Raw genomic sequence first — 105982 nt, forward strand, 5'->3', positions numbered from 1 at the left:
TAAGTGGGCATGAAGCAACTAAAAACTTCGAAAGTATTTTTTATGTCTGGTTAATTATGATGTTACAAATTTAAGAAATAGTATGTAGACAGTTTTACAGTCAATAATCTACTTGCCACGTATGAATACACCATGTGAGCTACTATAAGAAAGCAACGCTAGACCAAATCAAGTATTTGACCAAAAACAAACAAATTAAGTATATGCAAAGTTATTTTCTTAGATTTATTTAAGTGGAAGAATATTTCCATACCTCAACAAAGGACCGTGGTCCCGATCAGTACATACAATCAGACTCTGTGCTAAAACATATATCAACACATAATATATTCAAATTTCATAATATCAACTAACAAAATTTGGCTTTTACATACATTGACCAATTACCCGTTAGTAAAAACTATCAATAAAAGAGGTGAAGAAGACTCGAACTTGGGTCGCAACAATATTTCAACAGGACTATTAACCACTATGCCAAACACGATTTGTTGATTCTTTTCTTTATTATTTCCTATTTATACTTAATGAAGATTTCATTCAAATAGGACAATTCTTGCAAATAATTATTTAAAAAAATAATAAAAAATAATATATTTTATTTTCGAAATATATGATTTTAAATTCAAACTTTTTCAATTTTTTTAAGTATCAAAATTTTGAAACTATTTTTAAGTTTTTTTTATAGCCGGAGCTCTAATTCTTCAACTATGGAAGTTTTATTAAAGGTAAATTTACATTTATATCCTTAGAATTAACTAATATAGACTTAGAGTTTAAAGTTGAGAAGTTGTTTTGAATTCTAAAAATTAATAAATAAATATTAAAAAAATTCAAACTAAAAGTTTTTAAAATAGTTTCAAAAAGCATTTTCGAATTTCAAAACAAAATTTTTCAAAAGATTGAAAAAAAATTTGGATTTGAAAAACATATATTTCTAAAACAAGTATTTGAGAGAACAAAATTTTTATTTTTCATTATTATTCAAATAATTATTTGAGAGAATTGCCATATATGAATGAAATATTTATTAGGTATAAATTGAAAACTATAGAAAATACAATCAACAAATTGTGTCTGTCACAGTGGTTAATGTACCAGTTGAAATATTGTTCAGATCTTTGTTCGAGTCCCCCTCTCCTCCCTTAGATTACGCACAATGGTTGTCTTTATTCAATAACTCTTTTTTACCTTTTTAAAATCCACACCATATTTTCTTTTCCACATAATCATTTAATATTTAATTTTAAAAATTTAATCCAAATTAAATTATCAAATATTTATTTATAGAGCATAAAAATGATGAATTATGATGTAAACAATTTTTTGAAAAAAAATATTAACTACAAAATATTTCATTTGAAACAAATAGGGTCAACAGAATAAAACTAAACTAAACAACGAATTAGAATTTAGGGATAATATTTACGTTTAAAAGAAATAGACTTTCCAACACTTCACTCTTTTTTTGAAAGCGTGAAAGACACACCTTGAATTTGATTGGTCCGTATCTTTCATGTGGATCTCACTTTTATGTTTTCACATCACCTTTTCTTTTTCACATAATCATTTAATATTTTATTTTTAAATATTGATGTGTCCAAACTAAATGAATCAAATCTCTATTTATAGAGCATAAAAATGATGAATTATGATGTAAACAAATTTTTGAAAAAAAAATTATTAACTACAAAATATTTCATTTGAAACAAATAGGTAAAAAAATATAACTAAACTCAACAACCAATTATAATTTAGGGATAATATTTATGTTTAAAAGAAATAGATTTTCCAACATTTCACTCTCTTTTTGAAAGCTTGAAAGACACAACTTGAATTTGATTGGTCTATATCTCTCAAGTGGATCACACTTTTATGTTTTCAACTAGGTGAATAGATTCAACAAGAATTAATCCATGTATTCTTTTTTTCTTTTTTCAAAACTACCATTGTAATCATTCAACAATTGAAAAAATATTTCAACCGGCCAATTGCACCTTGTCTTATAAATAAATGATTTTTTATTAATTATTAATTATTTAAAATATAAAAGCCACGTAATCAAATATTTAACGATAGCTCAGACTCCATTGTTTTTATTAACGAATAATGGTCAGTGTATGTAAAAGCCAAATTTTGTTAGTTGATATATGAAATTTGAATATATTATGTGTTGATGTATGTTTTAGTACATAGTTTGAGTATATGTGCTGACCGGGACCGCGACTCTCTGTTGAAGTATGAATGGCCGATGAAGTGTTCCTTTAAATGGTGAATCACACAACACAAATTTCGTAAACTTTGTTTCACAAGACTTTTTAAAACAAACATGCATTAGATCCTATAGTATCTTACAAGAATAAGCATTCACCTTGTTCTCTCATCTCACCGAGTATAACAGTAAAGGTAAAAGAAGTAAAATCCAAAAGGAGATACACCACGATTCATTAATTTATTTCGCGTGGCCAGGAAAGACTCCTAATTAAATTTTTTTTTTTTTTGAAAAAAACTCCTAATTAATTATTGCATCGCACTTCTGATAATTAATTAACCAACCGAGAATTAATTGCTAGTTAAGCATCTTACTGTAGTTCATAATCTCTGAATAGTAACAAATTGTCTGGATTACTTATTTAGGATCTAATGCAAACAAGACTTTTAAAACAAACATGCATTAGATCCTATAGTATCTTACGAAATAATTATTTCAAAAGAGACGCATATCATCCCAAAAGAAAATAGCGAGTCAAATCATTTAGCAAACACAATAACATGAAATGAGAGTGACTGTAATTACTACTGACATGTCAACATATGCTTAAGCCTATTCAGACATGTAAAATAATTTGTTTGTTGTTTTATTGATAAGTTTCCTTCAAATAATTTGTTTGTTGCTTTTTAATAAGCATATATAGTAGGTATAGTATAGACATTAGTTACGTAAGAAATGTATACCGTATAGTGTATATTTAAATCATTTTAAGTTTCAGTCAAATTTCTGTGTTCTTCTCTATTATTTGTTAAGACCATTTTCATTTGGAAGAAGTATAGAGAAAGAACGTGTGATCAATTGAAAAGGAGACGTTGGCTAAGTGAGATAAATAGAAGAAAACGACAAGATGTTATAAGAGAGTGTCTATTTTTGAGGGTACAAGATCTAAGAGCATATATTATCTTTAACTATAACATTGTTTTATGTCATATACTCTCAAGATTGGGATGTTACTTTCATATAAATTTCAATCCAATCCAAGCTTTTCATGTCTTGGATTTTTAGAACTTCAAATCTTTGGAATAGAAAAACGTTAGTTTCCTCTCTTGTCATTCAAGTACTGGTTTCATATCAGTTATGATATGTTTCAGAAGGCAAAAAAATATCATGTCCTAGGTTACAGACTTTATACTGAACCAAACAACCATACCTTATTTTGGGGAATAAACTTAGTTTTTTAGCTAATTCATACTTGGTTTTGTGCGGCGAATAGGAGACTGCCACCTCTAGTGTACACATTCTTTGCACTGATATATAGGCAGGTTTAGACTTCGTTAAGTATAGAAGATAAAAGATCATGCCATTGAGCACAGTTTTCCCGAACTTGCAACAGACGTGCTTATAATCCCCTCAATTAAATTATACTTACATAATAAAATCTCCCATTGCAAAAGAAAACATTGACATGTTTTGTAATATCGGTCTTCCCATCAAAACGTTATAAATGCTATAAAATGAAATAACACTTTTGCGGTATAAAACGTCATATTTTCACTCTTACAAATAATTCCCAAACTCAACTAATACATACGGAACTGATACTTGAAAAATGGAAGCAGTATTACAACCTCAAACTTATACTCAATTAAATGGAAGCAGTATTACAACCTCAAACATATACAGTATATCTGAAGGGAATTGGATATATGAGTTTCAAATTTTAGCTTTTGTTTATTTATATTTAATCGAATAACGTAGACTTACGGTTGTTAGTTTTTATTAATCAAATCAAAGTGCATAACATATCGAATGGAGTATTAAAGATCTTTTGCTTGTATACTTGTCCTACCAGTCAGAATAATCCAACCACTAGTTACTCAACACGAGTAAACTATGACAACTTGACAACCGAAACACAATTGACATCAGCAAATGTATCTGAATCTGATTATACTCTTGATGTTTATGATTCCGTTGATTGTTTGGACCCATTGTAATTGCATGATTCCATAATTAGACAAGAAAAATTGAGTTCATTAGTTCGCAATCTTTCCAAAGTGAGAATCTAGTTTAACTAATTTTTCAGCACCTACTTTAGTGTTGAGTTCTAACTTATACACGTATATGTGCTCTTAAAGTGTATATATATTTGTACTTAATTTCATTTATGGACTATGGTCATATTTTAAGATTAACGCATGGAATTGAAAAAAACACTTTGAAACCTTGGCATGCATCGTCAATAGATCCACAAGTTTTAACACACTACAATGAAATTCTCAGTAGTTATCAATAACAAATATCTTTAAAGAAATGATTACCAGTGAATATTATCAGAATTCACGGATGGGATATCCTTATTATCCAAAACAACTGTTGACTCTAGATTAGACTATTGCTCTTTAACAATAGTTCTCCCAATGTTACTCATATGTGTCACTAACAATCCTAAAAGAAAAAAATTGTGAACAACATATTTATTTCTGTGGTCTAACTGCATATCCACGCTCACCACTTATCCAACACAAACATTTAGTTGGACTCAAAAATCTATCATGAATAGTATTTTATCTACATACCAGTGCTAATATGATTTCTTATTTTCCCCATCATACTCGAAATCATTTTTAAAAAGTTCTAGAAAAATTGAAAAATATTATTTAAATGTTTTGTATTCAAAGATTCCTTTGGCTGATTACTTAGTGCTCCATTTGTTATTGGAAGACAAGTTAAATCGAAGTACTCTTTCCGTGCAAAAACCAAAGCCGTCATTTTAGGGGTGTGTTCTTAGTCGCTGCGTTAATGTTCCCAAATGCCCTTACCTTTTGCGTATGGAGATATGGTATTATACCGTGTACTGTTCATGTAAATATATAAAAAAAAGTTTGAACGTTTCAGTTTTTCTTTTCTTTTTGTCACAAGAACGTTTCAGTTTAATCATTGCTTTTCCTGCCAACAGAAATAAAAAGATAACATAGAGGCAAAAAAAGAATCGTTGCATAAAAATCCAATATCAGTAGGAAATTTCCATAGCATGCAGATAATGCAATCCACAACAAGGTAAGATTTAGTGTAACATTTTTTTTTGGTTAACAGTGTAAGAGCAGCATTAGCGGTATGTTTCTTTACTAGCGTGACATGTATATATTAATATTTTAATGCAGACTAATTATTTGAATTAAATTTAATTTTCAAAATTTGTTGCATCCAGCACGTATAGAACAACTCTAGAAAAAGGTAAGAAAGTCCCTTCACAAGCATACGTGTATTTCATTTTTTTATTAATTTTTGGAGTGAAGTACTCTTGCAAAATGAATAAAGTAGAGTCCAAGCTTGTATGTGTGATGCACATGTATGTGGATAGATATAAGAAAAGTAGGTACATTAAGACAAAAATCCCCATTACTAGGTATTCAACTGTTCAAGGTTCCATACCGACTTGTGCACATGTGTGTAAACAAACACTATTATATACACCTTTAATAAATGGTAAGTCTGATCATATTTCTAAATCTAATTTGTAATCATTGACTTCAAAATTGCAAGAAAAACCAAAGGGGTAAAAAGGCATAAAAGAGGGAGCAAACTCAAGTCATAAAGAAATAAAAGAGTCTTTCCTTATCTCATGATATTTTGACCATTTAATCCATTCGAGAGAGAGAGAGAGAGAGAGAGAGAGAGAGAGAGAGAGAGAGAGAGAGAGAGAGAGAGAGAGAGAGAGAGAGAGAGAGAGAGAGAGAGAGAGAGAGAGAGAGAGAGAGAGAGAGAGAGAGAGAGAGAGAGAGAGAGAGAGAGAGAGAGAGAGAGAGAGATTTGAAATGAAATGTTAATCAATTATGATTAAGAATTGTTAACATTTCTTAATCACATATATGTATATATAGCAGTGTGATTTGATTTTGTTGTTATCTTCATACGGTGCGTATATTGCGTTTTCAAAGTTAACGTACATCAACTTTTATCTTTACCCACCATATATGGGTAGATAGTACAACACGTATATTTAACTAAGAATGAAGTGATTAGTAATAATCTTGGTTTACAACCACAACCATGTATCATTATCTAATTGTCTTAGTTTACCCTTTTATTTTGACAGTCACTAAATTTAATTATATTTTTTTGTATAGAAACATGTGCATGTTAATTTGTAAATAGATACCATATTCTAAAATTATATAACTATCCAAGAATATAAAAACAAATCATATATTTCATATGAACCATGATAAAACGATTAAAAAGAACATCATCCCCTGTCAACATTAATAAATAGATTGATTCCGCTTCATCTTCTAATGTAAACAAAAAGTTTTCGAGTGTTTTCTGAAAATTTTATTTAAAAATGTTCAACAATTCATACTGGATGAAGCATGAATCTCTCAGGAAAGATTCAGGTTTCCGTTCGTTTTTATTTGTTTGTTTCTTTTCCGATTTTTAGAAAATAATCATGACCTAAGATATGTATTCAAGTTGCTCTTAACCCTCTTGCTTGGTTAATCCTTTGCTTTGTCAAAAAAAAAACATGATCTAAGAGCAGGTCCAACATGGATATCTATAGAAATATCTAACTATTTTAAAATAACATGAAGAAATTAGAAAATGAAGAGAGGTAACAAGATCCGTTTCTTACACTACAAGAAATATGTACATTGTTAGCGCGAGAAATATGCTATATTAGATGTTTGATAGCGAATTCATAAATGCTATGTATGCGGCAGCCATCATAGGTACCCCTCCTATGATAGCGTTTTCTGAACGATACGAAATATACCGATACGATAGCAATACTTATATGATATTATTAACTTAACTATAGCTTTTGATTCGTGTTATGATGTACATATAATGACAATGATATAATGCTATAACTAGAAATATAACAATTAAAAATTATTTTGAATATTTAATTAGGATTAATTAGTTAAAAGTTAAATAATTATAAAATAAATCGAAAATTATTTTGTAACTGAAAATAAAATAAATTTTATTAATAAATTAAATTTGGTTTACAGATTAATTCTGGTTTACAAAACTAAACCAGAAATTAAAAAATAAAATCAGACCACTACAATTTAGGACACTTAACCAGACCTAAAAAACCTAAACCTAAAGAAAAAACTCCTGCCGCCTCCTCCATATCCTTGTCCCTCTTCCAGCAGCCCTGAACTTTGATTCCTCCAGCCGCCACGAGACTTGTATACTCAAGCCGCCATGAACCTTGCTTCCTCCGGCCGCCATGAACCTTGGCTCCTCCACCTATCTTTACCAAAAACAAAACAAAACAGAATCAGATTCGTAATAGAGCAACAGAGAGAAGGAGATACACAGATACGAAGAGAGAGAGAGAGAGAGAGAGAGAGAGAGAGAGAGAGAGAGAGACGTCGACCGTGGTGGTGGTGAGACAAGGGGAAAACAGTGGTGGTGAGACGAGGAGGAGACGCGGTGGTGGTGAGACGAGAAGGAGACGCGGTGGTGGTGAGACGAGGAGGAGACGCGGTGGTGGTGAGACGAGAAGGAGACGCGGTGGTGGTGAGACGAGAGAGGCGTTGAGAGAGATGGGAGAGAGGCGTTGAGAGAGATGAGAGAGAAGAGATATATGAGATATGAGAATGAGAGGTTAGAGTGGAGAAGAGAGAATGGGGAAAAAAAAAGCAGAGAAGGAGATGATATGAGATCTGTCGTGAGAGAGGGAGGGAGAGAGAGAAGAAAAAAAAAGAAAAATTGAATAAATCTCTACTTTTAGATCTAAGTTAATCCAATGGTTAAGAGTGTGATCTATGTATTTGAATCTGATTGGCCAGAAATTTTGTCTTTCTTTTTCTATTTCTATTTTTGTTTTGTTCTTAAATATTTGATAATTTGTTTTCTAAGTAAATTTTCTTAGTTATATCTTATATAAAATTTTGTATTTTCGAGTTTATAATTTAAGTTTAGAGTTTTCTTTTTTGAACATAATAAGTTTATATTTATTTTAAGAATTGATGTTTAAGTTTGAAAATATTTGATTAATATCAAGACTATGATTTAAGATTTTGGATCAGAGTATGAAAATATTAGATTTGAATATTAGGTCTAAGATTTGTAGTTAAATTTTTCAAATTTTAGTTTTGAAGTTTATATTTAGAGTATTGTATGTATAGTAAAGTTTAGTGTATATGGAATATAAAGTTTTGAGTAAGGGGATTTGGGTTGAAGATAAGATCTAAAAGTAAAGTTTAATATTTTAAATTTTTAAATATAAGATTTTATGTTTAGATTTATGATTTGGGGTATAGTGTTTATGTTTATAGTTTAGGAGTTGGAATATAGTATTTGGGGTTTAACTTGTGATTTGAAATTAAATTATGAATTTAATTTTAAAATTTAAGTTAAATTATGAAAAATAATAGAGTTTTAAGGTTTATATTTAGGGTTTAAAAGAATTTTAGGGTTTAGGGTTTTAAGCATGTACAAAAAAAATCGTGGCATTTCGTGGCTATTTTATAAAGACCTACAAAAAATTTCGTAGCTAAATCGTAGCAAGAAAATACTCTTTATAAATTGTCTTTTTCTTTCCTTCAATCTTTGATGATTTGTTTTGTAAATAATTTTTCTTACTTATATCTTATTTCAAAATGTATATTTTGTACTTTGGAATTTAAGTTTAAAGTTATTTTTTAACATAATAAATTGATATTTATTTTAAGAATTAATATTTAAGTTTGGAAATATTAGATTAATATCAAGATTATCATTTTGGTCATCATTTAAAAAGTTGTATGTTTACACAGAATGTATAATTTATGTTTGAAGTTATGATTTAGGATATAGAGATTGATTAAAGATTAAGGATATGTGGTTAGGAAATTATAGTTAGATCAAGAAGATTAAATTTTAAGTTTAATTTTAAGATTTGAAGTTATAATATAAAAAGATTATAGTTTTAAGGGTTGTGTTTAGGGTTTAAAACCACGTTTAAGGTTTAGGGGTTCAAATAGCTTTTCTTAGCATTATAAAAATGCTATTATAAGTCTTTCGTAGTTTTATTAAGCCGCTTAAATAATATTTTTGGCGCTTAAATCTAAATTTCTGCTAAGTATTGGTGAAATGATGATTTTATTTTTCCCGCTCACGTAATTCTTAAAATAGCATTAATTAAGTGCTACTAGATCCTCTGTCCGCGCTACGCGCGGATTATAAATTTTAAATATATTATTCATAATTATTATTAATATGTGAATATTTTTACTTTGTATTAAATTTAATTTTAATGTTTAATAGTATCTTTAGCAGTTTTCTATTATTTTTTTTACGTTTTTGTTTTCTATAAATTTAGAAATTTTAAAAAATTTGGTATATGCACCACTTAGCTTTGGTCTTATGATATGTCTATATTTTATGAACACACTGAGGATGGTGTTGAAATCAGCTTATCTTTTATGTCATAGAGGAGCGAATACAAAAAGAAATTTGATATGTAACATATAGCCATTTTCATGTAACTAATGTTTGATTTAAGTGTATTTATATATAAATTTAGCGCTAACTAATGGAAACAAAAAGAAGTCACACCCTCTTTTGCAGGTGAATACTAATTTTTATTCACTATTTTCGATGGGTTTTAAAATATGTAGTAGGTGGTAAATTAAATTAGATTTTGTGTGTGTCTTTGTTGTAATATTGGTTTGCAATGTATTATTATTTGTAATCATTTTCTCTCATGTGTCAGATATTCGTTTATCCTTTTCGTTTTAAATTTTTATCTTTTGGTGAATAAAGAACATACACTTATTTATAAAGAGGAGATATATATATTTTAACAAAGAGTATTATTTTTATTTGAATAATATATGTTTCTGGTTGCAAGAATACTATAACATATTTATGTATATGAGAAAATACATTTTTGAAATCAATAAATGTAACATTTTATTTTCTTCTAAAGTTAATGTCCATGTACAGTTATGTATTGTATTTAAATATGATATTTATATTTTTGAAGTTCATATTCTTCTAAACCACCGGATACAACTTATTGTTTGTAGAATTTTGCTCCTACTATAAAAGTATAGTAGTTTTTTGATTTCTCATTTTTAAATGTGTTGTAATTGATAGTTTTTTTAATGTAATGTAATTGATAGTAGGATTTCATTTTTTTTTATATTGTTGGATTAACGCTTCTAACCAGCCGGTTAATTGTTTCTTAGCATATTGATTTCTCATGTATCACATAAGAATTTGTCAAGCTCTCTTTTTCGACTGATTGTTTTATGTGTTTTATAATTCAGCTTTTTGTGGATACATGTCGTTGTTTAATGTTTCACTTGTATATTAACGTTACTTTGTTGTTATAGTATGTAATTATTTTTTGGGAATGATTGATACAACAATGATTAATATGTGATTATATGATTTTTGTGTTAATTGTTGGTGTTAACTTTTGGAGTATATTTATTGTAGTTTTATTATTTTGTTCTGTCATTAATTGTCGCCTAAATTCTTTATTTGAACCAATTTTAAATGTTTCTGTTTTTAACTTTTGGTTCATCTTAGTTTCAAAAAAAAAAAATTTGGTTCATCTTTTCTTTTTTTTGTGTTTTGGCCATAATATTTATTTTGTATGTATGGTTCCACTTTTTATTTTTTCAATTCATTTGTTATCTTTTTCTTTTTTTAATTTACGTAAAACTATAACCTATTAAATAATTTTCTACGATTCTTTGTAAAGACAACGTGGTCCAGTGGCAAAAGACAGTTTTATGACGGAGGATGTCATGGGTTCAAAACGCAGGTCCTTCTTTTTTGTTTTAGAATTTTTTTTTTCATTAATGGCAAATTTGTAATTAAATCGTCTTCTTCCTTTTAGGGTTTTCACTTCTACTGCGAAATTTTCATGGCCGCCTCGAACTTTTTTAACATAAAACATCATTTTCTTGCAGTTTTCTTATCAATTTTTGCATAAAAACTGTAGATTTGCGACGTAACATCAAATTCCAAGCGTTTAAAATTCAAAAGCCTGGACTTTTTTGATGAATCCGATTTTTTGTCCGATTTTGATGAAATCGCGGCGGTTCTGTACTGCCGAGCGTTGCAAGGCCGTGTACTCGGCCGAGTTGCCGCGTTTTCGAACATGGCCTGCGGTTGATGAACTATACTATTCGTCGGTTGTGTGAATTTTAAACTGGAAAATTGTATTTAGAACTGAAGGAGAGATGATGAAATCGACTCAAACAGACAAATCAATCTATTATTAGTGACTTTATAAGTTGAATCAATATATAATTATGAGTGATAGAGGAAGGTTTGAGAGATAAGAAGACAGTCCTTTCAAGAAACGTTTTTGCAAGAGAAAAAAAGATGAGAAGATCAATGGAAATAGGCTCGAAGCTTTTTGAGAAGCTTGATGGTGACGTGACCAAACAATACTCTCTGATTGGTTGAATTTAATAAATGACGTGGACAGCTTTAGAGTGGAGTATATAGAGCTTTTAGTATAGTATAGATTTTAGGTTTTTCTCTATCATAGCGTTTATCTAATGCTATTATATAATACGGAAATTTCTAAATCATCTACGATAGCAGTTCAGTAAAACGTGCTATAATAATGTGCTATCAATGTAGACTTTTTTTGTAGTGTTAGCTAAGCAACTTTAAAAACTCTTCTTGATGCTTCTTTGCCACCTGGTATTTGTTTATTGGATCATTGCTATTATCTTTATTATGTAACTAATTTGCTTAAACTATAAATAATTTATTTATTTATTAGATACCTAAAACAGGATACTAACCGATAAGGATGCCCAAAGACCTAAAACATGGATACGGTACTAAAGGTTTTAATGACAAGTTGAATAGTATTTGATTAAATTTTCTCAATGCCTAGAAAAGATAGATTCCTAATTCCTTTATTGACGCAAAACACAGTTGGGTTTGAACGATGAATAACTTCTAAGAAAGACGAATGACTCCCCCATAACAGCAGTTCAGCACCACTCAGATGCTCTGATATCCCGTTATCTTATTTATATATATATAAGCATCATTAGTGAGAATCTCTAGTCTAATAAACAATTAGTAACAAGGATTAAGTAAAACAACTTGTGAAACCAGCACTCTTGACCACAACCAAACTTTTCTCCCAGGCACGTAAGTCAAGAAGAGTCTTTATCCAGTAAACTTTTCTTACCACCTGCAATTACCCTCCAGACTTTACCGTTCTAGGCAACTCTTGCAGAAAAATTTCGAGGTTGTTTCAAATTCTTTCCTGTTTAACGCTTTACCCACCAGCCACTAACCGAAACAGCTCTTTAACCACCGGGTTCTTCCCCCGACCCGGGTCGGAGGGACCGCCGGCGATAGCTCCGACTTCCTCTGGTTTCCCTTCAATGGCAAGCAGTCTTGATATGACGAAGCACTTAAACGCGCTGGCCCAAGATGGAAGGGGTTGAGACCAGGAGCTTATAATCTTTAAGGGAGGTTTCCCTAGACAAGCTTTTCTAAACGGATCCAACCTTTCTACAATCTCTCAGTGTGTACTGAGCAAGGAGACACCCAAAATCTAGAACAAACCTCTGAATCTCCAAAAGGACCGAAGCAGAACAATGGCAAGACGTCTCTCAACAGCCGAAAAAGGAAAGGCTGTAGCTTTGGATAGCCATGAACCACCACGAAAGGCCAGAGTCAGGATTCAAGCCCCGGACACCACGAACCTGATAGCTAAGCACTCCCTCACTTTGATTGGGAAAGTCACGAACCCTTCAGTGCAAAAGGTCTGGTCTCTAATCCCATTTTTCACTGAACACTGGAACACTGAAGTTAGACCTATAGGAGCAGACCTCGGACAAGGCATGTTTCAGTTCCAGTTTGAACTGGAATCAGACCTACTTGCTGTTCTTGAGAAAAGACCATACCACTATGCTAGATGGATGGTCATACTCCAACGATGGGAGCCTACTATCTCACCTTCCTTTCCGTCGCTGATACCTTTTTGGATTAAAGTTCAAGGTATACCTTTACATCTCTGGGAAGAAGGTACAATCAAAAGCATTGGTAAGGATATCGGAATCTTTGAAACCTCCGAGATTACTCCCACCTCGGTACGTATGAGAGTTCAGATAAACGGCCGACTACCCCTCATAACATCCTCTGTCATCGAGTATTCAACTGGAGAAGAAGTAACCGCCACGCTGATATATGAGAAGTTAGAGAAACACTGCTCAAAATGTTTCCGACTGGACCATGAGATTAAAGACTGTCTGGATGCAAGGGCAGAGAAGAAAGCTAAAGAAAAAGAACAGAACAGCCTATTTGAGGAAACAACTAACAGGAGAGTTCCTGAAACAACAACAAAAAGGCAAGCTGAACCTTTCCGGTTCACAGCTTCAAGAAGCAAGGAAGAGTTTACCTCTCACTACCGATCACGAACATCGGACTCTTCTCGACACTATGACCGGCCTTCTGCTTTCAACCGACTGTCTCAGGACCGAAACAGAGAGCACAGAGTCTGGAAGGAAAAGAATGTCTCCCATAGAGCTACAAAACACGACCCAAGAAGACATGGGTATGATCGCAGACCTGGATCTTATTATGCTAGGGGAGAGAACAGAGTCCCAGATGCTAATGAGCAACACTTCTCAGAAACATCACAGCATAGACCCACCTACAGAGAAATCCAGAGAGAGGGCCTTTCTATCAGACAAGAAGAAGTTGGCTCACCTAGAACACACCAGAGCCCTTCTGCTAGGGGGGTTCCCCTACAGAACTTACAAACACCTATCCCTCAGGAAGCACTGGATGTAGCTCTGGGCGAAATCCGAGATGTGATGAAGCAATATACAAGTTGTGCAGATCCGACTGAGAGTGCTGCTAGAAAAGAAAGACTTAAGCAAGCAGAGGAACAGGGACAACTACAAGAGTCCGCAGCTCAACTGGCACTTGCCACGATAGCCACCCAAGCTATTGATGCTCCATCAGTAAGGGAATCACTCAGCGCTGAACGAATTCCGGCAACACTCCGACTAGGCCCACCACAACCAGTACCTGACCAAGAACGGAGTCCTAGTACAACCAAACGAAAGCCAGGCCGACCTCCAGGTAGGAAGCAAACAGCTGGGAGCCCCTTGGTGGGTTTTGGAGCCAGCTCGCGCAAGCGAAAGACCCAACAAACCAAGCCTCCCTTGGCCAGAAGAAAACTCAACCCTGAGACTGGAACCTCTGCTCGAGTTGCTACCTCCAATCGACGCAAGCCAGCAAGCTCAAAGGACACAAAAGCAGCAAGTGGCGGACACTCATCGGACTCACAACCAATCTGTAATCTGATACCAGCGATCAAGAGAAAGAAGAAGATGGATTTTCACAATCCATCCGATCGGGTTCCTTAGCCATTGCAAGCTGGAACTGTCAAGGGCTGGGGAATCCCGAGACAGTTCGACGGTTACGGGAAATCAAAAAACAGATCTTCCCGGATATACTGTTCTTATCAGAAACTAAAAACCCAAACGAGTTCGTTTTGAAGAAGCTGGAACAACTGGACTATGAAGAACATGTCTTAGTACCTCCCATAGGACATGGAGCAGGAGGCCTGGCATTACTGTGGAAGAAGGAAATAAATCTTTCTGTACTTTCTGCTTCAGCAAACTGTATTGACACCAGTATTACCTTTGAAGGAAAAATTTTCTATTCTTCCTTTATCTATGGAGATACAGACAGAATCCAACGTAGAGAGATGTGGAATAACCTGGTCGATATTTCTAACTCGAGAGACGCGCCCTGGTTTATTACCGGGGATTTCAACGATATTTTGAGCGCTGACGAGAAAACTGGGGGTCCAGACAGGCCTGAAGGTTCTTTTAGCGACCTTCGTACTTTCTATTCCGAAGGAGACCTCTTTGACCTTAGACACTCCGGTGATCCCCTTTCATGGAGAGGACAACGAGGCACTCATCTTGTGCGATGTCGCCTGGATAGAGCCGCAGCTAACACAGCTTGGGCGGAAAATTATCCATCAGCAAGGAGTCAATATTTAAGCTTTGATCTTTCATCGGACCACAAGCCGCTCATCTCATATTTTGAACCAAATAGGAAGAAACGGAAAGGGCTCTTCCGCTACGATAGACGTCTAAAGGACAATGCTGAAGTGAAGGAACTAGTCCGAGAAGCCTGGCAAGGTGACCGCAATGCACCTGTCTCCGACAGAATAGCACACGTGAGAAGAGCAATATCAGAATGGAACAAAGAACAAGCTCGCAACAGCAAACTTATCATTGAAGGAAAAAGAATCGAACTTGATGAAGCGTTGTCAAGTGATCAAAACGACACGGGCTTGATACGGAGAATCTCTGCTGAACTTAACAAGGCGTATGAGGACGAAGAGGCATACTGGAAGCAAAGAAGCCGTTTGCTATGGCTGAGATTAGGTGATCGGAACACGGGTTTCTTCCATGCCACATCCAAAAAGAGGAGACGCGCCAACACCTTTACTGTCCTTGAAAATGAAGAAGGAACCGTGGTTCACAAAGAGGAAGACATTGCGATGGTTATCGTTAGATATTTCAACAAAATGTTCACCAGCCAGGATGGAGACAGGGAGGAGACTGTCCGCCTCGCACTCAGACCAATCATAACCGAGGAGCAGAACAACGATCTCATCAGACTACCCTCCCCACACGAAATCCGCAACGCTGCATTCTCCATTCATGCGGACAAGGCTCCGGGTCCGGACGGTTTTTCAGCGAGTTTTTTCCACAGCAACTGGGAGAATATTGGCGAGGATATAGTTAAGGAAGTACAGGGATTCTTCTCCACTGGAGTTCTTCCTGAGCACATCAATGACACCCACGTCCTACTGATCCCGAAGAACAAGAACCCGCAAACGGTTGCTGACTACCGTCCTATTGCCTTATGTAATGTGTATTACAAGATAATCTCCAAGATTATAACAAAGAGACTCCAGCCCCTGCTCTCATCACTGATCTCAGAAAACCAGTCGGCTTTTGTACCGGGAAGGGCGATCTCGGACAATGTTCTAATCACTCATGAAGTTCTCCACTACCTCAAAACATCTAAGGCGGAAAAGCATTGTTCAATGGCAGTTAAAACTGACATGAGCAAGGCATACGACCGGTTGGAGTGGGAGTTTATTGAACTGGTCTTACAGCGACTAGGATTCCATCAAGTGTGGATAAACTTGATCATGCAATGTATATCCACTGTTACATATTCTTTTCTCATCAACGGCTCGCCTAGAGGAAAGGTATCACCGAGTAGAGGTATCCGTCAAGGAGACCCACTCTCACCATACATATTCATCTTATGTAGTGAAGTGCTCTCGGGACTTTGTAACAGAGCACAAGAAGAAGAAAGACTACAAGGCGTTCGAATTGCAAGGGGGTGTCCCCGAATAAATCATCTCCTCTTTGCGGATGATACAATGTTCTTTTTGAGCACTAATTCGACCTGCCGAGCTGCCTTACGAGACATATTACAACGATACGAGGAGGCCTCAGGACAGACTATCAACCCCGAGAAGGCAGCCATCACCTTCTCGAAGCATACTCCTTCGGATTTGAAGCAAGCAGTCAAGGATGACCTCCAAATTCAAAAAGAGGGCGGTACTGGAAAATATTTGGGACTACCGGAGCAATTCGGTAGGAAGAAGAAGGACCTCTTTGCATCAATAGTGGATCGAATCAAGCAAATAGCAAGTGGCTGGTCAACAAAATTTCTCTCTACTGCGGGAAAGATGGTCATGCTGCAAAGTGTTCTCAGCGCTGTACCGTCCCACTCTATGACTTGCTTTAAACTCCCCATTTCGCTATGCAAGAGGATACAGTCTACGGTTACTCGTTTTTGGTGGGACAAGAGAGAAGGCGAGAGGAAAATGGCGTGGATTGCATGGGATAAGCTTGCTCAGCCAAAGGTTAGAGGTGGACTTGGATTCCGAGACTTTGAAAGTTTCAACGATGCTCTTTTGGCTAAATTGAGTTGGCGCCTAACTCAACACCCTGAAGGACTTTTGGGACGCACTTTATTTGGAAAATACTGTGCAGCGGAGGACTTCTTACTCTGCCCTGAAACGGATGCGATCTCCCATGGATGGAGAGGAATATTGATAGGACGAAACCTGCTTCTACAGAATCTAGGTTGGGTGATCGGAGATGGCCAAGACATCAAGATATGGAGTGACCCATGGCTCAGTTTCGTAAAACCGGAAAGACCCATTGGCCCCCCACCAGAGAGGTACACACAAAGTACAGTTGCTGACCTGCTGGTTACCGGAACTACGGAATGGAATTTGCAGGAAATTAGACGTATCTGTCCTGCCTATGAGCAGCAAATTCTGAGTTTAAAACCAAGCAAAAAGGGAGCGAAAGACAAAATGGTTTGGCTAGGTACTAAGTCAGGAGAGTACTCGACAAAAACTGGATATGCAGTTGCAAGCCTGTCCCAGGTTGATGAAGATGACCAAAACAACCAAAACATAGTTGACTTCAACTGGAACAAATGCGTTTGGGGTCTGAACACTGCACCCAAAATCAAAATGTTTGTATGGAAAGCTCTGCGTAGAGCCCTCCCTGTGGGAACTAGACTGATCGAGCGACATATTAACGTCGACCCAAGATGCAAGAGATGTGGAGAACCTGAATCTATAACTCATCTTCTGTTCCACTGTCAGTTTGCGAAGGATGTGTGGCTCGCTGCTCCCTTCAACCTTGGCTTTGACAGTAGCGGAATTATAGATTTAATGGAATGCTGGGAACACCTAAAGAACCTAACGTGCTTACCCCCGACAGGTCTAGCTACGGGAAACCTCCCCCCCTGGATACTCTGGTCGCTTTGGATAGCCCGCAACAACCTCTGTTTCAACAACAGAACCTCGAAGCCGGAGGACATCCTCACAAAAGCGATTGCAGGGGCGAGAGAATGGCAGAATGGACAAGAGAAGACACAACTACCAAAAAGGAACCTAGTTCCAGCAAGAACAAGAGAAGAGAGAATAAAATGCAGGACTGATGCGGCTTGGAAAGCTTCTGGAAGTATTGCGGGTCTTGGGTGGAACATCATCGATGGAAATGTGCCCCTTAGTTTTTCTGCCTTTGAGCTGAATGTCCACTCGCCTCTGGTTGCGGAGAGCATTGCAATGAGAGAAGCTATGGCGAAATGCCTTGAATTGGGTTTGGACTCTGTCTGCTTTGAATCTGACTCATCTCAGCTGATAAATGCCATAAATGAAGAGAAGATACCATTGGAAGTTTATGGAATTGTCTCAGACATCATCCTCCTATCCTCTAGTTTTAACTCTGTTTCTTTTTATTGGATAAGCCGTGATGTTAATGCGGTGGCTGACAACTTAGCAAAACAATGTTTGGTGGTTGCAGAGGCTTTTATGGCCGAGACTTAACTTGAATGAATGAATTAGTTGTGTTCAAAAAAAAAAAAAAAAAAAAAAAAAAAAAAAAAAAACAAGGATTAAGTAAAAGAGATGACAGATTTAGAAGAAAGATGTGAGATACGTAACTTTATAGAGAGACGATGCTGAGTTTTGAAGAAAAAAAAAAGAAAATTAAAAAAATTAAGAAAACAAACTTTAATTGGTTGAAAGTCTTTAGACAGTCCCTGAACACTGTGGATGCTTTGAGACGTAATGTTAAATGATAAAGATAATGCAAACATCTTCTTCTCTCTGATGTATAAGAAAAATCATTCCCTTTTAATTATTTTGATTATCCACTTCTCCATGCACCTGTTTATATCTGTCTATAAAATTTATGGAGATGATCGATGATACTAAATCATACACATAAATATATCCATGATAGACCAAAGATTGCGGCTGAGATGCCTCGGATACCTTTGCTTTATGTAATGTGGTCGAATAACTACAGTCTTGGCACACTAAAATTAAGTTCTTTGTATCCAATCTTGTTCTTATAGAAACCAACTACTCTGCTTTGGCTCACTAAAAGTTAACTATTACACACACACACGATTTTCTCTAAAATAACTAGCGTCATTATCGTTAGCATGCTATCTGTTGTCAAAGGTATTATCGTTAGCTTTATGTTCTTTTTTTAACACCCATGGCCGTCTTCCCGTGCGACGACGGTGTGGAGATTTTTCTCGACTGGATAAAGAGAAAAAAATATTTGGTCAATAACATTCATAATCTTTCTAGACATCATATTATTACAATATTATTTAATATCTTAGAAACCAGATTCATTGAACTAATTTTACAACCCTGTCCGAGTTTGTAAATTTTTTTATCAATTGACTGAAAATTTAACCTTGTTTGATATGTTTTACCTTAAATCAAGTCAGTTATGGTTTAAGATGTAAATACATATATATATAGATAAATTAATGTGACATGAGCTAGGTGCATATTTACTAAATTCTTATGTTGGAAACTTTGTTATTGCTTCACCCAATTGCTGAAAATGGGCTCCACGCCCACGCCTCTGCTCTCATTTACTCTATAAAACCATCTGCTCTCTTCATAACCCGAATAACTCGATCAAAATTCCCAAAGCTTTTTTTTATTTCACCTACCTTTCTCCTCGAAAAAAAAACCCTGACTTGTTTCCCAAGTTAACTCCAAAATGCAGCCGCAAGCAGACGTTTTCAGCCTCCATAACTACATAAACTCCTCGAACCCATCTCCATATCCTTCCCATTTCCCCATATCCCCGCCATATCCGATCAACGGTCTAAACCTGAATCCCTTCTACGGAATTCAAAGTGCTACTAACAATCCACAATCCATGAGCCTAAGCAGCAACTCGACATCAGATGAAGCAGAAGAGCAGCAGACGGACAAAAACATAATCAACGAGCGGAAGCAGAGAAGGATGATATCAAACAGAGAATCAGCAAGGAGATCGCGTATGAGGAAGCAGCGACACCTTGACGAGCTTTGGTCTCAGGTGATGTGGTTCAGGGTCGAGAACTATCAGTTGCTTGATAAGCTTAACAATCTCTCTGAGTCTCACGAAAAGGTTCTTCAAGAGAATGTTCAGCTCAAAGGGGAAACATCTGAGTTAAAGCAGGTGATTAGTGATATGAAAAGTCAAAGCCCTTTCTCTTGCTTCAGAGACGATATAATCCCCATTGAATAGAGCATTTTTACCCCCATGCACCGACGTTCATATATGAATTATGTGTTTTGTACTCGGAGCATTTTTTTAGTTTACCAAGACTCCAAGAGGATGCAGTAATTTTAAAAACTAAAAACATTAGTATTATTGAAGAATATATATAAGTGGTGTTGGTCGGTCGGCCGGTCGGCCGGCGCGTGAGCGTCCGTGCCGCCGCCGGAACCTTTTTTCTTTTAGAAAAATGATAAGGTTCTTGCTTTCCTTTTAGTAGATCGAGTAATAATTCCGGGAGATGGAGGCTATCTCAGATCCGTCGCCGCCGGCCTTTTGTCTCCGTGGCGGGGAAGCTCCTTCAGTTCCGCCGTCATCGGCTCTGGTTTCCGGGGGGTGAAGGCTTCCAAAGCTTTGCGTCGCCGGCTTTAGGTCCCTAGTCTCTTAGGGTTTTGTTTTATTTCGGGTTTGTTCATGGTTCGGGTGTTTTGTGGGTTCGTCGGAGGAGGGAGAAGTTCTCAGGCGGAAAGGGTGTCGATGCATGTGTTATTTTATTGGAGGTCGGCGGTTATCGGTGGTGGATGAGATCTCGCCTCGGCGATTGACTCTCTCCAGTTTTAGAGACCCAAGATGGTTTGAGTAGAAGATGGGCGGAGCTTTTGAGGTCCGGCGTGGTCGGACGATCGGTTGTTTGGATCGCCGGCGGTAAAGAGAAACGGTGGTGACTCGGAGTCTTCGCAACACGTGTACCCCTCGACGGCGAGGATGGCAACACGTGGCCAAGTATCAGTAAGGCTGATATGTGAGGCGGCCGTTGTCTTTCGCGTTTAGTGTCTAGGGTTTTCCTCAAGTTGGGCCCGGAAGTTTTGGCCCAATTGAGAAATGTGTGTTACCCGTTTGATGTATCTGGGCTTTTGTATCTTATTTTCTTGTACTGGGCTTGGCCCGTTTTTAATTTTAAAAAACATTTCGATGGAAAAAAAAAATAAGTGGTGTTGGTCAAATCATGAGTCATGTTTGTGATGGGGACAGAGTAAGGTGGTGTATGTTCTGCTTCATATTACAAAAATTTCCAAATTTCCAACTACAAACCAACACACACACTTATAGGTTAACATATATTTTATGTATGCTGACATCAGTTACATGTGATTATCTTTTGGACAAAGCAAAAAGATGATGTCTTTGTGGATTGATGATGATTTCTTTTGTGAAACTTTCTAAATTTGATTATAACTGGCAAAGACCAAGGAGAAGCTTATCTGTAACAGTTAAGTATGTAGACCCATGGAGAACAGTATTAAAATTCAATATTTAAAATTTTATTAAACGATTCTTTTTCACTTGGATTTTTATTTATGGTCTCTTGAGCATAATGAGAAATTGATGAGAATAAGTAATGCTGTAGGATATGACAAAAAAAAGTAATGCTATAGGAATTTGTGGTAACATTGTCTATTGGTAATCCATATTTATACTGAGATATGATATCCAAATACATCTTGTTGAGGTTAATTTTAAATATGGAATGCTGACAAATTATACAAATTTTAATTTAGATTCTACTAGAGAGGTTGCTGATGAAGATAAATTAGGATATGAAAGTCATGAAATTTTTTCCTGTTCAAAAAGGCAAAACACATATATAGCTTTAATTTGCAATAGTTTTATTAGTCTGTTAATTAGACAGACAGATATAAAATATAAGATCGCAAAAATTAAAATCAAATGAGACCTTTTTGTTAATTTTTTTTTTGAAATACTTGTGAGATTAAAACATTGAAATGGATGTTACAACATAGCTTAAGACGATGAAGGCATGTAATCTACTGGTTTGTGCTACTATATGTTGTGTACCATACATACGTACACTTAAACAATATTGTAATGCTACACTAGAATTTGAACTCATACGTCCGTGCGGATATACTTTTTTATTTATAAATGTATAAATTTATTATTATTTTAAACGTTTTAAATATATCACTTAAATTTTTATATATTGTATAACTCTATAATTTTATTGTTTAGATTTCTTAAATATATACTGATCTATTTTTTATATTTTAATTTTTATTAATTTTTTTGTATACAATATATTTTAAAAATTAATCTACTTATACTATAAAAGTATATTTTTATAATATAATTAACCATTTTTGAAATGGTGATATAATATGTTAGCCGACATCTGAGTAAAATATGTATAAATAAAATCATATAATATAGGAACTATATATTTATATAGCACTATAGCTATGAAAATATTAAAGGTTAATTATATTATAAAATCATATTGTTGTATAACTATAATTTATCAATCATAAATTCATATTAATAGTCAAAATCGAAGCAATGTTGTTGTATATGTCTAACGCACCACAACAAAATACAACAACTCTATTAGGCTTTGAATTTTTTTTAAATGCTAGAATAAATAAGAAACAATTAAATACAAAGATAATGTCTATAGTCAAATTAAAAGAAATGGTGAAACTTTTAAGAATGTATAGTTAGGATGAAATTAATGTTGTTAACCATAAAAACAGGAGTGTCACATTTATAATATTGAAAGTAAATTAAAAGAAATCCAAAAAGATCTTATTTTAAATGTATAGATATGTATTTCTAGTGAAATATGAATAAGTCCAAAATTTAAATAATAATATTTATAAGTAGATAAAAAATAGGATTCTAAATTAATAGAATAGATGTTTGTACCGTCGGATCTGCATTAACTTTGTTCACGTACATTTTCACTTCAAATGCACACTTTTGATATAAACATGTATAACATTAGCGTCGTTATCGTTAGTTGTGATATCTACTAAAAATGCATTTTAAAATTTTGAAGAAAACTCGATGGTTTAGTGGTTTCCTCGGAATGAAGAATCGCGTTATTAGTCTAAGATAGGGATCTATTCCCCTCCATTAAAAACTGCCAAATCCATGTTTGGCTAGTTTGCTTGATCTCTAATTTCAACGTAAAAAACCGTGTTCGCATATCATCTGTAGACTGATCCACATGAGCATGATTAGTAGGGTTTCGGCTTCGACACCTATCTCGTTTAATCAAAAATTAAACTTGTATAACGTAATAGAGCACATCAAAATCTACAAATATATAATGGCTTTTAGACCAACGGCAACAGCGGATTTTATGCCAAAATCCTTAGCAAAATAATATTAAGATATTTAACGGATCTCCCATTTTATTAAGGATTGTGCCATAATTGATTCTTCCAGTCCTCATTTACGGACCTCATTTCTGATAATCTCTTCACTGTGCGCGGGCTCTACTACCGCGTAGAAGCCTGCGATTGGCTAATCTTTTTTAAAAAAAAATTTGGTAAAAAAAAGAAAAAATAATAAAATATTCTAAAAAGTGTTGTTAAAGATTTTCTGTTAAAGATTTATGGTTGTGGGTGCTCTTAATGATTGGTCAACAACAAATTTCTAAAAAAAAGATTGGTCAACAACTACAACTGGAAACTATTTTATGTATTACAACGTAAGCCCAAACCTATCATGCCCTCTCCGATAGATAGACCAAGAAACAATCTTACGTACGATAAAATCTTACGAAATGAGTGGTCAACATACAATACAAACAAACTTTTTTTTAAATGATGTTGTGAGTTTCCTTGCCATAAGCTTACTAGCCAAGAAACCTACGATCGCACATAACATTTCCTTTAATATATAGCTTTAGAAAAAAAAATCAATCAATCTTTCAGCTTTCTTTCCTCTCTCTTTGTGGAATCGAGCACGCAGATCGTAATGTAGTGGAAGACTAAAAGACACATTAAAGAAAGATAGAGTCACCTTTAACTTCTTTTTTCTTTGTTGTCATTCATGAAGACGTATATATCTGATGTTCTCTAGATCAAAGACTAATCTTTGGTAATACCAAAATATTTACACCTAGTAAGACTTCCACCGTTCCACGTTGCAGTCTACTCGAACCCGAGGCTAAGAACACAAATAAAACAACTACGGAGCAGCTAATGTTATACTTAGAGCATCTCTAAAAAAACTCTATATTTTAGTGTTTGCAAAGCTCTAAATTTAAAGTTTCAAAATATATTTTTTCTAAAAATAAAACTTCAAATTTAACTTCAAAATTATTTGTATTTTACACTATAGCCTTTATATTTGTTATAATTAATATAAATCCACTATATTTTTACAAATAACTAGCACATATATAAAAATATTAAAGTAATACTAATTAATAAAATCTTACACTAAATATATATAATTATAAATAGAATAAATAATTAAATATAAAACTACAAGCAAAATACCACACTATTCAATAAAATTATTTTTGTAATGCTCCATCTTCGGCTACAAAAATTTGTTTTGACAATATTTTAAAGATTTTGGAGGTTTCGGAAAAAATTTACCAGAATATTAGTGTTGTTGTAATATTTAAACTTGTGTAACAATTATTTCTTCATGTATCTTAAAAAAGTAATTAATTAAGTTTCTTCTATAATATTCTTGGTCTAATTATAGTTTTAAATTATGATTAATCTTATTTTTTAAAAATTATTTAAATTCATGTAAAAATTAATTTATAAAAATAAATTTGAAATATTTATGCTATATGAAAATTTTAAGGATTAAAACGATAAATGAAAAAAAAACTTAAGAATCATAAATGTGATGTGCAATTAATTATAGGATCAAAATGTAAATAAAAATATGAAACTTCAAATTTGAAGTTTTGAAACTTCTTTTTGGAAAGTAAAAAACTCTGTATTTGAAGTTATAGAGTTTCTTTTGAAGATACTCTTAGGGAAAGACAACGTTTCAAAATGTAAATTACCCAATAAAGTTGGAAGAAAAGATAAAACAAAAGACACGTTAAGCTTTTCATTTCATAGTTGCTGACGATTGACATCAAATGTTTGAGCGTTTAACATTTTTTGTCGTCAAACAAGTGATTAATATACAAAATAAACGATCGATTTTGCTGGTCGATCGCTTGCTCCTGGAAAACGAACAAACCATATAGCTATATCCTTCCGCTAGTGGCTGTCGCTGATTATTTTGTCAGCAAGTGTGAAACAAATCAAAGCCTTTAGTCTCAGTATTGACTACATGCAATTGATTACTGAAACATACAAGACATATGATTAGCTTTATTCATGACAGCACTTTGGTCCTAAAATATCTTTGAATCTTTGGTTCCTTTTCATCTTCCAGCAACAGTGGAGTTTCTTTGCTCACTTTTATTTTAATTTTTTCATTTACTTTACGTATTGTTTCAAGAATCATCTCAATCTTTGTCTCTGTCTTTCTATAAAAGCGTGTATACAAAGTACAGGTGTATCTGAGACCTGAGAAGATAGGTTATTTCCTTTTCGTTTCGTACGAAAATTTTGTTTTCTTTCTTTGGAACTTTTTAAACAATAGAGTTTTCATCGTAATAATATGTGAATGTTAGTGAGTACTTTATGACCCATTTGGATAATAGGTAGAACAACAAGCCATCTTTTTCTCTTCTAATCCCAATTTTACCGAAGAATCGTTACTCAACTGAGAGTAATAATAATGTTGGAAAACATCAATACTATTAAAAAGGAAGAAGTTTTAATAAATCTACCTATGAAAATTGTTTGGACCTATTATTTTTAAATTTTTTTGGACTTACCATGTATATTATAACAATAATTACAACCTTTTTTACCCTATAGACTTCTGATTATTACTCTAACCATGCGAATTGTATACATTATTATTTATACATAACCATTAAAACCGATTGTTAAACCACTCTACCCAAACAAAATACATTACATGAACCAAAACCAAAGCACAACCTATTATAACTGTTACATTAACGAAATATTCATTTCCCTCACATACTACCATCGACTACAAAACACGTTACATGTAAGACACTTATAGAAGCTTTATACAAGATTTGAATGTAAGATTATATGATTCAAACATTAAATTTCATAATTATGAAAAGCAAAACAAAATCAAACTCGCGCTTTCAAGCGCGGGTCAAAATCTAGTTATTCGTTTTAGAACCTAAGACAAATGAGTTATCACGGTTTTCAAAGTTGTGGAAACATTATCGACCATATTACATGAACAAAACGTAAATTCACCTATCTTTCAAGACCAATCAAATTTCCACATAGATAATTAATTCAAAAAATATTAAATTTATTTAATAATAACTAAAAAAAGAATAATGGCAATTTTAATGACGATGACACCGCTAGCTAAACTATAACTTTAAATCTAAAATTCTAAACCTTAAATTCTAAACTCAAATCCTAAACCCTAAACCCAAATCTTAAACCCTAAATTCAAATTGTATACCCTAATCCCAAACTGTATACCCTAAACCTAAACTATAAACCCTAAACCCAAACCATATACCATAAACCTAAATCCTAGACCCTAAATCCAAACCTTATAGCGTATAGGTTTAGAGTTTGGGTTTATGGTTTCTAGTTTGGGTTTTAACTTTTAAGTTTAAGATTTGGGTTAAGAGTGTACGGATTAGGTTTAGGGTCTAGATTTAGGGTATAGGGTTTGGATTTAAGGTTTACGGTTTGGGTTTATGGTCTAAGATTTGGATTTAGTGTATACGGTTTGGATTTAGGGTTCAGGATTTGGGTTTAGGGTATAGGGTATAGGGTTTGGGTTTAAGATTTACGGTTTAGGGTTGAGAATTTAAAATTTTGGGTTTACGATTTAGTTGGCGTCGTTATCGTTGTTAAAATTAGTATTATTCTTTTTTTAGTTATTTTAAATAAATATAATATATTTTTAAATTAATTATCTACGTGGCACTTTGATTGATACTAGAATAATAGGTGAACCTAAGTTTTGTTCATATTACATGGCATATCATTTTGTCTATTTAAAGTAGAATTTGGTTCATGAAAAAAGTAATCATAATATAATATATTTACATTTTATCCAATATTATTTGCCAAAGCAGAGTTCGATGCTTACACTTGCATTTACAAATCTCATTTGTACCTTTTTGAAAAATAGTTATATGTTCAATTTATATCCGATTTATATGACCGTGCAAAAACATATACATGTATTTTCAAAAAAAAACATACATTTTGTTTATTTTGTTGGGAAAAACATACACCAATCGCCACATCATCTAATTTTGCTTATATGGATGCTACATTAGTTAATTTTGCTGATAAGGATGTCACACGTACAATAAACTTTTTTTAAAAAAATTGTCGTTTTATAAAAATATTGTTTACAAATTTAAATGTTTATATTTTTTTATTATTTAGTATAATTAACAAAAATTAATTAGATAATAAATTTTAATCTTGTATACGAGATATATTTGTTATAATGTTTCGATCAATCAATTACTCTTATGTTAATCTTGTTTATGTGCTTATATAGAAATTTTTTAGATCGGTTGTGTAATCATGACAATAATTTTTTTCAAGAGATTAAGAATTTAGATATGTTAATCTAAATTTTTTTAAAGGAAAACAACATAACCAAGATTAATCAAGAGTAATACGACTGCAACACTATTTTTGAATTTGAATCATTACAACACTTATACAACTCTTATAAAGATGGTATTATGATTTGATCAAAACATTATAACGAATATATCTTTTATATAAGATGAAAATTTTATTTTTAAATTATTTTTTGTTAATTTTACTATATAATAAAAATTTATAAACTTTTACATTTTTAAAAAAAATATTTTTATAAACTGACTATTTTGTTTTATTAAAAAATTATTGTACATGTGATATTTTCTTCAACAAAATTAGCTGACGTAGTATCACGTCAGTAAAATTAGATGAAGTGAAAGTTGATGTGGCGGCTAGTATATAATTTCGCTAAAAAAGTAAATAAAATTTATGTTATTTGACTTTTTCGAAAATGCATGTATCTTTTTGCAAGGTGTATAAATTAAACATTATGATATGTTGAGTACGAAATGACTGTTTTCGTGTACTTTCTCAGATGCCAAATATATATGCTGTTTTGTTGATGGTTTGTTTCTTTTTCAGGGGATGAGAGAAGAAGGCCCATGGGCTAATTCTTTCCAAACGTTTGGTTTGTGTTCCGGTTTTAATTTCTTTCTCAAGTCAACAAAATAGGCCCACAAGAGCTTCCTCTGAAAATTGTTTACCATTAGTTCTTTTGCAATTCCATACAAATTTTTTTCGTTCAAATACTACGCTTTTGGATTGATAATTATTTTGGATTTTGAGGGTTGTCACATAATTATCTATTGTAAATGGCCTAATGTGCTCTCTTTGTGTCTTAACATATTTCACTTCCTCGAAATAAACTGAGAAAATAAACAAGAGTGGTTACATCCCACATATGCTTCTCTCGGTACACAAATAAATTACTCATTCTTTTTGACCAGAACATATAAATTACTTAATACATGTGCTACATGTTAATGGAATTTTTTTTACAAGGTTTGAGGGTGAGTTAGATGTTTACATTATATCTAATTCATAAGTAACACCCAAAAAATGTGAACATTCAGACAAAAACTAATAATTTTTCTGTGGAAGAGTTCCCATGCATGTTGCTGTCATGTGTCTGCGGTGGATCCATTTCCCTCTTTACAGCCAAAACAAACAAAGGAACAAAACATTTGCATCATAAATATTTAAGACAGTTTGATCGAACACACATAGAAAGCCACAATATGATCAATAATGGAGAAGTTGCCTCGAAGGATACGTTTCCACCACACATGCCTTTTTATACCTATTTTCATTTACACCACTTTGATTCTATATTTAAATATAACATTTCTTTTCCACCCGATAATTTCCAAGCCTATTTTCTCTAAATAAGTAAAAGAAAAAAAAAACAGAATATTTGTGTTTCTTCTTGAACTTTATAATACTAAACAAAATAATTTTTAAATTCGTAAGGAGTTCGTGTACGGAATATGTTTGAATTGTATACGTTTATAGATATATTCATCTAATCCTACTTTTTGCTTAAATATATCTTCCCATGAAAAGAACATGTAGCGTAAGAAACAGCCGTTCAACGTAATTTTAAGCTACTTCTAATATAAATATAGTTTTAGTATGCAACCACCTAAACATGCATGTAGCTAACATTATCATGAGAAGAAGAATAATTAATCTTCATGCTGGATTATTAGTAAAGGTAAGAAATAAGAATGATAATACAAGAACGACAAAAGAGAATACAAATATCAAATTTCATGTTGAAAAGGAAAGAAACAGATAAAAATCATCACACACCCTTTGCCTGAGGCATCAAAAAAACCCAACATAAAAATGGAAATTAACAATCCAATCTACATACAAACAACTTCAAGATATAACTTACTTCTTTTTAAAAGACTTACTTTTACTTTCAATCTTTTTCTTCTCTTTTATCCTACATTTATAATTGTCACTATTCTTAGCATTATGTTTGTGGTCATAATCCTCATTACTCTTACTCTTACTCTTACTTTCACTTTTCCCATTCCTTAAAACAATACATTCTCTGCTTCTCCCTCTATTGCTCGTTTGGGGATAACTTGGCCCGGAAGAAGCATCGGAAGCCATTGAATCGTCGCTGTCTTTGTTGTTTTCGTACTCGTTAACATGCTTTCTTTGATCGTTTCCGGTGATATGCCCTTCATAGTACACCTCATCAGTTACCTCTTGCTCGTCATCCTCCATAGGTGAAGAAATATACGTAGTCCAGCCGGATTCGCTACTGCTGCATTCTTCTCTCTCCATGGACAACTCAAGAACCCTAGTTTCGAATGAGAGAGAGAGAGAGTGTTTGTGAGAATTTTTGTTTTGTCGAGTCGTAGCATTTGCTTGTGTAGTGGACCATATATATAAATATATAATTGCATGTGCGTGGAAGAAGATCCTTTTGTTTTCATTAATTTAATGTGCTAAGGACAGCTTATATCTAAAGTATAAAGTTACATCCGACATGATTCGAACAAGAATAGCTGTTTTTATGAAAAAAGGTTTTGTCTTTTTGTAAGTTATGATTTATGTGTAGTCTTAGTCTTCTCTTGATAGTGTGAGCATGTTGAATAATACATTTTGATTAATATAAATAATGGATTTCTGTTAGAGAGAGCGAAGTGGTTTAAGTTCACATTGTGGTATGAGGGGAATGTTTCTATACACTAAGGATTCTCTGTAACGATACCAAACACGCATGCATCTTTGTAGATATTGGATGTTTGATTCACATCAAGCCATGTTAGAGAACATGTCAGGATCATGCCTCCATTTCATTATCCTCATCATTTTTCAACATATAAATTATTTGGTACACTTATCATATAGGCTCTCAGACGTCGTATTAGTGGAACAATGTGTTGTTAACACTTTTTCAAAACAAAAAGTGGCGAATTTATAAAAACAATACTATATACCGCTTATTCCAAAAAATATACTAAGTAATTTAAAACTAGATCTTTGGGACACCATGGCGATCTTATCTAAAGTCATATTCTATGTGCTTTCTAATTATCAAAATAAGGTTTGCTCCTCACGGAGAAGATTGGGTTATTTAAATTCATAGTAGAAGTCGTAGATACTAGATAGACATAATAAATCTCAGGTTAACTGGCACCATTTAGGCCCATGTAATATAAGCTGGCCCAATAGTAAGTACTTCGGGATTTTTGTGGATATCTTCAACTAGTAAAATATTGAAAGGAAAGAAAGTAGGTGCGATTAAGCAAGCAGGAAGAAACCAAGTAAACTAGTGTGTAAGCAATAAAGAAATCACAAAACGATAAAGCAATTAAAAGAAACAATTGGAGCAAAGTGATTTATCTAAGAGAATGAACTGAAAGTTAATGCAAGTTGTTAAACTAAGCACTATAATTCCGTAGTATTTATTAAATTCGTTAATCACCTGAATTTGATACGCTACAAAATAAATGATCAATGTAAATTATGTCCATTGGAACTTCAACTCTCGCAAAACTACATAAAAAGATACTCTATGTTTGGCATGTAAAATTTTTTAATTGGTGGATAATTATGCTATTACAAAATATTATGAGAAATATTTTAGACGATTCTACATCCGATAATTATATCTTCTTTATGGGATTCACACTTGACTGCATTATTGGAGTTGTTCTATGAGATCCACGTTTGACCGTACATTTTATGACATGCTGCAGATCTCTTGTAAGTCTTTTTTCATTAATTCGTATAACTCTGTCTTCTGTGGGAACCAAAATTCAAACTTTATGGTGTAAAAGTATTAATAAATCTTTAGTCAAACTACTGGACCAAAGGGAGCTTCCCTTATTTCGTATGTAAATTTATGAAACAAAATCTTGTATTGAATTGATAAATAAATATTTTTTTGATTGGTTAAACATATAGAAAAAAATTAGAAAAGAATATTGTACCAATTACATATCCGCTAAATCCATTATCGTTCTCTATGTCGAATTAGAATGGTGAACATATCAAGATCAAAGTGTTTTGATCTCGAGTGGAGCTAGCTGTTATGTTTCGACGGTGTTTGGTGGTCTGAGCTAGGAGGAGATCTCGATTTATTCGATTGATGCTCTCCGAAACTCAGGTTTGTGTTCGTTGCTACTGAATTGTTTGTTCTTCCAATACAGTCGTTGGAAGTTTATTCAGTAGTTGTGGTCTGAGTTCCCGGAAGTTTCCGGTGTTTAAGTGTTCTGGTTGATCGGTGATGATTTCTGTCGGAGAAGATGATAGAGATGTGTGTCATCGATGTGTCTCCGGTGTGGAACGGTGGATTCCGGTGTTTTGTCGGTTAGGTCTCCGGCGGTGAAGCTCGAGACGATGAAAGCGGTGGTGGTTTTGGGACGCGTGTCATCCTCGGTAGATGAGGTCATACACGTGGTTCTTTCACGCGGTTGTCTTGACGCGTGTGTTTCTTTTGTTGTTTTTCGTTGGCCTTGTATGGGTCTTTGTACTTTCTATTTTATTTGGGCTTTTTCCTGTTGGGTTTAAGCTTTAATAATATCAATCAGGGCAAAAAAAAAAAAGAATGGTGAACATATATAATCAGCACATAGTTTTTATATTTTTGTGATTTCTTTACACGCGATCATGCGAAGATGGATTTTGTGTGTGTTTGCTGAAACTCTCCCACTAATTTATCTTTTACTTGCAATCAGATTCAAGTGGTGGAGCTATTTTAATTTTCCTAAATAGTAGAAAAGTAACATGCACTTCTATGTCACCTTTGATTGGTGGTAGTGGTAGACAATGTGAAGTTGTAGTTGTCACTACTTTATAGTTATTCTTATTTTAAGTGGGTGCATGTTTCATCTGATATGATCTGTGGGGTTGAAATTCTATACAGTTTAGATTGGTTTACTCATACTCGAGTACTCGAAGTTGACAATAATTGACCAATTTTGATAATTTCAACTTTTGTCAAATTTATAATGATTGGAGATCAAAATTTTACTTTTAGTGTTATATATTGTCGGCTTGGCCTTCCAAACCGAACTCAAATTTGTCCACGTCCTTCCTAAGTAATAATATAAATAATGATTATTGATTTGTGTTTTGTTCAACCATTATTAGCTAGTAGTTTTCAACATTTTAAACATGTAGTTCTACAACGTCACTATTTAGAGTTAGAGTATCTGTCGGTCCTTCTATTGTTTTGAATTTGTTGAACTAAAGAGCTTGATTTATCAAACAATAAGATTTTTTGAACATTTTTTTTGGTAATTTTTTTAACATATTTCCAACTGATTCACTTTTTTCTTAAACATCAATCGTATTTTAACAAGAGGTAGTTTGCCATACGCCGGGAGCTTCTAGGACAGGTGGTCTGCGTACCACGTCAATCTCCCAGGCATCAAGGCATCTCCGGTTTGACCCGCGCCTTCTGCCGTGAGGCTGATGGGCCAATTGGGCCGACCCGTTGTGGTCTAGTAATAAGTTGACAAAAAAAAATGTGCCATACATGAATAGAAACACCAACATAATATAACACAGTAGAGCGGCTCTAAGTTCTAACAAAGCAAGTCAAGTAGTTGGCTTTTGAGTTGAAACTTCTAAAACAAATTAACCATATATATATAAGAACTAAAAAAGTACTATTATGGTCGATCGATCATCATTGTAACACCCCAAAATCGGTCCCTTTAAATTTTTAAAGAAAAGTGATTTTTCTAAGACCATTAAAAAATCCTAGGACTTTCATTATCTTCTCTTTATAAAAGCAAACTTCCACCCTCTTATCTCTCATTAGAAACTTAGAATCAAAGCTCTGTAGAGAAACCTCGAAGCCAGGAAACCCTAGCCATTGACTCTCTATCTCTCTCTCTTCACCGCCGACTCTCTCTTTCTCTCTCTCTCTCTCTCTCTCTCTCTCTCTCTCTCTCTCTCTCTCTCTCTCTCTCTCTCTCTCTCTCTCTCTCTCTCTCTCTCTCTCTCTCTCTCTCTCTCTCTCTCTCTCCTCGCCGTGAGCAACCGCGAGTGGTGGTGATGGCTGTGTGGTGATGTTGTTCCCGGATCACATCTCTTATCTATTGTTTCCAGATCCATATCTAAAGCTAAGGTGAGGTGTTCTACCAAGATCTCTTATCATGCTCCTTTTATATTGTTGAATGGGAAGCTACGGTTGATTAGATCTTGATTGATGTTAGGTTGATTAGATCATGATGAAATTCTAGGATTATAGTTGAACAATACATATTGCATAAGAACGCTCACACTGTTAAACGACTTCAATGGACTGTCTTGCGATGATGTGGTTGTGTAATGTGATTCTCTGATCTGATTGTTTGACTTGTGTGTTTGTGAAAGCTAGGATGTATAGAAAGAATTACACCTAGAATCATAGAATATTGTTAACCAGTCCGGTTATATGAATGATAAGACCTATGTGAATTGTTGTTTAATTAATTGAGTGTGACATCGAGAACGGATGCCTCTAAAAAGGAAAGAATGAATGATTCTAAGGAAAAAGGAAAAACGAAATGAAGGGAAAAGGGAAACAAAGAAAGAAGGAAATTGAAAGAAATGAATGAAATGTAAACCATCCGAAAAGGGTAGGTAGACAGGAAACGCATGACCGTACCGTTCAAAAATGGTGGATTAAGTTAGAGGTGTCGGTAAGATTAAGTCACGCCGAGTCTTGGCGGGAAAGGGTCGTAATACACTGCAGGGGCGGACCACATCCAAGAAACCTAATGTTGAGCATACCAGGGCAGGCGACTCCATAGGAATGCAACAAGAAATGGGTGGTATGGACTGCTCGACCTGTGTAGGTCCTAGAGTTCTAAGATGATTGAAGTCTTAAATCGAATTATGTGAACTGAGTGATGACAAAGACCATTGCAATGCTTCATTACATGAAATGAAACTGTTGCAGCTAGATATATAAGTTGCATTAAATTGAGTGAATCGGTTCTCGTTTCGTATTGAGCAGTATAGAGCCTCATGTGGTAGACTGGTCCAGAATCGCTTCATTGAGTATTCTTTATTCGTCTCTCTTTTCCCTTTCGCAGAACCGTAAGTAGAAATGTTGATTGTACCGAAGAAAACGCATCTTGAGTTCTTGAGACCAATAATGGGATACAAGAAAATGTTGAGTATGAAGATATGTGTGTCCTTAACTCCGTGCTCGGGAACCCAACTTAGAAATGGGGGAGCCGGGTATTACAATCATCATCACTATTTTTTAGCAATCTGTCATGAAAGCCGTATTAAAAACATGCTGATGGGTAATACATCTAAATATTAATTTAGGATCATATTTTATCTACCATTAATAAGTTATAGTAGGAACACTTAAAAGATTAGTTAATATGACATATTTGATTATTTACATTAATAAAAAATCAAGTATAAATTTGAATTTTTTTTATTATAACAAAATATGTTGAGAAATAATCTAACAAAATCTTAATTAAAAATTTAAATATTATTATAAAATAACATATTAATTAATTTCGTAATTAGTAATATAATATTGTTATAAATCAATGTTAGCTAAAATTTTATTATAAAACAAGAAAATAAAACTTATATACTATTTTTTTTATAAATTCTATAATTATATTTTGTTATAAAAAATAGTAATGCTATATGAATTAAATATGAAAAATATATTAAATAGGTAAATTAACAAAAAAAATTTGTAAATTGTTTCATTTAAATAAATTATCACTAATCATTAAAATAGGTTAAAATTTGTAAGCTATATAATATTTTTATACTAAAATAAATTTATTAACATAGGTTAAAGTTTTATATCTACAACTATATACTATATTTTTATTAATTATGAAACTCTCAACAATATATTTAAAATGTTTTTATACAAAAATAAATTTATTAACATAGGTTAAAGTTTTATATCTACAACTATATAATATATTTTTATTAATTATGAAAATCTCAACAATATATTTAAAATATATATATACAAAAATATAATATATATAAGAACCATTAGTTCATATACTATTTAAAAAATATGTTATTAGAAAACTATGAAACTTAAATAATTCATTTAAAATATTAATGACAAACCAAATTTTAATTATTATTTTTAATTATAGCAAAATCTGTTGAGAAAAATTTATAAAATATTACCAAAAATTCAAATATTTTTATAAAATAACTTATTAATGTAGTAACAAAAAAAAATCAAAATTCATTTAATTTTCCAAACTAAAAAATAGTAGTGTATTTTTTCAAAGTTTTCTTGACAAAATATAAAATTTTAAAATTAAATATTCAAACTCAAAATGATAAATTTCAAATTTTACAAAAGATCAAATCATAGATAATAAAGAATAACTTTTTTAAATACACCATAAAAAACGATTCAATAAAGAAAATGCTCGAAAGAGAAATAAATAGATTTTGAACCAAAGTTCTAGAGTTTTGTTCATCCTTCACTGTAATAATATCTCGGGGTTTGCATCGATAACTTGGTATAAATGTTGTAAAAATTAAAGCACTAATATTTTGAAATATTAAATAAAAATAAAAATAAAACTTAATATCCTAACATCACAAAAATATCATATATATCAATAAAATTTACTAAAATAATATGATAGATGCTACTATATATAAAATTTAATAAAATAATAAGGCTATATTAATTAAACAAAACTGTTTTTTTTCTTATAAATCCCTTAAAATGCTAAAATAATATATGTTAAAGTATATTTTTTAAACATAACATGTTATAAATAATCTTAAACATTATTTTCTATAATATAAATAAATAAATTTTAAAAATGTATTATAGAAAAATGTATAAACTGAAGAAAAAACATATTTGAAAGAGGTTATCTATTTGATTATTTCATATTGTTATTTTATTGTACTTAACTCGAGAGTATATTAGTAAAAAATAAAAATTAATAACAAAGTAAAATATATTAAACAAATCACTATATATTAATAATGGCGAATAAAAAATATAAACAATAATATTATAGACTTACACAATATATAATACTAAAATAAAAATTAAATATTTATAATATTTGTAATAATATTAAATACATTTATGAAAAAAATATCTGCACGGATGTTCGGGTTAAAATCTAGTTTAATTACTTATAAGAACGAGTTTAGATACTCTAAAACTCCTCATATTTATAGCCTTTTGTTCTTTGATTATTACGAGATAATAACGTGAGTTCCCTGACGAGCCCGATGATCCTCGTCCCTGGTTCATGAGAACGAGTTTAGATACTCTAAAACTCCTCATATTCTAGCTTCAACTACACTTGGCAGGACAGACTTGCGGCAGAGTTTGAGCATATATGTATACCAATTGGCATCTCATACGAGTCATATGACCACGTCCAGTCATCAAGATGAGAACAAAAAAATCGTTTATAAATTAAACTACTTCTTACATATATATATATATATATATATAGAGAGAGAGATCCGCTATATGCATATTTAGATGATGATTGTTTCAATAGTTTTTAGTTTTAGTTTTTGGTTTTCAAATTTTAGTTTTTGGTTTTTAGATTTTGGTTTTTGGTTTTCAGCTTTTGGTTTTTGGATTTTGGTTTTTAGATTTAGATTTGGGTTTTTGGTTTTGCAGCATTTTTTTAATTTTTGCAAAAATGAATTAATGAGTTACTTTGAAATAATACAACAAAATAGAAATAAATATTTATATTTACAATTAAAATTATCAAAATATTGTGATAATTATTTTAAATTAAAATATAATAACATATTTTAATTATTATAGTTTTATTAAAAATTTTATTATAATAAAATATTTATCATAAAATTTATATAAATTGCAAAAAAATAAAAATATTTAAAAGTTTGAAACTACTTAGAAATTTTTCTTATATAAATTATTTTAAATTTTATAAACTTATATAGCAATATTTTTTTTAAATATTATAAATTATATAAAAATAAAAATACTTAAAATTTTGAAACTAATTATAAAATTTCTCATATAAATTATTTATATTTTCTTAAAATTGAATGGTTATTTTTATTTTTCATGACTAATACAATATATTGTATTACTAAAACATATTATGTTTTTATAATTTTAGTTATTTTTAATGTGACTAGTAATTATTAAAATTATTCTATTATTTTATATAGAGAAATTAATAACTAAGTTTTAAAATTAATTAATATTATTTATAAACTATGTAAATTTATTTTACAGATATTAAACACAAATAAGTTATATCACATTATTTTTTAAATTATAGCTAATGTACCAAAAATTGTATGATTATTTATCTTTATGAAAATGTTATTTATTAATTATTAATTAATTAAATGTTGTAGTTTCTATCCAAAAAAAATCAAAATTCATTTTTCCTTCTAAAAGCTCACAAAAGTTGGTTTTTGGTTTTTCTTCACAAATTGGTTAAACTTTTCAAAAACTAGTTTTCCTAAATTTTAGGGAATCTATTTATTAGAAATCTTGATTGGCAAATCAAATGGTTTCTACAAAAACAAAAACTAAAAACTAAAACTTGATTGGATGAAAAATGGTTTTTACAAAAACAAAAACCACAAACAATCAACCTCAAGTCAAGGCAAACTGGAAGATTATTGATCAAATTCAAGCTTTTTTCTTCAAAAAAGGTTTTTTCTTTCTTAGGCAAACGATTATACTAAGGATAAGAAACAAAACCAAATTATATACCGGTTGTAAAAACTATACTCTGATTTCCATTTAATAAATATAAAATACATTTACGTTCCAATAAAAAATATAATGTACACTATGGAAACAAAACTCATCAGCAAAAATATATCAAAGTGTACTATAAATTATGGAAACACATTGATCAATTTTACTCTTGATTCGGTTCCACAAATTTGTTTTATTTATTTTTCTTACGTTTGAGGTTTGATGCTATAACTATATATTTGATGTACCGAAGACGACGTCGCCACGGTGGATAAGCCTATCAATTTTCTACCAGTTTTCTGATTATTACTAAATACTAAACATTTTTGTTGACCACGAAAAAAGGTAACAACATTTGCATGTTTTATCTCTTTTTTTTTTGCATATAGCCCTTAAAAAAACATTTTGCATGTAACCGTTTTAAGAAAAGAAGAAACATATTGCATGTACTGTGTTTCAGTTTACAAAATCTGTAAACAGGGGCGGATCTACAGCCATGGTAGGTGGGGCACGTGCCCCATACTATGTTATAAAACTTTTAATTGATTGATGTTTTATGGATTTACTTGTTAAGCTTCCTATAGATCGTGCTCCATGTAATTTATTTGTTTTTACGGTAATGCATGGTTTTGATGTTCTCTGCAATTACCTTTTTCATTTTAACTTTTTTGTTTTCTTTTTATTTTCCATGTCTATTTATTACTCAAAATATCTAATTTCTTTTTCTACTCCTTTGTAAAGTAGTTGTGTGTTTAATTTTCTTTATGACCGATTGTAAGCTGTATGTTATTCGTCTGTATTTTTTTGTATCCAATTACTGTTTAGATTTTTATATAAAGGCCACAAGAAATAGAAATCCTTGAATGAGGATAAAAATCAAAATAATAATTAAAAACATTGGAATCCTAGAATGACAATCATACTTTAACAATATTACCAGTAGATTAACAATAATTTTTGAAAATAAAAATCAATAATATTTGAAAGCTGATTTTTTTTGTGTCCTAAGAAAACGATATTGTTCCATAATCACATTCTAAAATATATTACATCTGCTTCATAATAGATAATCTTTAACTAAGAAAGTTTTTGGTGATTCAAAATACACGATGATTTCATATTTTAATATAATTTTTAATTTTGTAAAAGATTTTGTCACCAATAATATTTTTTAGTTTATTTTCTAATTGATTAAATAATTTTTAATTTGTATTTTAAAATACTTTTTAGTTAAAATCAAAATTATAATAATTATGCATCAACCTAAACTTCATATATATTGAAACAAAGGAAGTATTAGTAAATTATTAGTTTAGATATTTTGTTATGATAAAAAAATTATCTGTGCCACATACCAATATTTTTTCTGGATCCGCCCCTGTCTGTAAAACATGTAAGAAGCATTAAAGTTACTGGGATGGCGACATCGACATGACATATTAACAGTAAAATCGACATTTGTAGTTAGCAACAGAGAAAAGGAATATCTGAACGCACAAGGAATCTTCCTTCATTTTGAACTTTTAAAAACAATCTCGTAGTGCGATCAAAGGCATCCCGGTAAGCAAATATTTAAATAAAAAAGGAATTTCCTACAAATTTTCCTCTATAAATTCTTCAATACCCAAAACTAAAGTTTTCATAGTTGAACTTACAACAATACAAGTGAGAAAAACAGTAATAAGAACAAAGAAAAATGAGGGCGATACCAAAAGTAGAAATATGGAAGTCACCAATACCATACCTCTTTGGTGGTTTGTTTTTGCTTATTTTGCTTATAGCTTTAGCATTACTCTCATTGGTCTGCACAAACAAAAAGACTCCTTCGTCTTCATCTTCTTCTAATGACACCAATCCTGTGGGCGAAGAGGACGACACCGGAGACAACAAATCTAAGATTGTTATGGTGGAGTACTTACCTAAGATCGTAGTGATTTTGGCCGGAGAGGATAAACCTAGTTGCTTGGCCGTTCCGGTGATTCCTCCACCGTCTTCCATTTATCCTTGTAACTGTGGCAATGTTACTGTCGTCTCAACCTAACTCATTTACGTCTCTTTTTTCTTTTGCCAGAACAAAGAATAAGAGATTTCAACTTTTGTAATAATCATCGGCAATTTTGTAGTAGTCGACTGTTTTTGATGGGTGGTAGACTGGTAGTCTGGTAGTATAGATAAATTTTTGTTTAATGCTTTCTTATGAACTGCAAAAGTTTTGTTTAATCTTGAGATTACTATCGAATATATTTGGAATAGCCTATGAATTATATATCTCTTTAATACGATGTTAAAACTTTAGAATATGTAATTTGTCTTTTTATGGTTTTAAGATCTTTACTACAACGTATGACCATATGTTATGTTCGGTTCGAAAATTGCAAATAACTTATACGGTGCCCAATTTTCAGTGATGATCGTTTTAGTCTGCGACTGCTCCGACAATGTTGTTCATCAGCAATAATGGCAAGCAACAACACTATCGGATAGTAGAAAGCTACTAATTACATCTTCTTCTTTTTAGCAAGTAATTACAGACCATGGTTTAATGGTAGTGGGCCTATTGGCTATATAACAGTAAAATAATATTATAAATGATAAAAAGGCAAGCTTTTTGCTTTGATGTGGCATTTTGTTACACAGGAGCATAAGAAAATATAATAATGCATTTGATAAGTTTCACATTGATTGGCGTCTATTGGTGGACGCCGCGGCCTGAAAACGCAAAGATTTGGACGGTCCAAAGTGGATATTACTTTTGCTTTTGTGTGGCTATTAAGTGGTCGCCGCTCTTTTCTCAAGTGCACTTTAATTATGCTGCTTAGGCAGATAGGTTTTTATTAAATTATGTAATTGTTGGTATTGGTAACTATAAAACTGTATAGTTAAAATATACTCGCTCTTTCTATATTTTTTTTTTTTTTTTTTTTTTTTTTTTTTTTTAACAGGAGGTTCAAAGGTGACCCGTAATCCGCACGTGGTTTCCGTTTGCCCAAAGGCCCGTAATCCGCACATGGTTTCCGATTGCCAACCATCTAATCCCCCTGGCCCGGAACCAGCCGGCACTAATACCCATTACCCAAGGACCCAGCACCAACGCCGCGATAACTTTAAACTTGGGGAGGGCGTAAAGCATTCCGTGGCCACAGGGGGTATTCGAACCCGGGTCCGTATTGGTTTGTTAACTACCTCAAGACCACTAGCCCACCACCCTGTGGTTTGTTAACTATACTCGCTCTTTCTATAATATAAAATGTTTGGGTAAAACACAAGAACTATATATATTAAATTTTTTTTAAATAATATTACTAATAATATCAATTTTAGACTCCTATCGTTTCATTTTAATTGTCATTCTAGGTTTATGCATACAAATTAAGAAAATATATAATTTTGTATATTTTCAAAACAAAAATACAATTATCTATACACTTAACCATTTTTCACCCAATAAAAAAGTTAAATTAAAGAATCTTATTAATAAATTTTGCATTGAAACTCTTAAACGACACTTATTTTGAAACAATTTTTTTTCCTACAACGAAAACTAAATCAAAACGGAGAGAGTATGAGTTAACCAATCAAAAATAATGGAGTAAATTATTATTAATCAACCTATTTTCAGTAAGATTAAAGTTCTCTTAAAAATATATACACACCTTATATTTTGAAAAATCAATTTCTTGTAAGACATTTTATAGAGGACGGAAGGAGTAATATATAAGTTGCTACTTTCAAAACATTAAAGAGTTGATTCGGTTAGACTTAGTCCAAAAGACAAGTGGGTTACCGCGACTTAACCTTTTAAAAGTTTTTCAAAGCCATCAAAATGTTGATGGTTAATTATATTTTGATAACAGGAGCTGGTCGTGAAAATATATAATATACAAAAGAAACTGTAGGCCTGGCCCTGAACTAAAAATAAAAAGAAAGGGATGAAGCATAAAGCCATATATAAAGGTTAAAGAAATGAAAGAAGCTTAAAGGTTTAGAACTCTGCACAAACTATACTTCACACCAGCTGGCTTTTGTAAGCAAATCATGAGCTTTTTCTCAAAACAGCCCTTCAAAATATGTATGGTCTTTGAATGGTTTATCTATATACAGCTACTGTCGATAATGGTATCTTTGTAGGTTTTCCCTACCACATGTTTTTTATTATCATTTTTGAATTAATATTTAAATAACCGTGATATACACGAAGCCGACAAAGATACAAAACCTTTTTGGAGCCATAAGCTGGCACGGTAAACCTTACCACCCAGAGCCAAAACTAAACATAACAAAGATTACACCATTTAAACTAAAACAAGAAAGGGAGAGATCACTAAAGCTTCTGAAACATACAACCCGTGAACAGAAGTGTGAAGGACAGAGGTACAGAAGCTGGAATTAACGAGAAAGCATTAACAGTCGATTTATTGAGATGCCAGAAGAGCTCCAAGATAAGTTCCACAAAAGAATACGAGCAACCAATCCATCACCCAAGAACAAGCTTCATTTGAGGAAAGCCACAAGATAACAGCTCTCCATCCGAGCAGCTAACGAAGAACACGGTTGACAATCAACTACTCAAGACCGAATGCAATTGAGCTAAGGTTCCACAATCTCTTACCAAGAAATCCCTACCACTTGTTCATTCAGTTCTTTTTATCGTTGTTTTTATTTATGCTACTATCTTGCTTTTATCTATTTACAAGAGCAAAAGCATAAACTACGTACCAAAAACATTCCTAATTATTCCAAGTGCGGTAAAAAAATCAATTCCTCGATAAAAATAGCTACGTATGATATGGAGGCGGAGGCATAACAAGATTTTATTTGGGTCATAATTAATTAATTATAGGTAAAAAAGACATGCATAAGATTTGAAACTTACAGGGGCCAAAAAAAAAATTTAACCATCTCATACAACAATGAAACTAAGTCTGAATTTTATAAGGAAAAACTATACCACAAACTTGATAGATTTATCTTTAAAGGATGATTATTTTTTATAAATACCTTAACTTTGTGATGTAAACTGATCCTCCCAAATTCTTTATAAAGTTTAAAAATTATTGATAGAAATTTATAAACTCAATCACACTCTTTAAATACTAAACCCTGAAAAATAGTCACTAAACTATAAACTCAAATGTTAATATATTTTTGAATCAAAGATCAAAAGGTAAAAGATGAACTGGAGACATAGAATTGTTTCTTCATCTCTTTGTTCCTCCGTCGTCGCCGCATTTTTTTGGCGGTTGCTGGAGCCCTTTCATGTGTCATTTTTTCTGACTCTTCTCATTTTCTCTCTGTGCTCTCTCTCTCTGTTTTCAGCTCTTTTACTTTATTTTGTGGAGTAAGTGTGTTCTTCCAAAACTCGCTGGTTCAGATCTGACGGTCTCAGTTTAGATCTGGACTGTGTTTGATGTTATCAGTGTTGCTAATTTCGGTTCGCTGCTTGTTGTGTCCGGTGGTTTTTTCCTTGCTTCGGTGGAGTTATCTTAGAGTTTGTGGTGTGTGAGGCATCAAGTTGTCTCTCATCGGGTTCTCTCTCCCAGTGTGCTGAGAATTTTGAGAGTTGATGACTGCTAAGACTCCTATTGGAGTGATGGTTATGTCTTTAATTTTTGGCTCCTTGTGGAGCGACGGTTTTGTCAATTTTGTCGATTATTTTAATCTTCCACAATTGTTTCGACGGCATATTATTTTTCCTTTCCATTTAATAAGTCAATGGTTACTGTTACGCACAAACTGATTTTTTGAGTAAGATCTCCAAAAACTGAGTTCTTTTCAAGCCGTTATTGTGGTTAAAAAAAAGATATATGCAGTTTCAAAAGATCGTATCATCTTTGAAGTCTCTTTAGTTCATGCTCGAGATGCTATCTTGTACCTAACGCATTACCCTCACTTGCAAAATAAAGTGGAAGCGATAAGGTAGCACTCAATCAATCCAATATTGGTTGTTCAAACATACATTGCTGAGGAAAATCAAGTGGCCATGAAAATTGCAACTACTAGAGACCACAGATCATTGTCATACTTAGATGGTCCCTTAGCTGTAACAACTACTTGGTGAAAACGCTGATCAATACTTTGAGATCTAGTACAAAAGGTTGTATGTTGGTTGATACTATATTAGTCCTTGGCGGTTTTGAGTTCTTTATGTCATAAACCGGTAATTTTATTTTAGTTTATTTATTCTTTTAGAAGCTTTTTTTTAAGAACTTTGCATTTTTGTGGTTTGAAACTAAACAGTGTTGAATTTTTTAATTAAATGTATTTTTGAAAAATAATATCCAATATGTGGTATTTCAAACAATTTTTTATTTTTTAATTTTCTTATTTCATAGAGATCAACCGACCCCTTCACACCTAGGTGGCTCAAGTTTCATCCAATCCGACGGTCTCCATTGAGTAAAAAAACTGCTTCTTCTTTAAAGAATCCTCGCAATCTAAACCGAGTTTATTAACAAATTAAAAATCTGAAGTGAGCTTTTGATAAGTTTTTTGGGATTCCAACTTAAAATCGCTCTGATACCATGATAAGTTTTTTGGGCTTCCAACTTAAAACTTATTGGTGATAAGTGAAGTGGCCCAAATTTTTTATATATTACTCTAGTCTTTTACATATTTTTAATATGGGTCTTATCTCTAACAGTTTTCATGGTTGGGCTCGAGTTGGATCATATAATCAGGAGAGGCTATCCACCATGTTACGAGCGACCTAATTAAGTATAGGATAACATCTTCAAATGACCGAATCAAGAGTAAATAAAAAGGTAATTCCATTATTATTGATAAGGAAGGGTGAATATACATTGATGAATGATTTAATTAAATATGTATCCCCCTTACAACAAAACCAGATGAAATGTTCTTACCTACTTACATAATATATTTTTTCTTATAATCTACATAGAACAAATTTGTGAATCTACATTTCCCAGTTCAATTTAATGGCTCCATACATAAGGACAATTAAACTCATCTCCTCACGCATTTCCGGCGAGTAATCTCCTCTTTAGTTCCATCCTGCAATAACCAATATAAACATTGTTCAGCTAAATCCAAAATCGATGTTAACCGAACTAATGATATGTATAAGTTAACTATGTTTTAAAGTTAATTAATTAATTACCTCATGAGATGACGGTCAGTGGCTCCCGTGGCCATCATTCCCCGGTTCTCATAAGCACGTCGGACAAGATACGGTATAGCGGTTTCGACCGGTCCGAATGGCATGTACTTGCTAACATTGAACCCGGCTCTCTTTAAACCGAAGGACAATGCATCTGACATACCGTATAGCTGCGCAAACTCTATCTTCCCGTTCTCTTTATCGATATTGAGCTCACTTGCTTTCTTTGATGCAAGTCTCCCTATAATTTAAAAACATTTCTCTAATCAGCAATCTATTTAACCTAAAAAGGAACGATAATTATGTGTTTAAAAATTGTGGTTCAGTGGCTTACCAGAATCAGCGTTATGTGTTGCAAGAACCACACCGAAGCCCGAACCGTTTGAGGCTTTCTCCATTAGGAAAGTCATGCAGTTATTGTAGCAATCGTGCGTGTTCTGAATTGTGTCGTGGACTGGTGACTTGTGCCCCAAGGAATCTGCCAGCCTAGCTTCACTAGACATATAAGCACCTCTCACCAACTTAAACCCCATAGGAACATTTTCCTTCTCGGCTTCTTGTACGGCCAAATGCAACCTCTCACCAGCGTCTCTCAAGTAGGCCTGAATCGTGTTGTAAACAATTGGTCTGTCTTTGTCCGCATTGAACAAGATCGCTGATGAGTACGCCATGTAGTCGATCGCGGGTTGGAGGATTGTGTCTTCAGCATCGACCAGCAAAGGTACGTTGGATTCTTGGCATTTCCGGCAGATGTCTTGGATCCTTACGTGGGCTGCTTCGAGCTCCCGTTCTTCTTCGGCGGTTAAGGGTTCCGGTTCTGAGTTTGTGTGGTAAAGAGGGCTTGAATCGGAGAAAACCGGAAACGATTTGAGCTTCCATGAGAGTTTGAAGTTCTTAGTCTTGTATTCCCACCGAAGCAAATCACTCACTCGTTTTAGAAGACTAATGGGACAAATCGCGGTTATCTTCACGACCACTGAGCTAAACTGTTAGGGCAAAGAGCAAAAATAACGTGTCAATATAAAACCAAATAATAGTTAAACCGGAATAAACCGGGTTAAGGTAAAGGGAGAATATTCCTAAAGTGTAATCTACTAGCTTTCTGACGAAAGTTCTAGTCCATCTACAAGGTCAGGGACCTCGTGCGTGTAAATGTTGTCAGATAGTGATGCTTTGAGTTTATCACCGTATCTAAAAATGTATTTTTTGAAAGAAAATAAATTAAACGCAAAGTGATTTTCACAACAAAAAAACATTAAAAGAAATAAAGAGCAAGTTGGCTGTGTATACTTGGTACTTATCAAAGGTTTTGAAAACGCGTGAGGGTAATTTAATCAATTTATTAATTTTATATGAAAATAAAGATATAAATATGCACGTCTATGTATGTATGCAAGTGTACTTTGACAGGGTACGGAGATTCGGCTGTGGAGCCAACTTGCCCTAATTTGATAATTAGGGCCCCATTAAAAATTAATTGTTTTAAGTTATGGAATAACTAAACTCGAGATACGGTATGATATATTTTTCTTTGTTAAAAATGTAAATTTATTCGGGAATATAAAAGAAAAAAAAACAGAGGATTTCTAAAATGAAACAAAAAAAATATCAATAAAGACACATGAGGATTGCTTACGTGAGATGTTGGTAACGATTTGGCAGCTTCAATGGTTCGAAGGAAATGGTGCATGTTATCATCACAAGAGGCAGCATCATCGGCGTGTTCAACGCCGTACACAAGCATACCTTTAAGACCCGTTGCCTCGTAAACACTTCTTACACGCTGCGCGGCTGCGTCAGCGTCTTCACCGGCGCAGAAATGGTCATAAAACGTACTTTTCACAAGTCCAAGGACCATGTCACGTGTTAACGCGGTTTCCATGAGTTTAGAACTCATGACCCACGATCCAAGATCCACCATAGGACCTATCGCCGCCGCATGCAGCACGGCCGTGGAGCGGAGAAGGTCGGAGGTAGGGACAGAGGCAAAGAGACGGGCTTGGTCGGACAGATCGATGTCATGGTGAGCTTCGTTTGGTTTTGGGTGGTGGACAGGCGGCTCTGGCGCTTGTTGTCCGAAGGAGAGTATCTCCGGGACGACGGCGGTTGAAGCGGTCACGGTGGGCTGACCCACCGGGTTCAAAGCGGAGAAACGGTAAGGACGACGGATAAAGTTTGTTCGGAGGAGGCGGGCTGCCATAAAATTCAAAGATGTTCTTGATAAAACGAAAAATAAAATTGTTTTTCTTGTCTTTTGATGTTTCTTAGGCTTCTCGCTTTTATCGCTTTTCTTTTCTTCTCTCAACGCTTTGTTGTGTGATTGATGTCTCCTCCTTTGTTACTGCCACACATATTTATAGAAGAGTATAAAACTATATGCATATACATACACGTTTTACGTGTTCGATATAATAGGATTGTGATAAAATTAAATCATCTAAAATTACAACGGAATCTTTATAAAGAAAGTCAAATTCTTAAATTTAACTCAACAATATATGTTACCATAATAATTACGGACGACAGAGACAGCCAGGCACTGACTATAAGATGAGTCATTGGATAAGTATTTAATTGATATTATATGATGACTTTATTGTTTTAAAAATTGAAATAGGAAATTTCTGGAGAGACGGTGGAGGAAGATATGAAGGATGAGTGGATGGTGACTCGGATACAACGCGAGGACCTGGACTTGTTCTTTGAATCTTTGACTTTTCTATATTGGAATCTCCGGAATCTTAGTGTTAACTAATTTGAATTAATCAGTAAATATTCTATCCTAATAAAAGTAAGTAGTTAAAAATAGATTTGAAGTTAAAAAGTTTACTTAGCACAACTTCAATTTTGATTCACCCATTATTTTCCTTTTATGCATTAACTAAATTGTAAAATACTAGTACTAGTTTATTAAAAAAAGTAGAATATACTATTTTATTTGTTAACAGGTAATTCGTTTATGCATGTGTTTTTTTTAATATCAGATTTATCTAGCCTACAAATTTCAGCAAATACATTTTTTTCCTTTTGTTACATGATATTCTGTATAATATCATGTTATCTGTCTGAATCTTGGAAAACATACATCTTTCTTTACAGTTTTTCTAGTCTTGCCCATAATTTTCGGTCTCTTACCAAGAAGCTTTTATAATAGCGCTTGTGAGAATTTTATATTATAGTTGATCTTCCACTGTTAATTAAATTAACTCGTTATTACTTTATTCTTCTAACCCAAACCACTTGACGCAAAAGTGAAGACGAAGAACCAACCAAAGCTTATACAGAGAATCTTTGACATAAGCAGATCTTTACAAAAACATAAGCAATGAAAACCAAGTGAGCGGGACCCATCCGTCCCCCAAAAATGGCAGTGCTACCAAGTTTTGGCAAAATGATAAAACAAAAAAAAGTAGTTTATTGAGGAATTTGAGCCGTTAGATTTTGAGAGGCGAGAAGGTGAGAGGGTCACGTGAGGAAGTAAATAGGTTAGGTAAGCATTGGACACGAAAGTCGCCAGCTGTAGCCGCCATTTTCATTGGTCCAGCCCAACCTTTCATGCAATATTCACTTTATATTTCAAAAACAGTAACTTTTTGATAAAGAAATTATTTCAAAACAATAACGCAAAATGAAATAAAGCTCATTTGTATTTTCTTTTGTATGCTGAAATGTGTCTTTTGTTGATCCTGTAAATAAAGCGTTGCGGATCTAATAGATCTAGCAGATCAAGCAGAACAAAAGAAGATCAAGCGGATCGAGTAGATCAAGCGGATCGAACGGTTCAAAACATAGGTTTAAATGGTGAAAGTGGATAAAAGGTGGTTCAAAGTATTGTATAATTTATTATAGTTTATATTAGAGTTAAACTAATATTTATTTTGTATTATTAACCTTTTATAAAATTAATTAATTTAAAAATAATATGTACAAACAACATATTTCAAGTTACTTTTAGAAAAAAAATATTTATAATTTTAATAAATATATATGATTATATAAATATTGTAAATAAATAATAATTTAAATTTTTAAGAAGTTTTTTATTTTGTAATATATTTTACAAAGTTATATATACATTTTAATGCTATATGATATTTTCTTTTAAACTTTAGATTTATTTTATTATTGGTGATCCTTATATATATATATATATTTAATTTTTATTATTTATTTTCATACAAAGCTGCATTGAAAAATATAATTAATTGTTTCTAAGTACCTTAAATAAAAATATTATTTATTGTATTTGTTAACAGCAAGAACTGTCTTTTTTCTATTAGTTATCTCTGAGTGGAGGGCAGGAAAAAGATGAAAGAGACACCTAGGTGTATGAACTGCCCTTAGTTTTCCATTCAACATGTTATTTTTAATTGTAGGATAATACACTTTTTAAATAGTGAACTGCCTAGTGGTTCAATTTTGTGAGTAAAAATTATGAAACGCCATCTACAGTAGCTACTCAGATATTTCTGAGTGTTTCTAGCGGTTCACCTTTTTTTTTAAATACACTTTTTCTGTTTTAATAATATGTAATACATGGTAATTTTATATTTAAATGTTTTTGTCACATAAACTTCTACAAAAATTCAGTCGTAAACAAAATAAGATTTCTATAATCTATAAAGTTATTCAAACTTAAGTTTCAATTCTAATTTTATGTTTTTTAATTATGCAATTTACATAAACCGAACAAACCAAAATTTTGATTTAACAATGATCCGAGTACAAAAAAGATATCAAAACATCCAACCTAATAATGTCGATTATGTATAAGATTTTATTTGAAAATCATCCAAAGTAATTTATTTAGATATTTAATTTAAATCTCAATAAAATTATATATATATATATATGTTTAGACTAATATTTATTATATTTTGAATTAAAATTAATATATATGCCATTATAAATGAGATTTTAAATAAATAATTTAATTATGAAAATAGTAACGATAATTAAATAACTTTAAATTGATTTTATACCACCTTTACAAAAATATAAGTATTTCATGTACAAAGTCCTTTTAAATAACTCTTTTTTAATTATAAAAATAAATAGTACAGTATTTTGAACCACTTTTTTATGCACTTTCACCATTCAAACATATGTTTTGAACCGCTAGAACCGCTTGATCCATTCTTGCTCTGCTCGATCCACTCTTGTTTCGCTCGATCCGCTTGGTCCGTTAGATCCGCAACGCTCGATCCGCTTTCTCCATTCGAAGTCTAAAGGAGTGTTTTTTTTTTTTGCTCTGCTTTTTCATTCAAAATAATGACCAAACAAAAAAAAGTTTTGCTTTGCTTTTCTAAAAACGGTACGTTGGCGGATGGACTGCTAATTGAAAGAACAATTAACTTTTTTTGTGAATGGGAGATAAAGTGGATGATCTGCTACACATGTAGGAACTGCTTTTAGTTACACTCTCTATTCAAACACTTTAAAATGAATGGGGAGCATATAATAAGTGGTCGATACACACCAAGTGGAAGGACTGCTTCTCTATTTCCATTCAACAATTTATTTAACCTAATGTTGGATTGCTTTTTTAAAATGATAAAATAATAATGAACCATAGCAGTTCTATTGTATGAACAAAAGTTACAGAACCACTTTCTACAGTAATATATAGCAAATCCAGAGTGTTTCTTGTGTGTAGAACCACTGCTCGTACTTCTTTTTTTTTTTAACTATAAGAAATAATATTTATTTGTGATTGTAGTATGTTTTTTATATCCTTACTGTTTCGCACTTGTGTTCACAATATATCATTTGAAAATTACACTACTTTACCAAAAAACAATATTGTTTTTTAATCATCCAAATTATATATATATATATATATATTAAAATTAATTTTCTATTATATTCTGAATTAAAAATTTATATTCATTGCATTTTTTAAATAACCATAAAATTAATTAAAAATTTAAATAAAAATTTAATTCTTAACGAAATTATTTTAAATTAATTTTATACCGCTTTTATCAATTTCAATGCATCCAAAACCAGACACATATTTAATTTTAAAACTCAAAATAATAATATATATACTTAAATCATTTTTCATATATTTGAATAAAATTATATAATTTTCATTTGTAAAGTGTTTTTAAAAATAAATAGTATTATAATTTCTATAGATTAATTTAGATTTGTACAGTACTTTGAACCACTTTTTATTCACTTTCACCATTCAAACATATGTTTTGTACCATCAGATCCGCTTGATCCACTTTTGTTCCGCTCGATCCGCTAGATCCGCAACGCTTGATCCGCTTTCTCCATTCGGAGCCAAATCAGAGTGCATTATTGGTTTCTTGGATTACTTTTACCGGTAATAAGACCATCTCTAAGGGGATTCTATTTTTTCCTCTATAACTTACACAAAAATAGAATCTTTATTGTAGTATAACTTTTACTCCAATGGTGTTACTCTATAATATAATTATTCTATTATAGAGTGAAATATAGAGGAATGTCACTTTTTCACTCCAAATATAGAGGAATGTCACTTTTTCACTCCAAATATAGAGTAAAATATGGCATTCTTCTATATTTATAATAGAGTAACTCTATTATAGAGTAACACCATTAGAGCAAAACTTACACTATAATAGAGTTACTCTACTTTGTGTAAATTATAGAGGAAAAAATATAGTTGTATTAGAGATGCCCTAAGTACTCAAATAAACTGTTCAATCCCATCTTCATCAAATCAATAATTGATACAGAAACCGACCCAATTTGTCAATATGACCAAAATTGAGTTTATATATCTAAATAAACAAATCTCATCTAGAGCTTGATTCGCGAATATTTGATTTGAATTTTATAGACAAATATATTTTGTATAAATGGTAATATAAAATTTAAAGTTTATCTGCTTAAAAAAATTGTTTAACACAACATTTATAAATACAATAATATATATTTTATATTGAAAAAAATATTTTGTTTTTTTTTAAATCGTCAATTATATCATCTACATTCTTAGATTCTTATCAATGCATCCACACAAATATATTTCTATTTTTTACAAATCAAAATTTAATGTATGACAAAATTGGTATATATAACTATTAAAATTTGGTGATATATATTTTATAATCTTCTACATTTATCATATTAAATTTATATTGGATTGTTTTTTACATGAAATATATGTAAATGATATATTTACATGTTAATTTATATTTTATTTATATATTATATAAATAACTTCTTACATGGCTTTAAATTTTTGGTTATTATTAATAAATAGTAAGAAATATAACTAATCTTTAAAATAAATTTTGTTTAAAATTTAGTAAATGAATAGTTAAATCGATTTAGGTGGCTTTATGGCTATTTTTATCATTTTTATTAATAATATAGCATTAACATATCTAAAACGATATTTCTCATGGATTTATTTTTTAGCTAAATCAATATAGCTTTAGTTGTTTTTATCATAATTATTAAATAGTTATTTTAAATTTTTGGTTTAACATTATACATTTTGAAGATCAATTTAAGAATGTTTTATGGTTGTTTTAACTGATAATAAGATAATAAATGCTAAAATTTAAGTTTATGGAGTTTCTTAATTGCATTAGAATATAATTAAGTAATTACTTTAATAATATAGATATGAACTAAACTGTTCCAAAATTATGATTCATATAAAAATAAAATTTTATTCTTGTTTGATATTTAAAATAGAAAATAAAACCTTTTAGTATCAAAAGAAAATTAAATTTTCAAAATGAGGTAAAAGGCAAACAACCGCCATGCTACATTATAATTTGCATGGGTAAATTTGATAATTTATTTGTTCGGGCCAGTAGAATAACTCATGTGTGTAAAATAAGTCTGAAATATTGAACCGAACCAGATCAACTAAACCAAATATAACTAAAATTTCAGTTAATTCGGTGAAAATTTCGGTTTGATTCGACGGATTTCTAAAAAATAAAATTTGGTTTTCGATCCGTAAACAGGTTAGTTTGATGTTCTTTAAAAAATTTGACCAAATTTCAAACCGAACTAATCGAATCAACCAAAATTTTGAATTGAACAAATTAACCAAAATTATCTAAAGTTATCTGAATTCAACAGAATTTTAACCAAAATTTTGGTTGTTTCCAGTAAAATTGTTTAAAGTTAAGTTACCCAAATATCGATCCAAAATTTTTCTGGTTCAATTTAGCGAGATTTTGGTCAAACCAAACTATCCGAATTTCAACTATCCAACTTAAACTACCCGAACTCGCATGCCTAGTCTGAACATTATTACTTGATTTCAATCTTGAACATGGCTATTAGTCTGAACATTATTACTTGATTTCAATCTTGAACATGGCTATTATCTTCAGTTATTCTAATTTTGACAGTTGGCCTGATATCTTTGATGTGTTATTAATAATACTTTTGTTTCTTTTTGGATAGTGTCTTGTTTTTCCTTTGAAAAACCTACTACTAAAATTAGTTGTTGCCACAGAAGTCTTTTCATTATACTATCTCGTTTATTAAATTAATGATTAAAATAGCCCAAATTTTAAAATTCAGCCATTGGCGTCTTAAATTATAGGCACGGCACTGTCTGTGTTCATAATCAAACGCTAATAAGATAAAACCGAGCATATGTCAGTGTCATGGACCTATATGGTACTACAAAAGTTCACGATTTCTTTGCGTCTTATTCAAAGAATCGTTACTTTTCCTCCTAGCTTCCTCTCGTCCGTCAATAGAGAGTTAAAAGCAGAATTAGAAACAAAATATATACTATATAACAACCATGGGAACATATACATAAATAGATAAACACAAACTCAGAATTTACCTCCCAAAATACGTTCTACCAGCTAGATATTCATACATTTTTCCTGGACAACCATTTTTAATTAGTTTGTAATTATATTTTAATACATTTTCCTGTTGTGTAGTATTTTTCGTGGGGACTACATACCTAGTGTAAATCTATCTAGTACTTTATACTTTAATAGGATAGTGAATGCAACAAGTTGAGTCCTTCCGAAAACCCCACATGCCAAAGGTTTTTAGAATAATGAAAATGCCAGCCCATGAACTGCCAAATTAATTTAATTGTGATGAGTCAACAATGAGTAGATGCCAACAATGTTGGAGACTTCTCAAATTATTAAATAATAAATGTATATATATATATATATGCATTCCACATATTATTTCATTATGTAGAAGTAGAAATGTATACCTGTGGACCTAGTTAGTTAGACCCCTCAAAAATGCATGATTAGTAGTTAAAAGTCAAACAGATTACTACATGACTGAAATATGATAAAATAGATCAACATGTTAACAGAGAGGCAAGGAACAGAGTGGCTCGGATTTGAAACACCGGCTCGGATTTGAAACACCAAGGACAAATAATGGTCTTTGGTCGGCAAAACAGCTATTTCATACCTAACATATCGCGATATGTTCAACTCATATCCAATTTATATGATCGTGCTAAAACATATCTGAATTTTCAAAAATTTTAAATAACATACCTAAGTCGCCACATTAGCTAACACATCATCTAGTTTTGTTGATCTAGATGCTACGTCATCTAATTTTGCTCACGAAGATGTCACGTGTTCATTTTTTTGAAAAAAAAAAATCATTTTATATAAATTTTTTTTATAAATTTTTATCATTAAGTAAAAGTAACATATCATAAATATTTTAAATAAACACAACCATAATTAATTATGAATATGTTATTTACATTTAAAGAATTTAGATTAACATATCACAATTTTTTTTCAAATAAACACAACCATTATTAATCAAGAGTAACACGACTCCAATACTAACATTGAATTTGAAGAATTACAACACATATATAACTCTTATAAGGGCGGTATTGTGATATGATCGAAACATTTACAAATCTATCTCTTATATAAGATTAAAATTTAACTATTTAATATTTTCGTTAATTTCCCTAAATAATAAAATTTTACATTTTCTAAAAAAATATTTTTATAAAATGTCTTTTTTGTTCTTTTTAAATGTACATGTGGCATTTTCGACAGCTCCAAATCAGTAAAATTATATGATATAACAGCTGATGTGGCGATTGAGATATGATTTAACTAAGAAAATAAACATTATGTTATTTGAATTTTTTGAAAATTCATGTATGTTTTAGCACGATCATATAAGTCAGATATGAATTGAACATAATACAATATGTTGGGTATGAAATGACCATTTTTAGTCTTTGGTCCTTCGCATAGAAAATTTGGTATAAAGCTATTTTACGATTCAGCTAGCTTTGTGTCAGCATCAGAATTCAAACAAACTCGTATAGTGTTATGTAAAACAAAATTCTCGACTAAAAGAAGTGTTAATTGGATAATTAATTTACTCTCGCTTTGCACGTTCATATACCACAACCGACTGTATTAGGCCTAGACTGAATAAAAACGAAGCCATATCACAACCGACTGAGTGAAAACGAAGTCATATCACAACCGACTGAATAAATACGAAGACATATCACAACATCAATGATTCAATATATGATGATAAGCAAACTATGATATAAATATCTTTGTAAGAACATTTTCAAAAGACACTCTATAATTTCAAATATGAAGTTTTTTACTCTAAAAAAAAACCATAAAACTTCAAATTTGAAGTTTTGAGGAGTGAAACTCTATATTTGAAGTTTCACTACTCAAAACTTCAAATTTGAAGTTTCATATTTTTATTTGCATTTTGGTTCCTACAATCATACATCACCTTTATGATTCATAAATATTTTCTCGTTTATTGTTTTAATTCTTAAAAAAATTATGTCTCATAAACATTTAAATTTTGTTTACAGATTTTAAATTTTACAAATAAAATTAAATAAAACTTTAAAATAAGATTTAAAATATTTTAAGCTAGATTTAGACGACAATAATATACAAAAAAACTTAACAAAAAGATTTTTAAAAATTACATGAAGACATAAATATTACACATATTTAAATATTACAACAACACTAATAGTTAGGTAAGCTTGATCCGGAACTTTCAAATTTTTAAATATTGTCCAAATTGTTTTGTGTAATTGAAGATGGTTGTTGTTGTTTTTGATGTCTTTTTCGTACAATTCTTTCTTGTTCATATCGATTATATTCACGAGTATTAATATCGTCAAAAATAAATTAATCTTTTAGCAATATTTTATGCTTCTCTTTTACTTTCTTGTTCTGGTCTAATGTATTTACAAGTATCAATATTACTCGATTTCAAGAATTTTTAGCTCGTAATCTAAAAAGTAAAAATGAGGAGAACTATTTTTACTTCGAAATGCTTTAATAGATCATATATGCATTACAAAAATTATTTTATGAAATAATATGGTATTTTGTTTGAAGTTTAATATTAATTAAGTTATTTTTACTTAATTTTTTTTATATTTAATAGAATATTTTATTAATTAATATTGTTGTAATATGTTTATATATGTGTTAGTTATTTACAATTTTTTATGAATTAAAATTAGTTATGAGAAATATAAGGATCATATTATAAAATATAAATAGTTTTAAAGTTGAGTTTGAAGTTTTGTTTTGGAAAATAATATCTTTAAACTTCAAATATAGAGTTTTGGAAATTTCAAAATAGAATTCTTTTTGGAAATACTCTAAAGAAATATAAATAAGCGCCGACCAGTTGTTTTGAAAGAAATAAAAATGTTTGTTTAGGTCATTAATTAGGTCAACTAATGTTTAGTGGCGAATGAGTGGTGCAACTTGCGCACTTCATACCAAACTCCAAGTTTTCTCTCACAACGAGGATATTGTAAATCACAAGCAAAGTGAGATTTTCATGAACGTAATGTAGTCATCTCTATTTGTCGGTTTGACTCGATTTTCATTTCTTTCCTTTACACTTTATACTAATTTTAAGGTAGAATCAAAGATGAATACTAGATAAATACCAAAAATCGTACACCTTAATAATATAATTAACCAACACGACTACACGAGTATCCGTTATTTTTCAATCACGAAGCCTAATCAAAAGTGGACGTGCTTTGGATTCTTACCAGAATTTAGAACGATGAATCTCGCAGGTAAATTGATTAAAATTTCACAATACTTTAAATAGTTAGTAATCAAGTACGTCAACATTTTATAAAGATATGTGAATTTAATCCAAAATATTATCTCATGCATAGATTTTACAATTTGAATGTATTTTCCTTTAAGTTTATAAGTTCTAATGTTTTTGTTTGTTTGTTTGTTTGTTTTAAGTTGGGAATATTCAGGCCGGAACTTAACTAGTCATCCAAAAGAAATAGTACCGATGATTAATTAAACTTTAAATTTTCTAATAAAGTTAAAGATACGGCTCTTCTTTATTTAGTTATGTGGTACCAACTTCGTTTTTACTTTTTAGCAAGATTTGAATCCAATATTGACGGATTTACGCTTTGCTTCAAATTTTTCCTAATGAATTTTGAAGTATTTTTGAAGTCATTCTTTATTCTTCTTTTTGGTATATTTGAAATTAGTTAGCTAGTTGGTCTTACGCCAGAGTTAGTTCTATACAATTCTGAACTCTGTCTATTAAAACTCTTCTTAAATAGAGCCGACCCGGTCTGTCCGACTGAAAAGCTATGAGCAGTTTAGTGAAACATGCCATTACCGCCGACCAACACGTTAGTGAAGAAAGTCAACGTAAACTCTTTGGAAGTTGATCCATTCCCATCGACCAACACGTCGAAGACGATGCTGAGTGCTATTGCTGACACAAAGTTTGGTTACTAACCTCCCTTAGACTTGATTTGGTTACATAATGGGCCTAACCGCCAAAGCTAAAATAGATGATTAATAATTTATGTAGTGGCCCATCAAATGTCCATATAACAAAAAACCCACAAGGCCTGTTCAATCTAAACCGGTCTATTAATATTCTGATCCGGTTTGGGTTAATTTAAAACCCTTTCTTTTGTACAGACAGATTCTTAAAGACAAAACAATCTGAAACACAAGTCATGATGCTAGAGAGTCACATTCTTTGAAGATCACTTCTCTTTGTCAGGTAACGAAGTTTCCGATCATGCAAATACTAAAAATCGAGTCTTTTTTTTATTCCGAATATCAATTCTATTCCTTTGTTTCGTTTCTAGATTACCCATTAGAACAGAATCACTTGTAGAAAAACGACAGCGAGATGGAACAAGGTGATGGAGAAGTCAAAAAGAGAGTTGCTTTTGTCCTGATCGATGGTTTGGGAGATGTCTCGATACCGAGATTAGGCTACAAAACTCCTCTACAGGCAGCAAACATACCTAACCTCGACGCAATCGCGTCAGCTGGTATCAACGGTCTAATGGATCCAGTGGAAGTTGGGTTGGGATGCGGTAGTGACACAGCTCACCTCTCTCTGATGGGTTACGACCCTAGAGTTTATTACAGAGGACGTGGCGCGTTTGAGTCAATGGGTGCAGGGTTAGCTATGTCACCTGGTGATATAGCTTTTAAGGTGTACATTCTTTTGTTGAATCTTATAGGTTTGAGACCAATGCCAGGTGGCGGTTAGAATCTTTATAGAAGATTATTATCTAGGCCTATTTTTTGAATGTCTAGAGATTTAGAAAAATCAAATTTTTAGACCTGATTTGCCGCCTAGGCGCCGTCTAGACCGATTTTTAGAACACTGTTTGAGACTGTGAATGTTTTTGTTATGCAGTCTAATTTTGCGACGTTGGATGAGAGTTCTGGAGTTGTTGTTAGTAGGAGAGCTGATAGGCATTTTGAAGAAGAAGGGCCTATACTTTGTGCAGCTCTTGATGGCATGAAGCTTCCTTCTTTCCCTGAGTATGAAGTGAGAGTCAGGTGCAATATGTTTTGTTACTAAGTCTCTTTATGATAATTTGGTATAGGGTTTTGGCTAAAGTAAGATGTTCTTGTACAGATATGCAACGGAACATAGATGTGGTGTGGTTGTAAAAGGGCCAAAGCTTAGTGGGAACATATCAGGAACAGACCCATTGAAGGATAATCGTTTGCTTCTTGAAGCTAAACCTTTGGATGAATCGGAAGAAGCCAAGCACACAGCCAAAGTAGTTAACGAGTTGTCTAGAGAGATCTCACGCATTCTTGTTTCACACCCGGTTAATGCAAAGAGACTTTCACAAGGCAAGAACATTGCCAATCTTGTCCTTCTACGAGGCTGTGGCATTCGAATCGAGGTACGTGTGTTTTCAGTACTTCAAATAGGTCTCTATATACATATCTGTAATGGTTCTTTTTGTTGTGTGTATAAAGGTTCCTCCTTTTGAAGAGAAGCATGGTTTGTGGCCTTGTATGGTAGCACCAACAAAGATTATAGCTGGACTTGGCATGTCACTTGGTATTGACATTCTTGAAGCTCCAGGAGCCACTGGTGATTATAGGACACTTCTTACATCTAAAGCAGTTGCTATAGCTAATGCACTCTCAGCTCCTTTGAATCCTTGTCCTAATGTCTTTGTACCTGGAGAGGATGGGCATAAACCGGGAAGGTCAGATGGTTATGATTTTGGGTTTCTTCATATAAAGGTGAACACTTTGTTTCCATCTTTTGACACAAAATTTTAAAGTTAATCGTTTCATAAAGATACATTTTTTAAAAATATTTACAGTGCGTTTTTATGAACTAATAATGATTAATTGTAAATTTCAAAAAAAAATTGCATTTATTGAGTTTTTATTGATTTAGAATTACCGGGAATAGATAATCACAAAACATTATGCATTTATAGCTGAAATTTAATATGTTTTATTAATCTGTGAAAACTCTAAAAAATCTATTATTTTGAAACGGAGAGAGTATAATGCTTGCAGGCTATAGATGATGCTGGTCATGACAAAGCGACATTGTTCAAAGTTAGAGGCTTAGAAGCTGTGGATAAGGCAATACGTCAGCTTGCTAAGCTGCTATGGCAAGCTGAAAGGTCTACAAATTATCAGTACTTCTTGTGTGTGACTGGTGATCATTCAACACCAGTTGAGTATGGAGACCACAGTTTTGAGCCTGTCCCATTCACAATGTGTCGGTTAAGAGAGTTTGTGGCCGCGGTTGGAGGAGAAGCAGCCTTGTTAGAGACGTCTTTGGAGCCTTTTCCACTTCCAACGGTTGTGGAGTCTGGTGAATATGTCGCTGGAAAGGAGGAAGACGGTGAGAGGAGGGAAACTCCTGAAGCGGTTGGTGGAGATTCAGTTGTGGAGTTGAATGAGATTGCTGCTGCAAGAGGATGTCTTGGACGTTTCCATGGTGGTGAAATGATGGGAGTCATCACCAAGTTCCTTAAGGTAGATGTATGAATTTCGCAAATTTAACATTTTTATTTTCTGACAGTTTGGATTTTTTAAGTGTAATCAAAGTGTCAAACTCTGATTGCTTCAGTTTAGTTTGTCCTTTAAGCTCTCTGACTATTTGAAGCATGTGAGTGCAAGACGGTTTGGCCTGTTCCCTTGCTCTCTGGCTTCTTCATGTGTTTGTTATAATAAGGAGTTTGCGAGAGTATACATTAAGTTGTTGTAGAGAGTGACAGATAACTTGTGGAGAAAGAAAGGTCAGGTATAGGGATAGTAAAATTCTTGGTTTACGTAAAGGGCAAGCTTCTAGTGAAGTACCATTTGCTCCGACAAATACAAATAACATGAGTTATAAATCTTATCAGTCATATGAAAATGGAGAAACTTAATAAATTTTCATAAATTATTAGTTATGTATCTAACATTTTGTTTTCTTGATTTGACATTTCTTCTTCTTTAACAACACTCAACCTCACCTTTCTTCAAAATGTTGATTAACACTATGGTTTGTTAGTAACAGTGCCGCACCTCAATTCGACACGTCCATTTCTACCAAACCAAGTACAATAGAATACATAACCCAACGTTCCAAAAGAAAAAGACTAATTATGTGAGAATATAAGTTTTTACATTCAGAATTTCGATAGGACATAAACATATTTGAGGAATCTGAGTCATCTATTTATCGTTAAATGGTTTTTAGAAGTCTATGTAAAATATAAATTTAAAATGATATTTGGGTCCGAACACACATTTGTCAATCTGAATAAAAATCGATTTGGTCTATCTAAAGAGTCATGATCGATTTTAAACCGATTTGAACCGAATTTGTCTAGCCAATCTGACCTGAACCGAATCTTACACGATATTATCAAAATAAATGGTTATATGAACCATAACTTCAAGAAAGGTTGTAAGAATATAAGCTTCTATTTCATAAGTTTTGATAAAATATAAATAATATATAAAAGATTTGAACCGTTCTATTTATCACCGATTAATTTTAAGTTGAAATTTTATGATAATTCTAAACTTAAATAACAGATGTCAGATATACATTTATTTATTTTTATTTTTTATTTTTTTTGTTTAATAGATATACATTTTATTGAAGGGAAAATAACAAAGGAGTGGAAATGTGACTCGTGAGGAACGGCTCTTGGGGCAGTGACTTGCCCATAAAGTCTATATCTATGGGACCACTTCGCTACAGCCATGTGACCACGATTCCTCAGCCAGCTCGCATTGTCTCTAATCGTGGACCCTTCCCTAAAAGTCGTCCTTTGCTTCTTCTTAATATTATCATGCGCGTTAAACTGTCAAAGAAAAATATAACCCTTTTTGACAACGATTGTGTCAACTTTTTTTTTAATGTTACGGTTGCATATATTTAATTTCTCTTGTAGTTATCACCAATATCGCCATCGGGTAGTGCTAATCTGGTTTTCTCTTCCCCTCTCAATATTTAGATTATCATGGCCGTCTTTGCTTCAAGGTTACGTCAACGTCACCAACCCATTTCTATTTTGCGGTGTGTGTCTTCTTATTTCATAACATCTAATACCAAACTGAATATAAAAAGCTTAACTTGGATGTAAAAATTTAACCAAAACGTTAGTCTTTAGCTTGTCAAACATATACATCTATACATTAAGGTTGGTTGTTGACTCAAAGCTGGCAAATTTTAAGGAAGACAAGATCAATACTTACAGCAAGATGAGTGTAGTTGGAGTTTAGGCAAGCATATAATTGCCCCTTTTTACGCCGGAAAATCTAAGTCCAAACCAAACCATAAAGCTCATGTAATAAATAACTACAGTAGTTTGGTATGTACAATTGTACGTGTAGATAGTTAGATGCAAACAACCCACTCTTAAAGAGTATGCATGTGCACTTTGGATCAGACCATATCCGTACTTATCTAAATTACTTAAATTTGTTTTGGATAGATGTAATAATGATGATCCGATAGGATATTAAAAAGTTAAAAGCAATTTATGGATGGGGTAATAAATTTAAGATATTCGGATTATCTATTTCAGTAATCAAAAATGTAAAAACGTAATCTAAGGAGTAAGGATATTGTTACTAGTTGTATGAGTTGAAGTTAAATCTACTAGATTTATGATAATCAGAATAAGTTTTTATTTATTTTATTTTATAATTTAAGAAAGCATATTAAATTTTAGTTATAAATGTATTTTGTGATCAAATATTAAGCAGATATATTTAGTTTTGATTATAAATTCATTATGTTTATGATAATTAGAATTCTCATTTGAGATGCAACTTCAATTTTATTATTTAAAATAAAACTAAAAATCGAAGTACACAAACCATGTGAGGACATAACGAAAAATTGATTTACTTAGTTGGATACAAAATAAAGCTGAAATTGGTTTAAGAAAAATATATTTTTTTTGAAAAAAAAAATTGGATATCTTGAAAAAGAATGATGATGATAATTGAATGATAATTGAATGATAATTTATTTTATTAACAACTTAAAATTTAAAGGTAAGAATTTTAAATTTTGGTGGATATATTCACAGATGAAGTTAAATTCAGATTCATCCAAACTCATTCAATTAAAGCGATTGTAAGAATCTACCAAATATAAACAACAAAAAGTAAATTTTATATTCAAAACTTTAATTAAATAACAATAAATTTTGAACTTCCCAGTAACAAGATTGAAACCACTAATAATAAGTTTTACAATTTTAAGAAAATATTTTAAATACATAACTAATAATACCAAATTTTAAAATTAATAATTAGATAACGATAAATTATAAAACCAAAAAGCTATTTAAGAGTATTTAGAATTGTTAAATTCAATTAAAAAGCAATTCTATTTTTCTAATATCATCCAAAACTATCCATAATAATCTAATATGCTCAAACATAACCCCGACCTTTATCAGTTTGGATGGTGATCTTAGATTTTAGTTACATAAACTACATATATTCTACTCACTACCTATATTATCCAACTTATTAATTACATTTCGGATAGTTATGTTGATATTCTATAGTAGGTATTTAAATGATATCTATCCGATTGTTTACCCAAAATGAAGAGTCAAAACCTTAAATGCCTTATGATATAAATAATACTTTTTCTTGGGTTCACCCCTAGGGTGAACCTTTAGGTTCACCAACCAATAGAAAGTTGTCATTTTAGATTTAGTATCTTTTAATTAAGGAAACAAAATAACTTGTCAAATTATATTATGCTTTTAAAATAAAAAATAAAAGATTAAATAAATAAAAATAACAATAGTTCTAAAAAAAGATTATTAAAAAAAATATTTGTTTTTAAAATTTAGAGTTTAGTGTTTAAGATTTATAATTTAGAATTTATCCAAATGTTTAGTCTTTTTCCAAGGGTTTAGGGTTTACCTAAGGGTTTAGGGTTTACCCAAGGGTTTAGAGTTTTCCCAAGGGTTTAGGGTTTAGGATTAGAGTTTAGGGTTTAGTGTTTTGTTGACAATATATTTAGTGTTTTTCCAAGGGTTTAGGGTTTATCCAAGGATTTAGGGTTTATCCAAGGATTTAGGGTTTAAGACTAGAGTTTAGGGTTTAGTATTAGAGTTTAGAGTTTAGTGTTTTGTTGACAATATTAATTTTTTTTTAAATTCGTTTTTTATATATTATTTATATTTATTTTTAAATTTTATTTTGAAAAGATAATATAATTTGCCAAGTTATTTAGTTTCCTTAATTAAAAGATACTAGATCTAAAATGTCAATTTTCTATTGGTTGGTGAACCTAAAGATTCACCCTAGGGCATGAACCCAAGAATAACTCTATAAATAACTAGAATCATTTTGCTAAGTACATGATGATACATAGACAACCCACTCATAAAGAGCAAATGGCACATGCAATAAAGTAACCCATCTTGATCTCATTTCTCCACCATTAGAGAGGGGTTAAAACGTGAAAGAGTGGAAGTAAAGTCACGTCGGTCCGTTTTGGTCTGAAAGAGACAGTAAGCCAAAGAGTGAAGCCTAAGGGAAGGAAGATAAAGAGAAGGCCTCTTGTCGTTGGAGTTAAGCTCTCTCTCGCCATATCTTTCTTGTCTTTCTACCCCTTCATCTTCTTCCCGTTTCACTCTCTGTTTCTCATTTCACAATCACTCCTTCTCTCCTCTTTCATCAATGGAATCCACGACGTCGCCTGATGATTGTTCCGTTAAAGTTGCTGTCCATATCAGACCGCTCATCGGCGACGAACGGCTTCAAGGCTGTAAAGATTGCGTCACTGTCGTTCCCGGTAAACCACAGGTACTGTTTCTTTTCCAGCTTCAGACAATGCCAAAGCTCTCTCTGTCTTGACTTCAGAATAAATGTTCCTTTCATAAAGTTATGTCTAAACTGATTAGCTTTGTTGTCTGAATTGTCTCCTTCCCTGAGATCTAGATCTTGAGACGGCTTAGAATCAGTAATGATGTTCTCTTTGCTTTTGACTTAGTCAAATTCTAAGACCATGTTATAATTATTGCATATTAACTTCTCTCCTTAATTAATTTGGTCACAAAATCAATTTATTTTGTTGCCAGTTCTCAAAACTTGGTCTCTTCCGGACAAAAACAAAAATAAACTCTTAAATTTTGGATATGTGAATTGGGAAAGGTAGTAATCTGAATTATATATAAAAAGAAAAGCAATCTCTAATGTTTTAATGATGTCATTAGCTCAACCGTAAAGAATGTTATAAAAAATGTTATATTGCTGGGTTTTGAAGTATTGTCAAAAAGTTACATGGCTTGAATATAATAATAAACAAATATTATCGTTTTTGGATTGTGTGTCTGTGAATATAATTGGTGCAGGTACAAATTGGATCACATTCTTTTACATTTGATCATGTATATGGAAGCTCTGGTTCTCCATCTACTGACATGTACGAACAATGCGCTGCTCCACTAGTTGATGGTTTATTCCAAGGCTACAACGCTACGGTTCTTGCTTATGGACAAACTGGCTCTGGTAAAACATACACAATGGGTACTGGCTCCGGAGACAGCAGCCAAACAGGAGGGATCGTACCTCAAGTCATGAACTCTCTTTTCACCAAGATTGAGACTCTCAAGGATCACATCGAGTTCCAAATACACGTGTCTTTCATCGAGGTGACAAGCTGAAACTCTTTGTTTTGAGTGTTTTGTAACCTGACCATGTAATGATTTTTTTTTTTTTATTTGCTAGATTCATAAAGAAGAGGTGCAAGATTTGCTGGATCCTACTAGTAATGGGAAGGTAGCAAATGTCCCTGGGAAGCCACCAATACAGATACGAGAAACATCCAATGGTGTAATCACATTAGCAGGATCCACTGAAGTAAGCGTTAGTACTCTCAAAGAGATGGCTGCTTGTCTCGACCAAGGGTCTATCAGCAGGGCTACTGGTAGTACCAACATGAACAATCAGTCCAGGTGACATTATGATTCTTGTGTTATTATTATCTCCAAATTGGACATTGCAGTCATAAAATTTCTGTTTTTTTTTTTTTTTTTTGTATTGGCATGCAGTCGTTCACATGCCATTTTCACTATCACTGTGGAGCAAATGCGCAAGATTAACACAGATTCTACTGATAATGGGAGCTTGAAAGAAGAATATCTTTGTGCTAAGCTGCACCTAGTAGACCTTGCCGGTTCAGAACGAGCCAAAAGAACTGGCTCTGACGGTATGAGATTTAAAGAAGGTAAATGTTCTTTCTGTTTCAATTTTTTGGACTAATAATAAAAGTATTTTTTCATCACTGTGCTGTTTTCACCAGGAGTACACATTAATAAAGGCCTCCTTGCGCTTGGTAATGTCATCAGTGCTCTTGGAGATGAGAAAAAGCGTAAAGACGGTGCTCATGTTCCTTACAGAGACAGTAAACTTACACGTCTTTTGCAGGTATTATTTGTTGAATATATCACATTGCTCAGTGTTTTGCTTCTTTCTCAAAAACTTTTTCATGTTAAAACTCTTTTTAGGATTCTCTTGGAGGCAACAGCAGAACTGTGATGATAGGTAACCCTGCAGTTAAAACTACTTTTGAATGTTAATATGCTCGTTTAGTTTCTCTAATGCTTTTGCTATTCTGGTTCCAGCTTGTATCAGTCCTGCAGATATTAATGCTGAAGAAACTCTCAACACTCTTAAATATGCAAACCGTGCTCGAAACATCCGGAACAAACCTGTTGTAAGCTATTCACTTATTGTCATGTCAATCAAAGAGACTAGTTATTGACTTAATTTAGATTACTCTAGTTTTTTTTTTTCTTTTTATTAATTTGTATTGTTAAAAACAGGTTAATAGAGATCCTGTGTCCAGTGAGATGCTAAAAATGCGCCAACAGCTCGAGTACTTGCAGGCTGAGCTCTCCTTACGGAATGGAGGATCCTCATGTGCAGAACTTCAGGTATGTTGACCTTTACTGTCTGAATCTACTTGGCTAATTAAGACAACAATGTGTTGTATAAAGGGCCTAAGAGTGAGTGTGATGATGATGTAGGTTCTTAAGGAAAGGATTGCTTGCCTTGAAACTGCTAATGAAGACCTTAACCGCCAACTTCATGAGTACAGAAGCAGATGTGGTGGTGGTGTAGAGCCTTCTGAAAAAGACTTTAAAGACATACAAGCTGTACTCTTCTAAACAGATACATTTTTTTATTACATCTGGATAACTTTGTTATAGATGTGAAATGTTGGATTATTTTGGTGGTAGGATGAAATCGTCGGTTGTGGCAGACCTGATGGGCTGAAAAGGAGCTTGCAGAGTATAGAGTCATCTAATCATCCCATGGTTGAAGCCACAATAGGTAAAAGAAAGTTTCAAAAGAATAGACAGCAATAGTTATTGAAGACAAGAGTGTTGTACTATATGCAGGTGATTCAAGGGAAGTAGACGAAGAGGCAAAGGAGTGGGAGCACAAGCTGTTGCAGAATATCATGGACAAAGAGTTGCATGAACTGAACCGCCGTCTAGAGGAAAAAGAGTCTGAAATGAAGCTTTTTGACGGCTATGATACGGCTGCGCTTAAGCAATATTTTGGAAAGAAAATTGCAGAGGTGGAAGATGAAAAGAGATCTGTTCAGGTGGAGTAGATTATTTTGCATTGGTCCTTCAGGTGGAAGTTTCAATACATAATGAGTTGTTGAACTGTTTTGTTCTTCAGGAAGAGAGAAACCGTTTGTTGGCTGAAATTGAGAACCTTGCTTCTTCTGATGGCCAAGCTCACAAGCTGCAAGATGTGCATGCTCAGAATCTGAAAGCGCTTGAAGCACAGATTCAAGACCTTAAGAAAAAGCAGGAGAACCAGGTTCAGCTACTGAAGCAGAAACAAAAGAGTGATGACGCTGCCAAGAGGTTACAGGATGAGATCCAGTCCATCAAGGCCCAAAAGGTACATATATAATGTCATATCTTCTCTTTTGAAGATGCATTTGTTTGATTCTCTTTCTTGGATGCATATAGGTTCAGCTGCAGCACAGAATGAAACAAGAAGCAGAACAGTTTCGGCAGTGGAAAGCCTCTAGGGAGAAGGAACTTTTGCAGGTAACAGTTTTACCTTTACTCCTTTTGTTGATCTTAGATTCTAACTGTAGCTTCAAAATTGAAACGTACAATGTCTGTCACAGTTACGTAAAGAAGGGAGAAAGAGCGAGTATGAAAGGCATAAGCTGCAAGCTTTAAATCAGCGCCAGAAAATGGTAAGCACAAGAAACGTTACCATGTAGTTTTGAAAGTTTGGACTTTGAGTAAAAAAAAAGAATCAGCTGTAGAAATTAAGGAAAATTTGTAACTTTCAGGTTCTTCAGAGGAAGACAGAAGAGGCTGCAATGGCTACCAAGAGATTGAAAGAGTTGTTGGAAGCTCGAAAATCGTCCCCTCGTGATCACTACTCAGGTATGAACAATTGCTGGATAAAGTAGTTGATAGGTGGAGTCTTTTGCATTTCAATGAATAAGGTGGTGTGCTTTTTGAGATTCTAAGTCAAAACACTATTTATGCAGGTGGTGCAAATGGGTTTGGAACAAATGGTCAGGTGAGAAATGATCATAGTCTATGTTTTCTTTACCTGGTGTAGTTTGTGTCATTATTATTCTTTAAAAATCTAATTCATTTCATACCTCTTTTAGACCAATGAGAAGTCGTTGCAACGTTGGCTAGATCATGAACTGGAAGTCATGGTAAATGTGCATGAAGTACGTCATGAGTACGAGAAACAAAGCCATGTGTATGTCCTGGGTACATTTGACCTTTTGCAATAATTTTATCATCACAAAGTTACTGATTATGCGTGTGATGATAATTACAGACGAGCTGCTCTGGCGGAAGAGTTGTCTGTGTTAAGACAAGTGGATGAGTTTGCGGCGAAAGGATTACATCCTCCAAGGGGAAAAAATGGATTTGCTAGGTATATTTTTTTTTACTTGAACTTTTAATTTTGCTATTTTTCTTATTTACAAGTTTATGTTTTCAGGGCATCATCGTTGTCACCTGATGCAAGGATGGCTCGTATATCTTCACTTGAGAACATGCTGGGGATATCTTCTAACTCTCTAGTAGCTATGGCGTCACAGCTTTCTGAGGCAGAAGAACGAGAGCGTGCTTTTACAAACCGTGGCCGTTGGAACCAGCTACGGTCAATGGGAGAGGCTAAGAACTTGCTTCAGTATATGTTCAACTCTCTTGCAGACACAAGGTACCTTTAGTTTCCAAGTGACACACCTCCAACTAGGCTTGTGGTTATTAACCGAACCAAAAAGTTCGGTTAGAAGGTTCAGCTCAGTTCAGTTCGGCAACTAAAAAAAATTGGTTTTCAGTTCGGTAATCCGTTAGTTTGGTTTTCTAAAAAAAATCTTCTTACCAAACAATACCAGTCTTAACCAAGATTCTGAACCGAACTAACCAAAATCCGAACCGAAATACCCGAACTTAACCAAAAAAATTGAATTTTATTCAGTTTAAACCGAAAACCAAAAACTTGGGTAGAAAATTTTGAAACCGAAATAACCGAACTTAACCAATTTATTTTGAATTTTATTCAGTTTAAACCGAAAACCAAAAATTTGGGTAGAAAATTTTGAAACCGAAATAACCGAACTTAACCAATTTATTTTGAATTTTATTCAGTTTAAACCGAAAACCAAAAATTTGGGTAGAAAATTTTGAAACCGAAATAACCGAACTTAACCAATTTATTTTGAATTTTATTCAGTTTAAACCGAAAACCAAAAATTTGGGTGGAAAATTTTGAAACCGAAATAACCGAACTTAACCAATTTATTTTGAATTTTATTCAGTTTAAACCGAAAACCAAAAATTTGGGTAGAAAATTTTGAAACCAAACTAACCCAAAACCGAACCATTTCTTTTCGGTTCACTTGGTGAGATTTCGACCGACCCGAACTAACCGAAGAAACCAAACCTGCAAGCCTACCTCCAACATAGAAAACAAAATCGATTTCAGCGGTAGAGTTAGTCTCCAAATCAATATTTTCATGACATTTCTTTATTCCCCATGCAGGTGCCAGTTATGGGAGAAAGATGTAGAAATAAAAGAAATGAAAGATCAGTTCAAAGAAATCGTTGGCCTTATGAGGCAGAGTGAGCTGAGAAGGAAAGAAGCAGAAAAGGAGCTTAAACTAAGAGAGCAAGCACTTGCAACTTCCTTAGCTTCATCTCCACTTGTAAGACTATGCCACCTTCCCTATTTTATCCATATGTTAGTTTAGTTTTGGTTATCGAATTGAAAATTAAAACGTTGGTATAGGGAACCCCACCGAGTTCAGTGAAACATTTAGCTGAAGACATGATCACACCTTCTCCAATGACCATGCCAACACAGAAACATCTCAAGTTCACTCCAGGGATTGCGAACGGCAAAGTGAGAGACTCTGCTGCATTTATTAACACAAACAAGAAGGTTATAGTACTCATTACATTCTACTTCCTTGGGACTATGATGGACTAAGATTCTTATGTAGTTTTTGATTGGTGCAGATGTTACCAATGGGACAAGTATCAATGAGAAAACTAGCAGCCGTGGGACAACAGAGTGGGAGACTTTGGAGGTGGAAGAGAAGCCATCACCAGTGGATTGTTCAGTTCAAATGGAAGTGGCAAAAGCCATGGAGGCTCTCAGAGTGGATTAGGCAGAGTGACGAAACACTTGTCAGGACTAAACCTCGACATAAGGCTCTGCCTAATAAGATCATGTGATATCTAGTTGCTCGAGAGAACTGTCTTTTTTTTTAGTGTCCAAGCTCTCTACCTGTAAGTATGAATGTGTGCAGGTAATCAATCTTTCCTAAGATTATTCAAGCAACTTATAGGAGGATTGTCTTTTTTCTAACGAAGATCAAACTCATGCACTAGCAGAAACTGGACTTGCTTCCGTGTGATATTGGAGACGCACTAGGACGAGGGGTCGCCTTTTAGGACTCAAGAATGTTCTTTTTTCATTGTTGATAGAATTGACATCTTATACATCACTAATGGAACTAAAACTCATCTTCAAGTTGCATATAATTTATTTGTATAAAGAATTTACCAGTTTATTTATTTTTTTTGGTTTTGTTGTAAATGATAACATATAAAAAGCACAAAAAAAGTTTAGAGATACATATGATTCAGTGTCTTTCCTTCAAGCTTTTATTGATATGCATAAGAAACATTACAAGTCTATAAGATGATGAGTTATGAAATAGCATCATTCTTGTATCACATACTACTGCACCAGTACGCATAGTGTTCATCTCTCCTATGGACGCTCACCAGACCACCGCATTTCAGACAGATAAAGCTGCTACCGTCAGCAAAGGCATCAAGCATGATCTGTGACCTCCCGCTTTTCTCCAGAATAGATACGCCATGAGCATCCGCTGTGACTCTTTCTTTGGTACTACAAAACAAGTCTGCTGATGTTGGCTGGTGCCCAAGAGGCTCTGCTTCTCTAATGGCACACTCCGCAAATAAAGAAGCCAGCTGATCTACACTGGCTGTTTCTTGGATTCTACGCTTGTAGAGTTCACGGGTACGGTTCAGTATCTGGAGTACCGCCTCATCTCCTCCTTGGGTCCTCATTGCCATCACCACCTGTTCAGAACAAGATCATCAAGGGTCAATGCTGAGCATACACATGAAGTGAATAATCTATACACTTATCGAAAGAGTAAGTCTTGAGGAGATCAAAAGAGTAACAAATCAACGAATGACAAAAAAGGGAGGAAGGGTAGAGGAAGAAGAAGGTGTACGGCATGGAGAGCTTGTGAAGGCTGGCCTTGATCGACGAGCCTCCGAGCGGCGGAGAGCAAATCCCTGGCGCTGGATGGTTTGTTGTCAAGAGCGAAAGTCTCACCACCGGAGTCTATCTCCATCGTCTCGTCTTTGAAATCACCCTTCATTGCGTATAATATGCATCTGCAAAGAACACAGGGGAGGGGATAGAATCCAAAGAGACAAAAAGAGAGCGAGAGAGAGACCAGAAGATTCTAGGAGTTGCGAAACTTCTTGTCGGATTTTACTATTTCCTCTCCTCGTACAAATTTGATTAATTAACCAAGGGCATAAATTTTGTCATAAAATAACTCAAAAAATAATGATTCAAGAAGTTTTTTTTTTTTGAAATTTTTAACTTTTAATTTTTTAAATTTGAAACTGTATCCCTAAAACTACACTCTCAATTCTAAATCTTAAATTTAGATTATTTAATATTTCAATAAAATATATTTTTATTATTTAAGAAAACTTATTTTCGTCATTTTCTTTATTAAAAACTGTTTTTTTTTAAAATAAACTAAAAAGATATATTCTAGAAAATTTCTCATTAATTTACCGCCTCCCCTTCCTTTTAATTCGGTAACATTTATTTTCTTTTCAAGCCAAAAGAAGGAAAAAAAAAGAATTAACAGCAAATCAAAGATGTGCAGTTAAAATTTGTAGTGAGTGGATGGCTAAGCTTATTATTATTACACATTGTGAACTTGGGCTACCTAATTGAATAAACATGATGTCCCGTTGCTATCTGTTTCTCTCCATGTTATTGACTCAAACCGTAATCGTAACTCAACGATTAAGAACTCAAGAACTTATCGAACTCAAGAACTTATCGAACTCAAACTCTTTATTATAGCTCTCTCAATGCCTTAGAAAAATAACTCAAAAACTAAAGCTCTCTCAACTCACAAGTTATGCAACACTCTTGCATATCCTTTTATATATAAACTAAGTTCCTAAACTCATTAGGATAACTCTCTAATAGATAACTCTCAATCATATTTATCTTTCCTATTCTTCAGCTCATTAGGAAAGAGATAGCTTGTTCCTCAAGCTACTTCAAGTTCACTTCAACATTCACCCCCTTGATCTTGAAGTCTCCATTTGAAACATCTTGAACTCCTATGAGATCTCTCATCTCTTTAAACTTCAATCTCCCAAGCGCCTTAGTGAGAATATCAGCCTTTTGCAACACACCTGCTATGTGCTCCACGCTCACCATGTTCTTCTCAACACATTCCCTAATGAAATGAAACCTCGCATGAATGTGTTTACTACGTCCGTGAAACACAGGATTCTTGGTCAAGGCTATGGCGGATTTGTTGTCAATCCGTATTGTTACTTTGTCACACTCACGCTTGAAGATCTCTCCAAGCAATTCTTGCAGCCATATTGCTTGTTTTGCCGTCTCTGTTGCAGCCATGAACTCGGCTTCACATGATGATAAAGCTACGATCTCTTGCTTCTGAGAACACCAAGTAATAGGGTTACCACCAAAATAGAAGATATGTCCCGTTGTACTCTTGCCATCATCAGGATCAATGTTGTAACTACTATCGCTGTACCCAAGCAGACCTTCTTGCGACTTTGCTTCATAAACGAGACCACATGCTAAACTTCCTTGTAGGTACCTGAGAACTTGTTTAAGTGCAGCCTTGTGTGACTCTTTCGGATCATGCATATATCGACTCAATACTCCAACACTATAGGCTAGATCAGGTCTTGTATGTATTAAATATCTCAGACAACCGATATTACGTCGATAGTCTTTCTCATCAACGCCTCTCTCATCACTTGCACGACAAAGCTTCAGTCCTGCATCCATTGGAATATGGACTGCGTTACACCCCTTCATTCCTGCTTCTTCAAGAATCTTAGTCGCATATCTTTCTTGGCTTAGCATTATATACCCTTCTCTTTGAATCACTTCAATCCCTAGGTAATAGCTTAACTTGCCAAGATCACTCATCTCAAATCGTGTTGCCATTCCCTTTTTAAACTCGTTTATCATCTCTAAGCTTGATCCTGTTACTAGCAAATCGTCAACATAGACTGCCACGATTAATAGATGTCCATGTTTCTCTTTTCGGTAGAGAGAAGGTTCCTTTAGACATCTTTCAAATTTCAAATCACGCAGGACTGTATTAAGCTTCTCATTCCAAGCTCTTGGTGCTTGTCTCAATCCATAGAGTGCTTTCTTTAGTTTATAAACTTTTGCCTCATTTCCTCTGATCACGTAGCCTTCAGGCTGAGAGACATAAACCTCTTCTTTTAGTTCTCCGTGCAAGAATGCCGTCTTGACATCAAGGTGATGCAGTTCCCATCCCCGGGACGCGGCAATACCTATGATTAATCTCACTGTCTCAATACGGGCAACAGGGGCGAATACTTCATCAAAGTCCACGCCATGCTTCTGTATATAACCTTTAGCCACAAGTCTTGCTTTATATTTATGTATCGAACCATCAGAATTTCTTTTTACCTTGAAGATCCACTTCAAACCAATCGCTTTGCACTTTGGAGGAAGATCAACTAAAGACCAGGTCTTATTTTTCACAATAGACTTTATTTCATCCTCGCAGGCGTCTCTCCATTCTTTCAATTCCTTTGCTTCTTCATAGTTCCATGGTTCTTCGTTAGCAAGCAACAGGAGGTGTTCAACTTCGATCTCACACAGCAGCTCGTACTCATCGTCATCTTCACATATCAGCTCATAGTCTTCTAGATAGCTTGGCATCCTTGAAACACGGGAAGACCTTCGCAAAGCTACAGGTGATTCTTCTTCACTATTCTCTTCTGTTTTAATCTCGGTGTCAACTGCTTCTCTCACTTGAGTATCTTCTTCTGGCTGAATGTTTGGACTCTCGACATCTCTGAGACCAAAATCTACTACATAGGACTCTGTATTCACTTCCTTAGCTTCTGTTTCTGTCCACTTCCAACTCTGATTTTCATCGAACACTACATCTCGGCTTACTACTATTTGTCGGGTTGGAGGATCAAGGAGCCTGTAGGCTTTCGACCCCGGCTCTGTTCCTAGATGAACAAGTGCTCGTGATCTGTCATCTAATTTCCTCAAGTGTGGTTTTGTGATTTTTGCGTACCCGACACACCCAAATACTCTCAAGTGTTCGATGTTGGGTCTCTTCTTCTTGAAGCTCTCGTAAGGAGTCTCTAACACTAGAGTCCTTGTGGCTATGCGATTGATCAGATACGTTGCATGCCTTACTGCTTCCCCCCAAAGCCAGTTTGGAACCTCCATATGTTTTAAGATACTCCGAGTCATCTCAAGAAGTGTTCTGTTCCTTCTCTCCACCACTCCGTTCTGCTGAGGTGTATATGGTGCTGTAAGATGTCTTTTGATTCCTGAGTCATCACAGAACTCTTGAAACTCTTGAGAATTAAATTCTCCACCTCTGTCTGTTCGGAACGTCTTGATTTTAGTACCCGTTTCCTTTTCAACCATCGTCTTGAACCGTTTAAATTTTGTGAAAGCTTCACTCTTCTCCTTCATAAGTATAGTCCACATGTATCTAGAGCAGTCATCGATTAGAACAAACACATACCTATTGTTTCCAGCAGTAGGTGGTGTAATAGGCCCACATAGATCACCGTGTATTAGTTCCAGTATGGCTGAAGCACGGAACGAGCTCGCTTGTGGGAATGATTTCCTGACCTGCTTGCTGCGCAAGCAAGAGGCGCATGTCTCCTTCTCTACTTCAAATCTTGGCATGCCAACGACCAGACTCTTCTTGATCATCAACTTTAGGTTATCCATTCCTACATGTCCTAGTCGTGCGTGCCATTTCGATGAATCTTTGTGATGTATCAGTTGTAGGCACCTTGCGCTCTCGACCTCCATAACAACCTTGTATAATCTGTTCCGTGCCCTCTCTGCTTTTATCAACAACTGATTATCTCTATCATATATGTATAAATAATTTTTCTTCATCCTAATCTCACATCCAGACTCAGTAGCCTGCCCTAGACTTATTATATTACTTCGGAGTTCAGGAATAAAATAGACGTCTGATAGCATCTTCCGTTCTCCTGTTCTTGTTATGAAAAGTATCGATCCTTTTCCTTTAATGTCTATACGAGAATCATCGCCAAACTTGACCTTTCCTGTTATTCTCTCATCAAGCTTTGTAAAGAAGCTAAGATTTCCTGTCATATGGTTGCTAGCCCCATTGTCTAGATACCATAAGTTGTCTCTGTCTGATTCATCTAATAGCTTGTTTGGCATGATATTTCGTTCGTTGAGATACACGACCTCGTGCATCATTAACTCATCCGCCTCCTGAGTAGTCTCTTCCTCATTCTCATGAGTTTCTTGCAATTTAAGCAACCTGTCAGGACAATTCATCGCAAAGTGTCCTAACTTGTCGCATCTGAAACACACAACCTTAGAAGTATCTCTCTCCTGTCTGTAATAGCCCCCGTTTTGCTGATAGTATCCTCCGTTTTGACCCCCGTTTTGCTGATAGTATCCTCCGTTCTGATAATTATTCCGCCCTCGTCCTCTTCCTCTTCCTCCATACCGTCCTCCTCCTCCTCTACCTCTACCTCTCCCTGAATCATATCTTTCTTGGTTTTGCTGCGACTCTGTGTTAGTATACATAAGTTTGTTTTGACTTTGATCCTCAACCTTTTCTTCTTCATCATCACAGATTCTTTCTTCGTAGGCTTTCAACCTTCCTACGATATCTTCGAAGCCAGTTGTCTTGAGATCAAGGACTTGCTCCAGTGCAGCTATTATGTGAATATACTTCTTTCGAGGTAGACTGTTGAGAAACTTCTTGACAAGCTTCGGTTCTTTGATGACTTCTCCTAGAGATGCTGATTTACTTGCCAATTCCGAGAGTTTCTCAACAAATTTGTCAATTGTATCAGTCTCCTTCATCTTTAGCCGGTCAAAGTCTGCTGTTAGGGTTTGTAGGCGAGCTTCTTTTACACGATCAGCTCCCATATGTCTCATTTTTATTGCTTCCCAAACTTCCTTTGCGCTTTCAAGATTACCGACTTGCAGTATCAAGGACTCCGGTATGGATTGGAAAAGTAGAGCTCTTGCCATATCATTCTTATCTCCATCTTTCTCTCCTGGATCAACGGCCTCCCAAACCTTATGAACATTTAATGCTGCTTTCATGCGCATTACCCACACAGTATAATTAGTGTCGCTAAGCATAGGACACTTTATAGATGATGATCCTCCATTCTTTGTAATGCTCGATGACGCCACAACAATGTCACTCATGTTGTTAATTTGTTTGAATCAATGGTGGCTCTGATACCACGTATTGACTCAAACCGTAATCGTAACTCAACGATTAAGAACTCAAGAACTTATCAAACTCAAACTCTTTATTATAGCTCTCTCAATGCCTTAGAAAAATAACTCAAAAACTAAAGCTCTCTCAACTCACAAGTTATGCAACACTCTTGCATATCCTTTTATATATAAACTAAGTTCCTAAACTCATTAGGATAACTCTCTAATAGATAACTCTCAATCATATTTATCTTTCCTATTCTTCAGCTCATTAGGAAAGAGATAGCTTGTTCCTCAAGCTACTTCAAGTTCACTTCAACACATGTTTGGTCTCTCCACGTTACATTGAAACAATCATCAAATCCTTGTGTCTAACATACTCTTTAATATCTCTGCCGTGGTCGACGAGGAGTTTCTCACTAAGTGAAAGAACTTCTGGATTCGAGACTAATTGTGAACTGTCTTCGAGTAGAAAAAGGTATATATGCTAGCTTTTTTTCCCTTTGTGTGACAAAATGATTTTATATAGCTAATGGCTTAAAGGAGTCATAAGAGGATCGTGCGTTATGTGCTTTTGTGCTGCCTACAAAGGAACTCAGGTTTGCGATTGGACCTACATATATAATGTCCTAGCAGGTTGATGTAATATTTTCAATTTCCTTTCCACAGGTGGTAAGCCCCGACCGCGTACCAGCATCATGCTTCTAGGACAAACAAAGCGCCCACCGGAGTAAATTTTTATTGGAGTCTGTATGCACATGATGTCATGAATTCAGTAAGAATTTCTTTCTACTTTGCATATTGTACTTAAATTCAAACTGTGTTACCTCTAACGTGAAGATGATTAGCCAACATGGAGACTGCATACGACAAGGGTTGCAAGAGTTTCTGGGTTTTTATAGCATCCTACAGTGACCACAAACTAATTTTCACACTTGCACATATACATAAAAAATCCAAGAAAGCCGTGCAGTGTGAGAAATCAAACAACAACAATACAACATTGATTTATAAGAACTTTGATGCAGGTCAAATCTGATGGATTGTAAAGGGAAACACAAGGATTTTGATAAGTTTGGTTGGTAACTCAGTCTCTTACCTTCTCTATTCACATGGCTTCTTTAGCTGGACTAAAACCGTTCAATATCCATGTTTTCTTTTCCTCCCGTTGAATATTGTATGTTCTATGGATGCTACAGTTAAATTGAATTGTGGAAGCAAGGGTTCAGCTCTCAAGACACTCAATCGGAAAGGATTTAGCTAGCAGCATCTATTGGATGATCTAGTGGATGATCTATACACGGACGGCATAGAAAAGCTTTTGCGGTCACTCAAACGCGTATTGTACAAGTAAGGAAACAAAAACAATCTTTCATGCTTTTAATATTTGTGGTTGCTGTGAATTCTAATCTCAATTCTTTTTATTCGTTCCAAGATCGATGCTCCACTGAATGAGAGGGATGGAAGACTTCTAATGATGGTTTTACTTCTCCACCACAATGGAGCTGCGAAAATATGAACAAGCTTCCAGTAAATTAAGGTAAATCATAAGAGAAACCTCATTCAAAACTCATTGTGTCAACAGAGAATAGAAGGTCCAGTTTTTCAAAATCAGGTTTTGATTTATCATGCAGGTCTGATTAATGTGTTTGTCACAGGTTGTTCCCAACTCTGATTGTGCTATATACAATTATACAAGTGTTTGTCTCAAGCTGTCTAATTATTTCTCTAACGATCTATAATTCTTTGGATGAAGATGAGACGCTAAGAAGGATGATATACCAGGTATGTTTTCACGTGCTAACTAGCGGCTGAGGAAGTTTGCAAGTAACTATCTTATTATATAAGATACAATCATGTGTCAGACGTGGCCTACACATAATTTTTTTAACTCATTGAACTTTTATATATCTTTTCATTTAGTGTTAGTTGGATTGCTAAGTAATCAGTAAGGCCTTATTACAATCTAAATTTGATGTCCTGTTTGCAATTTCTATTTTCTAATATTGGGAAGGTTTGGTGATCAAATCGGACTGGATGGGAAGACTTTAGCTGACAGAGAAACAAAGAATTATCAAAGATAAATTTACAATTGTAAGAGCTCCCACATGCATCACATGGTCTGTAAAAAAGAATATTCTTTGCTTAGAACATAACATAATTGTTACAGGTAAGGTGTTATCGCAAAATGATTACAAAATTACACTAACTCACTTTCCAATTTTTAGTTTCTTTCTCCTTATTTTCAAAAAAGTTTATTACTTCCTTTAATATTCACTTCATAACTGTAATTTTATTTTATAAACTCATAAAATATGTTCATTAGACCTTTTATATTTGTATTCGTCATGCTTCACTTCATATTTGTTATTGGCCATGCTCTGCGTTTTTTTTTCAAGATCACTAATATTAAAGAAAGGATAAAATATGATCTCAGCATATCAATGATAATGTCAGTGCAAAAAGAGAGATAAATGACAACAAAGCCGAATTTAAGCCAAATTGGTATATGTAAATATGGATAGAATTGGTTAAACATGTATTATATAAAACTACATATATAAATATAATTACTGGATGAATTAATGTTAAGTAGTCCAAACCATAAAATATCACACATGGCTAATAAGTTTAAATGCTATTTTCGTGATTAAAACTGGATGTTAGTTAGTTGGCTAGTAATATTAATAAATTGGATGAATTATTTTCTAAATACTATTATAGTGATAAAACTAAAAAGTGCTATTTGTGAGATTTGCCAAAAAAAAAAATACAAGTTGTATGGTAAATTGTTTTTTTTTTATCTAGTTGGAATAATTAAAGATCAAGTCACTTCCATGTATCCTTTCGTATATCAAAAGTTGCATTGAAACTAAAATCGCTGGGAGATTATTTTACTGATCTGAGCACGTCTAAATATTCCTGACCTGCTCATAAATTAAAGAATATGCTATTTTCGGGTGATAAATTTGCATTCTATCAAACCCTTAGTGTGCTGTAGCAAATTCAGTGGTAACAGAAAATAGCTGGTATTATTTTCACTACATTATATCAATTATTCCCATTTTAACATAAATGATCATTTCATTCACTGATATAATAGCTAGAAATATTTTCAGATTCGATATTATCAATGGGAAGGCCTGATGTGGACTTTGATGGACGAGTAGCACAACCTTCAATACCACCAATAAACAATGTTATATCCACACCATCTCTCAATGGTGAAACTATATCGATGGATCCAAAGACGATGTCTGCCGTAAGAGCGGGTAATGTAAATTACCTGAGAGATAACTACAGCTACGTTAGACTTGCTCCACGCTTAGTGACCAATCATGGAAATACAATGCTTCATCTTGCTGCATCATCGGGTCATGCCAGTCTAGTCCGTTATCTGATCAACGAATGCCCAAGTTTGCTGATGAAGTCAAACCTGATGGATGAAGTTGTTCTCCATGTTGCAGCAAGAACAGGCCATCTTGATGTTATGTTGAATCTAGTTGATTTCATAAAAGAGATATCTCGTAATGCTGTCGGTGTTGCAAAAAGGATATATTTTGCTAAGAACAAAAACCAAGACACTGCTTTGCATGTTGCCTTAAAAGAGAAACACATGTTGGTCGCTTCCTATTTGGTCTCTACAGAGAAAGATTTGTCTTTCGTTGCCAACAGCGATGGGTTTTCTCCCTTGTACCTTGCTATAGAAGCTGGACAGGCAGATCTTGTAGCAGCTATGTGTCACCAATCATCTGATTTACGTTCAAAGGTTGAAGGAAGATCCATCGTACATGCGGCACTGAAAGCTAAGAGGAAAGGTTTGTTGTTAATAGCCACTAAACATATATATAGAACTTTAAGTTTCTTGTTCATGCTACTCATATTATTTCTCGAACAGATATCCTTACTGCTTTACTCAGCAAAGATGCAAGTCTTATTGACTTGAGAGATGAAGGACGGACTTGTCTTTCTTTTGGAGCGTCCATAGGATATTATGAAGGGATCTGCTATCTCTTGGACAAATATCTAGACATGGTTTATCTCAGCGATGATGATGGCTTGTTTCCCATTCATATGGCGGCCAAATATGGCCATGTCAAAATTCTTGAGGAAATACTTAAACGTTGTCCAGAGGCACTTGAGCTGCTTGACAAAGACGGTCAAAATGTTCTTCACGTTGCAGCAAGGAATGGAAAACTTGAACCCATCAAGTTTATCCTAAGAATTTATAAGGATAAGAACAAGAAAAAGTTGGTTAATGAACAAGATGTGGATGGAAATACACCGTTGCATCTAGCCACCAAAAATTGGCACCCTAAAGTTGTGAGTATGCTTACTTGGGACAATAGAGTTGACCTTACGAAAACAAACAACAAGGGTTTCACAGCTTTGGATGTCGCCGAGGATAACATTGTTTCAAACTATGTATTCCATCAGGTAATATGTTTCTTCCATTCAAGGTAGTTTCAAACTATTTCAAGGTTATGTGAAGCTTTTTTTAATTAAACACCAGTTTTTTTCTTTTATTTTCCCTTTTATTCAACTAAAAAGAACCCAGTTACTGGGCTGGACATGATTTTTTTTTTAAATCAAATATTTAGCATTGTCAAGTGAAATAACAAATCAAAAAAAAATTCTTATTTTTAAATTCGTGGAAAGTATCAAATATCGTTATTTTGATACTTGTTTGTTGTTTGTCTCGTTATGTGTTCCTTGTTAGTTGTTCAAGAAAATATTTGTTACTCAGTAATTACGTGTTATCCGCTAAAATGTATTTGTTACTCACTTTTTTACTCGTTAAAAGGTAATAGTATTTGTTACATATATTTTGTTTTCAAATACTTTCAAACTAGTTGATGTCTCGCACCTTGTGCGGAGTAATTCTTAATTCTAATGTTTATTTTTAATAAAAAATAATTAATTAGATACTAATTTATGTTCATTATAATTATAAAACTTCAATATTCATATTGGTAATCAATGTGTTAAATTACCTTCCTTTGTTTCATATTTTTATTTATGGGATATGGATTTTGGATTAAAAAAAAAATCTATAGTAATAATCAAATTAGAAAACTTGGATTTGAAATTAAACACCTATTGTATTTGGACTGAATGGATTACAATTAATTACATCCCATAAAACGTTAACAAAATAACAATAACCTAGGGATGTTCAATTCGGTAAAACCGAACCATTTAAAACCAAACCGAAATAGAGTAGATAGTTTGGATTTAGTAGTATCAAATAAACCGAACTGATGTTATTTTGAAAACCTTAGTATATGGATATGGTTCAGTATATTAACCGATCCAACCGAATAAACCGAAGAAACTAAATAATTAAAATATATTAGTATACTTATATATATATTTATAATAATCTGTATTTGGATTACTATTTCCAATAAAATCAGAGAAACTGGCAATAATATTAGTCATTAAAACCATAAACTAAATATAAAATAAAGATAATTATGATATTATCCGTAGATATTGTTAACATCAATTGTTAACATATATTTAATTAAATGTCTAAATATCATGATAATTATATATTATGTAAAAAAAATAATAGTATATATATACGTAGAATAAGTTAATGTATATTAATTATCTTTAATAGATTAAGATAAATTTATATATTAAAATAAAAATTTAAATAATATTATTAATTAAACTGATAACTTATCCTAAAATAATGGAGAATATGCAAATAATCAATTTTACTAAAATCGTGGAGAAGATGACAAGTAAATAATTTCACTTTTCAAATAATAGTATAACTAGATTTTGACCCGCGCTTGAAAAGTGCGGGTTTGTTTTTGTAATTAAATATATTTTAAACAAATTTCTATATAAGATAATGTATAAGTTTGAGCACATTTATCCAAAAACACAGACCAATCCGTACTAAACTGAAAAACTAAAATTGAACTGAATTGCATAAATAATAGAGCAAACCATATATCTATGACTGAAAAATTAAAACCAAACCGAGAACCAAATGAGTACCTGAATTTTCAAATAAAAATTATATATTTAAAAATATTAATTACATTCAATTTTAAATAACCAAATATCATAAAAATTCTATTTATAAACCGGATAACCCGAAAACTTGAATTACCTGAATATTTTTATTTGGTTGATAAATAAATTAGTTAACCAAAAGTATAAATTATGTATATAATTATTTATTTAAAATATATATATAACTATGTTTAATATAACACATAGTATCAAAACTATTTTCAAAATAATATTATGTTTTAAAATAAGTAAATTTTGTTCTAAAACACAATTCTACTGCTAACCTATTTTAAAGTATCGATATAGTGTTAATACATAACTATGTGTTTTCAAAGTTTTTAGAAGTTATCACTAACCGATTTATAATTAGTTAGACTAAATATTTAACAGAACCAAAGATAAATAGCAATTTTCTGAAAATATAGCAGATGGAAAGATTGAACCGGTTTTATGTAGACCATAATCATATATATGGATTCGTATAAGAACTGGTTTGGTATTAAATAATACAACCAATTTGAAATATTAAGTTGTGACAAACATCCTTTAGTTTGTGTGAATGATAATGCTGAAGTGTCCATATATATAACATGGTTAATGAGATCAGTTTAGTTAATAATGTTGGTATAAAATAATGGTTGATCTCTGTAAAAGATGCAATTTTTTTTACAATGGATATTGTATTATGTTTATAGTCTCCAAAGATATTTACTATTAAATAAATCACAAGTAATCATTACAAATATAGGGTGGACATTATTTAATAATAACGCAAAATAATTATGATGAAATAATGTGTATATAGTAAATGTATATGTAGAGAATTATGTTACTATCATTTTTTATGACTAATTTGTCTTTAGTGAAGAATAATGAAGTTAGTAGTATGAGAAATAATAGGAATTCTAGTTAAATGAAATCGTCCAATTATGACTTGTTTTAAGTAGATTTTTAGGACTCCTTCCTTTTTAATAGTATTGATACTAGATTTCCACCCGCACAACCGTGCGGGTATATATTTTCACATTTATATATATAGATATTTGTTTTATATAATTATTATAAATATTTTAATGTTACTCACATATTTAATGTTTGTATAATTATGCCTAATATAATAATTTTATAGTTTTTATGCTGTAAATTAAAATCATCACATATATATGTTGCTTATTATATATTTGTCCTATTGAACTTGCGTTTGATTACTAAACTAAATTTTTTAATGCATGAAACAACATATATGAAAACAATTTTGTATTTAATTTATTATAATCATGATCCGTAATTCAAATCGCTAGATTTTTTTAGTAATTTTTTAATATTTATTAATTTTATATAATAAATTATTGTATATTAAAAAAGTTTAAGATAAGTTAAAGTTTTATACATGTATTATATAGTTTACTAATCGTAACTCATTCTACCAACATATTATATTTTTAGCATAAATATTTTATATTTATGAAAATAAAATATGTTAACTTATCAATTTAAAATAATTTTATCATATTTTGTTCAATACAACGTTTTTATTTTAAAATGATAGATATTATTATAAAATTGATAAAATAGGATATAATTTTATTCTTTTAGTAACATTTCATTGCTAATTACAAAATTAGTTGAAAATATTTATATTCAATTTATGACAATTAAGATCTTATTATAATCTTTTTCAAGAGATTTGTTAGAATTTTAAATTTTTTTAAAAAAAAATTAAAAAATATAAAAGATATTATGATTAAAGTAATTAAAAATATTATATATATTAGCATTAGTGATATACATTTAATAGAAAATTTAAATGATTGTCCAAATAAAAATATCACTCATAAAAAAATCATGATTTTTATTTTATTAAAAAAAAAATCTGAAAAAATTAAAATAGAAATAAATATTTATTTCTAAGAAAATCTTTAAAAAATATTAGTAAAATTATTTTTGAAATTAATTAATTTCATTTTATTTAAATTTTCGTTTATAAACCAAAACTATATTCAATTTTAATTTCTATTTATATTTTATGATAATTTAAATTAAACTAACTAATTTTTGAAAGTAAATTTAAAAAGATTCTAAGAAGATTTTAAAAAGATTTTGTTACAATATTTTAAATATATTCATTTGTATTTCAAATAAAAAAAATAAAGATATTAAAAGATATAATAATGAACTTATGTAAAATATAATTTTTTTAGGAATGGTCCAAACTAAAAAAATCACACATGAAAAGAAGTCATGACTTCTGTTTTAATATATTAGACTAGATTTTGACCCGTGCATCCGCACGGGTGTTTGATTTAATATAATAAATATATAAATTTTTTACAACATAAATATGTAATGGTTGCACAAACATGTCTCTGTATGAATGTTATTTGACTTGTAATATATAATATTTATGATAGATCGACGGTTTTTAGTTGTCAATAATATTTTTTTAGTTTCTCATATTGCAATTGGATATAAAATCGATAAAATGATGTATTTATTAATGTTTAGTTACAATAACCATTTTTTGATGTATTTATTTTATAAACTAAAACACCAATTATTATATTTATGCATATTAATGAATCTATTTTTTCAAAATAAAATATTTTATGTCAAATAAAATTTACTTATTTTTTTAAGATAAATAAAAGATATAAAATAGTTATTCATTTTTTTAGATGAGGTTTAGGTATTTAAGAAAATGATGTACATATTTTATTCAAATAGTATACTCAACTGTTAAGATTTTTTCCTATATGGATGGTAACTAATTTTATAAATAATATTTTATTTTTATTGTATTGAAGGGAATGTATTCCGGATATCCTATAAATATTCTAATTTTTAGTAGCACGTACTTAAATATGGAATGTAATTAATACCAAAACTTTTGATGAGAAAGAATAACATATACTATCCAAATCATTGTTACCAAAACCGTATATATTTATATTTTATAGAAAACCAACAGTAGAATCTAGCCAAAATGTAAGACTCAAACTAATTAAATAACATATACTAAATTCTTGATATATTATTATTATCTGTATAACCACACAAATGTCTATAAACTGTGTGTGTATTTTTGCAATCCGGTATCAAATCAGTTCTTGATATTTGTTTACCTAATTTCATAACATATAATAACTTATTTCCGCAAATAAGACTCACAAAAATGAAACTTTGTTGTAGAATGTAGACCGAATACAAAAAGTCTTACAAAGTTATAATGTATACTTTGTATGATATACGTTTTGCATATATCAAATTGGTTTAAGATTAGAACAACATTGATAAGTTTTAAATTAAACCGGATTAAACCATTTTAGCTATAAACAGGTCTACGTAAGTGATATAGATGGTTTCATTGTCCAAATGTGAAATAGTGAGAATACTGATTTTTTTTGTAAAAAAAATAAAGCTTTTTGTGTCAAATAAATTTTAACCGGTTTGGTTTGGTATATACAGGTACTGAGATAGCTATTGTTAGGTGATAAACAAAGATTCACTTTCTAAAATAAATACTATAAATGAAAATATATGATTTCAATCAACGTTGCCTTTAATAACCAAATGAAAGCTGTAAGGCTAATTAACAGGGTACAAATATTGTTCCTAAATAATAGCTGTAGAGCAAATGTCAATGGCATTTAGTGGTAATTATTTAGGAAAATTCAGGATTAAGTACTAAATGTACTTCAGTTTTAATAGTTTAGATAGGTAATCAAGTATTTTGTAGATTAGCATTTGATTTTTTGACAAGTAACGATTCAAGTCAAATAACTGTAGGTATTAATTTTTTTCGTTGTATTTGATCCAACAAGTCAAGTAAACCAAATCCCTTATAAACTAGCTTAACCCGAGTTGCCATGTGTAAATTTTCCATACTAATGTGTGTATTTGTATGTACAGAGATTGACTTGGTTGGCTTTGCGGAGTGGTGGTACACCAAGGAGTCCAACTACAAATGATCGTAGAATAATCATGAAGTTAGCAGATGGTGGGAGGTACAAAGATCAAGTCAATACTCTTCTGCTGGTTGCAACTCTTGTAGCCACCATGACTTTTACTGCAGGACTCACGTTACCAGGTGGTTACAACGGTTCTGCTCCCAACTTGGGAATGGCCGTTTTGACCAAGAAAACAGCTTTCCAAGTCTTTCTTGTATGCGATACATTGGCAATGTACTCTTCCATCATTATTATAGTTGCCCTCCTTTGGGCACAGCTCGGTGATATTTCTATCATACTCAAAGCGTTCTACATGGCACTTCCATTTCTCGGACTTGCGCTTACGTCAATGTCGATAGCGTTTATGGCTGGCACATATGCAGCGGTAAGCCACGTCCCTTTGCTTGGTTGCTTCGTTTTGGGTATCGGTGTCATCTTCCTGCTGGTCTTGTTGCTGTTCCTTGTTCCTTACGTGGCTCCAATTGGTAATATCCAATCCATTCTCGGACACCTTTTATACTACCCCTATTTCCTTAGGCTTTTGGCTGCTGGTGACAACATCAACAATAATGACTAGAGAATCCTGGCTAAGCAACTTTCAGGTTTCTTGTTAGTAACTCTGACCTCCAAATAAAACTTAACTTTCATGGTTATCTTTATATATAAAGTTGGGTTTGCTTCCCTCCTAGGCTGTCCACGTAGGTGGACACGTCACTAATTCGAGTCTTGAGAAGCCGACACGTATCTCTTTTATTCGATCCGCTGCGTTTCATTTATTCGTTTGGGCTTTGTGTTAAATGTTATTTTTATATTGTAAACTAAATTGTGATATATTTTCGTAATAATTAACTTAATATAGTAATATGTTTGACATTTTCATACACTTTATTCGAAAATGTTAGTACACAATATATCTTCTTTTTTAAATATAGTATTAAATAAAATAAGATTATTTGATATAAAATAAGACTATATGATATAATATAAGACTATTTGATATAAAATAATAATAAATTCATGGTAAATTTGTAAAGTATATAAAATTATTCAAATGTATATTAAAGCCAATGCGCAAAAATAATATTCACATATTAATCAGATAAAAATAAAGAAAATAACCAATTATACTTTACAACTAATAATAATATTTGTTTAAAATCCTAATCGGTTTGGATGATATAGTTTATTCGATAAAATTTTCAGTAAGTATAAATATTTTTGAATAGTAACAATCAACTCGACCCAATCGCTTCTGTGCTCTGGAGCTTTGCAGCTTCTCCATGTGCTTTGTTCTGGCAACATCGATCAATGAAGCGACGACTCCTCTCTCGCAACATGAGCCTCTCCGGATCATCTTCATCACCAAACCTGAACAGCAAAGCCGCCTTCAATGAGTCCCAGCTCCGATAACGTAACCTCGATTGGTTAACATATGTTTTCGCTTCTCTGTCAATCAAGGTTTTCGCCAGATCCAGCTTCCTCAAGTTCGAAATCTTAATCTGCTCAAACTTTTTCTCCAACCAGTCAGTCAATCCATTGACATAAAGCAAAACCTTCGAAAATAAAAATCTCCACAAAACTCATGGCGTTTGATCCGATCTAGCTCACGAACGCACCAATTTGATAAGTTCGTAACTCGTATCAACACAATCAATCTCGAATACGTAAAGAAACTCTCGATCTCATTGGAACCCAAAGCAACGTTTACAAGATGAAAAGGATAAACGAAAAGCTGTTAAAGTGAATCTCAGATCATGATCTCATGGCGATCCGTGTCTGAGGATTCAATCACGATCGTGATGAAAGGAGACTCATGGCGTCTACACTCTCTACAATATTTAGCATAAGAAACTAGAACGAAGCAGCCGAGTTATTTATATGACGTGAAGAAGTCTTGAGCAAAGACTCTATCCCACTCAGAGTCTTTGCTATCCACCTTGACCATCCCCGACTCATATGTTTCTTCTCCCCCAAGCTTCTATCCTCCTCATAGCTCCTACGAACTGGAACCTATCAGATTGCTACTCAGACTCATCATCACCATCACTAACATCCAAATCCTCTTCTTCATCAAAGTCAGCAACATCAAGCTGGTAACGAAGTATCCCTCCAACTCCTCCAAACCCTTTGCAAAACTTATCCCCTTCCTGCGACTTGTTGGTTACAAACTCCAACGCACAGCCGAAACGCCTGTACTCGTTAGCCTCGGTGTGGAACTTGTTGTCACAGAGGTAGAGAGTGTTGTTGATGGGCCTGAAAGGCTCAAAGTCAATAGTAACCTTCTTCTCCTTGCCTTCTTCGTTGACAATGGTGCCAGTGTAGAGGACGAGACCATTGGGAGGGACCCTGTTGTAACGCTTCAGCCTCTGCTGTGCAGAAGTGATGGCTCCCAAGACAGACAGGCGGTTGACTCTGCTCTTGATGTTTGACGCGGTTCCGTACTCATCGCACAACAACTTGGTGGCACGAGAGATGTGATCACATCATGCTAGTTCCGTTCCCCTTAGGAGCTTCAAGTGACTTGATCAGCTTCTTCATCTTCCAAATCTCAATGCTCTTGTCGTATTGTTGATTGTCTCCCATTGTGAGACACGTATCTTTATTCAAGAATGCAAAAGAGTCGCACAATAACAACTATTAGAGATCACAAGTTTAATAAGTAAACGAAGCCTGTTTAATATTGCTCTTGATCTTTCTCTCTTGCTCGTTATTGTCTGTGTTTTCGGATGATCCTTAAAGCCTTGTCTACCTCTCTATTTATAACTCCAGCCACCGTCATTAGATTTCCTATTCCTGATTGTATTCAACGCTTTATCTCTTGTTGAATGTGATTATTCCTTTTGTATTTTGTTGCAGGTCTTCAAACGTTGCTGGACTTGTGTGGGCCAGGAATTGGGCCTTTACTTCACAGAACCACAGTAACAGAAGCTAGGTAATATATATATATATATATATAGTGATTATTTTCTGTCAATACAGGGAAAGAATATAAATATTTGATATATTAAAATAATAAATAAATAAATAAAGAAAAAATAACTATACCACATTTATCGTAATTTCATTTTTATTAATAAGCAAAGATCTAACAAGATTTATATAAAATGTTAATTTACCATAAATCAATTCACTTTTTTTTTTAGAGAAAAAGACCAAAATAGCACTAAATCAAGTTTTTGTTCCTAAACTAGCACTCAAGGTCAAAAGTCACATAAATAGCATTCAAGGGATGGGGTTTAGGGTTTAGAATTTAGGGTTTAGGGTTTAGAGTTTAGGTTTTAGGGTTTAGAGTTGAGAAGTGAGGTTTGAGGATAAGATTTCAAATTTTGAAAAATAAAAAAATTTAAATTTTTCAAAAGATAAAATGCTATTTTGGTCATTTTAGTTTTTGAGTACTATTTTTGTGATATAAACTTAGAAAGGTGCTATTTTGGAGATTTGCCCTTTTTTTTATAGAAATTTTATAGTTCTGAAATTTATTGAAATTTTCCATAATTATTTTTTGTCAACTCCTATTAGAACATTTACAAACTCAGATATCATTTTTGTTAAATATGTGTGTATGAATTTCAGTAGATAAATTTCTTAAAAAAATTAGTGTTAGTTTACCATAATCAATATTTTATTTTTGATCAGTCAACTTATATCTAATTTTATTTAAAAATAAATAGAAGGTAGTTTTCCTAATTTAATTGACTGTAATTACCTATATATAGATAAAGATCATGTGCAACAGTAAAAAGACCAGAGAGTATAAATATTTGTTATCGAGATAATAATAATAGTATATATATATAAATTATTTATCATAAATATATATATATATATATCTATCTCTAAAATTAATAAAATATTATATTAGATATTATTATCATTATTAATTTTGATAAACAAATATAAACAAAGGCCTGCGTTGTAATCTAATGGGCCAAAGCCCAATAAATTCAATAACTCCATTTTCACCTGAACCATCAGAGGTCGTCCCGTCTCGTCTTTGACTGTAGGAGGAGGAAGAAAGAGAAGAGCAATGGCGTGGAGAGGAAACATATCGAAGTCTCTCAAAGAGCTCAGGATCCTTCTCTGTCAATCCTCCCCTGCTAGCGCTTCCGCCAGGTTTCTTCTCCACCCTTCCCTTTCGTTATGGTCTCCGATCGAATCAAACTCTGTTAAGATCGGCGGTTCAATCTCCGTTAGGGTTTCGATTTGTGTGTGACATTGAGCTGTTTCGATTCAGGACGTTCGTGGAGATGAATTACAGAGATTTGAAGACTCTAAACCCTAAGTTCCCCTTCCTGATCCGCGAATGCAGTGGGATCCAGCCTCAGTTGTGGGCACGATATGGTAATTGGCTGAGATCTCTCTCTCATCTCTTGATTAGAGTTTGAATATACACATTGGCACCAAGATTCAAAGCGTTTGTCGTTATTCTGCTGCTACAGTAGAGAACGTTTGGCTTGAAAATGTTCAATGTAAATAGAGTAGAGAGGATCAGTGTGCTTCTTGGTTGTTGGTGATAGTGAGCTGTATGTTCTTTAAAGATTTGGTATGAATGTGCTCATGCTAGTGACGATGAGAATGTTATATGCATATTGGCTAGTGCTTAGTTTACCTCTAGGGCCTTGGCAGCACCGGTTCTGAGATTTGGGAGGCCATAGGCGATTTATTAAAGATTTCGACTAAAACTTTTTTTCTCTAACAAATTTGAGGGCCTAAGACTAATGTTTCATTTCGGCTTTGCCCAGGATTTGGGTTAAAATGTAATGTTTGTAACCATGAATTAACTTGACATGATTTCTGCTGAGTGATAGTTAAAGAATGTGACTTCTTTTTTTTTAGTAGTTCCTTGTTGTGTGTTTCATGTGAATGTTAGAATTTATAGTTTATGATAATGCATACTGCTGTTGCTCTTTTTTTTTTTAACTTTACGGTAAATTCACATATCAGTGCCTTGAGCAGCTAAAAGCTTTCAGGCCATCTCTACTAAAAGCTTTATAGAGATCTGTCTCGCCATGCAGGTGACATGTTTAGATTTTGAGAGCAGAAGCCTATGCTTTAAGACTCAGCTCCTCATGGTTATTAGTATTAGGGTTTAGCTGAAGGAGGAAACATGATGCTTTCTTTTGGCTAATATACTTGTTTAAAATTTATGTTCTTGTAATCGACCTTGGCAACTAGTACTATTATTATGTTAGTGTGTGTGTCCGCTAATTTTGTGCACACATACAATTGTTGCAGATATGGGAGTGGAGAGGTGTGTAAACTTGGATGGGATGAGCGAGTCACAGATTCTCAAGTCTCTTGAAGACCTTGTCAAAGCCGGAGGAGCAACAAAAGCCTAAGGTTATTTGTTATTTGTTTTTTTTCCAGATGATCCCGAATAAAGCTTTAACCGGAAACGCTCATTTGACATTTTTCCTGTCAATCTACTATCGATTACTTTCGTTTTGAGTTGTTTTTTTTAATGATGTAATCCTTGAACTTGGTATACATCAAACCATTCCATATGATATGATTGAAGTCATGAAGAAAAAAAGAGGAAATAAACATATTGTAGGCCATTTAAAGCAATTATGGGTAGTGTGAAGTGCGTTTCCGAATCATGATTTGTCAATTCTAGCTATGAATTTGCAAATTCAATAATCTAACATATACTACAATTAACGTTTGTAGCCCAAAATCGTTAGTTTGCTTGGATCACATGAAATTGTAAATTTGCGTAAGCTGCGACCATAGCAACTTGTCGAATCTCCTAAAAGGAAGGGAGCTGAAGAAGCGTACCATTACTTGTTGACAAGATTCAATCTTGTTAACGCAGGAGTTGATACGGTAAAGAAGATTAAGCAGTACTATAGAAAACAATGTAGATAAACTAATTCCTCCTAATTACCGGATTGTTAAACGTGAGATCAGTGGTGATCTTTGACCATGTTTAGCTATAAGCCGTCGTAGATGTAACTTACCAACCAAACCAGGTCTAATACAGATACATCGTATGTTATAAAAGTTATTGGTATAGATTAAATACTTAAAAACTTATGTTAAAAGGTTCTAGAAGCTAAAGGCACTAACTAATGTTTGAAAGAGGAGAGGGGGACCAATGTCGTTATTGACAATATAATATCAAAATTCACTTTGCATTTACCACGCCAACCCCTTTTTCATATTTTTTTTTTGTCAACAACCCCTTTTCATTATTTTAAATTGAGTTTTTTCCTTTCTAAAATGAAGTATTTTCTTGTTTTCAACCAATATAATATATAAAATCTGCAACAAATTGAGACCATATATGTTAATGATAATATAGTTATAATTAATATTTTAGATGTTACAAAAAAAGAAAATTATATAGAACAATTAATTTAAGTTATGTGGGAACTCTTTAAATTGACAATAACTTAGATGTTTCTCAAACAGTTTTTTATTTAATTTCCTAATAACTCTTTAGCTATTCTAAATTTATAATAGAAGCATTTTAACTTTTATTTTTTCTCAAAAACTAAAATTAAAAAAAAAAAAAAAAAAAGAACTGAGAAATTCCTATGCAGATTGATTTTCCAGAGTCCACGAAAAACGGCTAATTCTAAATGTCATTGTCTACGTATAGAATATCAATCAACCTTCATGCCTAGCTATAAGTCTTGTTGAAATAAGATAACATACGCGTACGTAGTAGATAACAACAGAAGCGTTTCAAACAAATATTCAACCGCACATGTGGAGAAAGTTAATTTGCTGATCTAATGGAAGGTTTAGCTACGTGTGAAGTTAGGGATTAATGTTCACATTTCTATATTATAAGATTTTAAATTAAAGGATTTGTACGTAGATCACATATACATATTAGGTTAATTACGTATAATCTTCGAACTGTAACCAAGATGTATAACGACTGATAATTTTTTGGCCGTGACGGCAAGATTTTTGTTCTCTAAAAGGTTATCAGTAAAACACACAAGAAAGTTATGAGGAAAAGAAAATACGCCAAAAATATATATATAAATTAGATTGAAAATCAGCTGACCAACTATACATAGTATGTCGTCTACTTGTAGAAGTTGGAACGTAAGCTCTACCATCTTATTCTTTTTACTTAAAATCTTATACTTACAGTTTTAGAATATGATTTCTCTTTTTTCATTTTTATCAAATACATTAGTCAAATCCATCTAAAGTATCATGAATCATATTCTTGATCACCAATCGGAATAGTAATATTCTGTGACTTGATGGTAAACATCGTTTTCAGTTTTGTTGGATAGTACGACGTATGTATTATGGTAACGTAAGTTATTAGTATGGTATGTCTTTTGGAATTTAGGATCAGTTTAATTGCATGTGGAAAGCACTTACGGCTTTGAAATTACATAAAAAGAGCATAGCAAAGGAGATATTTAAAGATTCCTCCACTTATAGACTCGCAACGATTTCATATCTTCTTAGCCACCTTTCCTTCTCATCGGTCCTAATAAAATAGAGACAAAACAAAGTAAACCCCATCTACTTCTACTATGCGCCCTCAATTATATCATATGTTTTGTCCTCATATTATCTCTCGTTTGTCTCTTTCTTTTTTGATTTTGCTAAATTGTGGATCTCTCAAACTGACTTTTCTCTCGTGGCGGCTTCGAAGCAATATTTGGTTCATAAGTAGATATCGTATATGTTCATGCCTGCTGCAATTCTCTATTGCTATTCATTAGGCTCCCATTTTTTTACACTCTTCGATTTATCTCTCTTTCGAGGAATCTGTATATTTTCTACACATTTAAAATACTTCAATATACTAGAGAAAAAGGGAAATCATATGGATGAAAAAACTAAACTTTTGGCATATCTTTTAATTAACGGGTGTTTAAGATGGTTTCTAATGGAACTATCTATACCGGATTCAGATACGGGGTATCCGAAGATATTGTGCCACGACTTTTCATGTGAGTACTAATTGTAATTTTGTAACGTTGCTAGTTTCCTATTACATGACACTGAGGTTCACGCGTATGGCTTAGTAGACCTAAAGGTGTCTTAAATACCTTGTTCTCAGGAGATATGCTTTGATATGTCCCATTCTGAACTCTGAAGTACCATGTGCGTAAGGTTTGTTAGTTTCTTTTGCTCTTGGTAGACTTTGAAGTCTACTTATACAATGATTATGCGGGAGATGTGTCCTCGCATAGTTCCTTACGGATCTGAAAACCACGTGTTGTACCATACCAATATTGTAGCAACCGCATATGACTACTCTTATTAAAAACAAGAAAAAAGATTTCAAAATAGATACATCGACTCACAAGGAGCTGTACATGAATGATGTCTGGCTATAACTTTAGGTGCGGTAACTTACAAGTCAAACGTCGGAAGCAACACATGTATTACAAGGTTCAATAACTCTAGTTACTCGAACTTACACGGCGGCGAATCTACAACAATCGGTGGCGTTAGGGTTTATAGAGTCGGATTGTGTGCGGCTTGGACACCCTGCCATGAAAATCTTGGAAACTGGATAGAGAGTCACCGGTGTTCACACGGAGGAGGAAGCATCTTCCTTTGCCTTCTTTCCCTTGCCTATGTCTCCTCCTGCTGTTTGTTTTGTTGTGATGATTTTTAGTAGCTAAGTATGTAACCTTGCCTACGGTTTATTCACGATTCCGGCGTCTGTAACATTCTCCGATATGCCCCATTTTTAGGGGTTGATTTTAATATATTTTATTATTAAAAAAAAAAATATAACTCTAGTTACAAGTGTAGACAAAATTTAAATAAAGCAAACCATCTACGAAATTGAAGTCTCTCTTTTTCTCTTTGCAAATTCACACGGGGTTTATAGAGTTTTTCTTGGGTTCACCCCCTAGGGTGAACCTATAGGTTCACCATCCAATTATAAGCTCAACAGAGGAATAGGGTTACGACGGCGTTAACAACGTTTTCCTTTTTTTGTTTTTTTTTTAGCGTTAAAAACTAATTAATTTTTCCATTTTTTTTTTCTCAAAAACTGATTATGACATGGCAAATTATAATTGGATGGTGAACCTATAGGTTCACCCTAGGGGGTGAACCCAAGAAAAACTCCATATATAAACCCGAGTTTTTCTTGGGTTCACCCCCTAGGGTGAACCTATAGGTTCACCATCCAATTATAATTTGCCATGTCATAATCAGTTTTTGAGAAAAAAAATGGAAAAATTAATTAGTTTTTAACGCTAAAAAAAAAAACAAAAAAAGGAAAACGTTGTTAACGCCGTCGTAACCCTATTCCTCTGTTGAGCTTATAATTGGATGGTGAACCTATAGGTTCACCCTAGGGGGTGAACCCAAGAAAAACTCTTATATATGTGGACACATTAATGACTCGGTGGAAATAGTAAACAAACAAAATACGAAAGCTCATAAAAAAAAGTCAAAATAAATGATCAGAAAATGGTTTGACCGGACCGGAGACGTCCATTTATCCACAGTTTCGCACTACCTTCCGATATTTATCACATTATGAATTGCAATTTGCATGTACATTTATTTCATCTCTTCCTCATTTACTCTCTATATATTTTAAGCAAAACTCAATTTTTTCCATATACAAAAAAAAAAAAATCAAACACCTTTTGGGAGCAGAGATTTCTCTCTTGATTAGTAGTATAGTAACCTCACAAATATCGTTACTCTTGAAGAGGTGATTTGAAGCAATATGAGACGAGGCAGTTCAGGTAACGACCATGAACTTGGGATTCTACGAAGAACTAACTCAGACACCAAGTCCGACAACGAAACCATCCCCAGCAACCGTTCCGCCTTCAGCGGCCCGCTTGGCCGGCCAAAACGCGCGTCCAAGAAAAACGCTAGGTTCGCTGCGGATCTCCCTAGGAGAAGCAACAGTATCAGCGGTGTCGGTGGCCGTGAAGACGATGAGTACGTGGAGATCACGCTAGACATCAGGGATGACTCGGTGGCCGTCCACAGCGTCCAGCAAGCGAGCCCCGGAGGACCTCAGAATCTTGAGGATCCAGAGCTGACACTCTTGACTAAGAAGACGCTCGAGAGCAGCCTTAACAAGTCCAGCTCACTTTCCTTCTTCCGTAGCACCTCCTCGCGCATCAAGAACGCATCACGCGAGCTCCGCCGCGTATTCTCCAGACGCCCTTCCCCCGCCGTGAGGCGTTTTGACCGCACTAGCTCGGCCGCCATCCACGCTCTCAAAGGTCTCAAGTTCATCGCCACCAAGACCGCCGCGTGGCCAGCGGTGGAAGAACGGTTCGATAAACTCTCTCTAGATTCCAACGGCCTCTTACTCTCTTCCAAGTTTTGGGAATGCTTAGGTACATATTAACTCTAACTTAAGCACTTATGTTTATGCTATGTTTTCCATTTATGTTAATTTTGGACTTTCTTTAGGAATGAACAAGGAATCAAAAGACTTTGCTGACCAGCTCTTTAGAGCACTAGCTCACCGGAACAACATCTCCGGCGATGCAATCACCAAGGATCAGCTCAGGTTCTTCTGGGAACAGATATCAGATGAAAGCTTTGATGCAAAACTCCAAGTCTTCTTTGACATGTAAGCTTTTTCTTATCTTCACCAACCCAATAACCCACTAATAGTTGATAGATCATCACTATTCACTATGGTTGTTTAATTATTAGTGTTTTTGAAATTAAACGGTCACCATAAGTTAAGGATCAATATAATACTACTTAGTTATTTTTATCATTTTTGAGGTTTAGTGCATTTGTAACTGAACAAATGATGTCATTGTGTGGTTAGGGTGGATAAAGATGAAGATGGGCGAGTAACAGAAGAAGAGGTGGCTGAGGTGAGAAACGAACCACACACCATTCAATATTTATCATCTTTCTATCATAATTTCATTTATTTTTATATTTTCTTCTTACTAGTGACCAAAAAACATATATATCCTTTAGTTGATTACCTTGACAAATTTGTCCACGCGCAAACCCCACTGACTTTTTCTGTTAATATCATAAATTTCATTAACTGCATGTGAACACGACAATAATGGTAATATATTAGATGGAGTAGTGTTTATTACTTTTGTTTAGGCTAATAATTTATGTCCCACTTTTTGGTGATTAATTGCAGATTATTAGTCTCAGTGCCTCGGCAAACAAACTCTCCAATATTCAGAAGCAGGCCAAAGAATATGCAGCCCTGATAATGGAAGAGTTGGACCCAGATAATGCTGGTTACATTATGGTACGTATGGTCCACCTTCACCACTCAGCCACTAGTGGTACATATTGTAAATTCACCACGTTTAAAACACTAGAAACAACCTAAAAAAGAATCCATGGTTATAAAAATCTTGGTCAAGTTTAACGGGACTCTTGATAAATTAATCAACAAAAAGTCGTCAAGCGTTGATAAAATGATAAGAGACTGATTAATTAGGTATAGGTGTGTTACCTAGTACTATATCTACATAATTTATTTTAATATAGTAATACCAGGAAAAAGATAAAACAATAAATAGTGACCAAATAGTAAAAATGAAAATAGTAAATTTATACTCATTCCTTAATCATTTCAAAAAAAAAACTCATTCCTTCAAATTTATATTAATTATAAAGAACATATGTTACCTTATTATTCCTCTAAGAAATTAAATATATAAATATATATATATATATATATCAAAATTAGAAGGAATAATGATAACTATTCCTTTTTATTTTTCTTATATTGTTTACAATAATATTTTCTTTTTATTTATACTGTTCATTTAATGAAATACCAGTTATGTTCTTAGTTATTATACGGCATCTAAATATCCGAGTATTTAAAAAAGATATGGAAACTGATGTAAAATGTTTAAAAATGAATTTGTAACGTTAATATTGGAATGTAATATTATAGTTAAATAATATGACGTGAAAACTGGTGTAACAGATTGAAAACTTGGAAATGCTGCTGTTACAAGCACCAAACCAGTCTGTACGGATTGGAGATAGTAGGATACTGAGCCAAATGCTAAGCCAGAAACTGAAACCGACTACAGAGAGCAACCCTCTGGTGAGATGGTCAGAGAAAATCAAATATTTCGTAATTGACAACTGGCAGAGAATATGGATCATGATGCTATGGCTTGCCATCTGTGCCGGCCTATTCACCTACAAATTTATTGAGTACCGGAACAATAAGGACGCCTTTGGCGTGATGCGTTATTGCGTTTGTGTCGCCAAAGGAGGCGCAGAGACTCTCAAATTCAACATGGCTCTCATATTGCTGCCTGTTTGTCGCAACACCATCACTTGGCTTAGGAACAAGACCAAGCTAGGTGTTGTTGTTCCGTTCGATGATAATCTCAACTTCCATAAGGTTATTGCAAGTGGGATTGTGGTCGGGGTGTTGCTCCATGTAGTGTCGCATTTAGCGTGTGATTTCCCGCGCTTGCTTGCCGCTGATGAGGAGACCTATGAGCCGATGGTACAGTACTTTGGGGAGCAACCGGAGAGCTACTGGCATTTTGTGAAGGAAGTGGAAGGGTGGACCGGTATTGTGATGGTTGTGCTAATGGTTATAGCTTTTACACTCGCTACGCCTTGGTTCCGTCGTAACAAGCTTAACTTACCTAACTTCCTCAAGAAGCTTACGGGTTTCAATGCCTTTTGGTACTCTCACCATTTGTTCATCATTGTTTATACTCTTCTTATTGTCCATGGTATCAAGCTCTACCTCACAAAGATTTGGTATAAAAAGACGGTATGCTCTTTAAACCTAATTGCTCTGTTTTCCTATCTAGTATTTTTTTCTTATTATGGTTAGTTAATACTTAATGTTTGTGTCATTATTGCAGACATGGATGTATCTGGCTGTACCGATCCTTCTGTATGGGTCGGAGAGGCTGATCCGTGCTTTCAGATCAAGCATCAAACCGGTTAAGATTGTCAAGGTCAGATATACATACCTAGATTTCTAGAAATATAATTGATTGAGTTGCACATTTTTATATACTAAACATTATTTTTCTAAATTTTCAATCTGAGACTTTAATTGATATCTCAATATATCGTATTTCAACTAATACTTTAAAACCATTTTATATCAAAACAAATATTTGATTTAAAGTAGAGAAAATTTCCTTTGAACAATTTTTTAAATAGTTGTATATATATATGTAACAAATAGGTGGCTGTTTACCCCGGGAACGTGTTGTCTTTACACATGACGAAGCCACAAGGATTCAAATACAAAAGTGGACAGTACATGTTCGTGAACTGTAGAGCCGTCTCTCCCTTTGAGTGGCATCCTTTCTCCATCACATCCGCACCAGGAGACGACTACGTGAGCGTGCACATCCGCACGCTTGGTGACTGGACACGTAAACTCAAGACCGTGTTCTCTGAGGTATGCAAACCCCCTACCGCCGGTAAAAGCGGTTTGCTCAGAGCGGACGGAGGAGACTCCATCGCCTTCCCAAAGATCCTCATCGACGGTCCTTACGGTGCTCCAGCACAAGACTACAAGAAATACGACGTGGTACTCCTCGTAGGTCTTGGTATTGGAGCCACGCCTATGATCAGCATTCTGAAGGACATTATCAACAACATGAAGTCTCGTGACCGTGATAGTGACATAGAGAACAATAGTAGTAATGGGAATAGTAAAGGGTTTAGGACGAGGAAAGCTTATTTCTACTGGGTGACTAGAGAGCAAGGATCGTTTGAGTGGTTTAAGGGGATAATGGACGAGGTTTCAGAGCTGGACGATGAAGGGATTATCGAGCTACACAATTATTGCACGAGTGTGTACGAGGAAGGGGATGCTAGGGTTGCTCTTATTGCTATGCTTCAGTCATTGCAACACGCTAAGAACGGAGTTGATGTCGTCTCGGGGACACGGGTCAAGTCACACTTCGCTAAACCTAACTGGAGACAAGTGTACAAGAGGATCGCTGTTCAGCATCCCGACAAAAGAATCGGTAAGTAACTAACTAATCTTGACCGCTTTAATCTTGTTATCATGTGATAAACGACTTAATTTAAATAAATGAATTTGATTGCAGGAGTCTTCTATTGTGGGGCACCAGGACTGACAAAGGACCTAAAGAATCTAGCGTTGGATTTCTCTCGAAAGACGAGCACCAAGTTTGACTTCCACAAAGAGAACTTTTAATTCCAATATATATCAGTTGGGAGGAAGTTGCGTAGAGAAATAAAACAAGAAACTGCATATAGATATTTTTTCTTTTATAAAAAATATTTGAGTTGTATTCCTTCGTTTCTTTTTTCCTACTTTATGTTCAGTTTTACGGAATTTAGTTTAATGCTGAATTAAGTATAAAATCGTAGAAGTATAGTTGCAGATTTGGTGTTATGAACATGTAATTATCTATGGAGTTACTGCAACATAGTTTTCTACTCGTAGTTATCATATCTTTAACGAACACAAGGTTTTGATTTTGAATTTTGACACTTACTAGTTATTACTCCTTTTCCGACACACCCTCAAAAGAGAACAAGCTCAGGTCCTTTATTTACCCATTATCTAATTACGCTTGCGTTTTTTGTTTGGTTTTTGTTTGTTTTTTTTTTTGACATCGGCCATTCTATTATAGATAGATATAATTGGCAATCACAATCACTACATAGTACAACCAACTTCAAACATTTATTTCTAAAGAATATTGCACTGTACGTATATTGTTACGGACCTCTCAAGTCGGTTGATAACTCCATTCCACCAAGGCACCAATTCTAATTTTCTTGTGATTCGGCACATGTTCTTAAACACATATAGACATTTTACTTTAGTGACTTTTGCAGTGCAACCACAAAAGTTACAGACATCTACACCTTTGTTAATTCTGGTAAAAATCTTGAAGACTGAATATCAGTACGAGTTTAAGGGATTATAAATTTATCATATACACAATCAATATAAAAATCTTAAACAAATATTTAACTCAATTCGTTTTGCTTTCTTAAATTTATTTATCTTCTTTCTAAGTTAATTTGCGTATCTTGGTAAAAACTTTTTATTTGTTACCTTATTGATTAATAAGAACTTTAGTATTTAACAACTAATTGATTCGAATAAATCTAACATTCATTCAAAAAATAACTACTTGTCAATCTATACTATTAAAGCAGGATCCTATTGTCATAATTACCTTATGGGCATATTTCCTTCACTAACATTGCATGTTTCATTAAGGGCAATTAAGTAATATTAATAACAAATCTATATTGGGTTATTATTTTTAGATCCAGCCCAAATCAAATTTCTCTTGGGCCATTTGGGCCTATCAAAAAAATCAGATTCAATTCTCACTTTTTTTTTTCTTTGGGCCATTGAGTCCAAGTTCAAATAATTTTTTTTCAACTATTCTTAATTATTATTTTTTATTTTTTTAATATAATTTAAGCATTCGTAAAAATAATTAAATTTTTTTATTGAAAAGTATAAATCTTTATTAAAAGTATATAATTTTTTAATTAAAATATTTACCCCATAATAAAATTAATTTATCAGAGTTATACCAACTTAATTCATTAAAAAAATAAAGTTTAATTTTTTTAACATAAATAGTCATTTAAAATGAAATACGATAAATAAAGATAAAAATTTTAAGTCTTTTATAAAATAAAACACAAATATATAAAAATGTGACATTTACTAAATATTTGTCAATTAAAAAAAAAAACAAAAATAAACCCGCGCTTTGAAAGCGCGGATCAAAATCTAGTATACTAGTTAAAGAACCTGACTAACTGAAATTTATAAGCCCAAAAAAAGAAGAATGCCCAATATTATGGCATATTAAATATTTAAAACATATATTACAAAACAGATCCTTCCTTTGTCCCAACTTAATAACTGAAATCATATTAAATAGATCATGATATTTGATCCGAAAATGAGAGGCTGGAAGGATTTATGATTGACAACACAAAATATGAACGTTAGCACAGATCGTCATATGAATATATTATTCATATCTATGCCAACATGTATAAATATATATAGGTGTGTGATTTTATGTGCCTCGGGCTAGCATTTCTTGATACCTCTTAAAGGACAAGAGTTTCTGAAGCTTCATCTGCTTATGAAACCTTGAAATGAAGAGATCCGCTACATGGTCGATCTCATCTTCTAGCTTGAAACTCTTTCCTTCTTCTTCCTTCGAGTTCCTCACCATATCTATCACAGAACTTCCTTGGCCTTCCTCCATGTCCCCAAAATCCTCCTCTCCTTCGAACAACGTGTGCCTCAGATCAGGATACTTGTCGTTTTCCTCGTCTTGTACGTCATAACTCTCACAGTGAGTCACTTCCCCGTTGTTGTAGAGGATTATAGCCTTGCTATTGTCTTGGTCATGGTCGTCGCCTTGCTCTTGATCTGAATGGCCTAGGAGGTTGTGGATCTTGTTGGAAATTGAACGGAACCCGAGCTTCTCGTGTTTCACAAGGGACAACATGAGGAGTCTCGTCTTGAAAGCATTTGTTTTGTTCTTTATGGCTATAGATTTCGCCTTTGCTGCAGAACTCAACAATGCAACGACATGTTTCATCAATGCCGTAGCTTTCTTCATTTCTCTCTTTGTAAGAGCTATAAGCTTTAATCAATAAATGTTAATGGTGTTTCTTTTACGGTGTAATAAATATATAATAGGATGTTGCTTAACCAGCATGGAAAGGAACATTGGTGCTGAGGGCCTTCAAGGGTTTATATAGGAGTGTACTCAAAAGGTACGGTAACGAGTCATGGCTTTATGAGTCTTGTCGTATTGTTTAAATTTAATTAATGGCTAAATGGTTTACTTAATGGCGGAGCAATCTTCTCACAATTTGACACGTCGAGATTACACCATTTGATGTAGTGGATGACTTACTTTTTATGTTTAACTTTTGGCTTTATGTCACGTTGCCTTTCATCAAACTGCATCGTGCCTACAATTTCACAAACGTATGTAATTGAAATGTCTTTTACTTTGTTCAAGATTCTCGAGATACTAATTTTATGTTAATTTTATATATAAATGTGACCTAACGGGTTACTTTGGAGATGAGTCAGATAGGTTTTATTTTCATATTTTAAAGTATCAGACCTACCATTAAATTTGAAACGAATAAAAATGTTTGCTTAACTTGGTTCATGTTCGCTACGTCTTAATAGATGTGCAACAACATGTGTAAGTAGACGTGCAGTCGCAGAAGCCCATGGAGCGTCTTTAGCTGATTGTCTAGTGCATGCATGAGGAGAGAATTAGTACGGCGAACTAACTATGTTAATGTTTTGAAGGGTTATTTAGGTAGATAGCCTTTAAAGGTTTATTTGTACAGGAGACCTTAAATAAGTTGATTTGTTTGTGTTTAAGTCAAATAGTAACTAGTTTTTGTTTGTCATCAAACAAACTCAATTAAAACTTTGCAAACATCAAGCTAGTTTGTGTTTGAGCTCATACATATTTTCCGGACTAAAATAGAAAGACAAATAGTATTCCACGGTGGAAGCACCGTAGCCTATTGGTTAAGGTTTAAAGGCTTCTACACCCAGGTCTGGGGTTCGAATCCCAGACTATGCAATTTATTGCAGATTACAGGAAATCCAGGTTTCAAGTCCTGGAGAGAACGGTTTATTAAAAACAATTATGCAGACTACAGAGGAAAGGCTTGCAAGGGATCTTCAACATGGTGCAAGTAAATCTGGTCAGGCGTGGATCTTCATAGGACGGCTCAAGTGATGCAGTTAGGCGTAGGTCTTCATAAGGCAGGTAGTATTGTCGGTTGTCGAATCGTCTATGTAATCTTTCCTATATCATAATTGTAAAATCATAATAAATCAGCGTTAAAAAAAAAAAATAGTATTCCACGTGGTGAGAGGAGTCAACCATCTTATGTCGTTCAGATCAAGTATCATGTTAAATAATGCAGTCACAAAAAAAAGCATACAATTCTGTTCTTTGGTCTATTTATTTATGATTTTTTACCAACGTATCATACTTGTTAACTAGTATTGCATCTGATAACAAATTAAAACTCGCTATTCATGTCATATTCACAAGAAGTCCAAACCATTTTCCATTTCTGTTCAAAGATTTGATTGAATGACGACTAGTCGAGTTATTAAATGTGATTAACTTTTCCTACAAAAGCAACTTTACAACCAAATCATCAAAACAAAAGTGTTATTTCTTACCTAAAAGAGGTTTCATAAAATTTATGAAAAAAAAGTATCAGAATGGGAGAAGATGCTTGGGTAAAGTTACAGACAGCTTAAGCTATCCAGCGGCGACGTAATTCATTGTACTTCTCTTAAAATCGTAGCTTCTTTCTTTATTAAAGTTATTCTTTATTTTCTTATTAAAAACCGGAAAAGGAAACTGATTGCCATGTGATGGTTTTGTATAATTGTATAACTGGAAAGTGCTTACGTACTTTGGTCTCACATTTCAAGGCGCCGCGAGTTTTCATGCTCAATTATAAGATCCTCTTTATAAGATTCTCTTTCACTCGTAACCACACTTGGATTCTTGTTCTAGTCTTCTAGATACTTTAGTTTTTAGACATTTTACTGTCTTGTCGTCTATCAACACTTGTTAAAGTATGTGATTCCAAATCCAAAT

The 105982-nt window shown here is 33.1% G+C and overlaps 11 protein-coding genes, 1 long non-coding RNA gene and 1 pseudogene across 16 annotated transcripts; 7 read left to right on the plus strand and 6 right to left on the minus strand.

The window, feature by feature from the left end:
* Positions 1–7179: 7179 nt before the first annotated feature.
* On the minus strand, positions 7180–10722 carry LOC125580583. Of its 2 annotated transcripts, none has more exons than XR_007318328.1 (2): positions 7599–10722; positions 7180–7468 (listed from the first exon to the last, which is right to left on the minus strand). It is a non-coding gene; the product is annotated as an uncharacterized LOC125580583 (long non-coding RNA). The 2 variants fall into 2 exon arrangements; XR_007318327.1 differs by having other exon boundaries at positions 7593–10722.
* A 7975-nt stretch (positions 10723–18697) lies between these two features.
* On the plus strand, positions 18698–21279 carry LOC106400382 (basic leucine zipper 43-like). The gene has a single exon (XM_013840751.3). The coding sequence runs from the start codon at positions 19792–19794 to the stop codon at positions 20305–20307; it is 516 nt and encodes a 171-aa protein (XP_013696205.1). The 5' UTR covers positions 18698–19791; the 3' UTR covers positions 20308–21279.
* A 5531-nt stretch (positions 21280–26810) lies between these two features.
* Positions 26811–30516, minus strand: BNAANNG07890D (protein SOB FIVE-LIKE 3). The gene has a single exon (XM_048745274.1). The coding sequence runs from the start codon at positions 30036–30038 to the stop codon at positions 29634–29636; it is 405 nt and encodes a 134-aa protein (XP_048601231.1). The 5' UTR covers positions 30039–30516; the 3' UTR covers positions 26811–29633.
* A 9218-nt stretch (positions 30517–39734) lies between these two features.
* LOC106400003 (protein GLUTAMINE DUMPER 6) lies at positions 39735–40736 on the plus strand. Its single transcript, XM_013840425.3, has one exon. The coding sequence runs from the start codon at positions 40133–40135 to the stop codon at positions 40475–40477; it is 345 nt and encodes a 114-aa protein (XP_013695879.1). The 5' UTR covers positions 39735–40132; the 3' UTR covers positions 40478–40736.
* A 4450-nt stretch (positions 40737–45186) lies between these two features.
* On the minus strand, positions 45187–47976 carry LOC106397131 (proline dehydrogenase 1, mitochondrial). The gene is made up of 4 exons (XM_013837689.3): positions 47193–47976; positions 45891–46542; positions 45557–45797; positions 45187–45450 (listed from the first exon to the last, which is right to left on the minus strand). The coding sequence occupies exons 1-4, from the start codon at positions 47754–47756 to the stop codon at positions 45411–45413; spliced, it is 1497 nt and encodes a 498-aa protein (XP_013693143.1). The 5' UTR covers positions 47757–47976; the 3' UTR covers positions 45187–45410.
* Positions 47977–58497: 10521 nt separating this feature from the next.
* LOC106402172 (probable 2,3-bisphosphoglycerate-independent phosphoglycerate mutase) lies at positions 58498–61077 on the plus strand. 2 transcript variants are annotated; one of them, XM_013842856.3, is made up of 6 exons: positions 58498–58606; positions 58695–59050; positions 59258–59403; positions 59483–59759; positions 59836–60108; positions 60394–61077. In XM_013842856.3, exons 2-6 carry the CDS (start codon positions 58739–58741, stop codon positions 60871–60873), a joined length of 1488 nt encoding a protein of 495 aa, XP_013698310.1. In that variant the 5' UTR covers positions 58498–58606; positions 58695–58738; the 3' UTR covers positions 60874–61077. The 2 variants fall into 2 exon arrangements, with proteins under 2 accessions (XP_013698310.1, XP_048601247.1); XM_048745290.1 differs by having other exon boundaries at positions 58507–58606; positions 58724–59050.
* Positions 61078–64780: 3703 nt separating this feature from the next.
* On the plus strand, positions 64781–71503 carry LOC106402026 (kinesin-like protein KIN-4A). Of its 3 annotated transcripts, XR_007318333.1 has the most exons (23): positions 64782–65160; positions 65709–66008; positions 66085–66311; positions 66408–66583; positions 66659–66783; positions 66864–66900; positions 66981–67072; positions 67182–67292; positions 67386–67514; positions 67599–67692; positions 67761–67969; positions 68050–68277; positions 68349–68429; positions 68513–68584; positions 68684–68780; positions 68888–68919; positions 69014–69111; positions 69193–69291; positions 69358–69579; positions 70405–70567; positions 70651–70803; positions 70881–71173; positions 71259–71503. XR_007318333.1 is itself a non-coding variant. In XM_013842658.3 (22 exons), the coding sequence occupies exons 1-22, from the start codon at positions 65035–65037 to the stop codon at positions 71097–71099; spliced, it is 3090 nt and encodes a 1029-aa protein (XP_013698112.2). In that variant the 5' UTR covers positions 64781–65034; the 3' UTR covers positions 71100–71209. The 3 variants fall into 3 exon arrangements, 1 of the variants encoding a protein (XP_013698112.2); XM_013842658.3 differs by lacking the exon at positions 71259–71503 and having other exon boundaries at positions 64781–65160; positions 70881–71209; XR_007318334.1 differs by lacking the exon at positions 64782–65160 and having other exon boundaries at positions 65870–66008; positions 66095–66311.
* Positions 71504–71505: 2 nt separating this feature from the next.
* Positions 71506–72401, minus strand: LOC106402027. Its single transcript, XM_013842659.3, has 2 exons — positions 72134–72401; positions 71506–71975 (listed from the first exon to the last, which is right to left on the minus strand). The coding sequence occupies exons 1-2, from the start codon at positions 72281–72283 to the stop codon at positions 71601–71603; spliced, it is 525 nt and encodes a 174-aa protein (XP_013698113.2). The 5' UTR covers positions 72284–72401; the 3' UTR covers positions 71506–71600.
* Positions 72402–80264: 7863 nt separating this feature from the next.
* On the plus strand, positions 80265–88295 carry LOC106397799 (protein ACCELERATED CELL DEATH 6). Its single transcript, XM_048745311.1, has 3 exons — positions 80265–81245; positions 81326–81864; positions 87370–88295. Exons 1-3 carry the CDS (start codon positions 80561–80563, stop codon positions 87982–87984), a joined length of 1839 nt encoding a protein of 612 aa, XP_048601268.1. The 5' UTR covers positions 80265–80560; the 3' UTR covers positions 87985–88295.
* Positions 88296–88482: 187 nt separating this feature from the next.
* On the minus strand, positions 88483–90486 carry LOC125580598 (annotated as a pseudogene).
* Positions 90487–91319: 833 nt separating this feature from the next.
* Positions 91320–92914, plus strand: LOC106397407 (NADH dehydrogenase [ubiquinone] 1 alpha subcomplex subunit 2). Its single transcript, XM_013837990.2, has 3 exons — positions 91320–91520; positions 91642–91748; positions 92643–92914. The coding sequence occupies exons 1-3, from the start codon at positions 91435–91437 to the stop codon at positions 92744–92746; spliced, it is 297 nt and encodes a 98-aa protein (XP_013693444.2). The 5' UTR covers positions 91320–91434; the 3' UTR covers positions 92747–92914.
* Positions 92915–96887: 3973 nt separating this feature from the next.
* LOC106400785 (respiratory burst oxidase homolog protein D-like) lies at positions 96888–101820 on the plus strand. The gene is made up of 8 exons (XM_048745323.1): positions 96888–97714; positions 97791–97953; positions 98161–98209; positions 98497–98610; positions 99304–100116; positions 100211–100306; positions 100543–101335; positions 101420–101820. The coding sequence occupies exons 1-8, from the start codon at positions 97087–97089 to the stop codon at positions 101527–101529; spliced, it is 2766 nt and encodes a 921-aa protein (XP_048601280.1). The 5' UTR covers positions 96888–97086; the 3' UTR covers positions 101530–101820.
* A 1329-nt stretch (positions 101821–103149) lies between these two features.
* LOC106399854 lies at positions 103150–104073 on the minus strand. Its single transcript, XM_013840298.3, has one exon. The coding sequence runs from the start codon at positions 103946–103948 to the stop codon at positions 103394–103396; it is 555 nt and encodes a 184-aa protein (XP_013695752.2). The 5' UTR covers positions 103949–104073; the 3' UTR covers positions 103150–103393.
* Between the last annotated feature and the right edge of the window lie 1909 nt (positions 104074–105982).

The sequence above is a fragment of the Brassica napus genome, chromosome A2 (assembly GCF_020379485.1).
Source record: "Brassica napus cultivar Da-Ae chromosome A2, Da-Ae, whole genome shotgun sequence".
NCBI lineage: Eukaryota > Viridiplantae > Streptophyta > Magnoliopsida > Brassicales > Brassicaceae > Brassica > Brassica napus.

Excerpts from the sequence above, each read along its gene's own strand:
- LOC106400382 (XM_013840751.3), top strand. The coding sequence starts at position 19,792 with ATGCAGCCGCAAGCAGACGTTTTCAGCCTCCATAACTACATAAACTCC.
- BNAANNG07890D (XM_048745274.1), bottom strand. The coding sequence starts at position 30,038 with ATGGAGAGAGAAGAATGCAGCAGTAGCGAATCCGGCTGGACTACGTAT.
- LOC106400003 (XM_013840425.3), top strand. The coding sequence starts at position 40,133 with ATGAGGGCGATACCAAAAGTAGAAATATGGAAGTCACCAATACCATAC.
- LOC106397131 (XM_013837689.3), bottom strand. The coding sequence starts at position 47,756 with ATGGCAGCCCGCCTCCTCCGAACAAACTTTATCCGTCGTCCTTACCGT. Across the intron at positions 45,798-45,890 it reads AACACATAACGCTGATTCTG|GGAGACTTGCATCAAAGAAA; the intron begins GTAAGCCACTGA and ends TTTAAATTATAG. Across the intron at positions 45,451-45,556 it reads ACTGACCGTCATCTCATGAG|GATGGAACTAAAGAGGAGAT; the intron begins GTAATTAATTAA and ends TGGTTATTGCAG.
- LOC106402172 (XM_013842856.3), top strand. The coding sequence starts at position 58,739 with ATGGAACAAGGTGATGGAGAAGTCAAAAAGAGAGTTGCTTTTGTCCTG. Across the intron at positions 59,404-59,482 it reads GAGTATGAAGTGAGAGTCAG|ATATGCAACGGAACATAGAT; the intron begins GTGCAATATGTT and ends GTTCTTGTACAG. Across the intron at positions 60,109-60,393 it reads TTGGGTTTCTTCATATAAAG|GCTATAGATGATGCTGGTCA; the intron begins GTGAACACTTTG and ends TAATGCTTGCAG.
- LOC106402026 (XM_013842658.3), top strand. The coding sequence starts at position 65,035 with ATGGAATCCACGACGTCGCCTGATGATTGTTCCGTTAAAGTTGCTGTC. Across the intron at positions 65,161-65,708 it reads TCGTTCCCGGTAAACCACAG|GTACAAATTGGATCACATTC; the intron begins GTACTGTTTCTT and ends TAATTGGTGCAG. Across the intron at positions 66,009-66,084 it reads TACACGTGTCTTTCATCGAG|ATTCATAAAGAAGAGGTGCA; the intron begins GTGACAAGCTGA and ends TTTATTTGCTAG.
- LOC106402027 (XM_013842659.3), bottom strand. The coding sequence starts at position 72,283 with ATGAAGGGTGATTTCAAAGACGAGACGATGGAGATAGACTCCGGTGGT. Across the intron at positions 71,976-72,133 it reads CTTCACAAGCTCTCCATGCC|GTGGTGATGGCAATGAGGAC; the intron begins GTACACCTTCTT and ends TGTTCTGAACAG.
- LOC106397799 (XM_048745311.1), top strand. The coding sequence starts at position 80,561 with ATGGGAAGGCCTGATGTGGACTTTGATGGACGAGTAGCACAACCTTCA. Across the intron at positions 81,246-81,325 it reads ACTGAAAGCTAAGAGGAAAG|ATATCCTTACTGCTTTACTC; the intron begins GTTTGTTGTTAA and ends TTTCTCGAACAG. Across the intron at positions 81,865-87,369 it reads CAAACTATGTATTCCATCAG|AGATTGACTTGGTTGGCTTT; the intron begins GTAATATGTTTC and ends TTGTATGTACAG.
- LOC106397407 (XM_013837990.2), top strand. The coding sequence starts at position 91,435 with ATGGCGTGGAGAGGAAACATATCGAAGTCTCTCAAAGAGCTCAGGATC. Across the intron at positions 91,521-91,641 it reads CCTGCTAGCGCTTCCGCCAG|GACGTTCGTGGAGATGAATT; the intron begins GTTTCTTCTCCA and ends GTTTCGATTCAG. Across the intron at positions 91,749-92,642 it reads TCAGTTGTGGGCACGATATG|ATATGGGAGTGGAGAGGTGT; the intron begins GTAATTGGCTGA and ends CAATTGTTGCAG.
- LOC106400785 (XM_048745323.1), top strand. The coding sequence starts at position 97,087 with ATGAGACGAGGCAGTTCAGGTAACGACCATGAACTTGGGATTCTACGA. Across the intron at positions 97,715-97,790 it reads CAAGTTTTGGGAATGCTTAG|GAATGAACAAGGAATCAAAA; the intron begins GTACATATTAAC and ends GACTTTCTTTAG. Across the intron at positions 101,336-101,419 it reads GCATCCCGACAAAAGAATCG|GAGTCTTCTATTGTGGGGCA; the intron begins GTAAGTAACTAA and ends ATTTGATTGCAG.
- LOC106399854 (XM_013840298.3), bottom strand. The coding sequence starts at position 103,948 with ATGAAGAAAGCTACGGCATTGATGAAACATGTCGTTGCATTGTTGAGT.